This window comes from Trichechus manatus, unplaced genomic scaffold (genome assembly GCF_000243295.1).
Source record: "Trichechus manatus latirostris isolate Lorelei unplaced genomic scaffold, TriManLat1.0 scaffold00011, whole genome shotgun sequence".
Classification (NCBI taxonomy): Eukaryota; Metazoa; Chordata; class Mammalia; order Sirenia; family Trichechidae; genus Trichechus; species Trichechus manatus.
Window position 1 is genome coordinate 31,826,239 of NW_004443947.1, and position 112,072 is coordinate 31,938,310.

A 112,072-nucleotide genomic window follows, 5' to 3' on the forward strand; every position below is an offset into this window, starting at 1 on the left:
TCATGCCTCATTCTGTGTTACTCCCTTTTAATGCTAGGCACTGCATTCTACTATATTCACTATCATCTCATGAGCCACCTTCTGTTCCATTCACTCGACACAAGAAACAACATTCCGCTCCATCTACAACAAATGCCAGACACCATACTCTGCTTCCTTCAGCCTTACACTAGACACAACATTCTGCGCCGTTCCCAATCAATGCTGCACTTAACATTCTGTTCCATTTACTTTTTATTTTTATATACTAAATTGAACATAATACACAATGAACACCCTAAGACCCTTCATCTAGATTCACCAGTTGTTATCATTTTGCCACATTTGCTTGATAGATAGATATAGATTAATGCAATTTTTGCTGAATCATGCAAAGGCAATACACATCATGACAATTTGCCTCTAAGAAGAGGACTGCAATGACATTATCACAGCTAAAAATTAATATTATTTCAATAATATCATCTAATATAGATCCTTATTTAAATTTTCCCAGTTGTCCAAAGATGTCTTTTATATTTATGTTGAGGGATCTAATCAAGGATCCAATCAAGATTCATATGCCTATGATTGCTCTGTTTTGTCTCTTAATCTAGGACAGTCTCCTACTGGTTTTTGTTTTTCATGACATTGTTCCACTAAGTTTTAATGTGAGGCACAACCTTCTACTCCAGTTACCATCCACACTAGGCACCACATTATCCTCTATTCACCCATATGACAAAACTCAACAATCTGCTCTTCGAACTATTAACACTAGACCTCACACTCTGCTACATTCACTATAAACACTGGAAACCAAATTTTCGATTCACTATTAACACCTGGCAACACATTCGACTCATGCTAGACTGAACATTCTGCTCTACTCATTGTTAACATCAGACTCAACATTCTGCTCCATTTACTATTAATTCTCAACTCCACATTCTCCTCCATTCACTGTTTTTTAAGTGCACAATTCAATGGTTTTTAGTATATTTGCAAAGCTGTGCAATCTTCACCACTATCTAACTCCAGAAAATTTTCATCACCCCATAGAGAAACCCTGTATCATCAGCAGTCACCCTCTATTCCCTTCTCTCAGTCCCTGGCAATCACTGATGTACTTTCTGTCTCTGGCGATTTCTTTTGGGTCTGAATTCTGTAACTTAGCATAATGTTTTCAAGATTTATCCCTATAGTACATGTCAGTGCTTCATTCCTTTTTTCTGTGGTCGAATAATATTCCATCTTTTGGATATACCACATTTTGTTTGATCAGTTGATGGACATTTTGGCTATTTCCACTTTTTGGCTATTATGAACATTCATGTACAAGTGTTTTTGTGGACATACATTTTCAATTCTCTTAGTATATACCTAGGAGTAGAATTGCTGGGTCATATGATAACGATATGCTTAACTTTTTGAGGAAATACCAAACTGTTTTCCAAAGTAGCTATACCATTTTAGAATCCCACCAGGGTTCGAATTAGGTTCCAATTTTTTCCACATCCTCATTGTCTTAGTCATCTAGTGCTGCTCTAACAGAAATACCACAAGTGGATGGCTTTAACAAAGAGAAGTTTATTCTCTCACAGTCCATCAGGCTACAAGTCCAAATTCAGGGCATCAACTCCAGGAGAAGGCTTTCTCTCTCTGTCGGCACTAGAGAAATGTCCTTGTGATGCATCAGTCTTTCCTTGGTCTGGGAGCTTCTCTGCGCAGGAACCTCAGGTCCAAAAGACACGCTCTGCTCCCAGCACTGCTTTCTTGGTGGTATGAGGTTCCCATGTGTCTCTGCTCGCTTCTCTCTTTTATATCTCAAAAGAGATTGCATTAAGACACTATCTAATCTTGTCAACGTCATCAGTATAACTTCATCACAGTGATAGAATTTACAACACATAAGGAGATCACATATAATCTCATCGCAGCGATAGAGTTTACAACACATAAGGAAATCACATCAGATAACACAAGCATACAATACTGGGAATCATGACCTAACCAAGCTGCTGCACACTTTTTTGGGGGGACACGATTCAATCCATGACACTCGTCAACACTTGTTATTATCTGTCTTTTTTATTAGTCATCCTACTGGGTGTGAGGTGGATCTCCTTGTGGTTTTGATTTGCATTTTCCTAATGACTAATAATGTTGAGCATCTTTTCATGTGCTTATTGGCTATCTCTATACATTCTTTGTAAAAATGTCTTCAGATTCTTTGCCCATTTTTTAATTGGGTTATTTCTGTTTTTATTGTTGAATTATAATAGTTGTAATATCTCTTTATATATTCTATTTATATATTCTGTATATTAGACCCTTAGGAGATATATGATTTGTAAATAATTCCTCCCATTGTTGTATTTTCACTTTCATGATAATGTCGTTTATGCATAGAAGTCTTTAATTTTGATGAAGTCCAATTAATATATTTTTTCCTTTAGTTGCTTGCAATTTTGGTATAATATCTAGGAAGTCATTGCCTACTCCAAGGTCATAAAGATTTACCAATATGTTTCCTTTTAAGAGCTTTACATTTTTAGTTCTTACATTTAGGCCTTTGATTCATTTTTATTTATTTTCATATATGATGGGAGGCAGGTATCCAACTTCATTCTTTTGCATGTAGATGTACAGTTGTGCTAGCCCCATTTGTTTCTGAAAAGACTATTCTTTCCCCATTGAATGCTCTTGACACCCTTGTCGAAAATCAATTGACCATAGACATATGGTTCATTTCTGGACTCGCAGTTCTATTCCATTGATCTGTTTATTTTATGATAGTGCTACAGTTTTGAAAACTGCAGTTTTGTAGTAAGTTTTGAAACTGGGAAAGGTACATCCTCCAACTTTGCTCTTTTTCAAGATTGTTTTGGCTATTCTGAATCCCTTGTATTTCCCCATAAATTTTAGAATCCTCTTGTCAATTTCTGCAAAAAAGTAAGATAGAATTTTTGTAAGAATGCATTCAATCTATAGATGAATCTGGGGAGTCCTACCATCTTAACAATATTAAGTATTGCAATCCATGAACACAAGATGTTTTTCTTAGGTCTTCTTTAATTTCTTTCAACAAGATTTCTAGTTTTCAATATGTAAGTCTTACAGTTATTTTGTTAAGTGTATTTGTAAGTATTTTATTTTTTGATGCTACTGTAAATTGAATTGTTTCTTAATTTCATTTTTTGGTTATTCATTACTAGTATAGTGAAATAAAATTGACCTTTTTATATTGATCATGTATCCTGAAACCTTGCTAAATTCATTTATTAGCTCCCATGTTTTTTTGTGAATTACTTAGGATTTTCTGTATACAAGATCATGTCATTTGAAAATAGAGATAGTTTTACTCCCTTCTTCCCAATCTAGATGCCTTTTCTTTCTTTTTCTTGTCTAAGTTCCCTGGCTAGACCTTTGAGTAAAATGTGGAATGGAAGTGGTAAGAGCAGATATCAGACATTTTAGGAGGAAAGCTTTCAGTTTTTCACCATGAAGTGAAATTAGCTGTGAGTTTTTTGTGTCTTTTGTCAAGTTGAGGAAGTTTCCTTCTATTCCTAGTTTATTGAGTTTTATCTTGAAACATGTTCGATTTTGCCAAATGTTGTTTCTGCCTCTATTCAGAAGATTGTATGATTTTTATTTTTTATTCTATTAGTAATTGATTTTTGTATGTTTGATGTTGCATTCCTGGGTGAATCTCATTTGGCCATATGTATAATCCTTTTAATATGTTGCTTGTTTTGGTTTGCTAGTATTTTTCTTTTGAGGATTGTTCTGTCTATATTCATAATAGATAATTGGTATATACTTTTCTTTTCTTGTGATGTCTTTGCCTTGTTTTGTTACCAGTGTAATACTGGCCTCTTAGAATGAGTCAGAAAGCATTTTCTCCACTTCTATTTTTTGAAAGAGTATGAGAAGGATTGATGTTAATTCTCCTTTAAATGTGTGACAGAATTCATCAGTGAATTCTGGTCCTGGGCTTTCCTTTATGGGAAGGTTTTGTTTTTTGTTTTTTTTACTAACTCAGTTGCTTTACTTGTTATTGGTCTGTTCATATTTTCTATTTCTTTTTTAGTGTCTTTCTAGGAATGTGTCCATTTCATCTAGGTTGTGGCATACAATTGTTCATAGTATTCCCTTATAATTTTTTAAATTTCTGTAGAGTCAGTAGTAATGTTCCTTCTTTCATTTTTTATTTTAGTAATTTGAGTCTACTCTGTTTTTCTCTTCAGTCTAGCTAAAGGTTTGTCAATTTTGTTGATCTTTTCAAAGAACCAACTTTTGGTTTCATTGGTTTTCTCTATTTTTTGGTCTATATGTCTACTATTGTACCAGTACGAGGCTGTTTTGATTAGTATAGCTTTATAGTATGTTTTGAAGTCAGTAAAAGTGAGTCCTCCTACTTTATTCTTCTTCTTCAAGATTCCTTTAGTTATTTGTGGTCTCTTGACCTTCCAGACAAACTGGAGGATTGATTTTTGCATTTCTGCAAAGAAGGCTGTTGAAATTTTGATGGGGATTGCATTGAATTTATAGATTGCTTTGGGTAGTATTAACGTCTTAACTATATTAATCCTTCCAATTCATGAACACAGAATGTCCTTCATTTATTCAGGTCTTTCCTAGTTTCTTTCAATAATGTTTTAATTTTCTTGTTAAATTTATTCCTAGATACTTTATTCTTTTAGATGCTATTGTAAATAGTAATGTTTCCTTAATTTCCTTTTCAACTTGCTCATTAATTGCGGGTATATCGATACCCAACTGATTTTTGTGTGTTGACCTTGTACCCTGCCACTTTGCTGAATTGTTTTGCTAGTTCTAATAGCTTTCTTGTGGAATCTGTGGGATTTCCTATATATAGGATCATGTCATCTGCTAAAAGGGATAGTTTTACTTCCTCCTTCCCCTTTTGGATTTTTTTTTCCCCCCTTGCCTAATAGCTCTGGGCATCCTTGTCTTGTTCCTGATCTTAATAGGAAAGCTCTCAGTCTTTCTCCATTGAGTATATTAGCTGTGGGTTTTTTGTAAATGCCTTTTATTATGTTGAGGAATTTCCCTTCTATTCCTGTCTTGTTGAGTGTTTTTATTATGAAAGGGTGGGAATTTTGTCAGATGCCTTTTCTGCATCAGTTGAGATGATCATGTGGTTCTTTTCCTTTATTCTATTAATATGGCATATTATATTAATTGATTTTCTGATGTTGAACTGCCCTTACATTCCTGGAATAAATCCCACTTGATCAGAGTGTATAATTCTTTTGCTATGTTTTTAGATTCAGTTTCCTAGAATTTTATTGAGGATTTGTTGCATGTATGTTCATTAAAGATATTGGTCTGTAGTTTTCTTTTCTTGTAAGCTTAGGTACTTCTTAAGTATGCATGCGCATAGCCCTAAGCATACAGGTGGCCTTCTAAATCACCAGGAATATGTCAGAGCTTTCCAAAGGCCCCTTTGGGCATTTCATTCTCAACATTTTCCTTTTTCTTTTTTTTCCTTAATATCCTGATTTTTTTTTTTTACTTTACATCGTAACATAGAAAAACTTCATGTTATATTAAATATTACATTAAAATTTTAATCATTGAAAAAGATTCCATTTGATGCAGCCAATTAGTCTATTAGTGTAGGCCTGACTGAATATCCATAGTTCTTAGTTTAGCTTACTTAGTTACTATGGGTATATAAAAACACTGTTGCCAGCTTTTCCTTTCAAGCTTTCTGGTTAACCTATTGGTTGCCCCAACTCTTATTCATTGCTTCAGGCAGCCCTGATGTTCAACAGTTGCTGCTGTTTTCTACAAATGCCCCCAGAGAAAAGGTTGTTCATACAGGGCTACTTCCAAATCGGGTCAGACAAAGACAGTCTTTTGAGTTGGGTCTTCCAGGGAACCACCAGATAGGTCAAATAATGGCAATTCTCTGGGAATGGGACTTTCAAGGATTCTAACTCTTTTCTTTCCTATCCAGTGGCTGCCAGGCTGCTGGTTTTCACCGTGATTGCAGGCTATTGATTTTCAAGGCTACCATGGAGCTTGGGAGGGGAGGATGGGAGTAGGACAAGTTAAAACGGCACAAAGCTCCATGAGAAAACATATGTCCACATAAAAACTTATACGTGAATGTATAAGCATTATTCATATTAACCAAAAGGTGGAACCATTCTAAATGCCCATTAACTGACAAATGGGCAAAGAAAGAGTGGTATATCCATACAATGGAATATTATTCAGCCAGAAAAATGATACATGCTCCAACATGAATAAGCCTTGAAAACTTTACGCTGAGTGAAAGAAGCTATTCACAAAAGACCACATATTATATGATTTCATCCATATGAAATGCCCAGAACAGAGAAATCTGTAGAAACAGAAAGTACATTAGTGTTTGCTTAGGGCTTGGGGTGTGGGAAAGGATATGGGGGGCAGGGGAATGATAGCTAAAGGGTATGGGGTTTCTTTTTGAGGTGATGAAAATGTTCTGAAATTGACTATGATGATGACCTCACATACCTGTGAATATACTAAAGTCATTGAATTGTACACTTTAAATAGGTGAATTGTGTGGTATGTGAATTACATCTCAATAAAGCTGTTAAAAAATCTGACAAAACTTGCTGTTCTATGAGATTCAGACAATTTTCTTGAATAAATGCTCACTAGATTGCTATAAGCCTTTGCTTAATTAACAGATGTCTGAAAAAGATGATTCTGACAACTTATGCCAGTGTTCTTACTGCTTTTATGGGAGGGAGAATTTTGAAAGTTTTACACAGCCATTTTTACTGACGTCCTCCCTTCACTTCTGACACTAGGTACAATATTCTACACCTATCATCTTTAGAATAAATACAACATTCTATTCCATTAACTGATAATACTAGATACACGAGACACGTCAAACCTCCTCTCTTTAGTACTCATCTAGGTACCACATTCTATTTTCCCCAACATTCTGTCCAGTCTGCTTGATGCATCATTTTCTTTTGCTTTCCTCCACACCGTCCACCCTAATATCCCATCTGAGCAGGGTGGCAGCAGTGGGTGATAGGAGGAGTTAACGAAGAACAGAAAACATTCCACCATACTTAATATTCCACTCTCCTTTTCTGCCCTCACCTCCCTGCACTCCCTCCCTCACTCACCACCCCAGGTGTCCTATGTGAAAGCCATTGACATTTGGATGGCAGTATGCCTGCTCTTCGTGTTCTCAGCCCTGCTCGAGTACGCCGCTGTCAACTTTGTGTCTCGGCAGCACAAAGAGCTGCTCCGATTCAGGAGAAAGCGGAGACATCACAAGGTAGGCTTTTGGGTCACTGTCTACGAAGGGACAGCTAGTGGTAAATGGAAGTTCCAAGTGGCCTTGTCTTACAATACTCTGTCACTGGATCATCCTTCTCAGTGGGTAAGGCAAGCAAGAAATAGGGATTAAAGTCCCAGCTTCCCCTTTCATAAACAAGGCCTTGGTTGGGTGCACAGGTAGTCACTCTTCCAACCATAAATAATAACACTACAGAAATGGCCAGGTTATACCTGAAGACAGAACTGATGGAGTAAATGCTGGTAGGGCCAAGATATTAACTAGCTGATAAACCCAGAAGACAGTAGGCTGTGAGACGCCTATTGTTTTTTTTCTACAAGGCTGCATTATTTCAGTGGGCTTGGTTCTGAAAGAGAATTCTACCCCAAAAAAGTATTATCTTAAAATAGAATACCCAGACTCCAGGTCTCCTTACTTTCTACCTCTAGGAAAGGGGCAACAAGCAAGATCCTCTCCCAGAGGGGTTCTCTCACCTTATGAGGGATTGAATAAAGGAATATAAACAAATGTTCAAAGGGATGAACAAGGGGGAGGTCTTGCAGCCAGAGAGTCTGCCCTCAAGTCTTTCCAGTGACAGATTAGAGCAACCAAGCACCCATACAGTATGACCTGTCAGGTCATGTCAGTTCATACCACATACCTGCCATATACCAATGCCCTATAAGCTTTAGATGGATCTGGATCTCTTTAAAATAGCTGCCTACCCAGCTACAATATACTGTGACAAACTCTCTTTGATGTGTGACTTCAAGTTAGTTTCTTTCCTGGCCCAATTTCTCCATCTGTAAAATGGGATAAATGGGCATAATGGGGGACTGTGGTGATAATTAGTTAGGAGATGCCGAAGTAGCTTGCAATTTCATTCCTACCACACAAGTGCCAGGTTTTAAAATTATTACATATGCACCGATTTTTCATCAGTGTGTTTCTTAAGCATCAGCAATCCAATATGATTAACTTCTAGCATTTTACCATACGCAGGAGAGAGACTTTCTCAGACAGAAAATGTCCATGGGAGTTAAGATAAGCAATCATCATCCTTCTAAACCTACACTGGAAGAGGAAACTATCTTGTGTGTAGCAAACTAGACCAGACTTCTTAAAAGACCCCTAGTTTTAGTCCTTCCATACTGTCCATTAAATACTTTGACTGACTCCTTAAAAAAAAAACCTAAGGAAGAAACTCACGAAATACAGCTGTCTCTGGGATTTATCTTTATTTTTCCCTTTTTCTCCATTGGTTAGCTGCTTTTAACATTTGCTTTTGCTGGAAAAAGTTTAACACATTTGTCAGAGAGACACTTCTTTGGGAAGACTATGTCCAAAATATCTGGTTAGCATCAAAACCAAAAAAAAAACCAAATCCATTGCTGTCAAGTCGATTCCGACTCATAGCAACCCTATAGGACAGAGTAGAACTGCCTCATAGTGTTTCCAAGGAGCGGCTGTTGGATTTGAACGGCTGACCTTTTGGTTAGCCAAGCTTTTAAACACTGTGCCACAAAGGCTCTGGTTAGCATCAGGCCACCATATATAGCAGCAGATTGTGCACTGCGCACCTCTAGAGGGCGCCTTTTGCATAGACTACAAATGTGAACGGAGCCCCCTGCAGATATGTAGTATGGTGGGCCTATAGTACTTCAAAGAGTTGCCTTCATCCTACCCAAAGCCTAGAGGAAAACAAAAGCTTTTTCTTGGGCCACGTAAAGTGTGAATAGGTCATTAGGGCCTCTTAACAAATCTATCCGGGTTTGCTTGTCCTGTTCAGTTCCCTCCTCACTCTCTCACAGCATGTTTTAGCTGGAAGAGATCTCAGAGGTCATTCTGTCCACTCCTCAAATACAACCGATGGCAGAGAGGTGAAGCTAGTCACCAGAGTCCTGGAGAACACTGATGGCAGAGGCAGGGAAGGTGTGCAAGGATCCCTGGTTCTTCTCCTAACATTGACCATACACCAGGAGTTGCTTATCTGTTAGTCAAAGTTCTATCCCAAAGCAGATACATTTATTAAATCTTAAATAAGAACTAAGGTTTATGCCAAAGCAGAGGTCAAAAACTGGTAGTCCAGAGACTCCATCAGCCTGAGACCAGAAGAACTAGACGGTACCCGGCTACCCTCAGTGACCACCCTGACAGGAAACACAACAGAGTCCTGGACAGAGCGGGAGAAAATTGTGGTGAGGAACTCAAATTCATGTAAAAAGACCAGACTTAATGGTCTGACTGAGACTGGAGGAATCCCCGAAGCCATGGCCCCCAGACACTCAGCTAACCTAGAACTAAAACCATTGCCAAAACCCACTCTTCAGATAAAGATTAAACTGAACTATAAAACATGAACTAATCAAGCAGATACATGAGACCAAATGGGCGATTCCTGTCTGGAGGCGGGATGAGAAGGCAGGAAGGGGCAGCAACTGGTTGAATAGACACAAGAAACCCGGGATGGAAAGGGGGAGTGTGCTGTCTATTTATAGGCATTGCAACTAACGTCACATAACAATATGTGTATAAATTTTTGTATGAGAAATTAACTTAAGCTGTAAACTTTCACCTAATGCACAATTAAAAAAAAAAAACTGGTAGTTCAAAGGTCAAATACGGCATGCAAACATCTTCAGTTTGACCAGCGTAGTGTTTTCAAAATCTGAAATAAATTGTTAACATTTTTAAAAAATCGCAATTCTGGCTTCACTTGAAAACTCAGAGCATCTGATCACACTGGATTCAAATCCCCACATGGTACTGGGGCACAGGCACTGCCTTGAGGTAGGGAATGCATTCTCCAATTTACCAGTCCCCAACATTCACCGTTATCTCTTCTAACAGATTTTTTCAGCCCCGGCTCACTCCTTCACTCTCATTTCTCCTACCCTGGCCCCTATGTGCATTTGAATTTGGGGCTTCTTCCTAAGGACTCTGAACTTAGCCCAGATGTCGGAAACTACAAAGGTGCAGAATAGTGCTCAGCATGAGGAAGAGCTTCCTTTGGAGTAAGCCACACTGGATGTGGCTTGTACACTGGAGGTGTACGAACTTGGGCTGCAGAAAACTCCCTTGGCAGGAAGTTTGCAGAGGGGATTTTAAGCCCCAGATGGTGAGTGTAGAGGAGCTTCTCTGGGCCTGTGATCTTGGCCAGGCTCCCAACTCTCACCACCTTCCGTGTTATCTCATTTGTTGGGCAGAAAGCATCTGGTCCTCAAATTCCCTGGCTGGCCTCAGACGCAGCAGGCACAGTACCAACTTCCCTGGGTTCTAGAGTACCAAACCTCCTGGCCATGGAGTCGATTCTGATTCATAGCAACCCGACAGGACAGAGTAGAACTGCCCGCATAGGGTTTCCAAAGAGCGACTGGTGGATTGGAACTGCTGACCTTTTTCTTAGCAGCCGAGATATCCCCACTCCATCCCAAGCTGTTCCAGGGGCAGTTGGCTGTTCATTTCCTGCCACCTGCTGGTTGGACTAGGAATAACAAGGCTTTTTCCTGTCATTCCTAAGGAATTTCCTGTCTCCCAGCTACGTTGTGAGATTGATAATCTTCTATCCAGTTATAGCCTCCAGTCCACACCTCCACCCCCTCTCACTCCCATGTTGAACAGATGAGGAAGGCAGAGAACAATTCACCCAAAGCCACATAGAAAGTAAATTTAGTACTTCCCCCTGCACAGCTAGGACCCAGTGAAAAAAACATGTCCAGGCTTCCCTAGCCCCCAGCAAAGGCAAATTTGTGCTGATATGCAACAGAGCCACACCCAGGCCCCCTTCCAGCCACTGGGTCCAGTAATTTGTCTGGCTTCCCCCCAGTTCCTCTCCTTGACCCTGGCACAAGGCCTTTACTGTCCCCTGCCTCATAAACAAATATTTATCGAGCTCCTTTTTGTCAGTCACCATAGCACGTCCCCTTCCTGCCACTTTTGCAGTGAGGATGTTGGACCACATTCATTCATTTGCCAAAGATTTTTTGAGCATTTATCTATGTCTCAAACCCTCTTGGTGCTATGGATATAATCTAGTTTAAAAAAAAAGTGAGGGGGGAAGGAAGGAAGTTGGGACAGGTGAAGACAGACAAGTGAACATTTATTTATTCAACAGATATTTACTGAGTTTTATGTTCAGTGTTGAGGGTGCAGTGAACATGACAGAATTTGCTTCTACTTTTGTGGAGCTTGCAGTCTAATGGGAGAGACAGATACTAACCAAGGAATTATAATAGAATGTGATAAAACCAGTTGCCATTGAGTGAATTCTGACTCATGGTAACCGCATGTGTGTCAGAGTAGAACTCTGTTCTGTAGAGTTTTCAATGGCTAATGTTTCAGAAGTAGATCACCAGGACTTTCTTCTTAGGAACCTCTGGGTGGACTCAAATGTCCAACCTTTCATTTAGCAGCCAAGGGTATTAATTGTTTATACCACCCAGGGACTCCAATACAATGTGATATAAACGTATATTGAAAGCAGCATGTGGGGGAGGGGGGTAGTGGTGATGTACAGTTTGCCTATGGAGCACAGAGCAAGGTTACCTGGCCTATCCTTGGGAGCTCAGGGAAGGTTTCCTAAGTAAGAACAGGTGAAAGAGGAGCTAAAGGCATGAGGAGTTGGGAGAGTATTCCAGACAGAGAAAACAACTTAAACAGAGGTCCAGAGCTAAAGAGAAGGAACATGGAACATTCAAAGATTTAAAAAAATATATTTCAGGGTGACTGGGGCATAGAATAAGGAGCCCTGTTGGTGCAGTAGTTAAGCACTTGGCTGCTAACTGAAAAGCTGGCAGTCAAACCCACCAGCCGCTTTGTGGGAGAAAGATGAGGCAGTCTGCTTCCGTAAAGATTTATAGCCTTAGAAACCCAATGGTACAGGTCTCCTCTGTCCTATAGGGTCACTGCGAGTTGAAGCTGACTCGATGGCAATGAGTTTGGTTTGGTTTGGGACATAGAATGTCAGGTAGAGAGTTATGCACAATGAAGCTGAAGAGGTAGACAGGGTCCAAGTCATCTAAGGCTTTGATTACCATGGTAAGGATTTTCATTATCCTGAAGTCAACAGCAGCCTGTTAAAAGATTCTAAGCAGAAGATGACCAATAAGATCTGTGTGTTATAACAACCGGGATGGGCTGGGGGGCCAGGCTGGAGGCAGTAGGAAGACTAGACGAGAAGTCATCGCAACAATCCCAGCTGGCAGATGGTAGCCCAAGCTAGGCGGGCAAGAGTGGAGATGTGGAGGCAGCTGTGGCGTCAAACTTAGTTTCTGGTTCTCTGCTGGCCCTGTCCTGCACGGGAAGAAGAAGAAAAGGTCCCTATCCTAAAAGTTCTCACTATCTAGGAGGGCAATGTAAGTTGATGAAACTTCCCCAGGGCCACATAGTGAGTCAATAGGTCAGCTGAGACCATAACACTAGGCTCTCAGTGGCCCCCTCACGTGGGAAGATAACAAAACTATACCTGATAAGAGCAGTCAATAGGAGCTCCATGAGTCAGATAGGGGCAAGATCACCATAAGCTGGGAAAGGGATGAACTAGAAGGCATTTTGGTAGCGGGCATAAGGCATAAGGGATGATTGAGAAAATACAACAAAGCTGGCAGGGGTGCAAAGCATATTGTAGGAGGAGAGGGAAAAAGCCTGGAAAGGTAAGTTAGAGCCAAATGATAAAAGGTCTTGAATAATAACTTGTCTAAAAATCCAGGTCTGTCAAGATCACAACTGCCAGGGAAATGGTAACATGGCCATTGGAAGAAGCTGTGGACTCCTGGCTTGGGAGATGGAGATGAGGCCAGAGCTCTTGCTCCCTCCTAGGTCATTCACACTCACCCCAGCTGCCCATGGAAGGAGTTAATTGGGGAATGGGGCGGGGGAAGAGGGCTTGGAGGCAACAGAGGCAAAGCAGGGGATCTCTCCAACTTGTCCCCTGAATTTCTAACAAAAATCTAGTACAGACAACACTCAGAGCATCTGCTCATCTATAACCTCTTCTACTGGTCAAAAGAACCATTTGAGGTAGTGGGTTGAGTCTTAGCCCCTACTTACGGGGAAAAAAAATCAATCTGAGACCCAGAGAAGGAAGTGATTTGTGTAAGGTCATACAACCAGCAAGTGACAGAGCTGAGACTTGAGCCCAACTCTCCAGACTCTAAACCACATTCCTATCCCCTGGTTTGCATCTGTTTCAGCATGCGAGTGGCGCCCCTCTATAAGGCAGAACTCCCCAGCCAGCCAAAAGCCATCAGGAACCTGGAATGGTAGTCTGGGAGGCAGGGAGAACCAGATGGGCATGGCCTGGCCCCGAGGGGAGTGCCTTGCAGGGAGGGTGCCCGGCCCCTATCTTATTTTCAGTAGAGCCCCATGTTGAATCTATTCCAGGAGGATGAGGCCGGAGAAGGCCGCTTCAACTTTTCCGCCTATGGGATGGGCCCAGCCTGTCTGCAGGCCAAGGATGGAATCTCGGTCAAGGGTGCCAACAACAACACCACCACCAACCCGCCTCCTGCACCATCTAAGACTCCAGAGGAGATGCGAAAACTCTTCATCCAGAGGGCCAAGAAGATTGACAAAATATCCCGCATTGGCTTCCCCATGGCCTTCCTCATCTTCAACATGTTCTACTGGATCATCTACAAGATCGTCCGTAGGGAGGATGTCCACAACCAGTGAAGGGTCTGGGGTTTGGGGGTAGTGCGGAGGTTGGGAGAGGGCAGGGTAGAAACAGCACAGGAATCTGAGAGCCTAAGGAAGAGAAAGGGGAGAGGGGGAGAGAGCACACATCCACAGCTCTCTCTCTTTGCAATATGTGCAATAGCAAAATGCAGTAATGCATGAATTTTATAATGTGGCAATATTTATTTAACCTCGGGTGGGAGGGAGGGGGGTACATTTCTAATATAGGAACTTAGGGCCGGGGAGGAAGGGGTAGGGTAAGGGTGGAGGGTGGGGAGTGGGGGGATAACAGCTTTCAAAATTTGAGTCCATGGGCTGTGCAGTTTCCCTGTTTGGAAGGAGGGTACAGTCTGCCCCAGAGCAGAAGGAAAGCAATGTAATATATGATATATATTCATGCTTAATATTAATGCAAAACCACAAGAACAAAAGATTTGTTTCTTAACCTATCAGCCTAGTAACTGCTTACATTCTTAAAGTCACAGAAGTGATGGACAATTTTTCTCAGAGTGGAAATAGTCACAAATATGCTTGCTCTGGTATGTGTCCCGCATCAGACCCTTCCAAATGTCATACCTGTTTTCAAACTGGCCCAGGTGGACACATGCCAAAAAGCCATTCTGCCTCTGCTTCAAGAGGGATGTGTGGCATGGGCGTGGGCAGTAAAATTGGGGAAGCTGGAGAGACAAAAAGGGGGTGACTAAAGAGATGGGACATTTCAGAGGCCCAAGGATTGAGAATCAAGGTAACCTCACCTCAATTCTCATGTCTCAAACTTAAGGACCACACTTGCCCCTCTCTTGAGCCCCTTTGCTTCTGTGCTTCAATGCCCACCCCACTTACCCTTCACCATGACCCAGAAATGGCCGCCATGGTTTTCTCATAATATTGCCAATATGCAATCTTTTTTATGGTTAAAATAATAATAATAATCTCAAGAAATAATATGCAGGTAGACTAAGTGTAAACTGATGCACTTTTTTAAATGTCTATTTTTTTGGAGAATCTCTTTGGAATTACAAGTGGGTGTATGTTTGGGAAGGTGGAGTCAGTGGAATGAAGTATATTTATTATATTCTGATTCTACAGAGTGATGTTTTAAGAGGTGAAAGGGTAGTTCTGAGGCTGCTACAGCTTAGGTATATATGGGTGGGCAGAGTTCAGAAAGTTTATTCATTATATTTTGACATTTCATATATCATAAATAATGTGGGAAGCTTGGAGAGATGACCCCATTATATTTTTATAAGTCTTTTTTCTTTTTTGGTGCTTTGTTTAGCTTTAACATTTATGAAGATTAGACAAAATATTCTCTTTCTTTCTAACTCTGAAGTGCCAGGACTATCCCAGGATAGGTAAGGCACTTCAGAAAAAAAGGACAGGGATTAGGTGATGCATGGGGCAAGGGGGAGAAGTCCTGTTGAAGGACATAAATATTCACAGATGGGCAGTCTGCACAGTAGGCCATGGTGGTGGGGTTAAAGAGAGGAGCTGTCCCCTCTGTCCACTCTCCACCCACAGCACTGTACCTAAAATAGGCATGTTGAAAGATGGCACTGATGTCTGCTGTATTCTGCCTTGGGCCCAAGGCCATGATGTTAGAGTTTATTTCTTTTTTTGTACTTTAGTATCTTGGCCTTGGACAAAACAGTAGGTAAGATGGTGAGAAACAGGTGACAATCAGTTTGTACTGAGGCTAGGGGTTTCATTTATGTCTTTAGAGCAACCCCAAATTGGGGCAGGATGGAGGGGGAGTGGTGTTGAGTTGAGACATTGGGAGTCTAGCTCCTCACTAAAGCACTTTCTCCCTAGGGAGACTTCTCCCGTTATGCATGGCACAATAGCTAATGCCTGTACAGGCCCCCAAAAGCAGGCCAAGACAAGGATCTAGAGTGATTTAGGTAAAGAAAATGCATTATGCAGCCAAAAAGGATTTGGCTTTGAGACTTGAATGATAAAGCTGTTTACACCCAGGTTCCAAAGTTCATGAGTCTTTGCCTTCCCTTCTTTTGACCTGTGCAGATCAGAAAGCTAAATGGCATTCCAGCCTTGGATGATATGGAACAGAACCTGGAATCCTTTTTCCTAAGAAACTTTGAGGGATGGGAGCCAAGTGGGTAGGAGCTTCTCATTTAAGACCATCTTTTCCCCGCCATAAACATGTGCCCAAATGAGGAAATGTTAAAAAGAGGGACTTGAACAACTACTGAAAGTCCAAAAGTGGAACATCAGTCTTTGAACTATTAGCACCTTTCATTAGCACTATATTCAGTTTAAGGGAGAAAAAAACCTCAATCCTAAAATGGTGCATGAATCTTTGGAGCTACTATTAGCCCCTTTCACTAGCACTTTATTCACTTTATTTAAGGGGAAATTTTTTAATTTAAAAAATTTTTTTAATTTTTTTAATTTAAAAATTAAAGAAACCCTTCTGTCTACTTTATTCATTACTAAATTCAGAATGTCTGAAGTCTAGGTGAGTCAGGCAACAGAGGCACTAGGCTTCCATCAGGGACTAAAGACAATACAAATTGTACTAAGACATTTTGCTTCCACTCAAACAACAAAATCTACAGATTCCAAACTGGCCTTCTAATCAGAGATGTCTAGAATCCTTCAGAGACAGAGAAATCACTGGGCCATTTGCCCATCCTCTGCCGGGTCCTTGAATTTCTGCCATCATGCCACCAAGTTCAACTTCTGGGCCCCACTGGGAGCTGCCAGGTTTGGATGACAATATCCAACAGACAATGAGATCATCTAATTGAGATACAGAAGGAGAATGGCACTGGAACCTTCTCTCAGACTATTTCAAACCTAGTGGCTCTCAAGGAAAATAAATACGAGTAGAAGCAGTATAGCAGTGAAAAAAAGGACCTGAATTTTAGTCCCCCCACCAATATGCTGGATGATCTTGAGCAAAGAACTAAGTTTTAGTTTCTCCAAACACACAGTGGAGACAGTGGTATAGGTGATCTCTAAACCCCTCTTAGCCCTCACTGTTCAGTGAATCTGTGCTTGGACTGGTCTAAAGGAAGTTCACACAACTAAAATTTAATGTCACTTTGACTTCTGAGCGCACCTCTGAGTGGGTGTGTGCATATATGTGCACACATACGTGGACCTGCACAATTCTTGTTGCCTTTCTTCTTTAGAAAATGTGCAGACTCATTTTTCCTCTTGCACCCCTTTATCAATACTGAACAGTGGTGAGGATAGGACATCAATCATTATAAAGTAAAAAATACCGTCATGAATTAGGAATGGGAGCATACTCAAAGAGAGATGATCATTAATGTGTAATGTAAGGATTTAGCAATAAACTACATGGAATTCATCATTATAGAAAATCAAACCAGATAATTTAGGCTTACTGTTTTTCTGTAGCTCAAATGAACAGGGCAATACTTTCTTAATTTCCTTTTCAGTTTGAGCACAGGGGATACCATGCCTTGGGACTACATGTGCCAAGTGGTACAGCAGGGGGCAGAAACTGGTTTAGGTGCAATAAATGGTTTGCTGGTTTCCAAATCCTTTACATGTGTAGACCAATATTTTATACATGGTGGGAGAATGGGATACTGGCATAGAGGATTTGGTGATTTCACCCACCTACAAAACCGCAGCTAATCCCAAGAGCCAAATTTAGGAGGTATTCACTAGCAGAGAGATGGTAATACCAATAACTTCTCACCTATTAGTTTACAGTGTATCTCATTTGTTTCAAGAGCAGCCAAAATAAATGGCTCAGCTCTGCCATCCCCTGGTCCTTTCAAACATCCAACAGCCCATTCTTGGCTAAGGCTGTAGTGAGTGACGAAGGACAAGCATGAATAGAAAGAAAATGTGGATGTGTGTAGTATCTTGAATTTAACTATTTTTAGTTCAACTCTAGAGACCAGAGGATCATTTGAGCCCAATTATTTCTTCCTTCTAAGCTGTCAATAAAGAAGGAATAAATCCCTCTAAGAAGCTCACCAGCATTTTTCAGATTATTTTTTTCACACTAAGGAGAAAATAAATATGATGAAGCTGCTCCTTTCCTTCAAAGTACATATCTTTATGAGCATCCTAAAAAGAGATGGTGTTTTGGGAGGCTTCATGGTATTAGATTGCAGAGTCGATTGGTACATAGCTGAGCTGGTTCCATCAGTGATAAGTCAGTCTTTGAGAAAAGTAGATTCCTTAGTTAATTGCAGCACACTGAAATTGAAAGGAGTTATCATTATGTCTGTCATAACTGCCTCCTTACCAGAAGAAGCTGGCAAGCAGAGGGCTTGGTGATGGTGCGATCTGCATCAGCTTTAGGATTGAGGTCAAGACTAGAGACTTGCAGTTATTTCCCTGTCTGGCTGGAAGACCAACAGGGACAATGAATACCTCTGGAAAGCTATCATATTTACTCCACAAGCACCTTCTGCACATTCTAAAGAGGCAGGCAAGATCAGCCTTTCTCTGTGGGCTGTGTTTCCCTGGTTGGCTGGAAGGCTTGCACTCTGAGCACCTGGCAAGCTCTGTTGAGAAAGAGTGAATGGACCACTCCCTCCGATTTCCGGCATCTTTAATTCATGAATCAGCCAGACCAAAAATTCTTTTAACAGGCAAGCAGGGAGCATGTTCTTAAAATATAATTTCTCTTTTTTCCTCGTCTAAGCCCTTTCAGAAACCAATTCCAAAAATTTGAATTAAGAAGCCTGTTTTCCTGAAGCTCTGTGACGTCAGAAACAGGCACTTAGACTAACTAAAGGAAGGAATAGAATAAGCCTTATTTTAAGTGAGCTGGCTTGCTCTTAATTACTTGTATCAGCATAAGGAAAATCATGTGTTTGCAAGGCTTTGGTCTTACAGTATCGTAAAATCCCAACGGGTAGGGAGAACATCCTTGGGGAGGTTGAAATTCATATAGGGATAAGGGACTTCAAAAATTTTTTAAAATGTTGCCCTCCCCAAACTAGCTCAGTGTTGAGAATGAGAAATGATTTTTTTCTGACTGTCCCAACAGAAGATCCCAGAATATGAAGGGCAAGAGTATCCTGCCAACACCTCTGCCAGGCCTGAATAATCTAGAATGTTGAGGCCCAGACTAGATAATGCCTATACCAGTTATCCTGTTGATTCCTTAAGTATTTCTCAACCTGTAGAGACAGCAATGGCAGGAGATAGGTTCGCTAATGCCTGGGTGCTGTTTCATGCTGTTTTGATGGAGCTGTGTGGTTATTTAAAGCAATAATTAAGGTGCTTTATCATTCTTTGGAACAGCAAAATGAGTTCCAAAGTAGAAATTATTGCCCAATAATTTCTAGGATCATTAAGGCTTCTTCAGCTAACATCCAGACCATTACTTCTCCCCGTTTTGCTCTTCCCCCCTCCTCCCATTGCCTCCCTCTCAACTGGCATTTCCTGTTTTTCATCAATTTTGTGCATCTCATTTTGTGCAACCAAACTCTGCCAGGAGATGCTGATTTACTCCTGAGTGGGGGAGGGGAGCCAGAATGAATGTAGTAGCTTCTGTCTCATTTGTTTTAGGGCTTGGATTTCTATTCTGCCTCTTGCCCATGCATTTGGAAATTTCATTGCTCTGGAAAATTTCCATTGGAACACTGGGTCGAGTAGTCAGAGTGTAGAGACTGGCGAGCAAAAAATATACCCTTCAGAGGAGCCCAATGATGAAAATTATGTTCTGCATAAGGCCATTAACCAGTTACAGCACAGTAGCTGCTAACTAACCTGGGGATAAAAGACATTTGCTAGCTGCTTACAGTTTCCAGGCATGATAGGTCTTCTATTCCCATCCCCATACTGCTCCATCCCCAGACAAAACCTCGTCTTAGCAACGCTTTTGAAATTGCTTTCAAAGTCCTGTAGTTCCAATAAACACTGCTTATAATCAGGAAACATTGCCTGTCTTTCCCAATAGAGATGCATTTACACTTCGCATCAGTGGAATCTCTTCACATTTCTAGGGTGACATTGCGACAAACAATCTCTCTCCCTTCATCTGGGCCTGGAATTAATGAGAATATTGCAGGTGGAAACGTTTTTCTTGTTCCCAAGTTTAGAAATCAACTAATGAAAACAGATTGTTAAACCTTCATCTAAAGTACAATAAAAAAAAAATCGAAAAAGACAAGAAAAAAAACCAGATTGTTTAAGACTGCAAGTTTTAAATATCCTCCTAAAACAATAAAATGAACATGATACTGTGAACAGGCTGTTTCCCACCCCTGCCTCAACACCATATAGCCACTTCCTTCTTTGCTCCTGAAAGATATTAAAGACCTCTAGGATGGATGTGTGGGTAGATGTGTGATAAAGAATGCATAGTAAAATGGTAATGGTACAACCTAGATGGTGAGTTTGTTTTCAGTTTTTTTCCCCCCTCACAGAACTTCTGGCTCTCCATCTATAAAATAGGAGTATTGAATTAGTTGACCTTGAAGGGTCTCCCAACCATATAGTTCTTTTAAACGCCACTTCTCTAGCTGCCTTTTTGTTGCAGAAAAAATACAAGAGGGTTTCCCCCAGATTCTAAGGCAGTCTCACTCTTCATTTTATCTTCTCAGCATGTGACCTTAAGCAAGATATGTTACCTCTGTGACTCTCAGTTACTTTATGTGTTTGGGGACAATAATATCCACATCACCTGTTGGTTTGGATAGAATGGCAATGAATGTTGACCCCACCCCCTCCATTGTAAACTGCACACATTCTCATTATCTCAATCACTCTGAAATTCTTACCACCTCTTCCTCGGTTTGCCAGAAGAGGTCATTAGAAAGCTTTCTTGCAGAATTGAGGTCTCCTCCCAAATAGTCAAATCCACCTGCCCTACAGAACAGCTGGTTCGGTGACATTTCATGACTAGCCCCAAGGGCTCCTTCACTGGTAAATTATTCCATGCTTGCCTCAGAGCTTGTGCATGCACTGAGAGACCTGAATTCTAGCCCTGATTCCAGATATCAAGCACCCATATCCCCTTTTCCCCACAGATATCATTTGAGTACCAACTAAATGGAATGCACCATGTTATGCTCTAAACAGAAATAAAAATGCAGCTTTTGCCCTCCGAAATGAAAAGTTATATTCAGAGTATAACTGTCACTCACATGTAAGCTAGTAACAGATTGTGAAAAACATTGAATCAAGCCATAATACTGTTACTTACAGCACCTATTGTATTCTAGGCTCTTTAAGTCATAATTTAATTCCCACAATGGTCCTGAGGAAATTGAGGCTCTGAAACTTTATGTTCCTAGCCCAAGTTAAAGCCTTACCAAAAAGTTTGGACATTATTCTATAGGCAAAGGGAAGTTATTAAGTTTTGAAAATAAGCATGACATGAGTTGACCTCTTCCAGATATGTATTTGACTTTTAACAAATTATGTGACCTTAGTCACTCACCTGTGAATGCCCTATCCTCCCAATTTGTTATGAACATAAAATCGTTTACTTTGTCATTAAAAAGCAGTTATAGATGAGATATTTATTATTTAACTTTATTGTAGTTTAAATGAATGTTGTAACTACTGATAAAAAATATGGACCCTTTTGCCTATGAACATTCCAATATACAAAAATTTGATCTCCTACTAACCCACCAAATGCCAAGGAACACCATCTTGGACTGAAAATCAAACATGTTGATCAAGAAGCAAAGAAGACACTCCTTGGCCTTCCCCTTCTTAAAACTTGGTCTCTATTAGTCTGCCTTAAAGGGTTAAGAACCTACTAAGCCAGTCCTTGACGCACAAAGGACTTGGAGTTGATACGGAGGGTCATATTCTGGCTATAGAAGTGTAGAACAGAGGGGTAAAATGAGTAAGCAACAGTGCAGGGTGGGATTAGATGGTATTTGGAGAGTATTGAGAACCGTCCTTGTTTGTAGCCCTACATAATGTATGCCTGGAATGACTTGGATTGGGCTGGAATCAAGGTTAAGATCAAGACCTTCTCTGGGAAGCCTTTCCTAAGTCTGGAATCCTTTTAATCATTTACTCCACAAAGATAAGTTGAGAACCTGCTACAAACAATGCAGAGCAGAGGAACCAAAAATGAACATCAACCCTAACTACGGGGCTTACACTTCAGCGAAGTGAGATGTGATATGAATAACTAAGTCAGGAGGAGATGTGGTAACACAGGAAGAGACAGAGTGAGTTCAGAGAAGAGAAATCATGGCTAATAGTCTCTTGGATTAGATAGTTTAGCTCAGAATCCAAACAAGTTTATTTTCCTTGGTAGCAGCTTACTTTTTGGATTTGTGTTAACAGTTGTGGTCTCATCCCCCTTTAAAGGAGTTAAACAGAGGTAATCAATTCCCCCAAGCAGGTGTTCAGGTAAAGAAGCATTTCTTAATGAGATACCATTGAAACAGGAGTTATTAAAAGTGATAGCATGACCAATGTTCCAGTAAAGGGGTTTCTATGGCTCTTCACCCCCAACCAAAATCCGGAAATGAAGTAGGAAAATGGAATTACAGGGAAAGTTGTGAACAGATCCCAAAAAAATCAAAGTAGATCCTCCTGCTTATTGTCCCCAAGTTCTTTTGTTCCTGGCTTAACTATTCCCTAGGTAACCGGATGTGTACAAACTAGCCAGACCAGTTCATGGGACAAGGCCTCTGCTACTTCATCTCCACTGTGCCTCACCCATGTACCCATGTCCCTTCAGCTACATGCAGAAACTTGGGTCTTTGGCATGAAGGGCCCATGAGCTACAGCAGTGATGCCATGAGTGTCCTGAAGGCCATAGCTCTGGATGTTGGTAAGGAAAATGGCACTCTTTTAATGGACTCTATTTAGTGACCACAAGTCTGGTTCAGTGGGTCTCCAGGTAACTAACTGCTGTGCCTGGAGAAAGCAGCTTAGCCATTCAAGGTATGAGTTCGAAACAGGCTTACAGAGAAGGTCTCAAAGTTAGTAGCAATCCCAAGACCAGAATATTAAATCCAGTATTTCTTTCAGGTTTTTAGCCTCCCTCACCTGCCTGTTGTCGTCTTTCCACCTATTTCTTAAATAGATAATGGCAAGACAATGTACTAATGAAGCAGGACATCAGAATATAACAGCTCCTTTTCTTCAAGACATTTACAATATTAGGTTGTTGTTGCTGTTAGGTACCGTTGAGTTGGTTCCAACTCATAGCAACCCCATGTACAACAGAAGGAAACACTGCCCAGTCCTGCACCATCCTCAAAATCGTTGCTATGCTTGAGCGTGTTGTGGCAGCCACTTTGTGAGTTCATCTCGTTGAGGGTCTTCCTCTTTTTCGCTGATCCTCCACTTTACCAAGCATGATGTTCTCCAGGGACTGATCCCTCTTAACAACATGTCCAAAGTATGTGAGACAAAGTCTTGCCATCCTTGCTTCTAAGGAGTATTCTCTGGCTGTACTTCTTCCAAGACAGATTTGTTTGTTCTCCTGGCAGTCCATGGTATATACAATATTCTTCGCCAACACCATAATTCAAAGGTGTCAGTTCTTCTTCAGTCTTTCTTATTCGTTGTCCAGGTTTCACATGCATATGAGGTGGTAGAAAACACCATGGCTTGGGTCAGGCAAACCTTAGTCCCCAGCGTAACATCTTTGCTTTTTAACACTTTAAAGAGGTCTTTTGCAACAGATTTGCCCAAAGCAATATGTCGTTTGATTTCTTGACTGCTGCTTCCATGGAGGGGAAAATAGAAGTACCAAAATAAGTGCTGAAGTTAAAGGCAGGGAATATGTAACAGAGGACGGAGGATGCTACGGAGAGGGCAAAAAATAAATCAGAGGAAGTTTCAAGGCTTAAGTGCCATTTGAGCAGTACCTTAAACAGATGAGATATTGATAGATGGAGAATGGCATTCCAGTCAGAACAGGTATGAGCAAGAATTTGGATACAGGCACAATTAAAGGTTTGGCGAAAATATAATGAAAGGGAGGTATGTTTGGAAAGACAGATCGAAGGTACATCATAACAACCTTAAAAACAAAATTAAGGAGTCAGGACTCTACCAAATACGGTAGTCCTGAGAAAAACCAATAGGGTATTCATTCTTTCATGGACAAAGCAACTCATTCTGTTCTCTCCCATTAGCTGACACCTCCAGCCCAGCTCAGATTTCCCTGTACTTGTTTTATCTTCGAGGAACTTTTCCTTCATCTCAAAGGTAGATATGGTACTAGTAATTCATGTCTCCCAAAGAATGTGTATTCTTTGTTTCTTTCCGTGATAAAAAGCAAAGGATCTCAACTTTTTTGGGTGGAAGGTGGAGGCAATAATAATGAAATAATGAATTTCCTGATGCTGAAAAGTAATCAAGCAAATGTTACATTAAATGACAAGGATTTCTTAGGTTTCAGGCAGAAAGCTCTTCAGGCAACAAATGACTGGGAATAAATTCCAATAGGAACTCATGTATCCTTGTGTAAAGAGTATCAATTCAACACAAGTATTAAAGATTTACTGTGTGCTGTGTAGGCACTAGAAAGGGGATATAGACCTCCCAGAAGGTCATGGTTCTACATTGAGCTCTTCTACATTGATTCTGAAAAAGTTGCTCCTAGCCTTCTTTTGTCAAATATCAAGCCTATACTTAGTACAATGAAGATATTTCTAAAAGGCAGCTGTGATCCAAATACTATTATATTTTGTTGATCTAACTTAAATATTAGAGAGAAATTGGAGGAAAATAGCCTAGAACCTGTTACAATGTCCTTTTCTATCCTCAAATGCATCTAAAATGACTTCTTCTGAGAGCATAAATCTATGTCCATAAAGAAAAGTATGGAGGGGAAAAAAAAAAAAGCCAAATATGAGTTGAAAAATAACGACAAAAATGAAACTGATATATTTTAGATTATTTATCAAGTCATTATTAGGGGAAGATGTAAAAAGGATAGTTTCTTCCAGAATGGAAACACCCTGGTGGCATAGTGGTTAAGAGCTACAGCTGCTAATCAAAAGGTCACCAGTCTGAATCCACCAGGCACTCCTTGGAAACTCTATGGGGCAGTTCTACTCTGCCCTATAGGGTCGCCATGAGTCAGAATTGACTTGACGGCAAGCGGGTTTGGTTTTTGGTTTTTTTCTTTCAGAATGATTTATCTTTCTTAGGTAAATTCTTCAGAATATTGAGGGAAAAGGGGAGGTTAGTATTACCTACCTTATACTAGTAAATGATCCATTGATTGCCTCAAGTCTGATTTAAAAGTGGTGCTTATGTATCAAATAAGTAGTTTGCTAAATTCCACTTTTTTCAGGTTAGATACATTTCAACTTCATTTAAAGGTGTACCATGCTCAACATTCCATTTAGCCTGAATGGTATGGAAGGTTAGAACATTTATGTTCCCACAAAGCATTTCAGAGCATTTTTAATCCACACTATTTCACATTTTAATGGTTCAGTTTTCCAATTCATAAGCCATATTACTTTCAGCATTAACAGGTAAAATGAGATGAGGGGAATGAATTCCAAAGGGGTCCATCTTGCTACTTAAGCACAATGGACATAAATGAAATGCCTATCTGAATGTGATTCTTGTGCATATTAGCCAAACAAAAAGATAGTGCAACCTTCTCAAAAAAAAAAAAAAAGGCTAAACAACCAAGTTCTACTTTCCAGACATAGCAGGCATTTCAGAGGCATCCAAATAAGTTTAAAAAACTGGACAGAACACATGCCTTCAGCTACTATAATGAGGCTAGAAATGGACAAAGTGAACTACAAAGTGATCAAGACAAAACCCTTAATATTTTTAAGCCCTCTAGGTAAGTTTGCCGAAGGGTATCCAGTCTCACCGTCTGGATCAGCATCACAAATGACCTGTTGGGTAAAATCACTCTATCCAGAACTGATGCTAATTTCTGTAATGCAAATAACTAGTGTCATTTTGGGTGAAGAGTGGTTGGCGCAAGGTTGGAATGGATAGTGGTTGCTCACTTTCCAAGTGTTCAATCAAACATACTAAAGTGCTTCTTCAAAATTATTTGGTCTCCCAAAGACCACCATTTCCAGAGATTTCATTCTCAAACTTGACTGGCCCAGAAAACCTGTAGGAAGAGATCAAATTACCTTGCAGCCACAGTTGTGAACACACAGGAGCCATGCTTGGAAACTGGCCCATAGAATTGGGATAAACAGTACTACTACAGAGATACCCAGTTCATAGCTAAGACATTAATGAAAAGGCTGTATATTAGATTGATTTCAAACATTCCAAAACTGAGTTACATTATAAAATAAATGCTCAAAATTAGTCATTGGGGAAAAGCGGCATTTTCTTTACATAATTTATTTTAAATTCAGTTAGCTTCCATTTGATTTTTTTTTTTTTTAACTGGATTCATTCACTAAGACAGGGCAGTTTCAGCTGATAGAACCAGAGCGTACAATCTCTGAATCTCAGCCCAGCCTTGCCAAAGCAAATGACTTCTATATAACTGGAAGCCATCTCCAAAGGACATGTCCTTCACGTTTTCTCCATTTCTCTCATTTAGATACTTGCACAAAAAAAATTACCCTTTGTCTTAAAAGTTGCCTGGTTTGCTGTTTAGGCAGAACAAACCCCAGGTTTTTTCTACAAATAATTTTACATTTCCTTCTTTCCAAAAAGGTAACTGCCAACTTAAAGGTGTAACGACACTGAAGGGTAAAAGTCAGATACTAAACTTTCAACAGCTAGGGGAAGTTTCCCGAAACCTCACTTTGGTTCATTCGTACCCTAGTCAGAGTTATTTTAACTCCAAAGAACAGAATAAGGGCACTATTTAATTCTTTAGGTCACAGGACTGTGAAGTTTGTTATTACAGTTAAGACAACTGCAGTTACAATACAGCAACTCCCAAAACTTTTGGGAGAGGATGTTAAGAACTATGCTTGGCTAGGCAGTATGAGTTAGTTAAGCTACTAAGTACTTGACCACCCATTATGGAAGAGGTTCAAGAGGACTCATACTTCCATGTGATACCAGAAAACTTGCAAGCCTACATAGGAGCAACTTCGACAGCTAGCCAAAGTACATTTCTAGAAAATAGCCTGGGGGCATCTTAAACAAATTGGCCTGGAAAATTGGGTCAGAATTACTCACAAAGCTCCTCATCCTTTCTCAGAAGAAAATGTGATAGTATGTCTTTTATATGGAAATTTCTTTGTATATATGTATAAATTTGGTATGGCCTTAATGCTGCAGTTAAGGATTTGTTTGGCTACCACCTTAAGCAAGGTGTTAAGCACTTGCTTCCTTAATGTAACATTTTTACTTCTTACTAAACTCTTAACCTTGAACAAGCAATTCCCTTTTGCCCCTTCTCCTCTTTGTTGCATGAAGTCATAGAAGTTATGGCAGTTATTTTTTGGCTTGTAAAAAATATATATATATTTCTGCAGTTTGAAGATGGAATGTAAAATTTCTGTGATACATGTACATAAAAGTATATTTACTGAACCATCCGTATACACAGATATCCATGCTGATTCCAATGGAAAAAAATTAAAAGTTTTCTGAAATTTTTTCTGTGGTTACTGTGGTTTATGTTACTATTTATCCTTCTTCATATGTGACATATTGGAAGTCCTACCAGTTACTCCAGAGAGAAACGTACATATTTAACTTGGCAATACCATTTCACTTAAGACAAAGATTTTATTTTGAGAAATGAGGATTCATTTGTTCATTCAAGAAATATTTATTGATAGGTGCTATGGGAGATACAATGATGACTCAGACACAGATCCTGCCCATACAGAGCTTACAGTCTAGTAGGGGAGACAGAACACATACATGAGGTACATGGTCAGAGCTATGTTTCAGTAAGATGAATGTAATATTGTGTATAAAGTAGGCTGGGGGGTGTGAGATGAGAAACTGAGAGGCTATTAAAATTATCAAGGTGAGGAGGAAAGAGATGTGAAAAGACTGTTGAGGTAGAACTGACAGGACTTAGCTGGAGACTGGATGAGGGAAGTTAAGAAAAAGGGAAGACAAAACTCAGACTTGTTGCATGAGTGATGTCATGAACTGAAACAATGGGGGTGTAGGTTTGTGAAAATCAGCACATAAAATTCTTCTGCATAGAAACAAAGTGCCTGGAATATACCAGGCACAATCAGAAAGAAATGGCTAATTACCCAGACTAGGTATGAAAGTACCTCAAAATAACCAGTGACTTCCTCCCTCCTCTGTCCACCCCTCCAAAATCTCCCAACAGTCTCCTCCACTGAAACACCACAGTGCCTGAAATGTACTGAATTAAGGCCTATCTCCAGGAATACCTCCCTTGTGAGAATGAAAACAGAAATGCATTAAGTGATTCAACTCAATGAGTCATCACTTAGGGCCTCTTTCGTATGAGTCACTGTACCTTCTGGTAGAATACAGGTATTAATCCCCCAGTCCTGTACTGTAACTTTAGAGCTTACAGTCTAATAAGGTAGTAAAACAGAGCCAGGCAATTCTAACTCTAGGCTGAAGGTGTAAGTTATGTGCTATGATAAAGGTATAAAGTGCTCTAGGAACACGTATTTTCAAAAATGAAAGTTGGGTTATATAGATAGGTGAGAATGAATTTGTTCCCCACTTCAAATTCTGGCCAGATCAGGCCCTTGAAAGCAAGACTACTCAAAAGGGGGCTCCCCTTTCCTGTCGCAAACCTTTTCTCTTGGGGCGGGGGGAGTTCTTGAGCAGGGTCTTGAAAAAAATTACTTAGATGGCAAGAGATGGAGGGGGTACATTTCAAGTGTATCTTCAGGGAAGACAGAAGGCACTTGAAGTCGAGGGATCAGCAATGCTTGGCTTACTGGTGAAACCAGTGATGGCTGGAGCATCACTTTTGTGAACAGGACAAACACTTGGAAAGGAAAATTAGGACCCTGTTATATACACGACATTGCTAAACACAGAATAGGGTACACTTCTAAGACCAAATTGCTGCCCCCTAGGAGCTTACAGTGATAACAAGGTGGAATAAGCACCACAATGTAGTACAGAATGCAAAATGCTGAAGGATTTAGGAGAAAATTACAGCTGAGTTTCAGCTATTAGCACATTAGGATACCCAATAGCTTTCTGACAACTAGTAGTAAACCCATCCCTGAGGGGAGCACAAGCTAATGTCCTTGGACAACAGGCCCTGGTAGAACTGGGCATTAAGACAGTTCTAAGGAAACAGAGAAAACCTGGGTAGGAAAACTGAACTGTAGAAGCAACTGGGTAAGCATATAAAATGTGGCACCTTACCTTTTCTTTCCACAACCAAACCTTTAACAGCACTGTACTTCCTACAGTGAACCTACTGGTGATACCTGAAGGTGCTCCTTATCACTTCAGCAAGCCAATTTGGGACACTCTACTAATTGATTCTCTGAGCCATCTTTCTTTTGTAAAAGAAAAGGTCTCCTAGTTCTTTCCAGCACTAACATTCTACGAGTCAAAGAATTCTTCTATCCCTTGAGGTGATAATCAGAATGGGAAGCAAAACTTGAGGAAATGTTCTGACGTTTCTCACTTAAAAACTTAAGTTTTTTTCCATATAAATCACAAACAACTCCTATTCCAACAGCTAAGTTCCACCTCTACCACTCCCTTCTTCCAAATCTTAACATCTACCCATATGATTTTTAACATGACATGTTCTACAGTCTACTTAAGTGTGCAGTGACTCACAAAAAAAAAAAAAAAGGGAAGTTCCTTTCTTCCCTGCTTCCTTACGCCAGCTTCGTGGTATTATATCTTCATTTTAAAAGGCCAGACTTCATAAAAACATCGAAGAATTTAACAAATCCAAAGCAGAACAGGTGAAGGTGACGTCAACGTATGATACGAGTATCAGAAACCAAAGTGGTTAGTTATAGCAGTAGTGAAAACTGCTTCTGTTCAGATTAACTAAACAAGATTTAATCTTCCATCTAAGAACTATCAAACATATAGGCAAACTTTCCATAAGTAGGCTCCTGAAAAAAATAAAGTAGTTCAATGGTGAAATTTTGGTAAATATCCCTTAATTTACTAAAAAACCTAAGACACACTGGATGCCTGACCCTTAGGAACCTGTGACACTGGTCACATTTCAAAGTACCAATTTCTGTAATTGGCCAGGTCACATAGTTTAAGGAACTAATAGTGGCACTGATTCCCAATACTTTTTCCTCTAATGGAGAACTAAAAAAAGCAACCAAGTTCAAGTGGAGACTCTAGGAGGGAAGACTGTCCAACGTTTTCAAAACAAGTCATACAAGCAAAAAACTAACAACCTTGATTCTAAACCAATACATAAGAATAATCAAAACCAAAACTGGTTAAGGGTTTTAGGCTCCCTCTAAATCACTTTTACTTATTCAGGACATTATTTGAGACATGAAAGCATTAGTAATACAGTCTAACTTCAGTATTACCCTGAATTAGATACATATCCACTAAGAATAATGTAAATAGAAATAAATTTTATCTCACATGTGCCACCTTTTCTCCTTTACTATAGTCTAGTAAGAATTCACAAGCCTACTACCTACGGTCCCCTGAACCTCAATATCATAGTAAACAAATAAAAACCCCCAAAAGACATTACAGCCTTAAAACCAGAAATACTTAGTTATCTATCATCTAGTGCCACATGGCCATTACCTTATCAGCAACTTTAAAGCCCCCCACCCACCCACCCACCATTCCCACACAAATTTCTAAGTTTCTAAAACATTCTTTAGGTTTCTAAAATATTTGTGGAAGGCTCTCTATCTCTAATTGTTCTCTGCCCATTTGGTACATTAGGCAGTTAGCCAGAACCCCAGGTTCAACTAAATGTTAAAGTTTCTTCTTTTACAAGGCTGAGAATTACTCAACTAAAAGGTTAACAATGATCTCATTTATGTGCAGTTCCTGCAGATTCATTTAAGTAGCATAAAAATAAAACAGCTTTAATAGAAAAAGATCAGCAGACTTGACAAAGGCTAACCATTTACTTGTAAGAGATAAACCACTCAGAATAAACAATGGTCTACAAATTTAAACTTCATAGGAAGGTTATTTCCACAGAGTCTAACAAATTGCCTTCTATAAAGTGCCACATTGTCCATGAAACCATTAAACTCTACAGAAGGGTCTTCAAATAAGCATCAGGAGATAGCAGTTATAAGCACAAGACACAATTGCTACAAACTCACCTGGATTATGCTATAATAAAAATATTGTTATCATCCACATCCAGATTTCACATTTGTACTAGATATGTTGTCAAACCAGTCGAGAAAATAAGTTATGAACAAGTCACTATTACTGTATGACCATACAGAGAATCTGCAAACCAAAAGGAGCCCTACAAAATCAAAGTTCAGTTAACTTGTTTACCCTACAGGAAATGCAGAACAGTAATGCTAACCCTGTTTTGAATGTTTTCCAGATTCAGGTCTCTATACTAATTTCACTATTGTAATGTCTTATTCACTAAATAAGTCATTCCAATGTAAATAGGTAAGCATTATGGTTCTTTAGAAAAAGCATCAGTTTTGGAGGCCAATCTGCTACTTGCTACATGTGTGACCTGGAGGCCTATTCATTTAACTGTGCTGATGCTGTTTCTTCCTCATCTATTATTTTAGACAATACTATGTTGTTTAGATGATGATAATAATATATCAAAATATATTATTATTAGGTGGTCACCTAATCCATAGGATAGTTTCAAAGTTTTCTAACCTAAAACTAAAGTGCAATTCCACTAATTCCCTGGTAGTACCCTACTCATCCAAAGCCAAATAATTTTTTTTGGATCATCTGTTCCACTGCTTCTCAACAATAACTCAAAAGTTGAGAACACAGGAATATACAAATAAAGCCCAACTTCACCATAATACCATACAAAAACAGATTTGCAAGGCCCAAGATGTATTTTTCAACAGACCTTAAAAGACCAAGACCCACTGAACTAATCTAATCTCACCTAGCTAAAATACTAACAGGTCAAGGGTTACAAGCTGAGAAGTCAAGAACTATATACACTGAGCTATTCTGACAGATGAGAACTGTGTTTTAAAACCTGAAGAACTTCAAGGTGATGAGCTGACACTGCCTACAGAAAAATCTTACCCTATTTTAAAAAGTTATTTAACTTAAAAATAAGTAAATCAATAAGACAGTTTTTCTCCAAGGAAAGAACTAAGCCAAAAATTCTTAAATGAGTAAGATTTACTTTTTACACAAAACTACATCCATGGTTTTCACTTTCTGTGTGAAGGTATGTATCTCTAGGATCTCACGTTTATCCCATCAGCAATAACATAATGGTATCAAGATTCTTAATAGTGTTAACTATGACAATAGATCCTATTTCTCAGGTCCAATGATACTCAAAATTCCACAATCATCCCAATTCTGTTGATCTGAAATTACTGGGGTAGCCTTTTGTTTTCCAATTATACAGCGACTTCCTCCAACAAGTTAGAATTTATCTAGCATATTACCCCTCCCACTTAGGAAAACAAAAAAATTGGTAATGTCACTATAATTCCTGAAAAAGATTTCCATTTCCTAATTAGTTCATTTTATTTATATGAAGCTGTACTTCAAAAGATGAGTCTTCCTTCCAGCTTTCCTAAATCTACCACTCCCACCATACACGGCAGGAGTAGGGACTACCACACCACTATTCTCAGCAGGACCACTTCATTTTACAAACACTTGGCATCCTCAGCCCTACCCACTAAATGCCAGGTGTAGTATCTCCCTCCCCCACCCCCAGCCCCCCCAAAACTCACACATTTCCAAATGCATTCTAGGGGGTGATAACAAGCCCAAGTTGAAAATCACTGCATCTAGTTAGAGCCCTTAAGCCTGAGTAGGAAGAGCTCCTGTTTTGAAATGCAGTTCAGTATCCACTTGTGGAAAATAATTTCTAGGTCAGCCATAATTTATAATGTAAAGTTCCTACAACTTGTTTTTTTCCAAAAATAACTTAGGCTAACTTTTTTGCTTTCCACCACAGCTTAATATAAGCTACAAAAGTACAAGCTGAATTTCTCCTAATTATCAATGGCCTGGGCCACATGAATTAGTTACCAAGTTGTTATCTGAAAATGACCCAAAGGACAGCTATGTGACTCAGTTACTTAAGTTTCTTTATGTGAAGGGGATCCTGTCAATTTTCAAACATTTGAGATACCGAGGCCCAAACTGATAACATCAAACTTCATTTTAGTCTTTAAGACTACACCCTTCAGTAAACGTAGAGTTTCTCAGTAACAGCAAAGCAAGTAAAACATTCCTAATTCCTATTCCTATACTATCCTTCAACAACAGTCCTAAAGATGAACACTGTTAGGAAGAAAATAAATAAGTTACGTTTGACAACCTGGCTGCCCTTCAATTGGTAATGACAAGTTATCACACAAAGGCTTGCTTCACAAATGTGTGAACAACATCTTCATCCACTTCCACACACAGCACTCAATAACAGAATTTGTAAAACGAGCATTAGTCTATATTCTCAGATTAAATTTTCTTCCAGAAATATTTTAATTAAAATTGGCCATTCCAAGAAACACCCACTCCGTGCCCATCAACAAAACAGAACCATAACAAAATCGAAAATTTATCACATGGCTATGATTTAAAGGAAAACAAAAACAAAAAAACTAGTGGACACTGAAGCACATCAGCAACGTCCAATATTAAAGTCACATTCCTTCTTATGAGCTATGATTAGGAATCTGATTAGATACCAAAGTAAAACCTAATACAAATGCTGAAATATTTAGGTCAAAAGACCTCTATAGAAGCATCTGTCCTCAAAGGCATTCCAGTTTGAGACTCAATTTTAGAATAAGGCATAACAAATGTTAACAAAAGATACAAAGTGAAGAGGGACTCAAATTCTCCACATACTCTGAACCTGATAAATTCAGATTTTTTATTTTTATTATTTTTCTTTAAACAATTGCCAAAAATGGAGTCAAAGATAAATAGAAGGCACAACAGTTTTGCTCTGTTTTTTTGTTATTTGGATTTGGGGAATTTTTTTTGTTTTTGTTTTGTTTTTTTACAAATACAAATTAAACATGGAAAAACTCTACTTCAAAAAAAAACAGTTCAAGAGAAAAGCATATCGGTTGCATTCTAGACATTCAAAACGTATCTCACAATTTAAATTTCAATGGTAAAAAACAGTAGGTTTTGAAATTGTTTTGTGATATCAAAAGAAAAGAAAAAAACTAACACTTTTTATTCAGTTTTTAACCATACTAGCAAGAATCAAAATTGTCAATTTTTCCAATGGCAATTTCTCCACAGCAGAAGGTAGTCATGACTCTCAAGAAACAATTTCGGTTTTTCTTGACTTCAAAATGTTTTTATCAAATCCTGTATTTCTTACAGGCTTTTGAAACATGTACAAAATAAGTATAAGAAATATTCCAATGAATGAAACATACCAAATGTCAGTAATAAGTAAGACACATTCCTTTGGGGAAATGGCTGTTTAAAAAAAAAAAAATCCAGTCTGTATATGCAAAGTAAGCCAGGAAATTCAGTCTTTTTTTTCTTCTTTAAAAATCTGTTTTCCTAAAATATCATTCCACAAAATTGGAAGTGAAGGACTAGAAGATCAGGAGAGGAAAGGGAGGGTAAGGGCGCACACACCATTAACACAAGGAGGAGTAAAAGTGTACAAACGTAAGCAGTTTATAAGAGACTAGCGTCATACTCCAAGACACCAAAGGCTGGTTGAAGAAATTCACCCTTGTGCAGGAGTTAGGGTTTGTACTGCTGCATGATGACTAGAGAAGGGAATTCACTGCCTTGGAGCAATGCCCCTTCCCACTCCAAATCCTGGTTTCTGCACCATGCCTCCACGGGGAGGGCCTCTCATTCCACCACCCAGCCCACCTCGAGGGCCTCCAGGTCCCCGCAGGCGGTTATCTCGACGGTCCCCTTCCCTGGCGGCTCGAGTCTTCTTCTCTTCCACATTCAGACGGACTTCACCTCTGAACATGATAGGCTGTAAAAATCAAGGTGACCAGACTTAATAAGAGTGCTTATAGGTTACTATCAAAAATTTAAAAAAAGACTATTACCAAGAACCAGAAGCTTACAAATCACCTACGTTCTCACAGTTTTTGTTTCAAACCCAGAACACACTGTCCCATTAACAAATATGTGAAAAGGTGGTTAGGTATTAGTACAAGAAAGCCAATTTAAAAAGCACAGCAGTACAAGTAACTCATTGTACTTCTAACACTCACACATATTCCAGTCTAAGGTAGATCTTATTATCCCAAAGAATTACATAAACAGAATGACATATATAAGAAATGTCACCTTCTCCATAGATTTGGAGGCTTAGAATAAAACCTCATCATCACCTAATGGCAGGAGCCCTGGTGGTACGATGGTTAAGCTCTCGGCTGCTAACCAAAAGGCTTGCAGTTCAAACCCACCAGCCACTCCACAGGCGATGCGGCAGTCTTGGAAACCCTATAGGACAGCTCTAGTCTGTCCTAGAGGGTTGCTATAAGTCAGAACTGACTCGATGGCAATGGGTTTTAATCACTTAATGTGGAAATATTTTGTACTGTACATATTTATGCAAAGTGCACATACATCTCAAACATATCGTAATTTGACTTAAGTATAACTTTAACAAAATGCTATTCACCTTACTAGAATTTTGGAAAATACTGAAGATGATCAACATAACATGCTAATGAGGGGAAAAAAAGATACATCCACACTAAATCTTGGTGCCTTATCCTTATAGAAAACAAAGGAATCCAATGAATTTATGCTCCTTTCTGCAGTATGATTATCTGAAATTTTTTTTTAAATAAATAGCTAACAATACTTACTCTGTGCAAAAGAAGTGTTCTAATTTTAAAAATAACACTCTGAGGTTAAGTACTTTATTATAGCTATTTTAGAGACTGGAAAACTAACGGCCAGGGAGGTAAAGGAACTTGCCCCATGGGTAACAAAGCTGGTGAGTGGTGGAAAAAGAATGTAAACCAAGGCATCCTGACTGGAGTGTGTTAAGTTTTTAACCACTATGCTACACTACAGCTGTCATATACACCACAGTCATCATTTTTATATAAGCTATTTCTGTACTCATAAAAAAATACCAAGAGAATACAGTAGGTTTCTACCAACAATACAGTGAGATGAAGGAAAGGCAAGCTGCCTTAGTTTTTGTTTTTTTTAATTGTATTTTAGATGAAGGTTTACAGAGCAAACTAGCTTCTCATTTAACAGTTAGTACACATATTGTTTTACGACACTGGTTAACACCCCATGACTTGTCAACACTCTCCCCTTCTCACCCTTGGGTTCCCCATTACCAGCTTTCCTGTCCTGCCTTCTCGTCCCTGCCTGTTTAGTCTCATTTTGTTTTATGGGCCTGTCTAATCTTTGGCTGAAAGGTGAACCTCAGGATTGACTTCAGTTCTGAGCTAAGAGGGTGTCCGGGGCCAGATTCTCAGAGTTTCTCCAGTCTGTGTAAAACCAGTAAGTCTGGTCTTTTTTTTTTTTGAGTTAGAATTTTGTTCTACATTTTTCTCTAGTTCCTTCTGGGACCCTCTACTGTGATCCTTGTCAGAGCAGTCAGTGGTGGTAGCCAGACACCACCTAGTTGTGTTGCACTCAGTCTGGTGGAGGGTGTGGTAGCTGTGGCCCACTAGTCCTTTGGACTAATCTTTCCCTTGTGTCTTTGGTTTTCTTTATTCTTCCTTGCTCCACGTAGGGTGAGACAAGTGGAGTATCTCAGATGACCACTCACAAGCTTTTAAGACCCCAGACGCTACTCACCAAAGCAGAACGAAAGCAGAACATTTTCTTTATAAACTATGTTATGCCAACTGAGCCAGGTGTTCCCCGAAACCTTGGTCTCCACAGCCCTCAGCCCAGTAATTTGGTCCCTCAAGGAGTTTGAATATGACTATGGAGCTTCCACGACCTAAGGCAAGCTACACTGGAACTTCACAAAGTACAAAGCAGTGATCAGAAAGCAGAGATGAAGAAACTGGCATTAATTTAAAAAAAAAAAAAAAAAAAAAAAAAAAAAAAAAAAAAGCTTCTTTTGACCTGATTCTAATTTACATTTTAAATTCTAATTTAAATTACATGTATATATGTGTGTGTATACATACACACATACATACTATATCAATCACTCCACAAATATTAATTTGGGACACTGTTCCAGGTACATCATTCCAGATACAATGGGAAATGGAAAAGACAAGGCATTACGTTCTAGAAGGGGAGGGAGAAAATATACAAGAAAACAAAATTACAGTATAAAATGAAGTACTTTAAAGAAAAACAAGACCATGTTAAAGTTTGAAAGATGAGGGGGAAGAGGTATTGGGCTGGAGGTACTCTAAAAGGTGGTTATGAAAGACATCTTTGAGTTTTCAAGATTAAGAGAGATCTGAATCAAAGAAGGTACCAGACATATAGCCCTTCCTGAGGAAAATTATCTCAAGCAATTCTTTTGCAAAAAGATGTCATGGCTTAGCCATGTGAATTAAATTAAATAAACCCCCTAATCTTGGACAATTAGCTGGCAAGCCAATCAGCAGGTCTGATCTTGTTTGGCCCACTGAAAATACAATTAAGAATTCAAGGCGACACCAAAACGGTTGGCCACTAGACCTAATGTATCCTGAAAGATGGACAAATCCATCTGTCCATAAAGCCTACTGAACACTTCTGGGTAGGATAAGCCACCATTTCCTCCTCATTTCTCAGTGTTCTGCAGGAGTTTCACAAAAATCGGTGTTCAAACAGTTTGACAGATTTACAATGCACACTTGCAGATTAAGACTCAGTGTTACCACAAACTAAACTTTGCAGTACCCATTAATGTTCTGGAGAACATCATGGTCCCCTCTGGGAAATACTGATCTACGTTTCTGTCACATGGTTTAAAATGTGCAGTTTTAATCCATAGAAACAAAAAGCAGATTAGTGGCTGCCAGGGGCAGAGGGAAAGGGGAAATGGGAAGTGACTGCTGAATGAGTACTAGGTTTCCTTTTGAAGTGATGGTAGTATGTTGGAACTAGACAGAGGTGACAGTTGCACTAAATGCTGCTGAATTGTACACTTCAAACTGGTTAATTTTATGTAAATTCCACCTCAATAAAAAATGTATAGTTTTAAAATCCCACATCTAATCTCAGTAAATTATTTGTTCTTCTCTGCAAGTACAAAAAAGTGGTCTTCACTAACCAAAGATATGTGGAAAGGATCCAGTTCTGTAAGAACTACACAGGTAGTAAGGCCCTGATTCTACAAATCTCTGTATTATTAGAAACTACACATAAGAATTCAGTTAATAAAGGTGCTTCCAGGTAGGATGAACATAATTTGTCTTCCAAAACCCAAACCCATTGCCTTTGAATGGATTCCGACTCATAGCAATCCTATAGGACAGAGCAGAACTGCCTCACAGGGTTTGCAGGGCTGTGAAACTTTACGGGAGCAGACTGCCACACCTTTCCTGTTGCGGAGTCGCTGGTGGGTTTGAACTGTCAACCGTCGACCTTTTGGTTAGCAACTGAGCACTTTATCAATGCACCACCAGGGGTCCTAATTATCTTCCAAACCCAGACAACTTACAGGATTAAAGGAGATACTCTTAATAGTTACACCCAGACAACAGTTGTATACCAAGACTGCCCTGGACAAAGTGGTTCTTATTAGTCAAGAGTAACGTTGTATTTCAACTCCACACCAGAAGCCGCAACCAACAAAAAGAATTTACATAAACCTCAGTGCACTGATAACTACTAATTTTTTTTTTTTCATTCTCATCATTCACTTATTCAAAAACTGCCCAAGTTATTTAGATAGAAGTTTTGTTTTTCTAAGCTCCCAGGCAGGTCTTTTAGGAATAATGGTTGAACATGATAGAATTAAGTTATCCAAACATGTTGGAATAATTTATACTTTACATTTAAGAAGACCTAGCCATAAGGATGAGTACATTCTACAGAGCCAAGATGTACTCTTATTTAAAAAAAAGAAAAAAGTGAAGATGAAAAATTGCTTACCCTGTTGCTAAGAACCTTCTGAACAGGTTCAGAGTCATCAAACACAACAAAACCAAAATTGGGTAATTTCCCACCGCTGTTAATGCGCAGCTCCACCACATTCCCATAATCTGCAAGTGAAACACAGCTTTTCAGATAACCTACTAGAAAGTTTCCATTAAACACTAGATGTGCACTGTTAAATACAGCAGACACTAGCACATGTGGCTACTGAGCACCTGAAATGTAACAAGTCCAAATTAGATGTGCCATAGTGTAAAATAGTAAATACAAACATTAGTATAAAAAAAGTAAAATAGCTCTAATATTTTTACTTGGTGAAACAATGTTTCAGATACATTAGGTTAAACGTTATTAAAATTAAATTTTCCAGTTTTTTGTTTTTTTTTTACTACTAACATGACTACTGGAAAACTTAAAAGTATACATGCAGCTCGCCTCTTATTTCTATTGGACAGCACTGCTCTAGATGAATTTAATGTTCAAAAACCCAATAACCTACTTTGAAAGAAATCTTTAAGCTCTGATTTGTCCACCTCATGAGGCAGGTTGCCAATGAAGAGTTGGTGACTGTCAGGGTGTCTCACAATTCTTCGAGGTTCAACATCACCTTGCTCACCAGCCTCACGAACTTAAGAGGAAACAAAAATAGCAATTAAAGACAGAAGAAGATGACATCTTTCAGTGACTGTTCCATTCAATAGTTTTCTTTCTAGCTTAATTATAAATAATTCCATAACCCTACAATATTAAAAAATAAATAAATACATAAACATCAACCCTCTCCGCCCAAAAAATAAGCTCTTATCTCAAAATCCTCCAAACCAGAGAAAGAAATCACCCCTCTAAGCTCTTACTTGGTCTAGAGCCTCTCTGTGGAGGAATATTTATTCGTTGTTCTCGCACTCTTTGATCCCTCTGAGGCCTCTGTGGCGGAATCTGAGATTCAGGCTTAGACTCTGGACGGGGCTGAAAATTTTATAATTTTTGTGTAAAGACCAAGCAGGTTTACTTTTTTCTTATAAAATGTCTTAGCTAACAATAATCTTTACACTAGAAAATGACAATTCCCTCACAAGAAGCCATAAAAACCATCCTTCTACCTCTACCACCTCTACCCTATATACCAGTTCCACATTCTCCAAACCCTCGTGAAACCACATTACATGAAATACAAGTAAATTTGCCTAATGGACAATTTTAACTAGAACCTCACCTGTGAAGCTGGGACTTTAACAACATGAGGTGGGATCCCAGTAACTGGAACAGCTCCACTGGGTGGAAGGTTCTTACTGGTCACAGATGCCCAAGAAAATGTCTAAGGGAACAATACCAACATTATGTGATTATACCATATAGCAAAACAATATAAAAGCCATTAACTCTAATTTTCTGTACATAACATATGCATCAAATTCTCATAATCCAGATGGAGTTTATAAATATCTTGATATTCCTTTTTTCCCTCTACTCACAGTTTAGTACTAAATTCCTTAGGACTCAACATCAAGCATCAGGCAAATGTGAGAGAGGCTTAGAATCAAGGAAGCTAATCTGAGCTAATTTCAAGTTTGTAGCAAAAGGAAATTCTGTCTCCTATAACATCAGCTCTTCTTCCTGTGATCTTTCCCATACCCCCATCCACGGCACAAATATCAATCCAATTACATTAACTTTAGAAACATTTGAACACCTTCTCCAATCTGTATCAAAATCACCACATCCCATTATACCCCTTAATTATCATCTCTCCATCTCTACTGCCACCACCCTAATCTAAGCCATCATTTCCTTTCCCCAGGACAACTATAACAGTGCCTAACTGGTCATTCAGTCATGATCCAGCCAACCCTCTCTTCCACCTGGAAGCTAGTTATCTTTAATAGTACAAATTTTAAAGCAGTCATTTTTAATGCCCTCCTATTTCTCTTGGAAGATCAAACTCTGAAATATGGACAGCTCACAATGATTTAGCCTCCTTGGCTCCATCTTTACAATCCTCCCTCCTTCTGAATTCTCACCCAACCACACAGGTTTTTCTTCTGTTCCTTTCTTTCCACCTCACACATTCCTCTGCCTTTTCAACTGACAGGAAGTCTTTTCTGAACATTAGGACTATGTTAGGTACCTTAATATGGGTTCTTACGACAATTCTCATTTATAAATAACACTTAACACAAAAGTAACTATAAAAGATTGTTTACCAACCTTCTTCCCTACTCAGCTATTAGCTCCTAGAGAACAAGAACCCTGTCTGTTTCACAGATTTAGTCCCCACACCTAGGATGATGATTGGCACATAGTAGGTACTTGAATTACTGAACTGTTGAAGACAAACAAATAACACTGTAAGAACCCTGGCCCCATAAATACAGCACTAAAAAATATTCCTTCCCAGGACAAACTCAAAGGTTCTGTGAGTTCACATACCACCCTGATCTGACTTAGGGGGAATAACACTGAAGGGCTTCAACCTTTCAGCAGTTTGTCTCCGCTGTTACTGTGAAGTTACCCTCAAAGAGATTTCACTAAAAAAGACAAGAAAAATCTTGTTCTGCCATTTTCTTTGTTCAAAAAAGATACATTTGCATTATTATAACTAGCACATAATAATATGCAATTTAAAAAATGAAATACTAAAAAAAGACAAGCGCTTATTAATATGGTGATAAAACAGCGCTTGAAATGTCTGGTCTAAGAGGTATTCAAGTTTCCTTAGGAGGAAAAAAGTTACTTTCGATTTTATTCGGCAATATGCATCTTCTTGTCTGAGGCATGGCTTAACAACGCAAGAAATTTCCTTGAACCACTAACATGAAAATGTACCTATAAAATTCAAACAATAACAAAGAAGAGACATTTTAAAAAAACAAATGAGAAATAGAATAAAAATGAAGGTATGTTCCATACCCTCAAGTCCTCCTGTACTGTCTGAGCTATGTCTGCAGGTGCTGGGGAAGAACTCTTCTGACCATCTTCAGGAGCAGTTTCTTCCAATACTGGTTCAGACTTTTCCTCTTGGATTTCAGACACAGGTTCCTGCTCCGGTTCTGGTTCAGGATCAGGCTCTGGTTCAGCAACAGGTTCCTCTAAATGTTCTTCTAAGTCATTGCTTTCACAAGAAAATTTGAGAACTATCATTCTGCCTTCACTGATTTAACAAGAAATTCTCATGTGTTTATTAATTCACAATAAAAACCTGGGCCTCAAAATAGCTCCCTCCTTCCAAAAAAGATCTAAGAATCATACTCATATGTCTGAGTATTAAAGCAAGTGACTTTTTAAAAAGCATTCAATAAAATAATCTTAACTGGAATCAGATTATCTGCTAAAATTGATACTCAAATGAACTAAAATAGATCAAGGTGAACCAAACCATTATTTCTCACTCAGTTGGAATCCCAAAATTATTATGATTTACCTACCACGTATTACAAAAAAGTAAAAAACACACTGGAAATGCTTGTTAAAACTGCAGATAAATCTCTCCCAGAAACTCTAACTCAGTAGGCCCATGGTGGGACAATTAACCTTCATCTTTCAACCAGCAACCCAAGTGAGTAATATGGGGTAGTCTACCACCACACCTGGTGAAACACTGTAGAAATTAAGAGTGTCACGTGGCAACAATATCCATTTCCATTCCAATGAAACACATTTCTTTTCCAACTGCAGGGGGAAAAAAACCCTAAGATACCATCACACCATCACACACTTGTTGTCTGAGGTAATTAATAAACTTCTTTATTGCTGCTTAACTCATGTGACTGAATTTCTGTCAATTTATGCCTGTATCGCTAATTAAAAGTCCTTGTACATTTTACACTTCCCCCAGAGCACTTGCTAAGAAATCCAATCAGATCTATTTTTCACTTACCACTAAGGTAAAACTGAACCAAAACCAACTGATAGATACTAATTAAACAGCCCTATTATTAAACAAGTTACATTTCTGTTAGCTCAGAGACAAACCCAAAAAACCAAACCTATTGTTGTCCAATCGAGTCAGACTCATGGCAGCCTCGTGTTACAGAGTACAACTGCTCCACGGGTTTTCATGCTGTAATCTTTATGGAAGGAGATTGCCAGGCTCTTCTTCCACGGTGCCACTGGGTGGGTCTGAACCACCAGCTCAGTGATACCAAAAGCAAAACCTTTCTTCTGGAAAGTTACTACTTTTTGAGATAATTCTGAGAATCTATGAGCATCTTCCAACAAAAAGAAAGACTAGAGAATCCAAATTTCCATGTCGCCCTAGACATGGGAACAAAGTTTTCCTCACCTGACAGTCTGATCATAGAAAGTTCCAGCATCATCAGGTACCACCTCTGGTGTCTGCTGTCTTTCTTCAGGCTCCTCTACTTCTTCCTCAGATTCTAAGTGAGGGAAAAAATTTTAGTCTGTGCTTACTGAATTCACAAATATACTCACTTTCACAATGTTAACTGTGATCAAAAAGACAATTACTGAGAAAAACCATATATACAAACAAGTTAAAAAAAAAACAAAACAGGAAAATCTGGTAAATCCATGGCTTTAAGGCCAGAATTAAGGCTATTGTAGTGTTCCCGTTAACAACATCGATTCCGAAGTCATATGGCCAGTAACCCAATCCAACTTCTACCATCTAACTAGCTATACGATATAGGATAAATTATTTCACTGCATCTCAGCGCCCTAGTCTTTTAAATAGGGACAACAGTACCTGAAGTACCTATCTATAAGGCTGCTGTATTGCACAGTAATTGTAATGCACTTAAAAAAGTCTCATTGGAGGAACCCCAGAAAACATGGCCCCCGGATTCTCTATCAGCCCAGAACTAAAACAATTTCCAAAGCCAACTCTTCAAACAGGGATTGGACAGGACTGTGGGGCACAGAATGATAGTCGTGAGGGGTCTGCCTCTTAGCTGAAGTAGACACAAGAGACTAAACGGGCAGCTTCTATCTGGAAGTGAGATGGGAAGGCGGAGAGGGTTAAGAGCTGGTTGAATGGACATGGGGAATCAGGTGGAAAGTAGGACTGTGCTGTCACAGTATGGGGAGAGCAACTAGGGTCATGTAACAATGTATGTATAAATTTCTGTATGGGAGACCAACTTGAAATGTAAACTTCATTTAAACTACAACAATTAAAAAAAAAAGTCTCAGCCATACAGAAAACTTTCAAACATTATTATTACCTGTTGGGAAACAATTCTCCACCGGTTTGTGTTTCTGTACCTCTTACAATTGAGGCAATGGCTACCTTTGTTACAGACTATCTTTTCAAGAACATTTGTATCTGTACAGCAAAGAGTCTTAGAAGACAGCATCTCCCTCCAGAGCAAATGGCAAATACGTTTACTGCCCATTATAATAAATTCAGGTGCCCTAAGCTCTAGGTTCCACGCCTGTAACACAACCCACTGCATATGCATGTATCACCTGGTCCTCTTCACCACGCCTTGTGGAAACTGGGGCAAAAATGCTACTATTATTGGTGTGGGAAATAACCTGTCCATTTCTGACCCAGAATTTAAATTAAAGAATTTAATAAAATTCTTTATTGCTGCTTAACTCATATGACGGAATTTCTGTCAATTCATGCCTAGATCCCCAATTAAATGGAAATCCTTGTACACTTTACACTGCCTCCAAAACACCCCCAGGAGTCTCATGTACTGTATCAACTTCCATAAAACTGCAGCAGGCAAACCTGTTAGCTTGCAAGCAGGGTAAAATCTCAGACCCTTCACATCATACCTTGACAATCAGAAGTTATTGTTAACAAAGAACACAGTATAATGAAAACATTCAAGAAACCTATATTCTTAGGGATAGTATGATGTCATTTAAAAAAAAGTTAGGCCAAGTAACTTATGATGTATTTTTTACTACTCACCCTCCTGAGGCTCAGTGACAAAGCCACCAAAGACTTCATCTTGGTATCTGAAGATATCATTGTGAACATAGAACTTATTTGCAACAGAGCCCTGCAATACCAAGAAAGTTTACATTTATTTAGCACTTTTAAAAAGTCAAATCACTGTAACCAGTTCTCAATCCTGGGTAGTTTGCCCCCCTGCCCCAAGACATCTGACAATAGCAAAAGACATTTCAGTTTTCACATGGGGGGGGGGGGGGCTGCTACAGACAACTAGTGAGTAGATGCAGGGATGCCACTAAACATTACGCACAGGACAGTCCCCCAACAAGGAATTATCTGGCCCAAAACATTAATAGCACTGAGGCTGAAAAACCCTGCTCTATAAAATGGATGTAAAAAGACTATACTTAAATATATTTTGTTTTCTCAAAACATTTATCCTTACCACCAGATTGATAAAGCTCTAAGATGTCACAGCCCACGTGTCAAATCATTAAGAGAAACTAATTCCTTGAGTAATAGGTATCCCAACTTCAGCAGGTATTTAAAATTCCCTAAATCCCTGTATACGGTCACTACAAGTCAGGGTTGACTCGAGAGTAATTTTTTTTTTTTTTGATTAGTATCCAAGAACACTGATATTAGCACTCAAGGATAGTGTAGCAGAAAAAGCTTGCTCACACTAGGTAAAGACACCCTGAGTCCAAAGCCAACTATGTCATTTACTAGCTATTCAATTCCTGAGGCTCAGTTTCCACATCTATTAAAAAGAGGGATACAGAGTATACCTCAAAACTTTGAGTATTAAATGACACAGTTAACACAATAATGCATTATATGAAAGTGGTTAGAGCCTACCCTTAAAAAAAAAAAGGAACTATAAACAAACTTGTTATAGGCAATCATACAGCATGTGTGAGTCTGCATATTTATATGCAAAGAACATGCTAAAAGGACACAGATACCAGCATGGAGGGGCTCACGCTGGCCAGATCTGGGGCATTTTAGACGTCAAAATATGTAATGTTACTAATGGATAATCCACTAAATAAAGAATCCATAAATGACAATGAAGTAAGCAAGCAAGAAGAGAAAAAGTTCTTTACCACAGAATGTCAACTAATACAGAATGATGGAGTTAGATAATCACCATTTGCAACCATCAGAATAACAACTGATTCCAGCAAGAACCATCAATAAATGCTAAATCTAGTGCATGAAACTTTGCTGAAGAGCAAGATATTTGCACTGTCTCTAAAGAATTCCCAAAATTTACTTAGGAAAAACACTAATTTTACAGTGATGAAACCTGGTGAACACAACCTAAGTGATCAAAGTTAACATCATTAATAACTGAACATTATTTAGTTTGAAAGACATTATATACCCTTATAAGCTTAATCTAACCACAAGGAAACTTCAGACAACACAAATGGAGGCATTCTACAAACAACTGCGCTCTTCAAAAATATCAAGGCCAATCCAGTATACAGAAAATTCCAAAGAATCTACAAGAAACCTACCAGACCTAATAAATTAATCCAGCGAAGTTACAGGGTACAAGATGAACAAAAATCACTTGTGTTTCTATATGCCAACAACGAACAATCAGAAAAAGAAATTAAGAAAACAACTCTACTTACAACAGCATCTAACAACTATTGGTCTCTACTTGTCCGGAGCTAAAGAGAAAGAAGGAAACCAAAGACTCAAAGAAGAAACTAGTCTACAAGCCAACAGTCTACACAACCATCATCATCACCTACCTTGAGACCAGAAGAACTTCATGGTGCCCGGCAACCATTACCCACCGTTCCAACCAGGGACTCAATAGATGGTCCCGGTTAGAAAGAGAGAAAAATGCGAACAAAACTCAAACTCCTAAAAAAAAAGGCCAGACTTACTGCACTGATAAGAGACCAGATGAACCCGAGACTATCACCCTGAGATGTTCTTTCAACTTCGAACTCAAATCACTCCCAGAGGTCACCTTTCAGCCAAATGACAAATGGACCCATAAAATAAGTAACATCACCTGTGAATACTGTGCTCTTCAAATAATCATCCAGGTAAAACCACAAGGTTAACATTTACCCTAGACCAAAGATGAGAACGCTAGGGAGGACAGGGAAGCTAGATTAATGGAAATAGAACAACCAAAATGGAAAAAATAATAATACTGATATATTGTGAAGAATGTAACCAATGTCCCTAATAATATGTATAGAAATTATTAAATGAAAACCTAATTTCCTGTGTAAACATTCACCAAAAACACAATAAAACTTTAAAAAAAAAAAAAAGCATATAAAAGAATAAAATATTTAGGAATAAATTTAACTAGGGAAGTGAAAGACAACCGTGCTCATGGAGTGAAAGGCTTAGTATCGTTAACATTATCAGTACTACCCAAAGCGATCTATATATTCAATGCTATCTCTATCAAAATTTCAACAATCTTTTTCACAGAAATAGAAAAGCTAATTCTCAAATTATATGAAATTGCAAGAGGCCCTAAATAACCAAAGCAATCTTGAAAAAGAATAAAGTAGGAGGGCTCAGTCACTCTCACATTTCAACATGTACTATAGTTACAGTAACCAAAACAGTCTGGTAACGGTACACAGACAGACGTACAGACCAATGAAACAGAACTGCGAGTCCAGAAATAAACCCATACATCTACGGTCAACTGATTTTAATAAGGGTACCAAGTATATCCAATGAGGAAAGAATGTTCTCTTCAATAAATGATGCTGCACAACTGGATCTCCACATACAAAAGAATCAAGTTGAAATTACACCTCACACCATTTAAAAAAAAAAAAAAAAACTCAAAATGAATCAATGACCGTGCTCACTTCGGAGCACATATACTAAAATTGGAATGATACAGAGAAGATCAGTATGTCCCCTGCGCAAGGATGACATGCAAATTCGTGAAGCCTTCCATATTTTTATAGTAGGTAAGAATCATCTTAGGTGAAGGGAAGGACAGCAGACACTACAGGCGAAGCCAGCACAACTGGAAAAAACCAAAGCTAAGAAATTTCCTTAATACAAATACTTTGAGAGACAGAGTAGCAGGGATGTGGGGTCTGGGGACCATGCTTTCAGGGGACATCTATGTCAACCGGCATAACAAAGCTTATTAAGAAAATGTTCTGCACCCTACTTTGGTGAGTGGCGTCTGGGCTCTTAAAAGCTTGCTAGTGGCCATCTAAGATGCATCAATTGGTCTCAACCACTTGGGAGTAAAGGAGAACGAAGAACACCAAAGACACAAGGAAAGTATTAGCCCAAGAGACAGAATGGGCCACATAAACCAGAGACTTCATCAGCCTGAACCCAGAAGAACTACATGGTGCCTGGCTACCACCAATGAATGTCCTCACAGGGAACACAACAGAGGGTCCCTGATAGAGCAACAGAACGATGGGATGCAGAACTCAAATTGTAGTAAGAAGACCAGACTTAATGGTCTGAGACTGGAGGCGCCCCGGAAAGCATGGCCCCTGGACTCTCTATCACTCCAGAACTAAAACAATTTCCGAGGCCAACTCTTCAGACAGGGACTGGACTGGACTGTGGGACATAAACTGATACTCCTGAGGAGTATGCCTCTTAGCTCAAGTAGATACAAGAGACTAAACGGGCAGCTTCTGTCCAGAGGTGAGATGGGAAGGCAGAGAGGGCTAGGAGCTGGTTGAATGTATGTGGGGAATCAAGAGTGGAACGTAGGAGTGTGCTGTCACAGTATGGGGTGAGTAATTAGGGTCACATAACAATGTATGTGTAAAAAAAAAAATTTCTGTATGGGAGACTAACTTGAAATGTACACTTCATTTAATTACAATAATAAAAAGAAAAAAAAATGAATCAATGACCTAAATATAAGAACTAAAACTATAATATTTTTTAGAAGAAAACACAGTGTCAATGCTTTAAGACCTAGTTTTTGACAATGGAGTCTTAAGGTATAACACCAAATACTTGCACAAAAAAAGAAAGCTTCATCAAAATTAAACTTTTGTATATAAAATGATTTTATCAAGAAAGTGAAGCAACAACTCACAGAATGGGAGAAAATATTTGGTAACCATGTATCTGGATAAAAGTTTCATATCCAGAATATATATAGACCACCGACGATGCAACAAAATAAAAAGCCCAATTTTAAAAAGGGACTTAAATATTTATCCAAGAAAGATACACAAATGGCTGATAAGCACATGAAAAGATCATTAATCATTAGGGAAATGCAAATAAAAACCACAATGAGATACCACTTCATACCCAGTAAGATGGATAGTATCAGAAAAAAAGAAAGTAAGTGTTGGTGAGAATGTGAAGAATTTGGAACCTTCATTCACTGCTGGTGAGATTGCAAAATGGTGCAGTCGCTGTCTGGCGGTTCCTCAAAAATTTAAAACACAGTATTACTGTATGACCCAGCAATTCCACTGCTAGGTATATACTCCAAAGAACTGAAAGCAGGGACTCAAACATACTTGTACACCAACGTTCATAGCACCATTATGCACAAAGCCGAAAGGTAGAAACAATCCCAATGTCCATCAGCAGACAAATGAATAAACAAAATGTGACATAAACATACAACAGAATATCATTCAGCCATTAAAGAGAAATAAAGTTCTGATACATGCTACTACGTGAACTTTGAAAACATGCTGAATGAAAGAAGTCAGCCACAAAAGGACAAATATTGCATGACCCCATTTAAATATCCAGAATAAGCAGATGCATAGAGATAAGTTTCTTAGTGGTTATCAGGGGCTAGGAGGGAAAAATAGGGAGTTATTACTTAACGGGTACTGAGTTTCTGTTTAGGGGGATAAAAAACATTTAGAAATGGATAGTGGTAATGGTTGCACAATTTGCTGAATATAATTAATGTCACTGAATTATACACTTAAAAATGGGCAAAATGACAATTGTTTTGCCATATATATTTTACCACAATAAAATAGGGGGGAAAAAAGGCAATAAACACTTTGGAAAGAGGAAGTAATAGAAATAAAAAAAAAAATGAAAACAAAGCATAACAGAGAAAAGCCTACTTTCTCAAACAAAAAAAGTTAAGTGAATGTCATGAAAATAAAGACTGAGGAACGACTACAGATTAAAAGACTAAAAAGACATGACACCTATCTTGGATCAAAAAGGGAAAAAAAATTATAAAGGACAATTTTGGGATAATTACCAAAATTTAAACATGGACATCAATTAACTGCATTGCCTCAGTACTTCCTGAATTTAATAACTGTACTATGGTTTTGGAGGAAAATGAGTACAATGTCTCCAACTTCTTTTCAAATGGTTTAGGAGAAAAAATAGAGAAAGTAGCTCTAGATAAGGGGTATGTGGGATTAATGTACTATCCTGGTTAACTTTTCTATAAGTTTGAAATTTCAAAATAAAAAGCTTTTAGAAGGCACAACTTTTTATATAACACCAACAATCACTAGCACACATACCTCAGGAGCAAGAACAAACGTCTGCATGAATCTCCTCAAAGCCTGGTTGTTATTAGAGAGCAGCCCCATCACCTGGACTACCACACCATCATTTAAAGTAGCATGAGCATCAACATGGCGAATCTTAGTGTGGCAGTTAGTAAAGTTTTGTGACATCACTTTCCTATGGATTTCCTATGAAATTAAGGAAAGAATTAATACCTTAAAATTTATATAAACTTCAATCAAAATATCTAACAGACAAATTTGCATGTTTGAATTACTAAATACACAGATCCGATTTTAATTTGTCTTAGTATACTCTATACCCACTGACCACACTTGAGTCTTTTAAAATAATTCTACTGGATTAACACTTAAAAAAGTGTTTAGAATAGATGATCCCCATGCTAAAACCAATCATCTAACATACAAAAACTTCAGTATATATCATGCAAAATTAACAACCGTGATATGACATAAGCTTCTCAGCAAATGTCATAGTCTATTAAGCATGTATCCTCCCTAATTTTATGAGTTATTTTCTAGTTGCTTAATGCCCTTCATAAAGCTTAGTATGCTTACTTTTTGTCCATAGACCGCATCTGCTGGTTTTCCATTTGAATCCAATCCTCCATGGACATAAGAAGAGTTCTTTCCGTAAAATCTGTACAACACAAAGATAATTTACTTGTCATCTTCCAGTATCCTAAGACCAGGTATTTATTTTTCATTTTGCTACCTATCTGCCTCAATGGCCAGACTCTTGCAGGCAGGAATGTGTTTTTCTTGCTCATCTTTGTATGCGATCACCTATTCTATCCCCTATGTGGCCCTCAGTCAACATTTGCAGAATGGGAATGAATTTGGTCAGTGAGGCAGAACACTATTTTACAAGTCACAAGTTTCAGGGTTTCAGGGAAGATGATAGTGCTGTAAAGATCTTATAGTTCCTATCAGGAAGGCCACTTAAAATAAAACAAAAGTTCCTACATTCCCTCAGGAAAAAAACAGGCAATTCAGCTGGAGACATCTCTGTTCTCCATAGACTCAGAATTCTTTTGTATCTTGAGGACGCAAGTGAACAGTTCCCACTATAAACTCAGTAGCTCATGGAGGTGGTTTTAGGAGTTTTTCACAATTTCTGCTGACATAGTTAGGAGCTTCAGATTTTAATTTCCCATTATCTGGAGGACAGATATCAAGACATCCTAATAGTGGTTATCCCTGGGTTGGTGCGTTTTGGGTGTTTCGTGTGTATGTGTGCTGCATTCCCGATGGAATACTGTTTTAATGAATGAAAACAAAGGAATTGAGAATGTAGATGAATTAAGCTATAAAACCAAAAAACTCATTGCCGTCAAGTCAATTCCAACTTACAGGGTTGCTGGAAGTCGGAATCAACTTGATGACAACAGGTTTTTTGGTTTTATAGTTTAATTCATCTACATTCTCAATTCCTTTGTTTTCATTAAAACAGCATTCCATTGGGAATGCAACACACATACACACGAAACACCCAAAACGCACCAACCCAGGGATAACCACTATTAGGATTTCTTGATATCTGTCCTCCAGATAAACCTCTTTTTTCACAAATGAAACCGTACATATTCTGTGTCCTGATCTCACTCCCGCAAGACAAGAGGCCCACAAGAACTCTGAGTCTGCCTTCCGACTTGAAAAACTATTAAAAAGCTTCAAGTCAGCCAGAGATTCAATTCACTGCTGGCTATACCACTTTTCATTATAATCTAAGATATACCTCAATTAGAATAATAATAAAACGTGAGGGGAGGGGAAGGAAGATGTCTTAAAATCAATAAATAACAATATTGACAAACATATTAATGCATCTGGTAGTTTCTTTCAACTCCTGCTCCCTTTTGTCACATTCATCTAACTTCTAAAGGCATAGAAAAAACTTTGACAAAGATAAACAGAAAAAAGAAAAAAACTCTGTACATATGTTCTATCACTTAATAGTCACGTGAACACGAGCAAATTTTTAACCCCTCTGGGTGTCTTCGTAAAATGAAGTTAACTCTCCTGTAATGCCTTACTATAAAAGGCTTTTGGTAAGGATCAAAGAGGAACAGATGTAAAAGTGTTTTGGAAACTGCAAAGCCTTAAACAAACATTAAGAGATATCTTCCGTTTTCGGAACAAGGCCAAATCTTATACTTAAAACAAAATTTATAAATTTGCTTTGCACCTAATAATCATATGATATCCAATATGCGAGCTGGCCAAAGTATACACGAAAAAAAGTTTTGGCCTGGTAATTACAGATTTTAGAACTTCTATCAAATTATTCCAACAAGTCCATATAAACAGAGTTTTGTACGATGCCGCCTTATTAATAGGGAAAATAACAGAAGCAATCTACATATCCATCATTAGAGGATTGCTGCATTCTATACAATAAAAACCCTTTGGGGTCTTAAAAGCTTGTAGCGGCCATCTAAAATACATCTATTGGTCTCTTACAGTCCAGAGCAAAGGACCATGACAAAAACCAAAGACTCACGGGAGCAATTAGTCCAAAGGACTAATGGACCACATGAACCACAGCCTACACAACCCCGAGGCCAGAAGAATTAGATGGTGCCCAGCTACCACTACCAACTACTCTGACTGGGATCACAACAGAGGGTCCCGGACAGAGTGGAAGTAAAACGAGGAACAAAAAAATCAAATTCACAAAAAAGACCAGACTTACTGGTCTGACAGACTGGAGAAACCCCTGAGACGATGGCCCTAAAATACCCTTCTGACCTGGAACTGAAGCCATTCCCTGAGACCACCTTGCAGCCAAACAATAGACAGGCTATAAAATAAACAATAACACATGAGAGGACAGTACTCCTTAGAACAATCAATTATATAAGATCAAAAGGACATCATCTGCCCAAAAGCAAAGATGAGAAGGCAGAAAAGGTAGAAAATCCAGAAAGAAAGCTAACACAGAACCCAGGGCAGAAACGGGGAGAATGCTGACATATTGTGGGGAATGCAACAAATGTCATGGAACACTTTATGTACAAACTATTGAATGGGAAATGAATTTGCCCTGTAAAATTTCACCTAAAGCACAGTAATTAAAAAAAAAAAAAAAAAAATGTGTGGCCACTACAATTCATATCCTTGAAAGATGACCTCAGATTAACAAGTAAAAAACTAAAAGACAGTATATTAACATGTTTCTATATACACAGAAAATTGTTTGGGGTGGTATTACTAGAGATTTCCATAATTTGATTTATACATCTGTATTTTAATTTAAACAAACATACATCGTTTATATTAAAAGACACTCCAGTTTTTTATAAAACACACAGACACAAAAGGATGTTACTACAGGGAACAGTCTTGAATCTTTTTCAATACATTCTTACTAAATAATGCATGATTCATCAAAAATGAAAAATAGAAATATAAGCATACATATTATACATTTACATTTTCAGATGCTATTTTCTGATAATATATAAGTTTAGGTCACTTAGTCTAATTTTTTAGTTGTATACATTTTTTTAAATTATTATATAGTGGAAACAACCATCATTTATTGACACTTATGTGCCAAGTCTATTAAACAACAACCCTACAAGGCATATGATGAAGAATGGGAGAATCTCCAGGATAAGTACCCACTTATGAAATAGCATTGGATGATGACACAGCATTACCTGTGTAGCATGTCTGGAGCCTGGTTCAGCAGTGTATAATACTGTCTCACAAATTCCCGCCCGACCAGCAGGGGACTAGGCTTCTCCATCACCATTGCTTTGGTCAATTCAACCTGGGGGCAGGAAAAAAAGGTCAAATATGTCCAACCTGAAAAATCAAACGAAAGGGGAGAAAGTGGTGGGGAAGACGACTGAATCCTTTAGCTGAAACCAACTCAAAGACGAGGCCACTTGAGCAATTGTTAGTTTTAAAAAGGAATAAACATTATAAGAATAAACAAAACCCACAAGGACCAGGAGAGATTTCTAGGCATTCAAATTTACTGCAATCAGATGACTACACAGGAGAAGAGGGAGGGTGAAAAGAGATCACCAAGAATTCATCATTACCCCCAGTATTCTACTTTCTTAAACTGGATATAAGAACCCCAAAGGAATGTTTATTTCCAACATGCATCCCACCGTAACTTTTTGAAAATTATTAAACTAAGTTATGAGTCTTGCCGTTGTAAGGATTACTAACATTATTATTTATGGCAATATTAAGTACATGGGTATTAAAATCTAAACAATAAATATAGCTTTGACATATACAAACACTATTACATTTTCAAACTAAGCCAAAGAAATTTTTAGTATTTTTAAAAAAGAAACCAGAAAAATAAAAATTTAAGTACGCTTAGTTCATTTTATAACAGGACCAAAATTATCTAAAAATAAAATAGGGAAAAGTTAACAAACAAGATGCTCCTACTCAACAAAATAAGTCCTCAAAAAAAAAACCAAAACGAAACGGTTGTCAGCAAGTCAATTCCAACTCAAAGCAACCCTATGAGACAGGGTAGAACTGCCCCCTAGGGTTTCCAAGGCTGTAACCTTTACGGAAGCAGACTGCCACATCTCTCTCCTGTGGAGTGGCTGGTGGATTCAAACTGCCAACCTTTCGGTTAACAGCCAAGCACTTAACCACTATATCACCAGGACTACTAAATAATTCCTATCACTTCAAAATTATCATGAAGATTTACTAAGTTAATATCTTTGAGTGCTAAGAAAGGTACCTGGCACACAGTCAAGTCCTTAAATAGTCAGCCACTGTCAAAAAAAACCTTCAGAAAAAATTATCTGACATAAGATAATCCAACTTTTCACTTGAGAGGAGAGAGAAAATCATCCTGAATTTAACCATAAAGGCAAACAAAGGAATACGTACAGATCTAATTACAGTATAAAAGGAAAAAGAATGAGTTTGGTAGGTCAATTTCTGAGGAAGCAGTTTGTGAAGACATGTTTATACTACTTACCTCCTGCAATTTCTGGAGCCCTGGTGGCGCAGTGGTTAAGAACTCAGCTGCTAACTAAAAAGTGAGCAGTTCAAGTCCACCAGCCACTCCTTGGAAATCCTACGGGGCAGTTCTGTTCTGTCCAATAGGGCCATTATGAGTTGCAATCAACTCGATGGCAACAGGTTTTTTTTTCGGGTGCATTTCTGCATTATTATTGAATAAATCTCCTGTTCATATCTGCCCCCTTTACCACTTGCTTTGCCTAAATCCAAAGGCCTGTTCTTCACTTTCCCCAAATTATAGCCACTAGATCAATGAGGATCAGCTTCCTGGTCATATGAAGAGTAGTTCGCCTGCAGGCATGACTACCAAGGTACCAGTGACAAAAATTTGGATCCTGAGCCTTAAACAGACGTACTCGAATAGAAATGACCTGAGGCAACCACTGTATTGTTCCCCTGGCTCTTGGTCAAAAAGGGAGGGAGGGGCTTCAGATGTTCTTAACCAATCCTAGATTCTTCAGAATTTAAAGATTTTTAGAGTTTGGCAGTCATCTAGCCATGATTTCCAAGTTTTGAGGTCTTCTATTACCTAACTTAAACTATAGCAATTTCTTCGAGTTCTCATGTAAAATTTCCTTTCTTAAAAGGGCTTAGCTATTCTATTTGAAATCTAACATCTGATTCAATCCCAAATGAAAAAAAAAAAAAAAAAAACTCAATGTGATTAAGTGACATTCCTACATCTCATGACTAGTGTTGGAACTCGCATACAGGTATCCCAATTCCTCAGAAACAAGTAAAACTAAAATTTATCATTTTCATTCCTTTGAGTTGTACCTAAGGAGGCCTGGTGGTGCAACCGTTTGAATCCACCGAGCAGCTCTGTGGGAGAAAAGACCTGGTGATCTGCTTCCATAAAGATAAGAACCAATAACACCTTATGCGGCAGTTCTACTCTTTCACGTGGTGTAGCTATGAGTCAAAAATCGACTCGATGGCACCTAACAACAAAGGTTGCACCTATGTTTTCCTGTATGTAAAAAAGCTAAACAGAAAGTTCCAAGGCTTCAAACTGGTTCTTCCCGGTTCAGTCATGGCCAAGGAAACAAAACCAGACAAATCCAAATATTTAAAATTTGGGTGAACCAGAATGATAACCGGAACAGGAAAAATTACAGGCTAAAGCCCTGCTAGAAACCTAGTCTCCCTCTTAGAAAACAAAGGCAGCTTACACACTGGATAGCTACCAAATCTCTTCTTGCCCACTGGATTTCGAGCAGAGCCGGAAACAGCAGTACCTCATTCAAGATGGCAGCCAACCGCACCGCTTTGAATGTGTATCTCTCCACAGTCCTGCCAATAATCCAATCTCATGCATCAGGCTCCTGAAAGGTCTCACTATGCCTCTTCTGAGTCTCCCATTCCAGGGCTTTGCACCATAATTTTTCTTGTTTTGGTTATGATTTTGGATCACCCAAATTGTAAAACTTCAGGTCTGTTCTGGTTTTGCTATGTCGGCCATGACTGAACTAGTTCAAAGCCCTGGAAAGTTTTACTTCCCTGTCTTATCTGAAACACACAATATATGCACAATATAAAACCAATTTAAAGGGAAATCTTCATGATAGGACAAAGAAAAAGAAAACAGTTCGCATTAAGTAAATTCCTCTCTTTTTACATTAGCTATACTCCCTTCTCTTTAGTACTATCTACTCTTATTCCCCAATCATTACAAATTTCATCATTACTAGACTAGTAACATCAACCTAACCGCATCCTTTAATATTGCCAAACAGCTCTGCTCTAAAACAAACTTCTAAATAACATCAAATACTACTAATCACATCCAATCTTCCTATGCAAAAACATAAAAACTATCTAGGCCATATATCAAAGATAAAAAAAAGAAAAATTAAATCTATATGTGATCTCAACTTCTCTTTTCTCCTCTTGGAGATTACCTAAATCAAACAAAATCAGTGGCCATCAAGGCTGAAAATAAAAAAATTAGCACATTACTGATTCTGGCACACAAAGTCAGAATGTTAAGTTTAAACATATTTACACACTAAATTGACATCTACCTACTTTGTGGGTTCTTCTTCACCAACTGTTATTAACTGGTAGGCTTGTCAGAAAAATCAGTATCATTCACCAAGTTTCCAAACATTAATTTTCTTCATTAGTTTACCAGTTTAATAGTTTACATTTACTGAATTATCTTGCAAAGCAGGGGCTTCATCAGCATTTTAAAATTTTCTATACAGATGCTACTTTATTTTGGGTTAAAATTGTTCAACTTCAGAAACACAGGTAGTTACTAGCCAGCACTCTAGCACTAAAGTTACAAGTTTTAGTGCCAGTCATCGAGGTTGTTTCCAATACACTTCTTGCCTTCAATTCTGACTCATGGTTCGACCAACGATGATCCCATGTGTGCAGAGAACTGCTTCATAGGGTTTTCAAGGCTGTAATCTTCCAAAAGCAGATTACCAAGCCTGTCTCCTGACGTGCCTCTGAGTGAGTCCAACAACAAACCTTTTGGCTAGCAGTTGAGGACCTAACCGTTGCAGATGAGGACTTAACCGTTTGCACCACGCAGGACTCCCAAATATCCTTATAATCTCCCATTTACACTATAAGCACTATACAGGTACACCCCTTACGATGGTATTCCATTCTGACGACTCTGTCCTAAGTCAGTTCTGACGTTAAGTCAAAAACTTTTTTTATTTAGCTTTTATTATTGCCTTTTATTGTCAGTATTTTTATTAATCATAACACTGAACATCTGCAAGTAAACATCTAAGAATGAGAACATCAGTGAACTACGTACTACAACACTGTATGTAGTACATATTACTAACAATAAGATGTATGAAAAAAATCAACAAAATACAGACGGTCGTAAGTGTGGTTAATCATAACTCGCATACACTGTAAGTCGGGGACTACCTGTATAGCTGCATTTCAGTGGCAGCTCTGGCTCCTAAAGTCTCTCCATTAAGCTAATCTGTAATAAATGTTGATCCACCAAACAGCAAGGGAAACGGCAGCAATATTAATAATTAATATAAAAAAATTTCATGTGACTAAAAGTGCATTGCATTTTCGTGAAAAGAAACCATACTGCTTCACTGCTAAAAAGACCAAGTCCTAAAGCGAAATAGCCAAAGGCTTCAAGAATTCTACATTCGTCATGTTCAGATAAAACCACCCAAGCTTCTTTCTACATGTTAAGGGTCTTAAGAGTAAACACCCTAGTGGGGTTGTTAACCAATGTCATAAAACAGCATGTGTGTTACTGTTACATGAGAAACTATCTGTTCTGTAAGCCTTCACCTGAAGTACAATAAAATATTATAAAAAATGAATAAATAAATGTAAGGTATGGAAAAATGAAAAAAAAAAAAAAAAAAAAAGAGTAAACACCCTATCTTTATAGCCCCAAAATTTAAGTGTCTCACATATAACATGTACAGCATGTTTTATCTCATTCAACATTCTCACACAAATGTTAGAATTTTATACAAAAGAGCTAAGCAAAATGGATTTCTGATTATCTAACTTTATCAAAATTGAATTGTCAGGTTTTCTGAAATTTAGATGAAAATAGCAGACACACTCTTTAATGATGAAGAAAAGTCCACTAACAAAACCAACGTAAGGTGATAGAAATAAGAAAGTGGTTGTCTGAGGGCGAACTAACTGGAAAAGAGCACAAGGGAACTAGCTAAGGTAAGAGAAATGCATACATTTGGGTGACAATTAAATGAATACTATATACAATTTTTTTGTTATAGACAATTTAAAAATTGTCAAACTGAACCCTTAAGTTCTGTATATTTTAGTGTATATGAATTATCCTAGGGAAAAAAACCTTAAAATGTTTTAACATTAAAAAAGAAATCAAGATATTATAATAATATAATAATTAAGAATACTAAAGTACCCTATAACACCAATGACTACACAATGTATAAGAAAGTATCTTCAGTGATCTAAAACGATACACGGAAAGTTTTGTGAATAAGCTCGTTTTTTTTAATCACTATTCTCAATTATAAAAAGAAAATGCAGGAAATTTTGACAATTTGAGCCAAAAGATTTAAACCTATATGAATAGATTAAGTGCTTAAGAATCTACCCTAACTAGAAAAAAATTTGTTTGGTATATCACCTCTCTGGAATCTTCTTCACCCGTGTTTCTGTCCCAAACATAAAATGGAAGCTATGAGAAACATGTGAAATAACATCTATCTCCTGAAAATATTCTTTAATCCCACTTTCGCTCATCAGAATTCTCAATTCTATCAAATTTAAAATAATGAAAATAAGTAAATTCAAATGGATATGTCTTGGAAAACCTGGTGTTTTGCCAGTTACAATCAAATATGACAAATGTTTTATAAACTATGCATGTGAAAGAAAACATGCTTTGTTTTTTGCTAAGATACTTCCTCATTTATCATTCTTGGAACACTGTGTCTTTTTTAAAGAAGTTTTAGAAATGTCTGCACTATGGACTCTGGCTGTGTCTAATATAACAGCATATGTCAATTATAGGTTAGAATAAGAAGCATGACCGAAATCAGGAACAGGAAACAAACTAGCTTTATTGTTTAAACTGTCAATAGCAACTCTCCCTTCCCCACGCTGATGGGAAGGGTAGAGAACTTCACAGAAGATACAAGCCACTCTCCCAAGTCTGCCCTTCTAAAGCAAGTGTTAGACAATAAACAAACATTACAAATAACTGAAATTCAGAGATCACGTCCTTCCTACACTGCTTTCGTATCAAGGATACATCTTGATAGGCTAATACGAGTAACTCAAAAATAATATTCCTAAGAATGATCTACACTGAAATCATTGTAGCGTAGAAATATCAGACAGGAAAGAATAAAGAATAAGGGGGAGGGGGTGAATGACTCATTTTCACTGAAGAAATTTCACCTTCCAGTAATTTTATATCTACGTTTACAATATTCCCACTTACTTGTGAATGTCTTAACATCCCAAAATTGCAGCAGAAAAGATACATGGAAAGGTTTTCCATATTACAAAAAAAAACAAAAAAAAACAACCAAACCTATTGCTGTCTTCGTCAGGTTGATTCTGATTCATGGTAACCCCATGTGTTACAGTAGAACTGCTTCATAGGGTTTTCTTGGCTGTAATCGTTAGATTGCCAGGCATTTCCTTCCACAGTGTCGCTGGGTAGGTTCAAACCACCAACCTTTACGTTAGTAGTTGAGTGCCAACCATTTGCACTATCCAAGGACCTCGTTTTCCATATACTTCCCCTTAAAAACCTTCTCAAGAAACAGTGAAAAGCTACTATGTGCTAGGTTAGGGAAAGGGAAGAATAGTTCTTAACCTCAAAAAGAAAGAAAAAAACGGCCACTTAGAAATGCTTGAGGAAAAGATATTCTAACTGAAGCTTCCAAATCTAAGACAAAGTATTACAAGTTTTAACAAGGCTACCTTTAGCATAAGTTAAGTATGACAAACGAACTTTGAAATTGAGGTGTTTTGTTTTAAAATAATGAGTATTTGAGAATGTAACAAAAGGAAACCCCAAAAATTTCTTTAGACCAATTCCCACCAAGGAAAATTCTCCAACACCATTCACTAGCTGTGACCTTGGGCTACTAACTTAATTTCTCTGTGTACCTCAGTTTTTTCATATGTAAAATTAAAATCATGGCTGCTGTAAGAATTAAGTGCCTGGCAAACACAAAGCACCAAATAAGAGTTAGCTGCTTTTACTACTATTTAGAAGTATTAATTAACTATAATGAAGAATAACATTTCTACATTCCACTCTATTCTGTCACCAGAAGACTATTACTCAATTATTTTGCAAGCAAAGTAAAAATGGACAATTTTTATTTCCTGCAAGACTAAGAAAATTTGCAAGGTAACTTGGACTAAGGAAGCTCAGGGGACTTAACAAAAACTTTATTATTTTCCATTTCAACATGTACAATTCAGTGACATTAATTATGTTCACAACGCTGTGCATCTATAACCATTATTTTCCATCACCCTTACCACAGCTCAGTGCTCTCTAAGCAAAAACTTCACCTTTACAGAAAAGTTCCAGGTGACTTCACGAGTGCAGTGGTTCACCCATATGAATGCTACATAAGAAGCCTTGCCTGAGTGCCCAGAGAATGTAAGTGCCTAGTCAAATTGTAAAACCAAATCTGAAAGTGGACATCTCAAAACCTTAACATTTGAAATAGATGCACCATGGAGTTACAATAGTTTTCATAATGCAGAAAATTTTCTATGTCTAGTTACTTTCTCCCAACTTAAAGGGTTATGGTCTAAGAGATAAGCATCCTCCTGAAAAATTCCTGGTTTCACCTTTAAATTTATTTTAAACCAAGAATCGCTTATTCTGCTTTCTTAAAGTACTTTATCAGAGTATTTTCTGATGAAGTTTTCAAATTTTAGGAAGCAGTTTACTTTTGACTTGTAACATAATTTTTCTAACAGTATCACATTGTGTTGGCTTTAACATTCCTCAAAGCAAAACAATGAAAGCATGGGTAGCCACTAGCACCAGAACTCGCCTAACTTCAAGAGGAGGGATGAGAATCAGGACTGACCCAAAGCTGATTCCTACAAGGTGGATGTCAGGCATACCTCCCCTCTCCAAGTTTTTCACCTTTTCTGATATCAGCAGTCCTCCTCATGGCACTCTCTACTTCTCTGCTGGGTATGATAATTTGTTGCAATGGTCACACAGAACTCACAGACCATAATCACGATTATATGCTTTATTAAGAAAGTAAAAGGCTACAACTTGGGATCAGGATCAACTTGGAAATAACTGGATACAACTCAGGAGACATGATACAGTTCTTCAATCAGAACAGCTTCCTACCAAGAGAACCCTCAGCTTCTTCTCAGTCGTGCCTGCAGGCAGGCCAGGCCTTCTCGCAGCCGCTGCCTCTGCCCTGTTAGGACAAGCATTACAACTCTTCAGCTCCACAAACAAGTGCCCAGAGGCACCCCACTCCACCAGCAAACCTACCCAAAGGCACTCACCTCTCTCTTGCTCTGTGAGTCTGCAAGCCCACTGCAACTTCATCACACTGGCCTCTTGGTTCCTGCTGCTTGTACTGCTGCCACCATTTTCTCACCATCCCACTCTCTGTCTCCATGTTACAGCTCTCTCTCTCCCCCAGGTCTAGGAGGTTCTCAACTCAGGGACTCCTGGTCCAAGGGACTCACTCTCCTCTAGACTCTTTTCCCTAAACCTCTGTGCAACAGGTCCTTATGTAAGCCTACTTCTTGTCAATTTCAAGTCATGGTCCTCCCACCAGGACAGGAACTAACCAATTCCCTTGGTAGGCCTTAGTCACTTAATTTGCATAGTAATCAACCAATTCCCGAAAGGTCGCTTAATCCGATTGGGTGGTTTTAAGTCGTACTTGCATAGTAGTCTAACCACTCCTTTGGTAGACTGTAGCCTAACCAATCATTTCTGGCAGAATTATAAACCCAAGGCTAAAAGGCCATATACAAGAGAAACCCACTGCACTGCAGCATGATATGGATTTAAGGTAATTTATATGACAGGAAAAAAAAATTTTAAGTGGAATAGAATTTATTATTAGCTGCCTACAAAGAGTAAGGAATGTCGTATTTTACACTATTCTCACCAAATCTGAAACACACAAAATAGCTTCACCAAGTGCTCTTCTAAAAAAGCATACATGACATGAAGATTTGAGATGTCATCAATGATATGTCACAGACTAAAATTCCAATCATTGATTTATTTTGATTTTGATGGGAAATCTGCATGACCTTGGATTAAATGAAGATTTTAGCTATGATATGAAAAGCACAATCCATAAAAGAACAAACTGATAAAATGGACCTCATTAAGATTAAAAAAAAAAAAATTCTGCTCTGCAAAAGACTGATGAGAATGAAAATACATCCAGGATAAAGAACTCTCAAAACTGGGGAAGAATACAATCCCCATAAAATGAGCAAAACAATTAAGAAAGACTTCACCAGAGAACTTACATGAATGCCAAATAAGCACATGACAAAGATGTTCGATGGCATTAGTCATTACAGAAATGCAAATTAAAACCAGTGAATACCACTACACACCTGCCAGAAAGACTAAAATTAAAAAGGCTGACCATATCAAGTGTTAGCCAGGATACAGAGGAACTGGAACTATCATATATTGCTGGTGGTAATATAAAATGGTACAACCACTTTGCAAAATAGTTTGGCAGTTTCTTAAAAAGGAAAACACACACCTACTATATGATCCAACCATTCCACTCTAACGTATTTATCCAAGAGAAATGAAGGCATATATCCATACAAAGACTGGTGCACAAAATTCATAGCATTTTTATTTGTGACAGCCAAAACCTGGGAACAAACCAATATTCACCAACAAATACATAAACTAGTGGCATAGCTACAGAATGGAATACTACTCAGCAATAAAGGTGAATTAACTAGTAATCCACACAATATAAATAAATCTAATAATTATGCTTAGTGATAAAAGTCAGGAAAAAAAAAAAAGAACCCATACTGTATGATCCCATTCATGTAAAAATTCTAGAGAATGCAAGCTCATCTACAGTGACAGAAAGCAGATCTAGGATTTCCTGGGGGCAGAAGGTGGGAGGTAAGGATAAGAAAAAGCAAATGCAAAGGGCATGACAAAACTTTTGGGGGTGATGGAAATGTTCACTATCTTGACTGGTGGTATCATGGTTGTAACTGTACATAAAAAATTAGCAAATTAAATACTTTATATGCATTTACTGTATGTCAATTATATCTCAATAAAGCTGTTTAAAAAATATATTTTTTAACCCACCAATAAATTAGTTTGGAAAGATACAGAGTAGTCAGGATAAACATTGTCTCAGAGAAAAGAGGAAAATCAGAACCTGTGGAAGAAAAAAGGAGTCTTAAAAAAGTGATAAAAAACGTTAATTGTCAATTCTGAGTAAACTGGTTATTTGTTTTAATTTTATAAATTTAATCAAAAAATACTAAAAAAAAAAAAAAAATACAGCACAAGGGTTTGTGTATACCACCATTAGATCCCTAAACTATAATGTGTTAAGAGTATTACAGAAGCCAAAGTCTGTGCTCAAACCAAGAGCCGTATCACCTCACTGGATCTGAGCAGATCAACTGTTCAATCTATTTTCCGAACTCTTAACATTTACCACCTGTCATCTCCCATCAAAATTATTCTTAACAGCTCCATGGAAAACTGGCTGATTCCAGGGCTAGGGCAGGCAAAATACAAGATGAGCCTGGAACATCTGGTAACAGAAGAAAGAAAATGCTTTAAAAAAAAAAAAAAAAAAAAAAAGGAAGAAGAGAAGTGGTATATCAAAAGGACACAGGAGCCAAAACTAGAATAACAAAATAAATATTGGACTACAACCCAAAGAATAACATTAGTATTCATGAGTCCACCCCGAATAAGTGACTGAATAAAAAAAAAACAATGAAGTAATAGAAACAAATCATCCTTACAAAAGAATTTCAAAAAATGTAGAACGAAGGAAATAAAGAATTACTATTAAACCACAACAACAGCCACAAACAATAACCATAGACAAGAATATCTGCATAGCTTCAGAGTCTCTCCCCCAAAGTATTAATTATAATGGTAGTTTTAACATATGTCCACATATTCTTTGATTCTCCTCCCTCTAGAAAGTAGAGCTTAATTCTCCATCCCACCCCTCTCCCTGTCTCACAGAGTATGGGCTAGGCTTATTTACTGGCTTCTAGTATACAAAGGGGAAAAATACTAACCTAACAGACATGTTAACCAAGTTAACAAGGGTACATTCAACAAGTAATTTATATACCCCTGGTATGATGTCATAAGAAGAATCAATCACTTCTGTGGTATTCTTCCCAGAAATCCACAACCTCAGTCTAATCATAGGAAAAGAGACAACTCAAACTGAGAGGCATCCTACAAATAACTGATAAGTACTCTTCAAAAACATCAAGGTCATGAAAGATAAGAAAGACCTTGTCACGTATTAGAAGAGACTAAGGAAACATGATAACTAAATGCAATATAGTATCCTGGATTGGATGTAGAACACAAAAAGGGTTATTAGTGGAAAATTAAGAAAATTCAAATAAGGCTTATCATTTAGTTAACAATAATTTCTTAGTTTTGATATATATACTATTATTATGTTAAGATGTTAACATTAGGGAAGCTGGGAGACAGGTATACAAGACCTCTGTATTGCAACTCTTAAATATTTTTAAAATACTCTTAAAAACGCTTCAAGACAGGATTTGAAAAACTTAATTCACTATTCAATAGTACAGTATACATAGTTTATAACACTAGCCTGATGTCATTTCTGTGTTGTTAGTATACCTTCCCCATCCCAAAGTTATAAGGCAGTAAGCTGTGTTCATATGTGTTACTTATAATCAAAATGAAGAGGTACTTTAGAGTTAATACAAATGCCTCATATATCAAATTCCTAAAAACATTAATTTCCTACTCCTGGATGCCATAAGATTATACTCTAGGAAACACAGAGGGTCCACAAACACAGGGTGTACTTGAGGCGAGGTCTACAGGATTGCAGAAACGTAGAAGAAACATGGAAGGGCAGGTTGCTGCCATGCTTAGGCCTTCCAGGGATTTTGTATCTTTCCATTTTTTTTTTTTAAGTAGAGAAATAACTGGCACACATCTGAAGTACTCTACTAGTTACCACATGATCTATAAGATAGCTTAGATGAAGCCATTTAATTTGATTAGTCCCTTGGAAAAGAATTACAAAGATGAAACCTAGGGTCTAGTCTTGTCCCTACCACTTATGTGCCCTTAAGCAAATCACTTAAGCTTTTAGAGCTTCAGTTCTCTCATCAGTAAATACATGATACTAGCTAAGATGTGTGAAAACACCTTTAAAATACGCGAAGAGCTACACAAATACACCATATCAATGATTACATCCTTACAAAGTAGACATGTGCCTCATCCAGGAAGCTAGATTTCTTACACTGAACCATCTTTAACCTTTAATTTAGCACATAGGCTAAACAGCTAAGAAATATTACAGTATGACAGATTCCCCGGACACAAGGGTAAATCTATCACTTACAGTCATCTGAAGACCATATCTAGATGAGCAGTTGTGGTTCAGTGGTAGAATTCTCACCTTCCATGTAGAAGACCCAGGTTCGGTTCCCAGCCAATGTTCCTCACTGACTCGTCTGTCACTAGAGGTTTGCACGTTGCTATGATGCTGAACAAGTTTCAGCAGAGCTTCCAGACTAAGACAAACTAAGAAGAAAGGTCTGGTGATCTACTTCCAAAAACCAGACAATGAAAATTCTGTGGATCACATCAGCCTTTAAGATTCTGTTGTGCATCAGGCTGGGGGCAGACCCTATTTACTAGGCCACAGCTTGTAGAGAATTTTTTTAAAATTGCTTTCTGCTTTATAAAGCCCACTCTTGATTGTTCATGTGCAGATTATTCCTAGCTCTTCACCCTATCATCCAGCTTGCAATTCAGCCTTCTCCAACCAAGGCCAAGCAGGGTGTCTAGTTAAACAAAAAAAAAAAGAGAGAGAAACAGAAAGCAGATTTTTGAATAATATTTTAAAATATAAATCTAGTTTAACTGCCACAGTGTGATCACTGACTACAGTGAGATTATAGTTGCAGAATCTAAACTTCAGAGCTGGAAGGACAGTATTGCCACTACAAAAGGTTTCCCACTAGCTGTTGACAACTGACTAGCCAAGGAAAAAAGATCTACCTACTTTGACAATGATCCCCCTTTGTAAAGTTTCAGAACACCAGCCAGTAACAGTTTTGTCCAGTCCAAAGTAGCCTTAAAGCACAATATAATAAAACATGTAACACAATGCCTATCTAAATTCCCAAATATTTTTAAAAACCAATCTAATTGCAAAATGTTAAGAAAACACCAGTGGGCACTTTTATGAAATTGGCACACACGCACACACACACACAAAAGTTGGTTTAAGTCATAAATTCAGGTTGTACAATAAATTTCATTTCTTAGCATTGGTCCCACCTATCCTTCTACAAATCATATACAATTCACAAACTTATAAAAACTTAAAACTAACCTGTGCCTTTACTTTCGTGCAAAGTATTAAAATAAGTTCAAGTAGAAGATCCATAATGTAAATTACAAAAATTGGCACAAAGGTTACCAACAGACTTCACCAAATCTCCTGATGGTCTCTTAACAGACTGATAAGAACAGCAATCTGAGCGTGAGTAAAAGAACAAAAGCACTGCCTACTCTTCTACCTGTTAGAAAAGGATTCAACTCTTAACAACAGTGCTAATGAACTGACTGGAAAGTAGGGAGACTCAAGTCTTATATTATCACAATTGGCTTAATTTCACTTGTTCCTGATAAATACATGCATGACAGACTAATTGGGGTACCAGCAAGAGAAACATCACTTAATTTTATTTCTGCCCAACTGACAGCAATTTGCCTGAGGCCAAAACCTATTTTATTAATACCTGAAGGGGTTACTGACAAAATTTTCCCTCAATTAATGCATAAGGTTATTTCATTCTGATATATTTTACCTCAAGTAGCACTAAACTTTGCTGGAATCAAAGTCTAGTTTAAGTGTAGGTCGGTCATCAAAGTGTTTCAACATTTGATAACTAAACTGTTCATCTTAAATCTTAAATTAAAATGCTAATTCCATAGTTAACCTCTCTCTAAATGCAGGTAACAAGAATTGTTACACAAAAGCAAGTTCCAAATAAAACAATGTTATATTCAAAGGGAACTGTTATTTATAGCAACAACAACTAAAGGTTAACAACGTGTCCATACAGTATTTTGATCCTTTACTGCTACTTTCTGTTAAGAAACATGGCGGGGGGGGGGGGGGGAGTACAGAATAAATGAAAACACAAGTATTAAACCCTCTCATTGTTTTTAATTTACAAGAATGTACATGTGTTCCCTCTGGCTGCAAAAACCCCTTAAAGATCAATCCTAAGGAGTACGGATGAATACAGTAAAACAGATACATTTCTTAAAAAAAAAAAAAAAAAGCAGAACAGGATGAAAGCCATTCAATTCAAAACTAATTTAGAAGAGCTAATCCAAAACTTTCATTGCAGTTTTGTCTTGGAGACATTTGTGATGCGAAGTAATGATTTGGACTTGCAACATCGGAACATTCATCATTTCATCAAGCCAAAGAGTATACCGGCTTCTAAAAATCTAACATAACTCTACTACAAAGACATAAACTCAAGTCTTCCAAGACGAGAAAGGTATGTTCCACTTTTTTGCATCTACACAAGAGCAGACTAATGCCAAATAACTGAACGTAGTCAGGCTTTCAACCACGGAAGATTCCAACTACCACAAGCGTACGATTTCCCACACATCCCAATCACCCGCAATTCATCTAGCATTTATAAGCCCCAAAAAGATCAAATTTACCCTGTAACTGGGAGCCATCCTTTCCACTCCAATTTTTAACCCACAAATACTAGTGAGATCTGAAACTAATCACTCTGAACCTCATTTTCGTCAATTATAAAACAAGGAAGTTAAACTATCTCCTCAAAGGTCTTTCTCAAAAGTCTGCTTCGACTGAAAAAAAGAAAAAGAAAAAAAGATTCAAGGTCTACATATCAGAGTCTAACTTCCTGCTGGCGAAAATTTCCCATCACCTCACTATGTGTTTCAAATCTGATAAGGAACATAGTCCATGTTTACTTGCATTTATTCATTTTCCTACTTTTTCCAGAACTGTTAGGGCAGCACATCTATCAGCTATCCGTACGAATACAGGTAGAAAGGGAAGCTCAAACCCTCTTCCTTTGTCATAATTCCACTTGCAACCTTTGCTCGTCTCCCAGGAAGGCCACCACTGGCCTCAAGTACAAATGCCGCAGCAGTCTTCTCGGCAGTTGGGTCTTTCGAGGATGATGCTGCCCCCAATGACGACTGCTCTGGGGGCAAAGGTGCCCTGGGACCACACAGGCCGCTGGAGCAAAGAATAAAACAGGCTCGGGGACTAGGAGCCAGGCAGTCTGGGTTCAAATACCTGTCCCTTACCGTCTGCGTGCCTTTGGCCATGTCACTCCGCTGTAAAACGAGGGAAACAACTGTACCTGCCTCATAGGATCGTTGGAAGGATTCAATGAAATACATACAAGTTGCTCAGCACAGGGCCTGGCCCAAAAGAGAGGGCTTAGCGACATTAGTTATCATTATTGCTAATTCGTATTGCTAATTCTCCATGCACACGGCTGCTCACTCTATACTCCTTGTAGAGTCGAAAAATTCTGATCGCACTTGAAGGTCGCCCCCACCCCTCCTCCTGATTTGGGCCAAGTTCGAGCCCCTCGGCCCGGGAAGAAAACACTCGACTGGCGCGTGGAGTGGGGTGGGGATAGATGTAGGGTGCAGCGGGAAAAGCTGGAGAGCCGGCTCGCAGACCCTCCCCGGCCGCGCGAGGCTTCCCAGCCCTCCGAGATCGCCCTGGGGCCCGGGTGGCGGCCGCTGCTCGCTCTCGCCCCGCGTGGCCGTTGGACGCGGCACGTGCGCGCGGCGGCCACGGCCTCGCGCTCCAGACGGTGGGGGTGGGGGAGGCAGAAAGCCGCTACGCGCGCCTGCGGCCGTTGGGGGTGGGGGGGCACCTCTCGCGGCCGCCGCTCGGACTTCTTCTCCCGCTAACAACCGCCCCAACTCGGCCTTGTCTTCCCGCGGCCCAGCCCCGCCCACACCCCGGCGTACCTGCGCGGCTGAGCGGGAGAGGAACAAGCTTTGCTCCACAGCAGGACGGACTGCAGAAAACCCTTAAGCAACTGCGCCCGCACACACGCGTGCTCCGCCGCCGGTCTATATAACCACGACTCAGCCGAACTTGTTGCCGGCAGGCCGGGCGAGCGGGTGGCCAATCCCGAATGCGCCCTCTGGGCTCTTCGAACCACAATTGGATACTGACTCAGGGTGAAGGCGTGGCTCTTGATTGGCTTGGACTAGGGCGTATGAGACTGTAAGGATCTCGTTTCCCTAGTAACGGATTGGCATCCAGAGGAACCAATCATTTAAAGGCATAGCGGAAAAGACGGTGGGAAGTTATGTGACCGATACCCATAATAGCCAATAAATCCATGGAGCTACTCTCATTCGCTAAAACGTCTTCCCGTAGGCGGAGATCCGTTTTCCATGCAGGAGCGGTTGCTCCACAAGGTGGGGCCCGTGTACTTTGGGGAAGTAAACCCCACGCAAATAGGAGGTGGGCTCCAGAGAGGCCAAGGAAGTCCCCGGCCAATCGTAACGCCGGAAGGGGCTGATTGACGCGGGGGTTGTACGGCTCCAAGGAGATCGAGCCCCAGAGCCGCCGTGCCCTCTGGGGCGTTTGTAAGAGTTTCATGGCTGCGGCGTCTGTTCCCTTTCCTTGCTTTCTCTAACGTTTTTGGGCCAGCCCCAGAGCCCTCTTTCCCGCCTTTTCCGCACAGATGGTATTAGGGGAACCAGGTAGTAAAGTTTCCGGTTAACTTTTTTTTTTTTTTTAATCTTTTAATTACTTTTTTTTATTTCCATGCGGCAGCCTAAGGGCACTTGCTGATTCTTTAGCCAGCACTATTGTTGGACTTGGACCACAGTTAAAAGAAAACAAAAGAAGAAAGTAGCTCCTGTTGTGTATATAAGAAAATGTAAAAAGATCACATGTGAAAACTGCTATTGAGTTTGAGAATATACATTTCCATCTCATTGTTTCTTGGCAAATGCTGCTGTTGTTTAGACCAATGGTCGGCTCATGAGGTTGGAATCATTTTCCCTTTTGGTTGCTGCAGAGGAACATCTCCTATCGTTTGGGCCTAATGCAACATGCTGTGCGTCACCACCATTGTCATTCCTTTTTCTGATTGCTGTGTATATATGGGACTTCGAAGACTTTTGCTTTTTTCTTCATATCGTTGCATCTTTAGAAGATAACTTGTCCAACTCCTATATGGACATTCCAAAGATTTCCCGAAACACTTGGGCTAAGTGGCCCTTCAGCCTGGTTCTGTCCATGTGTCTTAGTATTTTGTTGTCCCCTCTGTTGGTCACCATGAGCATTTTCTATGGGAATATGGTTGGTTCCAACACATTAGGCATAGACACGCATTCTCATTCCAGGTATGTAACCAGCCGGGAAGGTCTCCCATTAAATTTTGCTTAAAAAGTTTTTAATGAAGCACCTGGAGCATCTCTGGATGGGGAGAGAGGCCGAGGAGGCTGGCCTAGCCGGGGCTGGAAGGAGAAATGGGCTCAGGCTGCAAGCCCGGTCCGAACCAGGCCGAGCCCTGCTCTGCCTCCCTGCACCGCTGACCTGGCCGCCACGACTGGAGACCAGGGTAGGCCCCAGGAGCGATGAGAAAGTCTCCGCTGGTCCCCCAAGGCCCCACTCCCGCATCAAACTTGCTCATTCAGCATTGATTGAGCACCAGGGCTGGGAGTCAGAGATGATCAAGATGCTGTTCACCGTCAACCATTCAACACAGGAGTGCTGCACTGGAAAGCGCATCCGAAAACAGGCGTCACAGTTCTGTGGGGGGACGGAAGGGAGCTCAGCCTACAGGAAAGAAGTGGCTAAAAAATATCTGAGGTAAGGAACCTTAAGATCATGGAAGGCATGCTGAGGAATTTAGACTTTATTCTGAAGATGGAGAGCCCCTGGAGAGTTTTTTAAAGGGTGGACTAAGAGATTTGCATTTTACAAAGATGACTGTTCTGAGACCAGATTGGCAAAAATTTACAAGATTAGTAAATTAACCCAGGTGGCCTGTGATGAGGGAAATGGCTGCTCTTAATCACATTTGGAAGGAGTATTAAATGATACAGCCTATTTTGTAAGGCAAGTGGGCATTATCTATTAAAATTGTATGCATTCCCTAAATAAAAATACTACTTCTCGATAGATAGGTACATTTGTTTACAGAAAGGCCTGTACCAGGATGTTTATTGCAGTGTTGTTAGAATACTTAAAAATAGAATATTAAAATAATATTCATCAGTTGGCAAACTGTTTAACAGTGGTATACCCATGATATGCAATAGTTAAAAAAAGAATGAGGTAGAACTATATGGATATGAACCGATGTCCAAATATTAATCAGGTTGTTAATTTAAAAAAATCACGTCATTCAACAAAACATACAGTGAAGTCCCATTTATGTTAAAAACCAAACCCGTTGCCGTCAAGTTGATTCCGACTCATAGTGACCCCAGAGGACAGAGTAGAACTACCCCATAGAGTTTCCAAGGAACACCTGATGGATTTGAACTGCTGACCTTTTGGTTAGCAGCTGTAGCCCTTAACCACTATGCCACCAGGGTTTCAACAAAAACACTTCTCATTTTGTATGTTTAAAATATGTATGTAAATGTATAGGGAAAGTTCTGAATTTCAAATAAATTCAGTCATTACTCCTGGAGAGTCCAGTAGGTTGGGAGGGATGAGGGTAATGTGTTTGAAATGTTTACAATGAGACAGTGTTCACATATTGTGTTGTATAATGGAACGGAAAGAGGGAGGGGAGGAGGGAAGGATTATGGGAGGAAGAATGTGGGTAAGAAGATCCTTCAGGTGGCTGTTGCTGTCTTCCATGGGAGAAAGGGAGTTAGCATCCTCCTGTCATAGCTTCCCCATCCACATAAACCCTCAAGACCCAGGTGATGGATACTTAGTTAATGTTCCGTGGTTAACTTACTCCCAACAAATTGTCTAGAGCAGTGGTTAGGGGCTTCCCCCCCACACCAGGACACACTTGGCATTGTCACAGCTAGGTAGGGAGGCTACTGGCATCTAGTGAGTAGAAGCCAAGTGTACACAGAAGAGCCCCCAAAACAAAGAACTATCCGGCCAAAACATAAGTAATGTGGAGGTTGAGAAACTCTGGTCTACAGACCCATTTAAGTCATCTAGGGGAGAATTTCAAGTCTCCTCCTGGTCTTTATCTCCGCTGCCAAGAAAATTCTGCAGACCCCTCCAGTACATTCCTTCACCCTTGCCTTTCTATCAACTCTCCCCAAAGCTCTGAGAATCAGGGTGAGAGAAGAGTGAACAAGACCTGAACATAGCTACTCATTTGTGAAGAGTGACTAAAAATATGTGTGTATCTTTAACTGTTAAGCTCCCACCTGTGATCAAAGACCTAGTATAGTAATATTCATTGTAGCATTGTTTGAAATAGGAAGAAACAAGAAACAACCCAAGTATCTAGCTACATGGGACTGATCAGATTCAATACTATACTACAGCACACTCTTACAGTAGACTGTCGTGCCATCGTAGAGAAAATGAGGCAGATCTACATGTATGGTTGTAGAGTGATCTCCAAGAGATATTGTTAAATGAAGAAAGCAAAATACAGAATAATGGGAAGAGTATGCCAGTATTTGTGCAAAAAGAACAGATGGAGGCTATGTTGTTGTTGTTAGGTGCCATTAAGTCGCTTCTGAATCGTAGCACCCTATGTACAACTGAACGAAACGCCGCCCAGTTCTGTGTCATCCTCACAGTGGTTGCTATGATTCAGACCATTGTTGCAGCCACTGTGTCAATCCACAGAGGAGGGTCTTCCTCTTTTTCTCTCACCCTCAACTTTACCAAGCATAATGTCCTTCTGTAGGGACTGGTCCCTCCTGATAACATGTCCAAAGTATGTGAGACAAAGTCTTGCCATCCTTGCTTCTAAGGGACATTCTGGCTGTACTTCTTCCAAGATAGATTTGTTTGTTCTTCTGGAAGTCCATGGTATATTCAATATTCTTCACCAACACCATAATTCAGAGGCATCAGTTCTTCTTCAGTCTTCCTTATTCATTGTCCAGCTTTCACATGCATATGAGGCAATTGAAAACAGTCCTTAAAATGACATCTTTGCTTTTTAACACTTTAAAGAGGTCCTTTGCAGCAGATTTGCCCAATGCAATGCATCATTTGATTTCTTGACTGCTGCTTCCATGAGCGTTGATTGTGGATCCAAGTAAAATGAAATCCTTGATAACTTCAATCTTTTCTGCATTTATCATGATGTTGCTTATTGGTCTAGTTGTGAGGATTTTAGTTTTCTTTACGATGAGGTATAATCCATACTGAAGGCTTTGATAGTCTTTGATCTTCATCAGTAAGTGCTTCAAGTCCTCTTTGTTTTCAGCAAGCAAGGTGGTGGCATCTACATATCACAGGTTGTTAATGAGTCTTCCTTCAGTCTTGATGTTCTGTTCTTCATATAGTCCAGCTTCTCAGATTATTTGCTCAGCATACAGATTCAATAAGTATGGTGAAACAATACAACCTTGACGCACACCTTTCCTGACTTTAAACCATGCAGTATCCCCTTGTTCTGTTTGAACAACTGACTCTTGGTCTATGTACAGGTTCCTCATTCACACAATTAAGTGTTCTGGAATTCCCATTCTTTGCAATGTTATCCATTATTTGTTATGATCCACACAGTCGAATGCCTTTGCATAGTCAATAAAACAGGTAACACTGGTGGCACAGTGGTTAAAGCGATCGACTGCTAACCGAAAGGTCAATGGTTCAAAACCACCAAGCAGCTCCATGGGAGAAAGATGTGGCAGTCTGCTTCTGTAGAGATTTACAGCCTTGGAAGCTCTGTGGGGCACTATGAATCAGAATCAACTCAATGGCAGTGGGTTTGGTTTGTTGTTTTTGGTAAATATCTGTCTTAGTCATCTAATGCTGCTACAACAGGAATACCACAAGTGGATGGCTTCAACAAAGAGAAATTTATTCTCTCACAGTCTAGTAGGCTGCAAGTCCAAATTCAGGGCATCAACTCCAGGAGAAGGCTTTCTCTCTCGGCTGTGGAGGAAGGTCCTTGTTATCACTCTTCCCTTGGTCTGGGAGCATCTCAGTGCAGGAACCTCAGGTCTAAACGACTCACTCTGCTCCCAGCACTGCTTTCTTGGTGGTATGAGGTCCCCAACTGTCTGCTTGCTTCCCTTTCCTTTTATCTCTTGAGAGATAAAAGGTGGTGCAGGCCACACCCCAGGGAAACTCCCTTTACATAGGATCAGGGATGTGACCTGGGTAAGGGTGTTACAATCCCACCCTAATCCTCTTTAAGATAAAATTACAATCACAAAAATGGAGAACAACCCCACAATACTGAGAATCATGGCCCAGCCAAATTGATACACACACTTTTTGTGGAACATAACTCAATCCATGACAATATCTTTCTCGTATTCTCTGTTTCAGCCAAGATCCATCTGACATCAACAATGATATCCCTCCTTCCACATCCTCTTCTGAATCTAGCTTGAATTGCTGGCAGTTCCCTGTCGATGTACTGCTGCAGCCACTTTTGAATGATCATCGGCAAAATTTTACTTGTGTGTGATATTAGTGATATTGTTCGCTAATTTCTGAGTTCGGTTGGATCACCTTTCTTGGGAATAGGCACAAATATGGATCTCTTCCAGTCGGTTGGCCAGGTAGCTGTCTTCCAAATTTCTTGGCATAGATGAGTGAGCACTTCCAGTGCTGCATCCGTTTGTTGAAACATCTCAATCTGTATTACGTCAATTCCTGAAGCCTTGGTTTTCACCAATGCCTTCAGTGCAGCTTGGACTTCTTCCTTCAGTACCATCGGTTCTTGATCATATGTTACCTCTTGATATAGTTGAACATCGACCAATTCTTTTTGGTACCGTGACTCTATATTTCCTCCATTTTCTTCTTTTTTTTTTTTATCATGCTTTAGATGAAGGTTTACAGAGCAAGTTAGTTTCTCATTAAACAATTAATACACATATTGTTTTGTGACATTGGTTGCCAACCCCACAACCTGCCAACGCTCTCCCCTTCTCAACCTTGGGCTCCCCATTACCAGTTTTCTGGTCCCCTCCTGCCTTCTCGTCCTTGCCCCTGGGCTGGTGTGCCCCTTTAGTCTTGTTTTGTTTTATGGGCCTGTCTAATTTTTGGCTGAAGGGTGAACCTCAGGAGTGACTTCATTACTGAGCTATACGGGTGTCTGGGGGCCACACTCCCAGGGTTTCTCCAGTCTGTGTAAGACCAGTAAGTCTGGTTTTTTTTTTGTGAGTTGGAATTTTGTTCTACATTTATCTCCAGCTCTGTCCTGGATCCTCTATTGTGATCCCTAACAGAGCATTCGGTGGTGGTAGCCGGGCACCATTTAGTTGTGCTGGACTCAGTCTGGTGGAGGCTGTGGTAGTAGTGGTCCATTAGTCCTCTGGACTAATCTTTTCCTTGTGTCTTTGGTTTTCTTCATTCTCCCTTGCTCCAGACGGGGTGGGACCAGTGGAGTATCTTAGATGGCTGCTCACAAGCTTCTAAGACCCCAGACGCTACTCACCAAAGTTGGATATGGAATATTTTCTTTATAAACGATGTTATGCCAGTTGAGCTAGATGTCCCCCGAGATGTCCATCATCTTGTGATCCTTCCTGCATTGTTTAATATTTTCCCCTTAGAATCCTTCAATATTGCAACTCGAGGTTTGAAGTTTTTCTTCAGTAGTTTCAGCTTGAAAAATGCCGAGTGTGTTCTTCCCTTTTGCTTTTCTAACTCCGGGTCTTTTGCACATTTCGTTATAATACTTTACTTTGTCTTCTCGAGCCCCTCTTTGAAATCTTCTGTTCTCACTTCATCATTTCATCCTTATGTTCAAGAGCAAGTTTTAGAGTCTCTTCTGACATCCATTTTGGTCTTTTCTTTCTTTCCTGTCTTTTTAATGATCTCTTTCTTTCTTCATGTATGATGTCCTTGATGTCATTCCACAACTCATCTCATCTTCAGTCATTAGTGTTCATCGTGTCAAATCTATTCTTGAGATGGTCTCTATTCAAGTGGAATATACTCAACATCATATTTTGGTTGTTGTGGGCTTGTTCTAATTTTATTCAGCTTCAACTTGTACATGCAATTGATAGTCTGTTCCACAGTCAGCCTCTGGCATTGTTCCAGCTGATGATATTGAGCTTTTCCATCATCTCTTTCCACAGATGTAGTTGATTTGATTCCTGTGTAGTCCATCTGGCAAGGTACACATGGATAGTCACCATTTATGCTGTTGAAAAAAGGTATTTGCAATGAAGAAGTCATTGGTCTTGCAAAATTCCGTCATGCGATCTCTGGCATTGTTTCTATCACCAACGCCATATTTTCCAACTGCCGATCCTTCTTCTTTGTTTCCAACTTCTGCATTCCAATTACCAGTAATTATCAATGCATCTTGATTGCATGTTTGATCAATTTCAGACAGCAGAAGTTGGTAAAAGTCTTCAATTTCTTCACCTTTGGCCTTAGTGGTTGGTCCGTAAATTTGAATAATAGTCATATTAACTGGTCATTCTTGTAGGCATATGAATATTAATTATCCTATCACTGACAGCACTGTACTTCAGGATAGATCTTGAAATGTTCTTTTTGACGATGAATGTGACGCCATTCCTCTTCAATTTGTCATTCTTGGCATAGTAGACCATATGATTGTCTGATTCAGAATGGCCAATACCAGTCCATTTCAGCTCATTAATGCCTAGGGTATCGATCTTTATGCATTCTGTTTCATTTTTAAGGACTTCCAATTTTCCTAGATTCATACATCATACATTCTATGTTCCTATTATTAATGGATGTTTGCAGCTGCTTCTTCTCATTTTGAGTCGTGCCGCATCCGTAAATGAAGGTCCCAAAAGCTTGACTCCATCTATGTCGTTAAGGTCAGCTCTCCTTTCAGGAGGCAGCTCTTCCCCAGTCGTCTTTTGAGTGATTTCCAAACTGGGAGGCTCATCTTGTGGCACTACATCAGACAGTGTTCCACTGCTATTCATAAGGTTTTGACTGGCTAATTTTTTTCAGATCAGACCGCCAGGTCCTTCTTCCTATTCTGTCTTAGTTTGGAAGCTCAGCTGAAACCTGTGACCCTGCTAGTATTTGAAATACCCCAAATTTCTTCTATTAAGATGTATTGTATTGTTATAGGAGTCCCTCGGTAGTGCAAATGGTTAATCTTCTGAGCTACTAACTGAAAGGTTGGAGATTCAAGTCCATCCAGAGGTGCCTTCGAAGAAAGGCCTGGTGATCTATTTCATAAAAAATCAGGCTTGAAAACACAGTTCTACTTTGACACATACGGGGTCACCATGAGTCGAAATTGACTTGACAGCAACTGGTGGTGATAGTTATCTATACACATTTATTCCTGTGTTTTTATGCTGTACATGCATAGGTTGTGTCTGGAAGGAGTCACAAGATACTGTTAATGATTGTCAATGGGGATGTGAACTTGGAACAGGGTAGGAGAAAGGCTTAGTTTTCATTCTGTACCCTTGGGCACGGTATGAATTTTTTTTAATCATGTACATATATTATTTTAAAAAATAGCATGTTACATATAGATTGTAATTCTGATATGAGAAACTGCAAATATGGAAACTTTGATCTTTAAAACAAACAAATAGGTTGGAATGTTACATTACCCCGCATAGGTATATGAAAACAAAAACATTTGCCATTGAGTCCATTCCATGTCATGGCGACCTCATCTGAGGAGTTTAGAAAATGAAGCATCAAAGTTTTAATCTGTCCCTCCTCCCTTAATCTGCTAACTTCTTTTCCTTTTGCCCTCTTATCATACAAAGATCCAGACAGACCCTGTACTAGCTTAAAAGTACATGCCTTTTTGAATTCCTTCCCTCCTTTGACGTTGACTGTCCGTAAATACATCTCAAACTCTGTAGAGTGCTGATTATGAGCCAGGCACCTGGCCAATGATCTCTACAAGGATGATCTCATTTAATCTTCACCATAACCCTATTTCTCATTTCTCAAATACAGAAACAGATGCAGAGAGGTTAAACAAGTTGCCCAAAGTCACACAACTAGGGCTGGAAGCTAGGATTCTCCTACTCCATGTTCTCTTACCCATTCCCCAGTACCGCCCAGGGAAGGAGGATATACCCCCTAGTAGGGGGTATATAGTAGATAAAGGGATGTGGCCTCCTCAGAAACCTCTGAAAGGATGGAATTTTCTCTTCATTCTCTCAGGTGTGGTACCAGGTATTACTGCAGAGACAGATTTCTAGGTGGTTTTAGGATTCAGGAGTCTATGAGAAATCCTGGTAATCTGCAGCCAAAGCTCTTTGCAAAAGGCTCTTTCTAGCACACTCTGGTACTATATACAGATCAAGGGGTCCTCACTTCCTACGGTTAGAAGAGAAACAAAGAACAATCATGGGTTGATAGCATGTACCAAGCACCTACTATGTGAGTGGCATGATGTTAGACACATTTTTTCAACTCATCCTTACAAAACCTCTATGAAGTATTAACTCTGTTTTACAGATGAACAAACTATGGCTCAGAAAGGTTAAATGACTGGCCCAAAATCACATAGCTTGAAAGTGGTAGAGCTAGTAATCAAAATCAGGTTAATATCACTCTAAACCCAAAGCCCAATAAGGAAGAAGGAAACAAGAATAAAATACTGTATATAATACCAGTAACTCATCTAGTCCTCACAACAACTCATTTCAACAATGGGGAAACCAAGGCAAAAAGAAGTGAAATAGCTGTTCACCCATCATATTGTAAAAATGATAGTTTGCTAATATCAAATGTTGGTAAAGGTGGGGGAAAATAGTTATTCTTGTATACTGGTAGTAGAAAATATAAATTGGCACAGCCATTCTGAGGGCATTTAAAAGCATCTATTAAAATTTTAAATCTACATACCCTATAACCCATAAATTCCACTCTGTGGTATCCATTCTGAAGAAATACCCCCCCACATGTATACAGAGAGCAAAGATGTTCATCATAGCATTGTTTGTAATATTAAAAAACATTTAAACATCAATAAGGGAATAGCTAAATTTACTATAACGTGTACTAGAAAATTTTAGGCAGTAATTTTAAAAAATTGAGGTAGTTTACATAGTTATATAGCTAGTTTATATGTTCTATATATAAAATATAATTTATAATATATATAAAAACAGAGGTCACCAGAGGATATTGTTCATTGAAAGAGCATCTTGTAAATTATGTACAGTATATCATGTACATTTAACAGTTACCAACCTGCGTTTATCAACGTTGGTAAATGACAAAGGTCTCAAGGATATACAACAATCTGCTAACACTTATTACCTCTGTGGAAGACAGTGAAATAAAGATTTGAAGAAGACTTTCATGTTATCTATATTGTTTAAATTTTTTTACATTATGTTTTCATATATAATTAAAAAATAACTTGTCATAACTCTAAGAGTAGCATCTCACTGTTAATTATGTACCAGGCACTGAGCTGAATATTTTATGGGCATTGTCTTATTTCTCACAACAGCACTATGAAATAGTTCTAGTAATTATTATCCATATTTCACAGGTGAAGAAACTGAAGTTCAGAGAGGTTAACTGCTTAATACAACCAATTAGTAACAAATAGGTTTGTCTAGGTTGTCTCATTGACACAGCTTAAAAACCTGAAGCCTGGAGTGGTCTGACAGAGAATAAAAGAATGAGAGGACAGCATGACAGATGTTCCCAGACCCTTGGTTATGGTGTTGGGAGTCCACTAAGGAGTGCTGGGGACTGTGGTGTCCCAAAGAGTGCACAGCTTGTCTAAAGAGTCATTGTAGCAGTGGTTAGTGCTGTTTTCTGGCATTGCCATTTCTCTTCCTTCCAGGTACCGGGCCAGATTACACATTCCTGATGGGAAAGTGACCATTTACAGATGGGTGTGACCATGTGACCTGCCTTGGCCAAAAAAATGTAAGCAAAAGTGGCATATGTCTCTTCCAGGCAGAAGAATTTTGCCTGTAATCCCACACCCATCCAAGAGAACCTCTAGTAACATTTGCTATCATTCAATTATTTTTATGTAAACACGTAGAATGTATGTATGTATACAGGTAATATTATCCTGTACAAGGAACCCTGGTGGTGCAGTGGTTAAGCACTTAGCCGCTAACCAAAAGGTTGGCGGTTCAAACCCACCCAGCAGTTCAGCAGGAGAAAATACCTGTCTATCTGCTCCTGTAAAAATTACAGCCTAGAAAACCCTATATGGAAGTTCTACTCTGTCACATGGTGTCGATATGAGTTGGAATCAAGGACGCCTAACAACAACATTATCCTGTACATTTCCTTCTCCTCTTTGATAGCCCTTCATTTGCCACCTCTAATAGGTTTCCATAATGCTGCCTTATTAAATTGCTCTTCCTCTGTTTAGCATGGAGCCCTGGTGGCTCAGTGGTTAAGAGCTTGGCTGCTAACCAAAAGGCTGGCAGTTCAAATCCACCAGCCGCTCCTTAGAAACCCTATGGGGAAGTTCTACTCTGTTCTTATAGGGTCACTATGAGTCAGAATTGACTCCTTGGCAATGGGTTTGGTCTGATCCTTCCACTCTTCCTCTGTCTTGGGTGGTTTGTCTTGTGTACTGTTGCCTTTGCAAAGAATTTTTCCTCTTTCCCAACCCACTCCCCACAGTGTCTTGCTATCCCCAGTCCTGTTGCACAACTGTCCCCACTGCTACCAGGAAGCTGTGTCTTGCCTTCTCTGGACCTAAGGATGCCAGCCCCTACACTGCCCTCTCCTTCCTTCCTTCCACATGAACACAAAATTCTAGCTCCTCATGGAATACAATGATCACTCTCCCACACTCGTGTTTCCTGTAGAGGCACTGATATGGACCAGATAGTCTGCGACCTATATAGAAAGAGTAGGAGAAAGAACCTTTTGGCTTAAGGAAATGGCCTGGCAGTGGGGAAGGGAATGAAGGGTTAAGAGGTGAGCATTTTGCCAATAACGGAAGCCCAGTGCTAGGAAGGCCAGCAGAGGCTCTAACAATTGGAAGAATGTTAATATGTTTTCCTGCCTACCATGTGTCACAGGAGGCCTGGTGGCACAGTGGTTAAAGCACTTGGCTGCTAACCAGAAAAGTTGGCTGACGGTTCGTACGCACCAGCCACTTCATGGGGAAAGATGTGGCAGTCTGTTTCCGTAAAGATTTACAGCCTTGGAAACCCTAAGGGGCAGTTCTACTCTGTCCTACAGGGTCACTATGAGTCAGAATTGATGGCATTGAGTTTGGTTTTGGCCACGTGCCAAGCAATGTACTATGCAGTTTACATACGTTATCATATTTATTCTTCACAACAATACTGCAAAGTTGGTCTCTTTGGGGGAACCATACATCCTGGTTTGCCCAGAACAGTTATGGTGTATACCTGTTGTCCTGGCATAATTATTAATGGCATCCCTTTTCATTTTCAAAAGGCTAGGATGAAAAATTGTATAGTCACCTTAATGATCCCCATTTTATAAGTGAGTATACTGAGGTAAAGTAATCTGCCCAAGGTCACACAGTTGGTAAATGATAGGGCTGAGATTCAAACTCTGTTCTGTATGGCTTTAATACTCATGCCCCTTCCACTCACCAAGCCTCCTCACCCAGGAGTGGGCCTGCTCTAGACGTGTTCCTTCCATTTTGTGTTCCTTGAACTTAGGCCCAGAGTGGATCCATTATCCTCTTCCCTAACTTGAAGTTGGCAGCTTGTTGTCACTCCCTGTTACCAATTTGGGTTCAGTCAGGAGAGAGAAACCACACAGTAGTTTGAGCACGGTAAGTTTAGAGATTTATTATAACTGGGAAAAAAAAAAAAACACCAAACCAATTGCCGTGGAATTGATTCCAACTCATAGCGACCCTATAGAACAGAGTAGAACTGCCTCATAGGGTTTCCAAGGAGCGGCTGGTGGATTTGACTGCCAACCTTTTGGTTAGCAGCCGAGCTCTTAACCACTGTGCTGACTGTAGTAATGAGGGATCAGCTAGTAAGAAGTAAAAAGAACTCTAAAGAATGCAGGGATAGCAGATACAAGGAGCTGCCACTAGTGCTAGGGCTTAGAGCACCCAAGGAAGACCTCCTCCCCCAGGGCTGAGGTAGAGCTCTCTAAGAAGATCTCCCACCAACCCGCAATCTCCCTGGGCTGAGACAGAGCACCCAAGGAAGAGTCCCCTCACCCCCCAATTCCAGGCTGAGATCCAGGCCTTGTTGGAGAGGGCACAACTGTGGCTTACTGAATGGCAGAGAACTCTTATCTCAGATATTACCTCCTCCAGAAGACTCCACTCACTGTTCAAGAACACCTCACCCACATACACACACACACACACACACACACACACACACACACACAAACTGTTCAAGAACACCTCACCCACATACACACACACGTTCTGATTTAAGGACGCTTTCTTACACACACACACACACACACTCATTCTCACTCTCTCTCACTCTCTCTCTCTGTCTCTCAAATTGAAGGACCCTTTCTCTGTGCTTCCATGACCCCCTGGTTCCCTGGATCACAGTTCCTTCAACACTGATTTACTACTGCCTGCTTCCTTCTATCCCTACTCTTTTCCACTGCTGAATCTTGGGTGCCCAGCATAGTGCTGACTCATGGTTGGCCTTCAATATAAACATCGGCTGAGTGAAAAAGTGAGATTGTTTATTATGAGCCCATTAGGGAGGGACAGTATCTGCCCTGTTCTCTACCTTGCCCTTGTATTCCCAGCCCCTAAAGCAGGACCTGACACGAAGTAAGCGCTCTAAAAATGGCCGAGAGGTGAAGAGGGTGAGCCCAGCGTCCCCTTCACCGCTTCTACCAGACGTGGTCTGGTGTCGGATGTCCCGGTGCCGCACCCGCCGAGAAGAGGCTGCGCGGTTGGCGGCCCGCTGACTTCTCCCGCCCCCTTGCTCGCAAGGGGGGGCGGGCCTAGGGGCGGGGCCTAACCGGGGGGCCGGCTCCCTGCCCCCCTGGGGCGGGGCCTGCGGGGGCGGGCTCCTTTACCGAGGCGTACAGTCGGAATCCCAGCCCGAGCGATCCCTCAGATCCGGAAGAGGCGTCGCCACTGCTGCCGCCATAAGTCATGCCGGTAAGTGGCTTCGCCGCCTGCCGTATGCGCAAACTCGGCGTTCCCCGGCTCGGCCCTCGCCTGTACCTCCGCTGAGATTTTGCGTTTAAAGGGCTCAGGACGCCACCTAAGCTGTTATTGCCCCTCTTCTCACTCCTCCCCACTCGCCCCCTAGTTTCTGGGACCGTCCAGAAAATTCGATCCGAAAGAAGTTGAGTTAATCTAGGAGCCAGGCTTCAGAACGTCGGAGCTGTGAGGCCTCCAGCGATTACAAGCCCAAACCCTATTTGCATATACGGGGAAACTGAGGCTCAGTGAGGGGGCAGGTTAGTTTCCCAATGTTACACAGGGAGTTGGTGGTGAAACAGACCAGGAACCTTAGTCCCTGTGTCTTCCACCTGGATACCCCTGCCCCAGAAGCTGGCCTGAAAGGGGCATGGGTGGCTCTGAGTAAGTAGCTGGGCGCGGCTATTGGCTACTGGACCGCGCAGGTTTTCTGAGGTCCGTGTTTTTCTTAACTTTCCCTGCCCACTTCTGTTAGGCTTCCACGTCAGCGCTGGACAAGACTGAATGAGACTGGTTTTCAGCCGGTCACTTTCTGAACCTGAACCCTTGAGCCCCACAGGTTCAGGACCTACCAGAAGTTGCCAGTTGGTTGCTCAGTGGCAGAGTGGAGAGGAGTGAGCAGATCTTAGCCCACCTCTGCAGCTCACTCAGTCTTACTGCGTATATATGGTTGCTCCTGGCCGTGTTTTGTAGATAAGAAATTAAGACCTTTTGCAGATAAAAATTAAAAAGCCCAGTAACTTATTCAGGGTTCTGTTGGGAGTTTGGTGGTGCCACGTTTAAGCCCCCTATCTTCAGGCACCCAGTCTCTCCTGGCCTAATCACAAGGGAAGCACCCTGCAAAAGCAGTCACATCAGCTTTGGAGGAGACTCTGATCCCAGCTACATCCCAGAGATTCTGGTTGGGGTGATGTGGTGTTTAGCATTTTCCCCCCGGGGTGCCTAGCTTGTGACTCTGCTACAAGTGGGTACCTAGTGATGTTCCACAGATGCCCTGTGTCTTAGCAACCTGTCTTTGGGGAGCTGACAGGTGAGCTAGAGTCCTCCCTGGGAAGAGCCACAAATGTCTCAGGTCTCACGTCCCTTGGGTCTTGCCAGGTGCCTTGAGACATCTCAGGCCACACCAAGTATGGACAAAGAACGTGACAGAATCAGCCCTGCCAGCTTAGCCATTCCACCTGTGGCAATGTTCGAGAACAGCGTTAATCACCCTGAGACTCAGAGTGGAAGTCAGATTTTCTTGTGGGGGGTGACAGTGAGAGAAAAGACAGCTTGAGGATTACTTATTCTGTGTCCACTTCTGGGGATTTTGACAAACAAAAGATTCTCTAGAGGGGATGATTAGAATGGAGAGGGCACTTGACACCATATCACGAAATGAACAGCTGAAGAGGAAGGAAGGTATTAGGCCAGGGACTGTGATCAAAGCTGGAAGGGGAAGAGTGTATCACCTGAGAGGTTTCTCAGAGACATGCTTGGGAACATGGGCTTTGGAATCTCAGAAACCTCTGAAAATCTGTGTTCCCACTTGCCAGACAAGTTTTTACCTCTCTGCCTTGGCTTCTTCATCTGTAAAATGGGAATTAAAAACTCTCACCTCACAGGACTGTTGTTAGTATTTCTTGGAAAAATACCAGTAAAATATGTTGCATAGCCACTGACATAACTCACAAAGTGGTAGCTCTTGGATAGACCTAGGACAGGTGGGGTAGAACAATAGGTAGGCAGATTTCAACCCTATATTAACAAGGATCACAGTGGTTAAGAGCTTAAGCTTTGGAGTCTATGTTCAGCCCTGGTCCTGCTATGCACTGCATATGTGGCCCTGAGCCAGTAACTAACCTCTGAACTTGATTCTCATCTGTAAAAAGAGGTAATGATGATACCGACCTCATGGGATTGTTGTTTGGATTAAAGAAGATAATGCATGTAAAGTGCTTAGAACAGTGGCACATAGTAGGCACACACATATTCATATGACTAAACTCCCAGTTCCCAGGGTGTTCAAGGACTGAATGTCTTGGGTATTTGAGAAAGAATTCCTTCTCTGGGATGGAGCTGGACAAAGTGGCCCCATTCCATCCTCGCCCTTCCAATTCTGAGATTCTGTTAAATAATTAGTATACAGCTAACTGGACTTTTTCATCTCCTTTAAACAACCTATTTTCTAGATAAGGAAGTTGAGGCCCTGAGGGGCTTGGACTGCCCAAAGTCAAGCATCCAGTGGTGGAGCTGGTCTTGGGATTCTGTAAAGAGGGGTTATTCTTCCCATTAAGCAGATCTCCACCACCCCCAAATTTATTTTTGCAACTCAGAGGTGGGGGAAGAGGAGCATTGAATTGTAATGTTTGCCACCCAGAAGCTGCCTCCTGGCTTCTGACCTCTGTATTGTGCAGGATGAAAGGAGACCTCCTTTCTGTAGTCAGCAGCAGAAAGCTTTAGATTCCTGTTGACTTTTAGGTCCTGGGGCAGCAAAAAATTCTGCTCTCTGCACTGTGAACAAGGTATTTGCACTCTTCGAACTTCCTGGTAAGAGTCAAGACTGTGGGAGGGGGAAGTGCAGTTTGCTGTTCCAGAACCAGTAAGATTTCCCGGCAGCCAGGAAAGCCTGGGTTGACAACCCATCCTCAGCACTTTCGCACCACATGACGTGGGCAGCTTAGTTAACCCCTGGGAACTTCAGTTGCCTCCTGAGTAAAATAGGGCCAATAGCAGCCTTTCCAGGCTTTGTGAAGACCAACTTAGACACTATGTAAAGACCAACTTAGATACTGGCATGTAGTGTGTGTATTAATTTCCTACTGCTTCTGTAACAAAAAATACCACAAGTGAGTGGCTTTAAAGAAAAGAAATTTATTTTCTCAGTTCTGGAGGCTGAAAGTCCAGATCAGGGTCTGGCCATATCAATTCCTTCTGTGGACCTCTCTCCTAGTTTCTGGTGTCTGTTGGCAATCTTCAGGGTTCTTTGCTTGTAGACAACCCTCACATGGCATCTGTGTTTCCTGTGTGTGTGTTTTCAGCTCTTTCTATAGGACACCACTCAGATGTGATTAGGTTTAGGACCCACGCTACTCTGGCAAGGAGTCCCTGGGTGGCGCAAACGGTTAAGTGCCTGACTACTAGCCAGAAGGTTGGCAGCTCAAATGCACCCAGAGGCCTTCAGAAGACAGGTCTGGTGATCTGCTTCCAAAAGGTCACAACCTTGGAAGCACTATGGAGCAGTTCTACTCTACATGCAAGTTGCCGTGAGTCCAAATCCACTGAAAAGCTGCTAACAACTACTGCTACTCTGGTATGACCTCATTAACATAACAAAAGAAAACCACTATTTCCAAACGGTGGTGTATTTATAGGTACGTGGGCTAGGGCATCAACACTTCATTTTGGGGTACACAATTCAATCCATAATAGTAGGAATTCGATAGATTTAGTTCTTACGTTGATCTTGCAAATCTCTTAAAGCTTCGGCTCAGTATACGGGTGCAAACTATTGATGGATCTTGATTGTCTTCTGGTTATTCTAAAGCAGGAATAAGCAAACTTTTTCTTAAGGGCCGGCTATTAAATACTTTAGGCTTCACGAACCATACAGTCTCTGTTAAAACTACTTAACGGTCATTCTAGTGAGAAAGTAAACTGAGTATGGCTGTGTTCCTATAAAACTAGGTGGCAGATGGGCTGTAGCTTACTGATCTCTGTCCTAGAGCAGCACCTCAGACTGCAGTATGGGTAGGAATCACCTGGATGTCTTGTTAAAATGAGGATTCTGGTTCAGGAAGTCTCAAGAGGGACCTGAGATTCTGCACTTCTGACAAGCTCCCTGATGATGCTGATATTGTTGGCTCAAAGACAAGATTTTAGAATACACAGTACAAATCCTTCTTTCTAAAATTTGCTGTTCCTTTTGAGTGGTCATGAAACAAGCTGAAAGAACTGGAGGTGTTTATCTTGGAAAAAGGAAAACTGACCATTTCTGCTAAGGCATGTTTTACAGATTTGGCCTCAGTAAAAGTAGTGGCCTCCTAGTCATGGAAGGTTAAACAATCTAAGACGGAAAAACCAAGCTGCCTAATGTTTGGCCTCAGTTTCCTCTGTACAACAGGATGATAATCCAGACCCAAGTGTTTGGAGACTTGGAAAGAGTTTGAGAAGCCGCTTAGACCAGTCTTTCTCAGGTATATAGTTTTCATTCCCTACCCCACCACCACCACCCACTGGGGTAAAACTGGGGAGTCCCTGGACCCACCCCAGGTCCACAGAGCCAAATGAGGTAGGTGCCTGGTGAGCTGCACTTTCCACAAGCTCCCCAGGTGATTTTTATACACACTGAATTTGAGAACATTCGGTTGGCTAATGGCCTTTTTGTACAGACGAACTGGGAGCCATGAGGGATAGGGATTTTGCTTGAGGTCATCCAACAAGATACATTGCTAAACCCAGGATTCCAATTGAGGTCACTGAAGTCTTTTGAAATGCCCTATGAGAATGTAGCCATTGTTTTTTGAAGAGAAGGCAAGAGGGAAATGGAACAAACTAATCATACTTATACAGTAGTCCTGAGATATCCTTGGGGGATTGATTCCAGGACCCCCGCGGGTACCAAAATCCGAGGATGCTCAAGTCCCTTATGTAAACTGGCATAGTATTTGCATATAACCTACATACATCCTCCATATAAATCATCTTTAGATTACTTACAATACCTAATACAGTGTAAATGTTATGTAAATAGTTGTTAAACTGTATTGTTCAGGGAATAATGATGAAAAAAAGCCTGTACATGTTCAGTACAGACGCAACCATTGTGGGCCTAACTACACAGTACACATCAAACGCAAGGCAAACAATGTTCAAACAGTGGGTGCTGGAGAGAGACTGAGGATCTGTGAAATGGTGGGAGGCTACAACAGGACATGCCTACACATCTCTTTTTTTTCCCCCGGAACATTTTCAGTCCGTGGTTGGTTGGATCCACAGATGCGAAACCTGTGGATATAGAGGGCTGACTGTAATCCAATAGCTAACTTTTGGCCCAGTGATACCCAGTACTAGGCTCTAATCTCCTTACCTAAAGTATTAGTTATCTATCACTTCTGGGTAAAAGATTACTCCCAAAACTTAGTGGCTTAAAACAACAAACATCTGTACTCTCACACAGTTCCTGAGAGTCAGGAATCTGGGAGTGGCTAAACTGGATATTTCTGGCTCAGTGTCTGTCTTAGCCATCTAATGCTGCTGTAACAGAAATACCACAAGTGGATGGCTTTAACAAAGAGAAGTTGAATCTCTCACAGTCCAGTAGGCTACAAGTCCAAATTCAGGGCTTCAGCTCCAGGGGAACGTTTTCTCTGTTGGCTCTGGAGGAAGGTCCGTGTCATCAGTCTTCCCTTGGTCTGGGAGCTTCTCTGCACAGGAACCTCAGATCCAAAGGACGCACTCTGCTTCTGGCACTGCTTTCTTGGTAGTATGAGGTTCCCCACTCTCTGCTTGCTTCCCTTTCCGTTTAGCTCATGTAGGATACAAGGTGTTACAGGCCACACCCTAGGGAAACTCCCTTTACATTGGATCAGGGGTGTGACCTGAGTAAGGGTGTTATACAATCCCACCCTAATCCTCTTTAACATAGAGTTACAATCACAAATGGAGGACAACCACACAATACAGGAATCATGGCCCAGCCAAATTGATACACAAATTTTGGGGGGCACATAATTCAGTCCATGACAGTATCTTTCATGAGGTTTCAGTGAAGATTTTGGCCGGGGCTGCAGTCATCTGAAGACTTGACTGGGGCTTGAGAATCTGCTTCCAAGATAGTTTACTCATACAGCCCTTGGCAGAAGGCCTCAGCTCCCCACCATATGGACGTCTCCATAGGATTGCTTGAGTGTCTTTATGGCCTGGCAGCTGGCTTACTCCAGAGTGAGGGATCCAAGAGAGAGCAAGGCAGAAGCCATAATGTCTTATTATCTAGCCTCGGAAGTCACCTAACATCATTTCTGCTGTATTCTATTATTTTGTTTATTTTGTTGCTGTTGAGAATATACGCAGTAGAACATATACCAATTCAACAGTTTTTACACTTACCATTTAGTGACATTGATTACATTCTTCGAGTTGTGGAACCATTTTCATCCTCCTTTCCTGAGTTATTCCTACCCAATTATCATAAACTGACTGTCCCCTAAGGTTCCTGTCTAATCTTTTGACTTGCCGTTGTCATTTTGATCCCATATAGCTAGATCTTAAAAGAGCATAATGCTCAAGGCAGACATTCTTTACTAGTTAAGCTAAACTATTGTTTGATTTTTAGAAGACTCCAGGGGATATTTTTGGATTAAGGTTTAAAGATCTGTCTTAGAGCAATAGTTTTGGAGGTTCATCCAGCCTCCATGACTCTAGAAAGTCTAGAGTCCATGAGAATTTGAAATTCTGTTCTGCAGCTGGGCACCATCCAGTTCTTCTGGTCTCATGGCAGAATAGGCAGTTGTTCATGGAGGCAATTAGCCACACATTTCCATTTCCTCCTCTGATTCCTGACTCTTCCTCTGTTGCTCTAGGCAAGTAGAGAACAACTGGTGTGCACTGGATGGCTTCTGCTATATTCTGTTGGTCACCCAGACCAGCTGTGATATATTGTGGGGTGAGACTACCTAAGAGTGCAAATGCAAGGAGGTGGGGATCATTGGGGGCCATCCTGGTTGCTGGTCACCACACCAAAGGTCCCATGTTCATCTCATTCACCCACCTGGATAGGTACTATTTTCCTCATTTTGCAGATGTGGAAACTAAGGCACAAAGAAGTTAGATAACTTACACATGGTCACACAGCTAGTAAGTGGCAGAGCTGGAATCTGAAACTGGATCTATCTGATGCCAGATGTGCTCAGTTGCAAAGATTTTAAAATAAAGGAAGTATCTATATACGTAATCCTTGTCTGCAGGCAAAGGAAAGGATCCAGAGCTCCTCAGCCAGCCTGTCTGTTATCCAGCCATGTCTGTTATCCATTCATTCAACAAAAAGTATTAAGCACCTACTCGGTGCCAGACACTGTTCCCAGTGTTGGGGTTGCAGCAGTGAACTGAACAAGGCCCCTGTCTTCTGGGAGCCTATGTCTTCAGCCCCATGGTTTGTTAGATATCCTGGAAAACATAGGATGCAGAACCTGCACGAAGGGTCTGGGGGCTTGGGTTCCCTTGCTGGCCTGGCTTCCAGCTCACTGGGCAGCCAGGGTAGATCCTTTCCCTTCCCTGTTCACAGGTGCTGACTCTGAGAAGAGGCATTTGGATGAGGACAGTGATCTCCATACATCAGAATCACCTAGAAAGCTTACTAGTAATAATAGATGCCCCAGCCCATACTTGCTGATCAGAATCTATATTTTGTGTAAGTTCCCAAGTGATTCTGATGCAGAAGGTGACTTTCTGATGCATAAAGGGGACCACCAGATCAGCATTGCTCAGAGTATGGGGGCCCACCTTCATCAGGGTTATTGGTGGTCTAGAGGCAAACCCCACAGCGCAGAATGGTATTGTGGAGATGGGACCGGAAACCAATATTTTCCATGTGATTCTGCTCATTAAGTGCCGTACATTGTGCTGAAGGATTACAGGAACTATCTCATTTAACACAACCATTCGTGAGATATAGAAACGTTGCTGTTGGGTGCCATCGAGTAGATTTCGACTTGTAGCAACCCTATGTGACAGAGTAGAACTGTCCCATAGGGTTTTCTTGGCTGTAATTTTCACAGAAGCAGATCAGCAGGTCTTTCTCCCATGAAGCCGCTGGGACGGTTTGAACTATCAACCTTTCAGTTAGCAACTGAGCACTAAACTGTTTCTGCCACCAGGAATCCTTATAGAAACCCTTAGTTACCCTATTTTGTAGCTGAAGAGACAGGCTCAGAAACAGGCTAATGATGAGTCTGGCCTAGCCAGATGTTGCCGAGTCTCTCTGCCCGGTCTTGGCCCCTGAGTGGGCCTGCATGCTGGTGGGGTGTGTGGGTTACTTTACAGGGCTTGGCTCATGGTCCCCCTTTGTTTGTTTCAGAAGCACGAGTTCTCCGTGGACATGACCTGTGAGGGCTGCTCTAATGCGGTCACTCGGGTCCTCAACAAGCTAGGAGGTCAGTGAGTAGTTCTTACCTGGGGGTGGGGACAGGGAGGGGAGTAGAGTTGATGTTCAAGTGCATGCAGACATAGAGCTGAAGAAGTTTTAGTTTAATCTGATGATAATAGTAAAACTAAAATGTGCCTTTGGAAATGGATAGTGGTGATTGTTACACAACATGGTGAATGTAATTAATGTCATTGAGTTGTACACTTAAAAATGGTCAAAAAGCAAATGTTTTGTTATATATGTTTCACTACAATAGAACAAAAAAAACAAAACAAAAAGTATTGGGCACTTAGCATGTGCCAAGCACTCTTTTGTAGATCACATCATTTAATCTCCACCACAACCTTTTCAGGTAGGTTTTTGACTATCTCCATTTTAAATAGAAAGGAACTGAAGTTCAGAGAGGTTAAGTAACTTGGCTGGGATCACACAGCCAGTAAGTGGCAGAGCTAGGATTTGGCCACGCAGTCTAGCTCCAGAGCCCTGGCAGTGCTAGTTAATAATGTGGGTTATCTCCAGTATGTCACTTTTGTTATATGACACATTTAAGTGTAACATTTGTCATTTTCTATTAAGATTTTTTAAATGGTAACATTAAAAAAAATAAAATTTGAAATTGACAACAGCAACTCAAAAGATTAGATAGGAAACAGGAGGAAGTGAGTTTATGTTAATAGGGGAGGGACAGCTCAGAAAAAGAGGATGAGAATGTTTGAAGAGTGTAATCAATGTCACTGAATTGTACATGTAGACATTGTTGAATTGGTGTATATTCTGCTGTATCCTCAGTAACAACAACAAAAAATAAATAAAAACTAAATTTTGAATCAGTTGTGTGCACAACTCTTGAAGCACCTCTTTTGGACATATTTAGAAAATCATTGTGCTTATTTAGCCCCTCATTTCTGAGGCCCAGACAGGGCTGGAATCTGGCCCTGAGGCTCGGTGAGATAATGACGGAGTTGTAATCAGCGTTCTGGTAGTGCTAGGGCTGTCAGTCTTCCAGTATTTTCTTTGTTAAAACCCTAGATAATAATGCCCAGTTTGCAAAGGGCTTCCATATGGATGTAATCTCATTACCACTTACAGCAGTCCTCTGAGGTGTACTTTCCACCTGTGGAATGAAGGTGTTGACACCAACACCAAGAAGGGAAGTGATTTGACCAGAGTCCAACCGTGAGTCAGTGACCAGCTTCTAGTTCCATAAACTGGGATCTTAACTTGGAAGGTTGTGAAACGGGAAAGAGCCTAGCTGCTGACTTGCCAAGCAACTGTGCACACCTCTCCTTGAGCTTCAGTTTCCCCAGCTGTGGTGTGGGAATGTCAGTCTATACCAGCTTTTGCTGTGGGTACTCTAAAAAGGAAACTCTGCATGGAGCCCCTTGTATACAAAGCAGCATGCTCTGGATGAAGTGGGGATGGGCCTGCTTTCACTCTTGACAAACCTGGGCTTCAAGGAACACAATTTGAAAACTACTATATTAGATGATTCCAGAGTTTCTTCCAGCTCTATGATGCCACCCAAATGTTTATTCCAAAGAGGAGGGAGATGTTTCTGAACCAAAAGGGTGCAGAAAGGACACATGGGACTCCCCCCACCCCTCCCCGGGCATGCATTGTGTACAGATTCAAAGATTAAGACTGTATAAACCCTGTGCCGTATGATTTTTTTAAGGCCCCTTGACTGATGCCTGGAATCGACCTTTCAGTTTGGGCAGCTTTCTCCCTATTTGTCCCTACTATCCTTCCTTGGGTGGCCTCTTGAGAGGAGTCAGAACGGTTTTCTGAGTTGGTTAGGGCCTAGGTGGGCGGTACTGGGCCTGAGGAATTCCAGGCTAATGCTCAGTTTAGCTGGAAAGACCACAGAGGCTGACCGCCACCAACTACTTCATGTTCAGACGGGGAAACTGAGGCCCAGAATGGGTAGGACCCACTGTGGTCACCCACCAAGTGAGTGGTGAAGCCAGACCTAGAAACCTATCAACTGCTTTTCCTCTCTATTCTCTTGTCTCAACAGGACTCATTCTAGGCCCTCCTGGGTCCTGGGAGTGTGGTGGTGGTGGTGGTGGTGGCGGCGGGGGCGGGGGGGGGCTTTAAATTGGCACATCCTTTACAAGGACAATTTTGCAATACCTATTAACATTAAATAGGTATTGGAGCCCTGGTGGTGCAGTGGTTAAGAGCTACAGCGAGCTAAGGCCGCTAACCAAAAGGTCAGCAGTTCAAATCCACCAGGTGCTGCTTGGAAACCTTATGGGGCAGTTCTACTCTGTCCTGTAGGGTCACTATGAGTCAGAATTGACTCGACGGCAACAGGTTTTTTTTTTGTTTTTTTTTTTAATTAACATTAAACATGTGCCAGTCTGTTGCCCCACAATTCTCAGTCTATGAATTATGGTACAGAGATACTTTCACACATTTCCTAAGGTATGTTCAAGAACATTTACTGTAGCATTGTTGTGGTAATAGTGAAAAATTGGAAGCCACTTCCAATGTCCTTCAAGAGGGGATTGATTAAATGTTACATCCACACTGTGGAATACTATGTAGCTGTTGAAAAAAAAGAATGAAGTAGATTTGTATATGCTAGATAACAGGATATCCTGGACTTTGGAAAGTGAAGTATAGCCAGACCTGTTTACATAGTATGATGCCCCTTTGGGAGAATTATTTTTCATTTTCTAGCTGGGAGGAAGACTGGATAAAGACTATACATTCACAGTGATCTCTAGGGGTAGGATTAGTTGGGAGCCTTTCACTTTCTAAGTTTATTCAGAAATTGTTGTTTTTAATAGTGTGTAAGTATTACTTTTGCAATTAAAAAAGAGTGAGAGAAAGAAGTCCTGGTTTAGAGCAGGGATTGGCAAACTGTGGCCCAGGGGCCAGATCCAGCCCACCACTTGTTTTTATATGGCCAGCAAGTTAAGAGTGGCTTTTACATTTTTAAAGGGTTGAAACAAAACACACACAAAGAATGTGCAACAGGGAGCATATGTGGCCCACAGTGCCTAAAATAATTACTATTTGCCCTTTGCCGAAAAATTTTCCTGATCCCTAGTCTAGAGGAAAGGGGAAGGGTGGTTGTGAAAATAATTTAGGAGCCTGAACTCTTTCTTCCTGTAACTGGGAGGGTCTCTGCTTCCTCCCCCCACACCCTGTTTCCCCTTCCTGCAGGAGTTCAGTTTGACCTTGACCTGCCCAAGAAGAAGGTTTGCATTGACTCCTCTGAGCACAGCGTGGACACTCTGCTGGAGACCTTGAAGAAAACAGGAAAAGCCGTTTCCTACCTCGGTCCCAAGTAGCAGGGGCCCAGCCCCTGGCCTGCAGGATGGACCACAGGGGGCAGGTGGGTGAGGCCCAGCACTTGTTGAACAAACCTGCTGCCCACACCTCACAGCAGGGCCTGATGCCCTGGCCTTTGAGAGCAGGAGAGCACACAGGGTTATTTTCAACCCATCGTCCACCTTCTTTGGAGTGGTTACAAATATTCATCACTATCTAATGCAAATCACAAAGTTCAGGGAGTCCTTACAGCCCCCATGTAATTAGGCAGAGCACTGTGCACTATCTCTCCGGGTCCCCTGTATGATGTGAGGGGTACCTTTCATGGTCACAGGGTTTAAGTTCAGAGCGTATGATAAATTGATTGGCCCATCAGAGGTGAAACCTATGCTCTGGCCCCAATGCTCCGGCGTTGGCCGGGCTACTTAATCCAGACTTTGCCCTTCTACTTACTTGGAACTGCTGTCTGCTTCCTGAGCATGCCCTCTGCCAGATGGTGCAAAAACAATAGTGTGTCTAATCTGGATGTTCCCTTAGATTTTATGTAATCCAAAGAGGCAAATAAGTGGCACTGGGCCAGCACTCTTTCTCCAGACCCGGTGCAGACCTTACTTGTCGATCCAACATTCCTTCCCACCGTACCCAGCTGTAGTCTCAGAATGCTTCATAATAGAGCACTGCTGGATGCCACTACCCCGAGTGCGTTGACGGGCCAGTTGCAAAGGTTATCATCCCGGGTGTGGTTTGGTGCCACCACTGTAATTGAGAAAAATGAGGCCTGGGGGAGGTCAAAGTGACTTGACCAAAGGTCCACATGGATGAGTGGCAGAGGCAGAACTAGAGTCAGGCATCCTGAACCTGAGTTCTGTAATAACTTATTGGTGGGGTGGCCTTGGCCCCTGGCAACAGGCCACGGAGAGCTCCCCAAGCAGAGGCCAGCCACAGCTGACTGCTGGGTCATGATAGTCCTCCAGGAGTACAGCCTCCTTCCTAAAGGTGTGCATAGAACTTTTCTGGGATCTTCTGGCAAGAATTTTATTTTAATCTTAAAATGCTTTGTCTCTTGAGTGAAGCCATCTTTGGAGTCAGTCATTACTCTCACCATATGTCATCATGACTCTAATCTGATATTCCTCTTCTTTTGGTCCACACCCTCAGATTTTAAAAGTAGCTTCCAATTAAGGAAAGGTCATTTTTTCCACAGTTCAGTTCTCTGAAAAACTTCCATTTCTGATAAAAGTCAGTAGTTCAGGAGTGAAGCAATCACATGCTAGAACTTCAGGGCCAGTTGGAAAGTCATTATGAACACTTCCATTGGTCGATCTTATTTATCCCACAAATCTAAAAATGCACACTCCTGGAAAATGTAAGGTGACCTGTCTGTGCACACATGTAATTTTTAAGAAGAGGGCAATATGAAGAGGGCAGAAGTTTGATCACCAAAAATTAGCCCAATGGAAACAAACGATAATGAATAATGAGCCCTGGAATTCAAAATACCAGATGTTTTAAAAAGAGGTGCCAGTTTTCAATTCCACTTTGAACACCACATTACAAAATAACTGTTTTTAAAAATAAAAGATTAAGGGAAAAGAAAAAAATTAATATTTAAACTGTTGCATGACAACCCCCGCCCCCGCCATTTGTTCCTCATAAACTTTAATCACATCTTCTTCCTCCATTTCCAGTTCTTTTGGAGTGTGATTATCAGCAATTCTCTGACCTTCAAAGACAAACCTGAGTGAATTAATTGGAACTCCCTGACCTTGACAGTATGATTCTTTGAGTTTCTTGAGATGTGTTGTCGTTTTCACCTTGGAGTGAATTTCACTGCCATCCTGTCCAGTGACTTTGAGTTTGATGTAGTCTTCTTTCTCATCCCCTAAGTCCTGAGTGGAAGGTTTTGCCTCCTGGTCAGAAATAGTGACAGTGACTTCACCCCATGGTGACCTCAGGCAGGCAGTCTCCTGGGTATAGGGTGACATCACAGGCAAATCACAAGCTGTCACAGGTGTGTGTTTTCCTCATTCCTCTTCCCTCCATGGATACAAACCATGTTCATGGACGAGCCCTGCATGAATAATCAGGATTCTGGGATTCTAATCCCAGCTCTGCCTAATTTCACACCATGGCTTTGGACACTTCTTACATCCGTGAGATTCATTTTCCTCATCTTAAAATGGGGCTAAAACCTCCACCCTGTTTTCCTGCCTCGTGGGCGTTTCTGCGAGTCCCCTCTAAATATAAAGGATTATCCCAAAGGGAGTTGAAATGTTAACAGTTTCCACATTCTGCAGACCAGTGTTCACACATTGTGCCTCCAACCCTGGAGTTTCGTGAAGACACTCAGGGACAGATTACCCAATAAACAAGGTACCCGTGGGCTTACTTGTGTTTACTTACTAATCTGGAGTGCACAGTTCCACCTGTTTTTCACCACGTCAAAGATGTGGTGAAACCCATGTGAAATTGTGCACACCACAGATTGGTAAGTAAACACAATTAAGCCTGTATGGTCCTTGCTTACCAGTTAATCTGCCCCTGGTGAGGAGGGTGAGTGGGTAGAGCTCTGGATCCCTCCTTCTTTCCCAAGCAGCTTTTGTCTGTGATTGATATTGGGCCTCTGTGTAAGATTGTGTTTGATAAAAGTGCTCTATAACAAGAAGAGACTAAGGGAGGGCTGAGAAAAGCCTTCCTGAGCTGGCAGTATACCCAAGAAGCCCCAACCCAGACACCTTGAAATTGGAAACTCTTGGCCTGGGTATATGAGTTTTGTTTAACTCAAAAAATAACACGTGTTGGTTGCAAACCATGTGTAGTTTAATGTGTGTTTTTCCCATAGGAGTTTTATTTATTTTTTGCTGTTTCACAATAGGAAGTTTCAAACACAGATAAGTAGAGTAATAAAATGAACCCCTAAGTACCCCTCACCCAGACTGATCAATGATCAAATTGCAGCTGTCGTTGTTTCACCTGTGGCCCACTCCCCCCAGGTTATTTAGTAGCAAATACTAGATATCATGTACTTTTATCTGTAAAGATTCAATAACCACGTGTAGTTTGGAAAGGCTCCTGGAGATTCAGATGTGCGGCACTGGGTGAGAATCATGAGTCCAGCAGTTGTTCCTCTGCTGTTAACATGAACACCGAGGCAGCATCTGTCTTTGGAGTCTGTATTTTAACAGCGACCCCAGTGACTGATTTGCAGCCAGGTTTGGGAACAACAGAATTAGAGGAGCCTACAGCATTTAGTAAGGAGCTCTAGTGGTGCATTGGTTAAGTGCTTGTCTGCTAGCTGAAGGTCAGCAGTTTGCACCCACCAGCGGCTCCAAGGGAGAAAGACCTGGCACTCTGCTCCTGTAAAGATTACGACCTAGAACACCCTATGGGGCAGATCTACTCTGTCCTATAACTCAGCAGCACATACCAACAATAACAGTGTTTATTGGCTATGAAGTCGCCTTGATTATTTGGCTCTAGGCAGGTCTGCATGATTTTGTTCATGACCTTCCCAACATAAACCTGTAACAGGACAGGGAGTACTGTTCTCTGGGTATCCCAGCAGCCCTGAGAGTTGCCAGGAAGAGGACCTCAGCAGTGGTTGGCTTACCAAGGTTAATGGGCTCCATCCAGCTTGAGTATAACAGGCTTGGTTGGACAAATGCATGAGTCTGCACATTGGGGTTCTAGTCCTGCTCTGGTACCTTGGATTTCCCATCTCACCACCCAACAACTGTTAGAACCTTTACTGCTTTTGCAGTGTCTCAGTGTCAACAGCAGATGGCGCCTTTTTCCACCTAACTTCTCATTTCTTCTAGGAAGACAGACCTGGGACCTGGCAGACCTGCTCAGTGATAGGAGTTCCTGCGGAGACCATCACTTAACCTGCTCCTCCCTACTTCCTGCAATAAAGACAAACTGCTGTTGTTGGAGATGTCTCTCGTGCTGTCTTGATGTCTCTTGCTCACATGCATGCCACCGATGTAAAGAAGATACCTGGAATGCTTGAGTTGGAGTTTCAGGAACTCCTGACTGGGAGTCAGAGGCCTGGACTTAGATTCCATGTCTCTCTGGCTGTACTTTGCCTTGTGATCTTTGGCAAGTCATTTTCCATCTCTGGGCCTCATTTTTCCGCATCTATAATGAAGGAGTTGTGCAGATCTATGTGTTCCTTTCTATTCACTATGGTTAGACCCCCACACTTTGAAACCTTTGTGTATCAAGTGAATTGCATTAAAGGATAGCTAATGTTAAACACATGGGGTCTCCACGAGTCAGAATCGACTACGGCAACTGGGAAAAAAAAATGTTAAGGCAATTGGAGTAGTGGGAAAGATTGCAGACCATGAAGACAGACTACCTGGGTTAGGGTCCCAGCTCCAGCACTTCCCAGCTGGGCAACCTTTCACAGGCCACGTAACCTCTGGATACATGTATCAGTGTGTTAGTAGCACCTATTAAAAATGGTGGTTGTGAGGATTCAGTGAGGTGATCCATGTAAATCATTTAGAGTAGCAGTTGCCAGGTAGAAATCACTCAGTAAACATAAGCCATTCACTCATTTTTCTGTGTTTTATTTTTTTATTATAATTTTGTTGTTGAGATTATATACAGCAAAAACACCAGTTGAAGTTTCTGCATGTACAGTTAAGTGACGTTGATTACATTGAGTTGTGCAACCATTCTCACTCTTCTGAGTTATTCCTCCCCCATTAACATAAACTCACTGCCCCCTAAGGTTCCTATCTAATCTTCTGAGTTGCTGTTGTCAGTTTGATCCCATATAGCTAGATCTTAAAAGAGCATAATGTTCAAGACAGACATCCTTTAGTAGCTAAGCTATTGTTTGGTTTTAAGAAGACTTCAGGGGATAGTTTTGGTTTAAAGTTTAGAGATTATCTTAGAGCAATAGTTTCAGGGGTTCATCTACCCTCCATGTCTCCAGAAAGTCTGGAGTCCATGAGAATTTGAGATTCTGTCCTGCATTTTCTCCCTTTTGATCAGGATTCTTATATGGAATCTTTGATCAAAATGTCCAGTAATGGTAGCTCGGAACCATCCAGTTCTTCTGGTCTCATGGCAAAGGAGGCAATTGTCCATGAAGGCAGTTAGTCACACATTCCATATCCTCCTTCTATTCCTGACTCACCTCCTTCCTCTGTTGCTCCAGGCAAGTAGAAACCAATTGTGCCTTAGATGACTGCTTGTAAGCTTTTAAGTAAGACCCAGGCACTACGTAAGGAACTAGGAGGTAGAACAGAAGCACTAAACGGTATTAGGCCAATTAACAGGAATGTCCCATGAAACATGACCCTAAACCTTCAAACCAAGTAACCAAATCCCTTGAGGTGTTTGGTGGTGCATAAGCAGCCTCAGCAGCTACTGCTGTTTTGTCTTTTTTGTAAATTTATCTATCACACTTTTGCCAATTCAGTTTTCTACAGGTTTACAGCTTACTGACAGCAATTACATTAATCGACTGTGCAATCCTACCTTTCTGTATTTTATTAATCAAAGATCTGTAGAAATGACAATTAGAATTCCAGTCAGCCTAAGCATTAGTGCTTCACAGAGTTGACTTAATTATATCAAAACAAAAGAAACGGTTTAGTTTGCCTGTGTGGTGGTGGTTGCCGTTGAGTCGATTCCAACTCATTGGTGACACCAAGTGTAATTTTATTTCTTTTTTAAAAGTATTTCCTTAAACTAGCAGTTCTCAAACTTTTCACCTTAAGACCCTTTTACATGCTTAAAAATGATTGAGGATTTCAAAGGGCTTTTGCCTATGTGGGTTATATCTATCAGTATATGCACTGTTAGAAATTATTTTAGAAATTTTTAAAACACATGACTACAAGCACATCCCACTGCACACTGTGTAGACATGAAAACTCTACCATACACACGTGACAGTGAAAAAGGCAAATCACATCTTATGGAAATAGTTTTTACCTCACAGACCTTCTGAAACAATCCTGGGGACCGTGTGTTGAGAATCACTGCCTTAACCATTTATTGGACACTTACTGAGGACCCAACACTGCTGGACCTGGGATAAGACCTGGCTCTGCACTTAGCCAGCTATGACCTTGGACCAGCCCCTGAACATCTCCCAGTGACAATTTCCTCATCTGCTTAATGGGTGCCATAATACCTGCACCTCAGAGTGGAGGACCTGAAACTTGGTAGCCAATAATAACAGTCTGTAAACTGCTAGCATAATTTGATCCTGTTATTAAAGTATTAGACAAGACTCAGAGCAGGCTCTGCCTTTGTGGTCCCTCGGGGGCACCAGGACTTAAGTGTTTAGGGAGGACTGGCCTTCCCAAGTCTAATGGTATATGGGTTTCTTTGCCACCAGAGGGCAGTGTCCTTTGGATTTGATCCCGATTCCCTCTTCACCCCCCTTTATTTTTACTGTTTCCAGATCTGAGAAATTTAAAACAGTTTCTGTGGACTCTGGAATCACAGACTTGAGGATTATTTCCATTTTCACTGTTTCCCCAGGAGACCTGGTTCAGGCAGGCTGGCCCATTAGGAACACCCAAGGTTTGGGAGACTGGTGACTTATAGGGTGAATGATCCTCGGAGCAGTTCCTCTCCTTTGGCTCTTTTCCAAGCCCCACTGGCCAGCTAACTTCCAGGTTTTCAGGGGCCCTTTGTTCTATTCTTCTCTCTTCTTCGAGGCCTCAGAGGAGCTGGGGATCTTCCTCCACCCCAGCCCAATTGGCTATCCACAGAACAAATGATATCATAGCAGAGTGAGGGCTTCTGCAGGGGTGGGGAGCAGATAGATGCACGTCTTAACTCATGCTTCCCTCCAACACTTTGCCCCAGCCCACCTTTTCAACCTTTCCTTCCCTCCTCCTTCTCGACCCCTCACTTCAGCCAGGTGTCTTGCTTTTGTTTTTGCTGCCGCTGTAACTGGAATGAATCCCTTCTGCCTGCCTCACCACTACTTCCTTGTCTCCATGTACAAATTCCTCTCCCTCCCTTACATACCACAGCCTCAGTGAAACCTCAACACAACTGGAAAGAATTTATTTCTTCTCTTGGTCCTCAAAACATTTAATCACAAACTTCAGTGTTGTGGCAAAGCTTTTTGTCCACGTGTCTTTCCTATCCTCAAGGATCAGGCCAGGCATCTATCCCCACTGCAAACGGAGGGGGCATTTAAGGGATGTTTGACGGATGAGAATGACTACCATTTTCAGGTGCTTATTGTGGATCATGTGCTTGCGTTAGTCTCGTGTCATCCTTACGTGGTTCCCATGAGGTAGTGGACCTGCCAGTCACATGGTAGGTGCTCAGTAGGTGTTTGCTGAGTTCATCTTCCAGAGTTGTGCATTGCCTGGTCTAATCCTTTTAGCAGGTTTATATTTTTTTCAAAGATACCTTTTGTGAATATCAGCCACCCTTGGAGTGTTCCCAGTAACAGTCCATTGTTTCCTGGGTCCCTTGAGGAATATCAGACTTGTGACTTGGGGTGAAGCCTCCACTTTGCCTCTGTGGACCTACCCATCCACTCTGCAAGGCCAAAGCCTTGGCTTGTCCAGTGCCAGGATCGCCACGAACTTCATTGTGCTGGAGACAGAGCCTGGGGGCTGCTCTCAGGCAAGATCCCTTCCTCCCATCTACCATGGCAGTGTAGGCCCCAGGAAGAGCTCTGACCTGGACCTGGCTTCCCACCACATGCTGAGTGAGCTTCAGCAAGTCCCCCGCAACTCTGCCTAGTGGCAAATACAAGTTTTTGACTTTTTAGTGCTTAAAAAAAAAGCTTTATTGAGGTGTAGTTGACATTCAATAAACTGCACCTGTTTAAAATGTACAATTTGTTAAGTTTTGACATGTATATACACATGTATGTATATACATATATATACACATGTATGTATATACATATATATACACACACATACATGTGTATATACATACACGCGCTCATGAAACTATCATCACAAGCAATATTATGAACATATTTATCACTTCGCAAAGTTTCCTTATGACCTTCCCCCAACCCTAAGCAACCGCTGTCGGGTGTTTTCTGTCACTGTTGATGAGTTTGCATTTTCTAGAGTTTTATATAAATGCAGTCATGTAGTACATACTCCATTTTGTTTGCCCTTTTTCATTCAGCGTAATTATTTCGAGATGATGCATGTATCAACAGTCTATTTCTTTTTACTACTGACTAGTACGTATTCCGAACCTTGGTGATGCAGTGGTTAAAGCGCTCGGCTGCAAACCAAAAGGTCAGTGGTTCGAACCCACCAGCCGCACTGCAGGAGAAAGATGTGGCAGTCTGCTTCCTTAAAGATTACAGCCTTGGAAACCCTATGGGGCTGTTCTACTCTGTCCTCTCGGGTCACTGTGAGTTGGAATCTACTCAACGGCTGTGGGTTTGGTTTGGTTTAGTTTAGTACCTATTCCATTTTATGGATATACCACAATGTGTTTATTTGTTCATTTGTTTTTGGATATTTGAGTTGTTTCCAGTTCTTTAAACTGCTCTCTGGAGCTAGCAAGGTTCCCCACGGACCCCACAGGGCACAATGGAGAGTCTCAGTGGGCTGGATTCTCCAAACCTAACACACCCAAGCCCAAACCAGTGCAGCTCAACTAGTAGTTTAATTTACTAGGCTTCCTCCTACAACCCAACCATACCAGCCCCCGCGTTAGACTTCAGCAGATCTGAATTCAACTTCTTCGCCCACCACTTAGTAACTGTGTGACCTTGAGAAAGATACTGATTGTTTTGTGCAACTCAGTTTCCTCATCTGTAAAATGCGGTTCATAATATTACCTACCTCATATGACTATTGTGAGAATTCAGTAAGAGCATCATGTGCCTAATGCTTGTTAATGGCATTCCACAAATACAGCTTTTTGTTTGAACAAAAAGTTTCATCTATTATGAAATGAAAGTTGGAAAACTTCAAGTGCTGGTGATCCTTCCAACCCTGGCTGACTCTGGAAAGTAAAAACGGAGCTTGGAGGATTGAGCCATGTGGGAAGGTGAGCGGTTGTTTGGGTCACGCCCTCTTCATGGCATTCTCCTTTAATTAGAGCCAGTCTGTTTAAAAGCCCTAGTCTGTAATTTCTTGGGAATGTCCATCAGAGCTGCTTTTACATTTCCTTGTCTTCAGCAGTTGTGGCCACTTTAAGTGGACAAGACAAGTTTCCTAATCTGCTTCCGGAGTTGGGGAAGTCTGCGCGTCCCTGGGCAAATTCCATGACTGCTGATTGGAGCCTTGAAATAAAATCTCAGCCTCTGGAAGGAAGGGTGCCACGTCCCACTGGTCTCCTTATCATGGGCTCCTGTGCTCCAAATCCTTTCAGAAGCATAAAACCCTAGACACCTAGAAGCAGGCCGTGTCTTGGATAAGAATACAGACTCTGCAGGCAGGCAGACATGGGTTCAGGTCCCAGCCTGGCAGTTTACCAGCTGTGTGCACTAGACAAGTCTTCCTGGGTCTCAGTTTTCTCATCTGTAAAATGAGAATAATAATAACAATATCTTCTGAAAGTGAAATGAGATGATGCGTACACATAGAAGCTCAGTTTGTCCATTATTATTATCATTGTAGTATCTTAAGAATGCAAAAGACGTAGTTGGTCATTCAGCCCAGTGTCTACATCATCCCCTACTGATGGGTGGGCCCCAAGGCTTGGCCTGCACACCATCCCTGAGAGGGAGTGCCTCGAGTAGCTTGCTCTGCTCTGCACAGCTGTCAGGGGAAGTTCTGATGTTGAACCCACATGTATCTCCCAGGCATTTCTCATAACTGGTCCTGAGTTTGTCCTGACACATAGGGCATCAGTCTAGCCTTGGTGGTTCCTCAGAGGCAAAAAGTCGTTTCCCTTTCCCACTCTTACCACCCCCTCCCTAGTCTGTCCCACAAGGAATATTCCAAATTCCTTCCTGCAGCCATATCTCAGGGACAGAGTTTTGAGTTATCAGAACTACTTGGTCACTAGCCTCTTTGCCTGTTTGATACTGGAGACCAAGGAAGCACAGAAAAGGGCCAAGCAGTTCTGGGTCCTTACTGATCATATGCCAGTTCACATAGTTCCCAACCTAGAATGGAACAGCTGGACTAGGAACAGAGAGGTAGCGCTGAGAGTTTGGGTGGCGCAAATGGTTAATGCACTTGGCTGCTAACCAAAAGGTTGGAGGTTTGAGTCCACTCAGAGGCACCTTGGAAAAAAGGCCTGGCAATCTACTTCCAAAAAAACAGCCACTAAAAACCATATGGAACACAATTCTACTCTGGAGTCTCCATTGAGTTGGAATTGACTAGACGACAACTGATTAGGAATAGAGAGCACACGAGCTCATGGAATGGATGGAACCTGGGCATATTCCTCAATCTCTCCTCATCCTGGAAGTGTGGCTCTGAAGGCACCTATCTCACAGGTAATGCACACAAAGCACCTAGTGTGTAAAAGGTACTCAGTCAACGCTGGCTCCTCTGTTTTACATTTTTGAGAATGCTTCTCCGAATCTTACCACTTTGTAAAAGGCCTGAGCCTGCCCAGTCAGGCCACATCCAACATCAGGCTTGACCCCAACAGTTTCCTCAGTGTCTCCTGCCTGGGGACAGTCATTGTCCTTTCCAAGGTCCTGTTTGGAAACAGGCCCCACTGAGGCAGCCATTTGTGGGAATCTAATTCTTTTTCGGCCTAAATAGAAGCTATAGTTCCCCCTACATTCCCAGTAATTAAGGGGGCCAGAAAAGCCTTTGAAATAGCAGGGAGGGCTGGAAGGGAAAGGTGGAAAACTAAAGGTTGGAAGAACAACCAGGGCTGGGGGGCTGGGAAACCGGGCACCTCCGGCCCTCCCAGCATCCACTCCACCTCCTCCCTCAGAACAAGCCTTCCGAGATGCAGGTGCTTCTGGACCCCTAGACTGTTAGAAGTGGAGGGCAGCTAGGAGCATTCTTCCCACTAGCCCCATGCTGCTTTGTCACAATCACTAAATATCCCCAGGCCTGGAACTTATCAGGTGGAAAGGGCCAACTGACATTCTTCCAAATAACTTATGGCAGAGAATGCTAATTGCCTACTCAAAAGTTTTTTATCCCTCTTTCCTTAGTGCTAGAACCTCTGTTTATAGCTGGACACCTTGCCACGCTCAGCTGCTAACTGAAATGTTGGAGGTTCGAGTTTACCCAGAGGCACCTCAGAAAAAAGTCCTAGTGGTCTACTTCCAAAAATTCAACCACTGAAAACCCTGTGGGGCACAGTTCTCCTCTGATACGCATGGGGTGGCCATGAGTCGGAATTGACTTGATGGCAACTGGTTTTTACTGGACATTGCCACCGAAAATGAAGACTACTTTCCCAGGCTCCTTTGCCACTAAGTGTGGCCATGTGGCTAAGTTCTCGCTAATGAAATACAAGAAAATTCCAGAAAGGCTTCCTAAAGTGAGTCAATGCAGCTAGAAAGCCCTCCCCCTTTTGCCTTTCCCACCTTTTTTTCTCCTGCTGTCTGGAACAAGGATGTAATGGTGGAAATCTAGTATTGGACTTTGAGGTGACCTTGAAGGTGAGAAGCCTGAGGCTGAAGATGGTGGAGCTTGGCTCTCTGAAGATGATGGATCCTACACAGGAGCCCTGTCTACCTCCAAACTTGTTTCATGTGTGAGAAAGACAGCCTTTTTTCTCGTTTCAGTCACTGATATTTTGGGTTTACTATTGAGTCCAAATCGACTCAACGGCAATGGGAGTATGCACATGGAGCCCGGGTGGTGAAGTGGTTAAGACCTCAGGCTGCTAACCAAAAGGTCAGCAGTTCTAATCTACCAGCCACTCCTTGGAAACCCTATGCGGCAGTTCTACTCTGCCCTATAGGGTAGCTGTGAGTTGGAATCAACTCCATGGCAATGGATAGCATATACATACAGCTGAAACTAATCCTAATTGATATATAATTAATTTTGCTTCCCTGGCTTCCTTCCCCTATGCACCATATCCTTGGTTTTAATTTTCCTGAAACATCAAAGGTGCAGACCCTGCTGCCGGGGTCTGCAGCAGGTGTCCTCACAGGGACCTAAGTTTCTTGTGAAATCTTGAGCCACTTTAACTCCCTGAGTCTCAGTTTCCCCGGCTGTAAAAGGAAGGGATTTGTTTAGACCCAATCCAAAAAGACTTATTGCCATGGAGTTGATTCCAACTGATAGCAACCCTGTAGGAGAGAGTAGAACTGCCCCATAGGGTTTCCAAGGCTGTAATCTTTACAGAAGCTGACTGCCACATCTTTCTCCCTCGGAGCAGTTGGTGGGTTCAAACCGCTGACCTTTCAGTTAGCAGCCGAGCGCTTTAACTACTATGTCAGTTAACAATGGCCCGCCGGGCAAATCCAGCCACTGCCTGTTTTTGTTAATAAAGTTTTATACGAACACAACCACGCTCGTTCAGTTGCGTATCATCGATAGCTACTTTTGCACTGCAGTGGCTGAGTTGGATAGTTGCGACAAAGACCTATAGCCTGCAAAGTTTAAAATATTTACCACCTGCCCCTTTACAGAAGTTTGCCAACCCCTAGTCTAGATCAGTGATTTTCAAACTGTGTTCTATGGAGACTTAAGGTTCTATGGAGGTACCAGGGAAAAGGCAGAAGCTGGTGGTGGGGCTCCAGGCCCCTAGTACCTTTCTACCAAGACTGCTCCTCTTATTTGTTAAAGTTCACTAGTCGGATATTTTAAAAAAATATTTTATTATGGTAAATTTCAAACATATACAAAAAGTCAAGTAAGTAGTATAAAGAAACACATGCACTCATCACCCAACTTCAAAAATTACCAACTCATAGCCAGTTTTGCTGGATCTGCAATTCTTCTCCCCACTGGATGATTCTGAAGTAAATACCAGACTTCATATTGTTTCATCCATAAGTGATTCATTTTGTATTTCTAAAAGGTAAGGATTCTTGGCGGGGGAGGGTCCAGTATATCGTCATGACACCTCAAAATTAATACTAATTCCTTAATATCATAAAATATCCAGTCAGTGTTCAAATTTCTCCTATTATTATTATTGATTATTGATCTTATTTATTCAAACTCCCCCTATTATTATTGAGTATTGATTGTATTGCTATTATTACTGATTGATTGTTGGTTTGTTCAAATCAGGATGCAAACAAGGTCCCTCCATTGCATTTTGTTGATATTGTGAGATCAAGTTTATATTAAAAATAGATATTTTATTTCAAGAGGGCTTTTCTTATCCACAGACATGAAAATTCCTGACCCAAAATTAATCCGCCAGCGGTTTTTTTTCTCTAACACCCAAAATGGCTGTTCCAAAGAGCAGATCATAACAAAACCATTAACCTGTGATTAAATGAGAGTGGCTTCTTTAATTTGAATTTCTGGATGTCTTGGGACTGTAGGGACAAACCTTCCGTGAAGTTACCTTTTTCATGTTAACTCAGTAGCCATTAAATACTTCATCACCACAGAAACCTCTATTCTTAGAGCAGAAGTTATTTAAGCCTCTGTGAATTCTTCACTCTCTAGAGGCAGCTTCCTCTTGTAAGAGGGACTGTTTCTCCAACTTGCAAATTGTTTATTAAATCATAGAGCAATCAAACAATGTGTTATTCTTTTAAATTAATACATGATTATATTTTTTAACAATATGTTTCTTAAGTCTCTTTTAATATGTACCCACCTGCCCACTCTACCCGCTTTTTGTTTTTTCCTGGCAAATTATTTGTTGAGGAGGCTGGGTGTTTTGTACTGTATGGTCTCCCACATTCTGGATCTTACTGAAGGTATTCTGCTGCAACACAGTCCTCTGTCCCCTGAATTCCCTGTAAAATGGTGACTAGGTTTAAACTTGATCAGAGCCAAGTTCGATTTTTTGCTATGATGTCCTTATAGTACATCAAGAAGCACTTGGTATCTGCTTGTCTTTCTTTTTGTCATGCTAAGATTGATGGGTGGATACAGATGTCCTTAGCCTGAATTATCCACTATGAATTTCCCTATCTACTTGTCTGCCCACCACTCCATGGTTTTAGTGGCCAACGATCATTATTGCTATAAATTTAAAAAGTTATACAGGCAAAATTGTTTTAAAAAAAAACTATCGAAAGCAAACTGGGGTTTCTGTTAAAATTAAAGCAAAGAGTTTTATTGAAGGAACAGAGCGATCCAGATGGTGCAGCACTTCATGAGGATTCACAAAAGTACTCCAGCAAAAGGAATTTTTCACAGAGTTTAAGTACAGAAAATCCACGAGCTTACAAGGAAAAAAATACTGACTGGTTGACATTTACAAAATCATGATTTAACAGACACCAGGTTATTACAAGATCTCCTAAGCATTGTTCTGTTAATCATAAAGTTTGAGTCAGTTAACATCTTGCTGATCTATGGATATTTGGGGGGTCAGCCTGAGTAAACATCCTTCTTGGGAGCATGCTGTGAGAGGAAGGGAGGGGAGGATAGTTCGCAGGCTTCCTGAGGTATTCTGGCTAGCTGACTTTTGAGTCAGCTCAGGATGAGTAGTGAACAACAAAAATGGAGTCCAGTCTACATCTCTGGCAGAATTATCTCTTTATGCCAAGCAACTAGATTTTTGGGGCTCCTTCACAAACCTTGGAGCCCTGGTGGCCCAGTGGTTAAGAGTTTGGCTGCTAACCAAAAAGGTCAGTAGTTCGAATCCACAAGCCACTCCTTGGAAACTCTGTGGGGCAATTCTACTCTCTCCTATAGGGTCACTATGAGTCAGAACCAACTCGGCAGCCATGGGTTTTATTTTTTTGGGTTTTCACAAACCTTAATGTCCATCAAAAGGAGATTGTAAAAATAAAAACAGTAGTATATCTACACTATATTTATCTTTATACATTAGTCAATACAGCAGATAGAATTTAAAATCTAAATACTCTATATTGTTTACGGGAGGGCATACATATGTGTTAAAAGTATTAACACATGTATGGGAATGATAAACTCCAACTTCAGGGTAGTAGTTACTTTCCGGGAGCTCTGGTGGCACAGTGGTTAAGTCCTTGGCTGCTAACCCACAAGTCGGCAGTTTGAACCCACCAGCCACTCTGTCGGAGAAAGATGTGGCAGTCTGCTTCCATAAAGATTACAGCCTAAGAAACCCTATAGGCAGTTCCACTCTGTCCTATAGGGTTGCTGTGAGTGTGAATCAACTCAACAGCAACAGGTTTTAGTCACTTTTGGGAAAAAGGATGAAGAATAGGACTGGGTTTCAATTGTATATATAAATAGTTTATTTCTCAAAGAGAGAAAGATTTGAACTACACATGACAAAATGTTAACAATTGTCAAAGCCCAGAGCCCAAAGACTCATAGTGACCCTAGAAGACAGAGTAGTGCCCCATAGGGTTTCCAAGGAAGCACTGGTGGATTAGAACTGCCGAACTTTTGGTTAGCAGCTGAGCTCTTAACTATGCCACCAGGGCCCCATTAGGAATAATCTATGTATGTATAAGCTTTGATACCCAAAAGAGCTACCCATTCAGAAAAATCATTAACCATCCTCACACACGGGCATCTGATCATACCTGCTCATGTGGGAAGCAGCTCAACTGCAGATTGAGGTCTTCCGTTTGGAGAGTCTACCACGTGCCCCTTTATTTTGGGCTTTCATTGGAAACCACTCTTCGTTTTCTCTGTCAGTGGGCCTGCACCCATCTGGTGTGTCTTCTTCAATCAGTGATCCCGTGGGCCTCTCCTGATCAGCTTCTCTGGAGAATGATTGCTTATCTCTGCAGTGTCCTCCCCAGGGTCCCCAGAATGAATTTTTCATATGTCAAACAGGCAGTATTTTAAGTCAGACCATCCCAAATGTATCCTTAAAATTTGGTGAAAATTAATCTAGCCTTTTTTTTTTATGGTAGGGCTCACAAATGGACAAGAAGTCACAAACTTCATTTTATTTGTATGGGTCAATTCCCTATAGCTCCCCTGCTCTAATCTTTAGAAAAAAAAGAAAGCTTACAAAAGGACACCCAGCACACTGTTCGCATCTTGCCTTTACCTCCCCCCTCATCACTCTAAGGAGCCCTGGTGGCTCAGCGGTTAAGTGTTCAGCTGCTAATCGAAATATTGGTGGTTCGAACCCACCAGTTGCTCCTCGGGAGAAAGATGTAGCAGTATGCTTCTGTAAAGATTTATAGCCTTGGACCAGATTTACTGGCTTGACAGAGACTGGAGAAACCCCTAGAGTACGGCCCCCGGACACCCTTTTAGCTCAGTGGTGAAGTCACTCCCGAGGTTGCTATATATATTTTCACC

At 40.5% G+C, this 112,072-nt stretch overlaps 2 protein-coding genes and 1 non-coding gene across 5 annotated transcripts in view; 2 read left to right on the forward strand and 1 right to left on the reverse strand.

Annotated features, from left to right (window-relative positions):
- The window catches only part of GLRA1 (glycine receptor alpha 1), a 105,708-nt gene extending 91,568 nt beyond the window's left edge, over positions 1–14,140 (forward strand). For 2 of the 3 annotated variants that reach the window (XM_004371287.1, XM_004371288.1), the window contains 2 exons: positions 7,151–7,297; positions 13,679–14,140. In XM_004371287.1, the coding sequence (XP_004371344.1) occupies positions 7,151–7,297; positions 13,679–13,969 (438 nt within the window). In that variant the 3' untranslated portion in view covers positions 13,970–14,140. Of the gene's footprint in view, positions 1–7,150; positions 7,298–13,654 lie in introns of all 3 variants that reach the window. The other variant, XM_004371286.1, reaches the window with a different exon arrangement.
- Positions 14,141–33,436: 19,296 nt separating this feature from the next.
- On the reverse strand, positions 33,437–70,266 carry G3BP1 (G3BP stress granule assembly factor 1). The gene is made up of 12 exons (XM_004371289.2): positions 70,137–70,266; positions 54,031–54,143; positions 50,924–51,005; positions 50,360–50,533; positions 44,877–44,967; positions 43,275–43,368; positions 41,903–42,104; positions 40,209–40,310; positions 39,850–39,961; positions 39,495–39,623; positions 38,993–39,102; positions 33,437–34,940 (listed from the first exon to the last, which is right to left on the reverse strand). Exons 2-12 carry the CDS (start codon positions 54,123–54,125, stop codon positions 34,734–34,736), a joined length of 1,398 nt encoding a protein of 465 aa, XP_004371346.1. The 5' UTR covers positions 54,126–54,143; positions 70,137–70,266; the 3' UTR covers positions 33,437–34,733.
- On the forward strand, positions 47,715–47,820 carry LOC111819557 (U6 spliceosomal RNA). Its single transcript, XR_002823158.1, has one exon. It is a non-coding gene; the product is annotated as a U6 spliceosomal RNA (small nuclear RNA).
- Positions 70,267–112,072: the final 41,806 nt, after the last annotated feature.

Bases quoted from the DNA above. Each gene is read 5' to 3' on its own strand.
- G3BP1 (XM_004371289.2), bottom strand. From the start codon at position 54,125: ATGGTGATGGAGAAGCCTAGTCCCCTGCTGGTCGGGCGGGAATTTGTG. The intron at 42,105-43,274 runs GTGAGGAAAACT...TTCTTGTGAAAG, and splicing joins TTCTATGATCAGACTGTCAG to CAATGACTTAGAAGAACATT. The intron at 39,624-39,849 runs GTAAGAGCTTAG...TTTCCTCTTAAG, and splicing joins ACAGAGAGGCTCTAGACCAA to TTCGTGAGGCTGGTGAGCAA.